The sequence below is a fragment of the Pithys albifrons genome, chromosome 8 (assembly GCF_047495875.1).
Source record: "Pithys albifrons albifrons isolate INPA30051 chromosome 8, PitAlb_v1, whole genome shotgun sequence".
NCBI classification, from domain to species: Eukaryota; Metazoa; Chordata; class Aves; order Passeriformes; family Thamnophilidae; genus Pithys; species Pithys albifrons.
This window is the reverse complement of record NC_092465.1, coordinates 757,459-898,299: the sequence shown is the minus strand read 5'-3', so window position 1 is coordinate 898,299 and position 140,841 is coordinate 757,459. Positions and strand designations below refer to the sequence as shown.

The following is a 140,841-nucleotide window of genomic DNA, read 5'->3' as shown; positions in this document are numbered from 1 at the left end:
CTGATGGCATCACATCCTTCCAGCTCTCCAGTGCTCTGCTCCCAAACTCCACCAGCTGCTGCAGGAATTTGAAATTCTCCCCAACCTGATTCAGAAAAACAAACCAAACCAAATGGAATTAATGTTTAGTTTGTTTCAAACTGTTTTAAATCATCCAGTTCTGCTTTGTAGCCAGACTCTGGAGGTGAGGAGGCCTGTGAGGGACAGGACATTCCCAGCTGGAGAGTCACTGCAGCTGGAGGGGACACACAGCCACAGCTCCTCCCAGCACAGCCCCAGGACCTTCTGTGCAAACCTTCTTCATCTGGTTTAATAACCTCATCTGGCTTAAAATGATGCCTAAACTTAAAAATGCAAACAATGCTACAACTTCTAAATGTATCCTGTTAATGAAGTCACCAGATAAATTTAGCACATTATTTTTTGTTATTAATTGTTAACAGTGGAAAGGGGTAAATTCAGAATAACTCTCTGTTTCAAAGACCTAATTGCCAAGGACTTTGCCTTAATATTAACTAGGATAATTATTATGCAAAGCATACCCACCCAGAATGTTTGCATAGCTATCACAAGCGCTTTCATAAATGATGCTTTAATTAGTCTTAATTAGAATTTGTTTAAGTCAGCAGGGAATGCAGAGCCCGTGAAATGATGTATGTAATAAGCATCAGGCTCACTTTTTACTTGGGGAATAGAGCTGACAAAATCACATCACGTTAAATTGATTCAGTCAGAATTAAAATTCTTATGGTATTAATTAAATGGGGGATCTCATTAGCAGGCTGCAGGGTGACAGAGTGACTCTTTGGCGACCAGATGTGAAGAAGCAGCACCGAACAAGAGCCCCATCAGACCAAGGAGTCGTCCTGTCTGCGGCGCCGGGGCCGCGGCGCGGGGCGAGGGAACAGCCCCTGCAGGAGGGTCTGAGAGCCCCTCCCAGCCAGCACAGCTGCCCAGAGCAGGGATCGCTGGGCTTTGGGAGGGGGGGTGGCTGCGGGACCCGTCCTGCCGGCAGGACCCCCAGCACCTTTGGCTGCTGCTGGCACCCGGGCAGGAGAGTCCTGGCGTTTTCCGTACCTACCCCAGCACCCTCCGCCGAGACGTTGCCGGTGTCCTTGGTGATCCTCACACCCTGCAGGCTGCTCACAGCCACACTTCTGCCTATATCTAAGCCCAATCTCACTTCACAAGGCTCATCAAGGAGAGATGATATTTGCCTCCAATTAGCATCTGTTTTGTGAATGGCAGGGGCCACGCCGGCTCCCGCCTGCGCTGTTGTCATCGGAGCCCTCGTGGGTTGGGTTTCCCTGTCCTAAATTTCAGTATTTAAAATTAATCGTGCCACTGAAAGGGGAAACCTCAGCCCTGTGTCAGGGTGAGGCACCAGCACTCCCGAGGGAAACACAGGGATCCTCCTCCATGTCCTCTTGCCTTTTGCCCAGGGATGGGATGGGATGGGATGGGATGGGATGGGATGGGATGGGATGGGATGGGATGGGATGGGATGGGATGGAGATAGGATGGCATGGGATGGGATGGGATGGGATGGAGATAGGATGGCATGGGATGGGATGGGATGGGATGGAGATAGGATGGCATGGGATGGGATGGGATGGGATGGAGATAGGATGGGATGGGATGGGATGGGATGGAGATAGGATGGCATGGGATGGGATGGGATGGAGATAGGATGTCATGGGATGGGATGGGATGGGATGGGATGGGATGGAGATAGGATGGCATGGGATGGGATGGGATGGGATGGGATGGGATGGGATGGGATGGGATGGGATGGGATGGGATGGGATGGGATGGGATAAGATGGGATGGGATGGGATGGGATGGGACAGCATGCCTGTATAAAAGTCAGCCCTTCCAGTCCCACAGTCAGGAATCTGGTGGCCTAGGGTACCACCACACTGGAACTGTCAGTCTCAGTGGGAAAAGGGGCTTTGTCTTCCATGCCCCCATTCAGTTTGAAAATCAGCATGTTTGAGAATTTTTTTAGTGGCCTTATTTTTGGAGCATAAGGGCACATTGTGTAAACTATTTTATTAATGGTTTTACAGCAAGCAACAGACCCCAAATTGACCATTCAGATTCAGGGCTGTGCTCTCAGGTTTTCCGTGGCCATTCTCTTCATGAGTCATGACTGACTGAAAGAGTTTCAAGGCTGGTATCTCTACAAACAAAGAAGGAAAACAGGGAGAGTGGTTTTGTGCACATATTAAGATATATATATATATATATACATACATACACACCTATATTTAAAATTTATTTCAGCTTTCTTTTAGGACAAACCCTACCCTGGACCAAACTCCAATGCCTGTCCCAGCCACACTGATGGAGCCATGACCGAAAACATCCTGCCATGCCTCTTGACTTCCAGAAGTGCTCCACAGATGTACTTTGGCCATGGAATTCTCCCTGCACTACCCACTCCCATGCATATATATAGAATCATAGAATCGTGGAATGGTTTGGGTTGGAAGGGATCTTAAAGCTGGTGTTGTTCCAGTTCTGTGCCAATGGCAGAGGCACATCCCACTGGACCATACACACAAAATACACAAATATATAATTGTATACACATTAAGTACACATGCAGTTAGTTTTTAAGAAATCATTCTAATACTTGAACGATAAAAATCCCAGGGATGTTCTTCTCTCTGCACATTCTCTGTAGATAACGGAGCTTCCTAAGCCTCTCCTTGTTCCTGGAGGAGCCAGTTCCCCTGCCCTGCACAGGGTCCCCCCGGCCCTGGTCCCGCAGCCCCAGCCCTGGGCAGCCCGAGCGGCGCCGCCGCCGCCCCCGCCGCACAAAAGCCGCTGTCGAGGCTGTTGTTGTGATACCCCGACCCCCGTGCCCGGAGAGAAGAATCCTCCTGGCTAATTAGTCAGACTAACCTCTTGTTCCCAAATCCACCGCCTGGAAATGCTTGGGACTTTACCAGCTTACGCCTCATCAGTATTCCCTTCCCCTGCCAGGGCGCGCGAGGGGGAGCCGAGATAACCAGACGGAGCGGAGATAACGGGAACTCAATGGGAAACACAGCCGGGCACTCCGGGGCTGCGCTGGGGACCGCTGCTGCCATTCCGATAACCTCTGCACTGAGCCAGCTCCCCTCCCCGCTGTCCCTGTGCTGGCAGCGAGGGCTCCGTGTCCCGGTCCCCGCAGGGCCGGGGGTCTCACCACCGCCCTCGGTGCTGGCACTGCCCTCGCTCCCCCCGCTGGGCTCCGCCGGAGAGGGCGGGTGGGCAGACAGGGACCCGCTGCACGGCCTGACAGGAGCGGCTTCCTCAGAGTGCTGGGATGAGCACATCTGATTCTCTCTGTGTGCTGGCAGTGCCCAGGATGCACAAGGTTTGGATCTGAGAGGCACCAGCCAGCGCCAACACCTGGCACTGCCTCCTCATGGTCCCGGTGCCACCCTCGCTCCCAGTCCCATCCAGCCTCGTGCAGGGTGATCAACAATGGTCCTGGAAAACACGTGTCCATCCCCAGTGTGCACACAGGGCAGTGTGGGGCTGGTGCCCACACCGGGATGGGGTGATCTCACCACCCATGGCCATGGGGCACCATCTGGGCACACACTGGGGTGAGCAGGGTGACACAGAGCCCCCCCACCCACTCCCAGCACTGCCTCCAGCTCACACACATGGAGCCCTTCTGGTTCTGCAGGCCCTAAGATGTGCTTTTCACCCTAAGATGTGCTTTTCTTCTCAGCAGATATTTTAGGACTTAGTTGAAATCAAATACAAGTTTTTTTAATCTAGTCTAAACCTACTAAAACATTCACTACTCTTACTGCCTAATACATTTATTCATGGCCTATATATATTCTCCACTATAACTAAGCTCTTTTTTCATGTCTTCATTTTTAATAATATTGCTTATGTGAAAATTGCTGGATAAATTATTCAATTCTCTCCATAATCCAGTATATCTGCAGTAAAACTGCTAACCTGGCTCTGCCAATGCATTCATAATAATTTTGGTTATTTGTCTGTGTTCCTCTCCTCCTTCCCCTCCATCCATCCCCCCTCAGGTTTTCCCCCACCATGGAAAAGCATTTTGTTGTCACAGGATGAAGAGAAGGTACCACATCAGCACCCAAGACAACAAGGATTTCACATGGAATTTCCTGTGTGTGTGTAACTGTGGAGTATGCAGGATGATTAATTACTCCCACAGTCCTGAGTCCCCAAAGCTTGACCACCTGACAGAAAAATACCAGTTTTAGGGGACAGCAGCAGGGATTTGGGGTGAACCCCCACGGCAGGGTGTTGGTGCAGGTGATCTTCCTGAGGAGGAGGAGCTCAGGTGGCATTCCCAAGGCATTGTGCTCACAGGGGGATGCCCAGAGAGTGGGGAGAGAAGCAGAATTGGAAATCTCCAAGGCCAGGTTGGACAGGGCTTGGAGCAACCTGGGATAGTGAAAGGTGTCCCTGCCCATGGCAGGGGGTGAAACAACGTGGTCCTCAAGGTCCCTTCCAACTCAAACAGTCTGTGTTCTCTATTCCATGACTCCATGATTCCATGAAGCAGGCACGTGGCAGATATGGATATCAGGGTCTCTCAGTGGTTTGTGCAGGTCCCCATTCCAGGCCAGGAGGGGCACCCCCATCTTCTGGAGTAGTGAGGATGGGACACAGAGGGGAGAGATGATCTGGGCTCTCAAGTATTAGAATACCTGCAGTGCATTTGTGATGCACGTGGCCAATTCTTGCCATACATGGTGCAAATTAAAAATGAGTCCAAGTGCTTCACCCCCCTCCCCAGGGCTGGATCTGCCTTCATCACACCCTGAGACCCTCTTCACTTCTTCCTCAGCTTCCTCCTTCTTTTAGAGATGTCGAACTATGGCAATAGAGCCATTTGAATAAAAAAAGGGCAAATAAAATGCTGAGAGTGAGTTTGATCTAACTCAACCTTTTCAAATGACTACACTAATTTTCGACATCTGAATTTAACTGTGTGTTTGCCCCCCTATAAACAGGACGAATAAACACTATATCATTTTTACACTTGAACTGTATTATGATTTTAATGCAGGCTCAGGTGAGATGAGGTCAGAGGATACAATTAAATGGATCTGGTACCATCTGGAGATGAGGGTCTCTTTAACCATGCTTGGGTGATTTATCCATCAGCAACTCATGTAGTGCTTCATAAAAACTGATATCTGTTTTAAAAAAGGTATTAAAATACACCATATTTTTAAAATTAGAGACTAAAATATTGTGTGGTTGCAGGCAGGCACTTTATTTCTTAACCACTGGAACAGAAATTCTGTGTGGGAATAAATCTCCTGACACGAATTCCCAGTGTTTATTTACACAGGGCTGTTTTGTGCAGGGCAAAAGGAGACACCCCCAAATCCCCAGCCCGTTCATGCAAATGCTGAGTGAAGTGGCTCGGAGGGTCCAACATTCCCCAGGGGAAGGGGTTTCCCTGGGGGCAACCTGCCCTCTCCCATCCCACTTCTGCTCCCCCACGGCCTTTGGAAGGGCAGCAAACAAAGTTGGGAGCCTCCACCTACCTTTTCTTGCAGGGCTGCAGGTAACAGTCTGTGGCAGTGGCCACAATTTGTTCTGTAATAAAACAAAATGGGTGTAAAATCAAATATTTAAAGTGTCAACTTCCAAAGCGAATGAGTGGCTAAAACTCAGTTTAATAATTGATCCATCAACATGCAGATCAAAGGTAAGGCCAAAATTAAACAATTATTTTTCTGAAATTACATTTGATTAAAAATTTCCTGAAAGAAAAACAATTCTGCTATTCTTGTGGACAGCAATTTATACAGTTTAGTGATCTTGCTGTCAATAACATACAAATAGCACTAATATATTACTATAATGCTTCATTTTCATTAAGATATCTGCCAAGTCCTCAAAAACCTTTTCCATTTGGGACTTGACTTGTAATTGCATAATCCCTTGGGGGAGTTTCAATATTATTTTAATCAATTTTAACCACAATACACAATATGGATGATTACATTGCAATGTCATTTCCAAAGTTACTTTCCCCCATTACTCACTCGCAAGGGGAGAGGACACTGGAAATGTTGGTGAAAGATATTCCAGTAGGAAACAAATGACAGAGACACAGAATGAATTTCTCCCCTTTCAGAAGAACGACAAGGCCAATAAATATGAATTCCCATGAACTGAGGGTTTGCAGAGAGTGGTGTCTCTGCCTTTGGGTCTCTCAAACAGCAGCAGGGGCCCCTCTTTCCTGCCCCTGCCCCTTCCCACCTGTCCAGCAGCACAGCTTACACCTGAAGGAGTTAGTGCTGACAAACCACAGCTAACTCCTGTTCTCCCTCTGCTCTGGAGCAGCAAATCCCTGCAGCCCAATATCACTGGGATGCTGCTCTTTGGGTTGTTCTGCCAAGTTTTTTGCCATCTTTATCTCCAATGAATGGTCTGGAAACTCCCTTTATTGGCACCTGTCACCTCCCCCTGTCCCCAGCCCCGGGACTTCCTCTGTTCTCCAGGTCCTGAGATTGCAGATGATCCACTGTTTAGGATGAGCTGTGGGTCTGGAGAGGACTAGGGGGTCACAAGGGTCTGGAGAGGACTAGGAGTCTACAAGAAGTTCCACATGAATTTGGAGATGATCAGGGTACCACAAAGATGTCCACAAGGATCTGGAGTGGACTAGGAGTCCCAAGAGTCTGGAGAAGACCAGGGGTCCACAATAGTCTGGAAAGGACCAGGGGTCCATAAGGGTTTGGAGAGGACTGGGGATCCACAAGGATCTGGAGAAGGCAAGGGGTCCACAAGGGCATCCACAGGAGTCAGGGGTGGACTATGGGTCCCAAAGATGTGGGGAGGTCAGAGATGGACACAAAGGCACATGGGGGAAAACTTTGGCAGCATTTGGGGTGCCAGGGAGGGAAGGCAGTGGGACAGGGGGGTGCTCCCAGTGCTGCTCCCACACGTATGGAACGTGCCAGCCCCTGCTCAGCCCAGCCCTGCCTGCAGCCCTGACCCTGCTGGTATTACAGTGGTAATATTTCCACAAGCACGACCTCCTCCAGATCCAGGTCTCCAATATACTCTGAGCAAACACACTGGCCTCCCTGTCAGGCACAGTGTAGATATCTTCTTTCTCCCCCTGTTTTTTCCTGAATGATCCTGCTCCTTGGGTGTATGTCAGCCTTTCAGCTGTGGTGTGAGACACACACACTGTGTGGATGGGGAGGTGATGGCTGTGTTTTAATTGCTGCCACTGAGGGGTGTGTGGTTTCTTTAAAAATTCTGGCATTCACCTCAGGAGCTGCCCCGTCCCTCTGGCACCAGCTCTGTTGGTGTTCCTGGTCCTGGGAGGTACAGCAGGGCCACAAATACACTGAAAAGAATTCCCTCTAGGTGGGATGTGCTGCTCTGGGTGCCCACCTGGGCCCCCAGAGATGCTCTGCCTGCTCTGGATATGAGCACTGACAGCACGAAAGGGAAAGTCTGAACTACTTAATAAACATGGAAAAAGCTGCTGTGGCCAAGCAGAACCACAGACAAAAATCATTAAAAAGTCATTTCCGCCAAATGGGGGTTTTAAAAAAACATTTCCAAGCCCTACCTATAGCACTTTGCATAATTCCTGCCTGTTGATGAAACGAAATCCCTGAGAAGTCTGTGCTCCAGCCCATGTGGTGGTGGGTGTGATAGTTGGTGGGATCAGGAGGAAAATACGGCGCTGCTGATTTGCCTCTTGGCCCCTGGGACGGTCCCCTGGCAGCACCACCCATACTGTGCCATGAGAGCTCCGTGGTGGAGCCACAGAAAGGCAATGGTGGCACCAGCCCTGCCTGGGAGGGGGGAATTAATGACCAAGGGGAATTAACAGCCCTTGGCTGCAGCAGCAGCACCGGCTCTGGCAGCAGCCACATCCCAAGTGTCACCACTCTGCCCTCACTGAGGTGTCACTAAAAGGGTTAAAGAAGTTTTGACTGCTCTACTCCATGAACTCTGCCGGTGGAATGCATTTTGAATCCCTGTTTAAAAGACATGTAATTGCCTCAGATTCTTTATATTATCATAACTCTTCAAAATTGATTGGTTTTAGGTTTATGGAAAAATATGCAAATGCTCAGAGAACGACACACATTCCTCATTGTGGGTATAAAAGTAGTTCACAGAGAATCCATCTGATTGAGTTTGATTACTGAACAAAATCTAATTATTTGAGATACATGTCTGGGCTTTCCTGGAGAGGCATGCTGAAGAGAAGAAATATTTGGGATACATGAGTGTTGCTTGCCTGCTCAGATTTGTTTGTTCACATTTATTTTGTCAGGCCAGAATTTTAAGTAATTGAAATCAATGCTCACTCTTCAGGGGCAAACAAACCTGTGTTGTTGCAGAAGGGCTGGTGCTGACACGTGTGTGATGCTGCAGCTCCTCTGAAGAGTTACATGGAATCAGAGAATCCCAGAAACATGGAATGGTTTGGGTTGGAAGGGACCTTAAAGATCATTTCATTCCCATGGGCAGGGACACCTCCCACCAGTCCAGGTGGCTCCAAGCCCTGTCCAGCCTGGCCTTGGACACTCCCAGGGATCCAGGGGCAGCCACAGCTTCTCTGCCCAACCTGTGCCAGGGCCTGCCCACCCTCCCAGACAAGAATTTCTTTCTTATATCTGATTTAAATCTGCCCTCTGACAGCTTAACATCTTCTGTCCGTGGTTTTGGACATCCCCAATGCAAATGTCCATGAGAGACATTCCACCAGGTTCCCACTACTGGATGAGGAGGTTGTGCTGGGCACAGGAACAATGGCCAGGGCCATTGCCATCCCCTACCACCCCCAGCACCCTCAGTGCCCAGCACCTTGTTACTGATTTCTCAGACATGTTTAAACATTACTGCTGGAGAGGCAGGAAATGATGGAGCCAAAGTCTTGCCCCGTCCTGGGCCTTTATCAAGGAGTATTTGTAAGCCTTTTAAAGCAGCTTTGAATAATTGCTGAATCCTTCCCTCTCATAGACAACCATCATCCCTTCCCAATTATCCACTCAATTATAATCTACAAAGTCTCTTGCATTAGAAGGATCCATATGTTCTTCACAGACACTTCAGTAGGCACAGGCCAGCCTGGCACTCCCCACTACACAAACTTTTCCTCCCCAAACTCCCTCCTGAAAAACTTCCTCTCCCACAGCAGCTCAAGGACCAGCCTTTACACACCAAGCCCCTCACCCAGAAGATCCAGGAGGATCCCAGAATACCTGGGCTACTCAGGACTTAGTTCCTGAGGCCACTAAACTTCTTTTTGATTCCTTTTTTTCAATTGCATTAATTGAGCTGGGCACTGAACTTGTGTGGTTCTGCAGCTTAGTAAGACAGTTTAGCTCTGGGGCTCAGGATGTGCCATTGTAGGTCTCCATCTCTGATCAGACTATAACAATTACAATTATTAAATCATCAATGTTTTTCCATCAAACCCCTCTCCTGTACACATGGTCATTACCAAAGTTGCAGCTGAGGAAGGATGAGCTCTTGCCAGACACAGCAATGTGGACAATGGGGTCAATATGGCTCTTGGTCACCCCTTTCTTGGTCACTCCCCTTTCTATTTGCTTGGTAAGGACAAGGAATTATCACAACCTGAACATTTCCCCTTGTCCTCAGTAGACTTTTCCATGCCATTGAGTTCTGTACCAGGGGCTGTCAGGAAAGGGTCTGCCCATCCTTTAAGGAAATTGGAGGGTGATAATGAAGTGTAGAGCCCCTCCAATACACCCTGTTATCAAATACAAAGGAATTACTTATGCATGCTGCTCTGAGACCCACCATTAATTAGGAGTTTTACATACTAATCACAACACCAGTTTTCCTCTCCCTATGAAATACTGAGTGATGCTGAGGGGGAGCAGCCTGGTGTGCTGTTCTGGGAAGCAAAGGGATGGGAAAAGTCCAGACTTTAGGCTCAGTTGCAAGAAAATGGCCATGGGTAAGGAAATAACTGGGCTGATTGTCCCACGAGCAGATAAATCCTCCAGCAGCCCTGGTGAGGAGCAGAGCAGCAGCCCAGGAGGCAGAGTTCCTCTTGGCCAGACCTTGCTTTGGCTGTCCTTTGCCATGCCACTGGGACAGAGGATTTCAGGAAGAATTTCTCCTGGAAAGGTTTGCCAGGCATTGGAAGGAGCTGCCCAGGGAGGTGGTGAAGTCCCCATCCCTGGAGAGGAGGTGCCCAAGGCAGGACTGGCCATGGCACTCAGTGCTCTGGACTGGGGGACTAGGTGGGCATCAGGCACAGGGTGGGCTCCACTGGCTGGGAGGGCTTTTCCAACCTTAATTACTCTGGGATTCTGTGACTCAGCAACAGTGATGTGGAGAGAGTGGGCAGTGGGAGTTCTTCAACTGCTCACTCTGCCCCAAGTACCTGATGGGACAGGGCCACGCTCAACGGGGGGCTCAGAGCCTGAGACCTTCCAGTCAGGGTTTCCACTACGTTAGTGGAGAGGGCAGGTTTTGCCTCTTTTTTGGTGTCTGGGGCTAGGTTGGCTCTCCCAGCCTTTCCACAGGTTCAGATCTTGTGAAGTGTTGCTTCCCACAACCAAAGCCCTGTGCCTTTTCCCACTGAATAATTTATTTTCCTGTTATTTGATTCCTTTTCTCTCCAAGAGGTCTGTCCCTTACCTAGCAGAATAAATAAATTTCTATCTAGTTTTTTCACTGGGTGAACTAGAATTGTTCCAGAATCACAGAACAATTTGGGTTGGAAGGGAATCTTAAAGCTCATCCAGTCCCATCACCTGCCATGGGCAGGGGCACCTCCCACCAGCCCAGGTGGCTCCAAGCCCTGTCCAGCCTGACCTTGGACACTCCCAGGGATCCAGGGGCAGCCACAGCTTCTCTGCCCAACCTGTGCCAGGGCCTGCCCACCCTCCCAGCCACCAATTCCTTCCCAATATCCCACCTAGCCCTGCCCTCTCTCTTTTTAGGTACTTGTTTTAAAGCTGGAGCTCATTCAAAGGGAGCCAGAGGCACAACTGGTTTTATCACCATTTTCTTCACAAGGCAATTGCCAGGAAGGCAGAACAAAACACCCAGTGTGTCAATAAGGATTTGCAGTGTATCATCTATGCCAAAAAAACTTAACTCAATCTTCTGCACTTCAGTACAAATTAGAATTTATATGCAACTCCCCACTTCAGGTGGGCAATCCAAAGAAATTAACCTCAGGAGAAAATTGCTTTTTTCTGGCTTAACACAGAGCTCATTATCATGTCAGGCAGAAGAGACAGTGGGGAAAATGCAAAATCACAGACAGGATACAGTGGTGCATCCATATATTCCCAGCCAAGGAACCACTTATTAGAAAAAATGTTTAAATTCTGAAGAGCAGGACTCGTTCTTCAGGGCAGAGCCAGTTCCAGGGGTTAACAAACTGAATTGTGCCCCAAAACTTCCCCTCAAAATAGGGAGGCTGCTGGAGAAGGTGTCCCTGTAGCGTTGATGGTGCATGGGGGACACAGAACAGTTTTCTGCAAATATTCCAAAGTACTTTACAAACTGGACAGAGATTTCTGTATGGGTGAAATAAGGACTGGAGTCCCTGAGTGCAGCTCACCTGACTGCCCTGATTGTGTTAGTCCATCAGTCAGGATATCTGGATGGGACTTGGAGGAACCTGCTCTGGTGGAAGGTGGCCCTGTCCATGGTGGGCAGGTGGAACAAGATGAGTTTTAAGGTCCCTCCCAACCCAAACTATTCTGGGATGCTGTGATTCCATGATATCTACCCAGATAAGCTTGACCTCACTGCTAACCAGGAGCAGACTCACAAGGAGTCAGTGCTGGTACAATTGGGGTGGGCATCAGCAGGGCAGGGGATGTGGGTCTCTGGGGAGGGTTGGTCTCAGGGTGGGAAGGGACATTCCTTGTCTCCCACAGCAGATGGAGGTGTATGGGACAATCTCCTGTCACATGGGCAGGAGCCAGGTCAAGGCAGAACCCCTGAGCCCAGGGCTCTGAGACCTGTGGGGCACTGCCATGCCCAGCCCACACAGTGTCAAGAGATGCCAGAGAATCCAGAGTGGGGCAGCAGCAACCCCATGGCCAGGGCAGGTGCCAGTAGCAGCTCCGGGTGCTTCCACACTGCCACTGCACCAGGGAGGGGCACCAGCTTCTGGGTGGGAATGAACTATGTGCCCACCACCATCACCTGGATGGATTTGGCTGGGGTTGACTTTTCCTCATTTCTTTGGCTGTTTTGCTTCTCTTCCTTCTTCCTTCTTTCCCCCCTGCTCGGTGCAGTGCTCAGCAGTCCCACAGCTCTTTGCCAAAGCTGTGCAGACAGGATGCAGGAGAGGATTCCTCCCCCAGATACCCAACCTGAATTTATACACTCCAACAAAATAAGTTTGAATTGAGCAGGTTTGGGAAAGGGACAGAAAAGCTGGTATAATGTAGTGCTGTTGGTTGGCACAGGGACAGTGTCCTCCTGGTCTAAAGCCACACACATTTGGGATAGGAGGGAATCACAGAACCCCAGAATGGCTGGAGCTGGAAGGGATCTCAAAGCTCATCTTGTTTAACTCCCTGCTATGGCCAAGGACACCTTCCACTATCCCAGGTTTCTCCAAGGTTTCTCCTGGCCTTGGACACTTCCAAGGATGGGGAATATCTCACAAATGTCCTTGTGAAATGTCTCCAAACCCAAACCCCGCTGGCTCCTGCAGCCCAGACAGGACAGCAAAGCTGCTGCTGCTCAGTGTTCACCTTCCTGCTCCTCCCTGCTGCTCCCAACACCCACATGGGAAAGTGGGTTTTGCTCTTTCCCTGGGCAGCACAAGGCAGATGTTGAGGTTCTGCTGCCCCCAGACTGCCCCTGTCATGGTTCTGCAGCCAGAGAGACACCTGGCCAGGATGCACCAGACAGAGGTGACTCTCTGCTATGCAAGGGATGACCAAAACCTTTCTGCAGGATGAAGAATAAGAAAAAACGGATGGGAAATCTTGTCCTTTGCGGTGTTTGCTTATCCCCAGCCCTATTTATGGACCCGGTGAGCTCCCGGCGGGCACGGCCGCAGGGACGCGGCTGCTCCTGCCCGGGGGCGCCTCGGCAGCAGCGAACAGCTCACCAGAGGGAAGGTGTCACATTCACTGATTCATCAGCTCTTCCTGCCGGCAGCGCTACCTGTGCCATCTGTGTTGAGCACTTACGGGGAAGCCTCTCGGCAACTGCCATACAAATCAGGGGCACCGCCAAGGTCACGCTGAAGGGAATTTCGGGACACGGGGAAGATGTTCGGCGGGGCGGCCGGGAGCGAGAGCAGCATCCCCGCGCGGGTCCCGCCGCAGCCGCGGCTGCTCCGCCCCAGCCTCCAGCAGCCCGGGCCCCGCTGGGAAATGTGTATTATGCCTGGGTTAATTTACTGATTAATCTCTAGTCAGTGGTTTGTGCTTTCCCCAGATGGCCAATTAAAATTTACAACTGGCAGAGCAGTGCCCTGTTGGCAGCCTGTGCGGGGCCGCCGGCGCAGGCAGCAGCAGAAGGCAAGGGCCCACTGCTGCCTTTTTATCCTCTGCTGGCTTTAATCAGAGGGGAGAGGGGCTCTGCCCCATCACGGGGCACAGGGATGGGGATAGAGACCCTCCTCCTCCCCACCTGCACCCCACCTGGTGCCCACACCACCCCCTCCACCCCAGTGTAGGCAACATCTGCAGTTGTTGGCAGAAATTAAAGTGATGCCTGTGAGGGGGACACTGATACCTATAAAAGACAAGATACTTTTGCAGCAATTACAGGAAAAACCCACAGAAATTTGTCCTTTGTACCAGAATATCCACCCAGACCTGTGCCACATAATGAGAACCCAGGTTTCCTAAGACTTCCTGGCATAAAGTTACATGTTTCCTTAGAGAAGGGAGTTGTCTGGGCTGAAAAACTACAAAGTGAATTAAAAATCAAGCCCATCTCGTTTCCTGAAGAGGCCAAACACAGCAATGATGTTCACAGACTCCTAGAATCCCAGTATGGGTTGGGTTGGGTTGGAGCCCATCTTGTTCCCATGGGCAGGGACACCTCCCACCAGCCCAGGGTGCTCCAAGTCCTGTCCAGCCTGGCCTTGGACACTCCCAGGGATCCAGGGGCAGCCACAGCTTCTCTGCCCGACCTGTGCCAGGGCCTCACCACTCTCATAGTAAAAATTTTTTTCTGAATATCTAATCTAAACCTGCCCTCTTTCAGTTTGAAGCCATTCCCCCTTGTCCTGTCACTCCAGGCCCTTGTAGACTGTTGTGCACCAGCACAACTTGCTTTTCTCAACAACTGTCCAGGCAACACCCTGAGAAATACAGAGGGAAAATAAACTGGGGAAAACACACTTCTGCAGGCACTCCCAGAAGATGTGGCAGTTCTCTGGTTCAGAGCAAAATTTCCCTGCTTCTGCTTCTTTTTTTTTTTTTTTAAAGAAGCCTTCATGAATATTGATGGTAAACATAATAACTGCAATCCTCAGGAGTATAGTCAACCCGTGCTGTACAATTCACATAATTCCCCTTAAATTAACAGAGTCCCACGTGTGCCTGGCACAGCCTGCACCCCCGGGTGCGATGCCAGGCAGCTCCAGGGGCACAAACCCAGCATCCCACCCCCCTCCTGGCAGGACAGCTCGGGGTCAGGCCCCTGTGGGTGCTCTTTTCCTCTTATTTTTAAGGTTGAATGCAGCTGGTTGGACTGCACAGACCTGCACAACCAGTGCATTGGGTGACAAACCCACTGGAGTTAAAGCCACTGCTGGTTCAGTTTATAAATTCCCAAGGGATCATCCTGCCCTCGCTCAGCCTTCAGCACCACCAGCACAGGGGGAGCTGCAGCTGCAGACCTGGGGATCAGCTCAGTCCCTGCTCCCTGCAGGGCTCCCATGGGCTGGGGGGCTCTGGCAGTGGCTGTTCTCAAAGGGAGATGCACCACAACGTCCAAGTGCAGAGTGGTTCAAGGACACGTGGATGTTGAGAGATAAATAACAATGAGCCCCCATAAAAAGGAACTGAAATTCCAAAGGCATCTTTGTTTAGCAGAGCATCCCTCATGATGTCCCATGGCATATAGTGGGACCAGCATCACTTCCAAAGCTGAAATTGCAGAGCAAGTCACTCAATACTCCTCCAGGGAGAAAACACCCGCACTGGCCAGGGTGACAGCTCTGATTTCTGGGGCTGGGAGTTTCTCTGGCTGGGAGTTTCTGGGGCTGGGAGTTTCTTTGGCTCAGAGAGGAGCAAGGCTCCCAATGTCCCAGCCTGTGTTCTTCTGGCAGCTCCCTGCTCTCAGGAGAGGCACAGCTTCTGCCCACCACAGCCACACCAACCACAGCCTGTGCAGGGGTGGTTGGACACGTCCCTTGGTATCCCAGCCATGAGAGGGATGTGCTCATGTCTCTGGACATTTCCAATCACCACCTGGCCCTGCTGTGCAGAGGGATCACAGGACACATGACCAGACGTGTCCATCACACACAGCCCCAGAGTGAGCAACTCCAGCTCTCACCCCCCTAATTCATGTCACCACACCTGTTCCAGAGCCCTCCAAAGCCTCTGGAGGACGTCCATAGTGTTTGGGGTGCTTGAACTCCTCTCTTGGCATCCAGGCAATGGGCTCTTTGTGGGGCAGGTGGGATGGCAGGGGTCCCCCAGGGCTCCTGCTCCATTCACAGCATCCCCCAGCCCCAGGCTGCAGGTGGGGCTGTGCCAGGCAGGCAGGGGTGGGGGTACTGCTGGCTGTTGGATCACAGGGAAAGGGATGGTGATGCCACCAAATCCAGGTGTGCTGCTGCTCCACAGGGTCTGCCCAAGAGACCTATTCCCCTTCTAATGCAGCTTTCTGGGAGCTGTGTGTGCAGGATTCATGAGAAACTAAAGCAGCAGGGCTGAGCAGAAGTGTTCAGAGGGGGCATGAAAATATTTACATTTTCAGAGAGCTTTGCTCAGAAAGGGAAAGAAATCTTGCCTGGCACAGCCTGGTTCTGCCAGAGGAGCCAACCAGGCTCTGGCACTATGGGGCAGCTGCGTCCGCACAGCCCACCCAGCTCCATCCCAGAGCCAGACCTGCTCTGGGTCCAATTCACTTTGGGAATCACAAAGTGTTGGGGGTTTTCTCCTTTTTTTAATGGTTAAAAAGACCCACATTTTGGAACAATCCCACACATGTTAACAGGATGACCTGCATGGTTCCTGTCAACAGAGCCAGACTGGTGATCTTTAAAAGGAGATTTTCTCTGGGTGAAGGACAAACATGACATTAGAGTCATCAAACTTCCCATCTGACAAGGACATATAAATTGTAAATGCTCAGGGGCACTGAGATCAGCCTGTCTCTCTTCCATATTTCCATCGGTGTGAGGAACTGCTGGGTATCGTCTGCTCCTCGTGCCATGTGCCACCAGCAGGGACAGGCAGTGGTGGTGCCATGGTGGCTGTGGTGTCCTGCTGCCCACCAGTGCCTGTGCCCACAGGGCACTGAGGGGATGGTGAGGGACAAGGGGAGGGGGAAGGACAGAGGCTGTGAATGGTCACAGAGCTGATGGCTGATAGCACCACTCCCAGATCAGCCCTGTCTTGGTGGGAACACGGGGCTGAGCACATGGGGCAAGGCAGGGACTGACCCCCAGCACTAAGGGTGGGACAGTGGCCAGTTCCTCAGGGCTTGGGGTCACCAGCTCTTGCAGCCAGGGCTGGGACATCCCAACATTGCCATTCCTCATCCCACGGGTCCTCTCTTGGCCAGTGGGAAAAACGAGGGGAGCAGAAAGCATTCCCCAGGTGTGATGGGGAGGCTGAGGGTCCTATGTGGCCCTGGTATCACCACCCCCTGCTCTGGCCAAGCATGTCATCCTCAGGCATAGAGGGGAACAACAGTGTTTTGGATTCATCCTGCATATGGACAGCAGAAACCAAGGCAGTGGCACCAGTGATGGACAGAAGGTGACAGCACTAAAGGGGTGCCAGCAGAGACCCCCCAAGCTGCTCTGACTGGTGAGGCAGGATGAGCCCTGTCCAGATCCCTGTCCCCTCAGGGACACGGCCAAGGGCAACAGCCAAGGCAAGTGTAAAAAATAAAAGCCAGGACTACGTGTAAAAGCCCCCAGGAGTACAGGCAGGGTCAGGAATCCAGGCACACCCTGCTCTTACTGCCCTTCTATAAATCTGGGACCCTCACTGGATTTATCCCACCTGAGCATGAGCCTGACTGAGATGGATTTAGTCCTTGAACTGTAATTAAGAATGAGAATGAGATGAATGCATAGTCCATGTGCTCATGCAGATGAAGGAGACACCTCCATCCTGCTCCGCTGGGAGCCGCTGCCCAGGAGTGGAACATCAGCTGCACAACTGCAGAAATTCAGTAAAACCTGGGCTTTGGGGAAACCCCTGCATGTGCCTCCTTCAGTGACTGGTGCTGCTCCCAAGTGCTGCTGCAGGAGTTTGGATACCAACCCTCATTGTACGTGGGCTCTGGGCAGCCCCCTGAGGCCCCCGGGGGTGGCTGGTGGGTGGATGGTGACACAGACAAAAATCAAACCCCGTTTCTTCCCTTGCATGTTGTTCATGTGCTCAGCAAACACAGGCACTTCCCCAGGATTCTGGGAAGGGGAAGCTAAGGAAGATGACTTTCCAGCATTAGAGGCTTTACCACAGTATCACTGAATCAGTTGGGTTGGAAAATCCCTCTAAGAACAACGAGATCAAGCTTCAGCTGAGGACCACCAAGTTCACCACTAAACCAGGTCCTCAAATGCCACATCTACATGGCTGCTAAATAAAACCTGCACCCTCTTCCTGTGCCTCAGTTTCCTCACCTGTAACATCAGTTTATTGGTGTTTATTGTTTATCAATGTCCCATTAATTACCCATGTTTGCAGTTCATTTGGTTTGGAAGGACACAGCTGGAAGATGCTGGGTGTTGGCAGCATCCCTGCCCAGCCTGCTCTGCCCAACACTGAACAGCCCTGGCACCCATGGGAGTCCAGCTGGGCTTGAGCTGTGGGCACAGGATTTAGTCCTAACCCAGGATAAAAAAAAAGGAATCAGCTAAGGACCAAACAAAGAGGAACTTGGACATCAAAAGTTTGATTATCCTGTTTGGACTCAGGGTAAACTGAGGCACCAAGGAGGGCACAGGGTCCCTTTCCATGAAAAATGTCACCCCAGTGACACCCAAGTTGGGTGTTGGTGAGGGGGAGTCAGGCCCTGGCACCCACAGAGGCAGCAAATGTCTTCATGTGCCATGTGCAAGCCAAAAAAGGGTTCAGAAAAGATTATAGAATTTATAGCCTCAAAGGGAAAAAAAAAGTATAAAGTGTCATTCTATATAAAAATGTTCCTGCCATCTTCAACATATGTAACTCTCCTCACAAAGAGGTGTAACATCATATGCAAGTCTTGTAAATATCTCATATATTTTATATATATATACATATATATACATGTATATATATACACACACACATATATGGATCTTATACATTATTATTATAATATTATATATACACAAATATATATTTTGTTTCTATACTATTATTTACACGGGTACACCCATACACACACATATATGTGTAGGTATTTTCTAAGGAATCATAAGGGAGACCATCACATTGTACCTTTTCCCAGCCCTGGCCCCTTATCAATGCTACTCACATTTAATTAGTAGACATTTCTCCTCCCTGAGCATATTTACTTGAATTCCTTGTTCCTACGGCAACCCAGCCAGCACTTTGGAGCAGCCCAGCCCAGCCTAGACCAGGAATGGAGATTAACGAGCAGCCTCAATATTAAGATTATACAGCAAAGACCAAGTGTGGGGAGGGCGGCCCCACAAAGCAGTCTCAGCCACGACTCCTATTCCAAGGAGCCCATTTAAAGCAGATTTGTGTTTACTCAGGGGTACCTGCAGTATCCAGGCTGGGGGAGACAGATCCTGCAGCCCTAAATTCTCAGTCATTTCCCATCAGCTCAGGGAAAGGTCTCTATATATCTATTTATTTATTTATTTATATTAATTGCTCCCCATTTTCATTTTAAAACACCCAGTGCAGGAACAGCTAAACAATCCCCACACCATCCCTGCCCGCCAGTGCTTTCATTGCTGATGCAGCTGCAGGTTTAAAGCACACAAAATACTCACATTTCCTGATGGTGTTGCAGGTGCTAAAACAGAAAATATCCCTTAAGAGAGGACACAAACATTTCCACTTTTATTGACATTCTCATTCAGGATTTCCCCACCCAGTGTCGACACTGAAGGCAGATGTTCGAAAACTGATTTGAGATAAATATCCAAAAATTCTTCTTTTTAATTTAGAAATGTCTCTTATTTTTAGAGGAAAATTCAAAAGAAGTCAAATAAAGAAGGAAGGGACACATGTAAGTTACAGCAAGAAGCATCTAATCTGAACATTTTTTAAAGCTTAGAGGATCATGAAGCTTTTCAAGGAAAAGCACAGTCTAAATGCTCTCACACCTTCTATTTTTAACCCAGTTTACACAGTTTAACCCCAGAACATACAGTTGTGTTCTAAAGCAGGTACAAAGTGTTAAAAAAATAAAATACATAAAATATATAAAATTAGTAGTGTGGTACCAACCACTGTGAAGCTTTAATTTTCACAGATCCCCGAAATGCATCATGGATTTGAAGAATGTGCCTGTCCTTGCAGGGAATGTTCGGGTGTTCCAGGGAAGGTCTCGGGGTGAGGACACAGCGCTGGGGCTCAGGGTGAGCTGGGCAGGGATGGGGTGAGACCCCCCAGGGCAGCATCACCACGGGGGCTCCAGTGGCAGCAACAAGTCCAGCACAGGAGCCTGAGCAGGGCGGGCTCTGCCTTCAGTCTCAGGTGAATATTTCAGTGCCAATCCTTTGGTTTGGAGTTTTAGCCAGACTTTTACTGGGCTGAGCTTCCCCTCCTCACTCTCTGCCTGGTCCCCTCAGCATCACCCTGGAGCTGCTCCCACTTGGATGATGCTGTAGGGGCACCCACGGAGCTCAGAGCCAGCAACACCCCTGGGGAGGGCATTGCCTGTTTTTGTCCTTATAATGCCATGAGTTTAGAGCCCCCAAATCATCACTTTTACAAAATAACTCTGGGCTGCAATCAGCCACTACACTCTCTGCAGCCTTTTTGCTGCCTTGACTGCTAAGTGAGGGGTGAGAAGAGATGATATTTTTATGCATTATTTCCTCCTTCCTGAGCTTCAGCTTCCCCCCAGATATTGGCCATCACAGGAATTAATTAATCTCAGCAACCACGGAGTGGGGCAGGTCCTGCAGCAGAGCCTACCCTGAACCCCACAATCCAGGATGTGCTCCCAGGCTTGTTCCAAGTGCCTTTTAATACCAAAGAACACAACAACTTAAATGCCATCCCCTGGTTTTATGAAAAAGCAATATAGGAGAGTAAATAGGGCAAATACCAACAAGGCAGGACACGCGAGTCGAATCGAACAATAAATTCAAATAATATCACTAAATCGAAGAGCCAGGCGGTGTCTGAGAGCTCCCTCCTCTCCGTGACTTTTCTGGAGAGCTGAGCACATGGAATAACCCATTCTCCTTGCCCATTAACAACAACAATCAAGGCTGGATTAAACCTCTTCAAATAATTCTCCAAGTAGAGATAAAGCATAAAAGAGAGAGAGAGAGAAAAAAAATCCAGCATATCCTTTCGCTGCTGGTAATAAGCTTACGTCTGGAACAGACTTGTTAAATAATTAGAGTTAAATTACCTCCTCTCCTACCACCGCCTTTCCCAGCTTCTCCTCTCTAAGTTGTGGTTTAATGGAGAGGGATCAGTGTGGGAACACACAGAGAAGAGGGTGACACCTCGCTCGGGGCAGTGGAGTGTCCCACTCCCACACTGGTGATTCAGGGTCCCTGGGGACCCAGAGCAGCCCTGGATCCCAGAGCCCACCACCCTACAGATGTGCTTCCTCCATGCCCTGGCCCCACACAAACCCCAGGACCTGCCAGAGCCCCAGCCCAGGTCCCCACTCAGAAACAGAAGGCACAAAAAAGGAATTGAGATTTGCAGATCTGATAATGAGCCAGTTAATGACATAAATGATACCTCAAGAACCTCACTAAACCATCCAGGTCCTACAATTTAATCTGTAATAAATACTCCTGCATCATTGCGAGATGGCTGCTCATAATGGCAAATGAAATATGCTGGTATGATAGGTACAATAAATCTGGATTTTCCTATGGTTCCCTCAGGCTAGAACAATATGTAACCAGATAACCAGAGTGCGCACTGTCAGGATGAGCAGATCTCAAAGCCATCATAAAATCTAAATGGGGACTAATTAGGAGGCCCTTCCCTTCTAGAGTTACTATTTCTATTGACATTTTCCATGCATGAGCCCCTCCATAACATCATAAGTCACCAAGATAAGAACTCCCTAGATTATAGGGAAAAAGCTTTAATGGAGAAGTTGAACTCAAAGGCGATGCATAAATTTTCCTTCTGATACCCCGGGAAGTCTGTGTTCAGTACTTTCTTTACAAACTTTCCTCCCCAGTGCCAGTGCTGCTCTGTCTGGCCCCATCCCTGCCCCTGCCTTTCCTGGGGCTGGCACCTCGGGGTGTGGCATGGGGGGACCCCAAGCACCCCAAGCCCAGCCCCCAGGAAGGCATCACTCTCTCCACACCCCAGTGCTTGCTGGAGGGTGGGGGGTCAGTGAGCCCCCAGGCCCTGGGGCACAGGGACAGTGAACTCTACAGCTCTATTGGTGTCCATAGGTGGCCTCCATAGCCCCAAGGGACAAGGACAGCTTGGCATGGGATGGGGCACCATAGGATGCCAGGCCTTTGGGCAAAATGTCAGGGGGAAAATGGAATTAACAGAGTCAGGATGGTCCATGGCCATGTGATGGGCTGCAGGGGTCGTGCCAGGGGGAGTGGAGCAGTCTGCAGGGCAAAGCCCCAGGAAATGCAGCCCCCCGAGGGGAGGGTGGGTGTGTGCCATGGCAAGAGCACCTCAGTAGCCTGTGGGCATCCTGCTCACCCCGCTGTGGTCACCACACCCACACAAGCTGGGTTTCTGCAGAGCCACTGGGCACTGCTCATGGCAGGGAGTGTCTCCACAGGTCTCCCTGTGCCCGAGCACACGGGGTACAGAGTGAAGGGCACCCCAGAACTGGCCCCCCATGGGGCAGGCAATGCCTGTGAATGTGCTGGGGCACAAACTGCTCCAGTGCCCCATCCCCTTCCACTGCCCACAGGGGACTCGGTGCCTGGGCTGCTCCTGGCTGAGCACAGAGCAGGATTTATTGCCTGCTGGCAGCAGCCTGCACATTCCATGGCCCTGTCACACTCCCCTGGTGGGTCTGTGCACATGCCTGGCTGCAAAGCATTGGGCATGGAGCAAATCCTGCCTCCTGGATGAATCCCCTCGGGCCCAGCCTCCAGACATGGGATTTAGGAATTGTCCTGCCATTGTCATCATGGAATCATCAAATATTAGAATTACAGAATGCAGAATCCCAGATTGGTTTGAGTTTGAAGGGACCCTAAAGCCCATCCCATTCCACCCTCTGCCATGTGGAGGGACAGATTCCACTGGACCATGTGCCATGTCATACTGTGCCATACCATGCCATGCCTTGCCATGCCAGTGGGAACACAACCATTCCCAGTGGCACCAGACAGGAGCTGCACCCACACTCACACCCAGCAGTGAATCCCCAGCTTTGTCCCTGTCCATGTCACTCCACCAGCTCCCTCAGTGCCACAGCATGGACCAGCCAGGTTCATCCACCCACCCACACAATTATCCCACACCATTGGGTGCCTGGTGGAGCCCAGTGTGGGCTGGCTGGGGTTTGGTACCAGCTCCCATGATCCAGCTGCTCTGGGGGGACACAGGAGCATTCCCTAAGGCTGACCAAGGGCACTTCTAGAGACCTCAGGCTTTGTAGGCTCTCTGTCAACCAGGATTTCATCTCTTCTCTGTCAAAGCTGGTGCTGAATTGTTTAACATGAAGCCCCATTCTCCTCCTCCCCCCACTGCTGCCAGGGCCACTCATCCTTGCTGGTGTGGCCCAGGGTGCCAGGAGCTGGACTCAGTGACCCTTGTGGGCCCCCTCCAACTCAGGATATTCCAAGTTTCTAGGATTTATGGGCCATACACTCACCCTCTGGGTGCTGGGCAGAACCCAACCCCTTGGAGGGCAGTGGGGAGGGGTGGTGGGGCCCCTGGCACCACTCCAGCACTGCCAGGCTGCTGGTCCTGGGACTGGGGGGGTCACCATCTGCCTTACTCAGGCTGCCCAGTTACACCCAACCTGATGCTTCTCTGTGCTGGGCACCAGAATGGGGATGTCCTGCTCAAGGCTGTCCATCTCTGCAAACTGGAATTGCCTGCTGGAAGGTGTCCCTGCCCATGGCAGGGGGTGGAACAAGATGAGTTTTAAGGTTCCTTCCAACCCCAACCATTCTGGAATTCTATGACTTCATGAAACTGGGGGGAAGGATGGGAGAGTATGATGTGTGACAAGCATGTCACCAGTGACTTTCTCTTTTGTAATCTTAATAAATACATTTTTTAAAAAATTTTATAAGCTTTTACAAAGGTTTTCTTCCTTGCATACATTAGAAAATACAGAGAGGAGAAACTGTAGCAAAGCAACTTGCATTGTATGGAACACATAATGGCTCCTGCCATTGATGACATTTATCCTCACTCGTTAGGGAAGACCTAATGACTGGAATGAACAGGTCCCTCCCCACTCATGAAGAGTAACATCATAAAGTACCCACAAATGGAGGGGTTCAGGATTAACCCTCCCACTGTTGGACCCAGCAATCCCTTGCCTTTCCATGCTTTTGGTAATCCAAGGCAAGGAGCCAGCCTGGAGTGTTGGGACCAAAATTCAACAGAAGCTTCAACTTGATCCAAATGCCAGAGTTTTCACACGTGGTTATCTTTGATCTTCAAATGCACATTATATTCTTGAAAATTACTGATGTAGGTAAACAAGCATTTCCCCAACAACAGCATTCCTGGAGGATGAGTCTAAATACCCTTTCCTCAACTTTGTGTTTGCACAGAGTCATACAGGGGAAATGAGCCTTTGGAGAATTATTAGAGGGCAAACCAGAAGCAGCCAAGTTTATGAAAAACTAGCACACAAATGACTGAGAGGATAGAGATCTATATCCTCAGTCAACTCCAGCTCCAGCTCATTTTTTTGAAGGAGCAGCAATGGCAGTTGTGATTTACTCCATATTTTCTAGCAGGATGTTGTTGAGGAGTGGACTCCCCTGTTCCCCAAAAGTAACTCACCAAGAGCCCTCCCTGCTCCCAGTAACAACCAGAATGGAGAGGAGAGGTGACCACTGGCTGTGGCACATCAAGGGTAGAACCCCAGCCTTCATTTCCCTGTGCTGCATCTCCCTGTGCTCTCACCATCCCTTTCCCCCCTTCTACAGGGGGTGGAATCATGGATAAAACCTGGTATAAAATCTACATGGTGCTTGCACACCTGTACGTGCCACAGCAGCAGCAGCAGCTGCTGTAGGACCCCATCACCCTCCTCCACTCAGCCAGCTCAGCCTCCCTGCCCCTCAGCATCCTGGCACAGCCATGGCAATAAATGCAGCCCCATCCACACTCCTCACCTCAGGGTCTTTAGGGGACTCTTCAAGAGCTGCATTTGGAACTGCAGTCAAGATTTCCTTGGCAGAGCCATTTTCCCAAAGTTACACTCTGGTACTTTGCAAGACCAGTGTATAAATATCAAACACCCACCAGCTTTCCATTGAAAGGATGGGAATTCAGGGAAATAGAGACTAAATACATAAAGGATTTAATTTAGCACCAATTCTAGATCAGTTGAGTTTAAATGGATCCAGAAACCCTCATCTTGAAGATGCAGGGAGGAGCTGCAGTACTTTCTACAGCAGGATCCCTGGAGCTGCTGTGGGACTGCTCAGGCCTTTTACTCCAAATATTCCCATCATGGACTCAGGATGTGCAAATGAGAGTGAGTGGGAGGGTTTGTTCAGTGGGAGAAACTAATTCAAACCCAGAAAAATCAATAGGAAAATTCATGAGCATCTCTCCCCCCAGTCATTTGCTTCTGCTTTTTCCATCGTTGCTCCTGAGGTTTAACATGGCACTGTGGCCACCTGGTCCTCACTTGGGCACAGGGTCAGGGATTGGGCTGGCCCATGAAGGCAACGCCCCAGGACTGTGCCTGGCACCACTGCCCATCAGGGATGTGCCAGGACACACACCAGGCACCGCTGCCCACCAGGGATGTGCCAGGACACAGACCAGGCACTGCTGCCCACCAGGGATGTGCCAGGACACACACCAGGCACCGCTGCCCACCAGGGATGTGCCAGGACACACACCAGGCACTGCTGCCCACCAGGGATGTGCCAGGACACACACCTGGCACCGCTGCCCACCAGGGATGTGCCAGGACACACACCAGGCACCGCTGCCCACCAGGGATGTGCCAGGACACACACCAGGCACCACTGCCCATCAGGGATGTGCCAGGACACACTCCCAGCACCTCTTCCCACTAAGGAGGGTCTGGGATTGTGCCTGGCTTCGCTGCCCACCAGGGATCTGCCAGGACCTGCTGCACCTGGCACTGCTGCACACCTGCTGTGTACCCCAAGAGCACTCACTGCCTTTAAGGTAAAACTAAACCCCCAAAATTCTGGTGAAAACACTGGTTGAGTTTCTTGTTGTCACCCCTGAATGTGTGTGATGTCTGCAAAGGCCCCAGTGATTTCCAAAGGCTCCTGCTTGAGCATCCTCCCGGCTTGCCCCACGCCTCGAGGAGGCACCTCTGCTCCTGACTGAATCCCAGCTGGACATGGCTAAGGAAAAATGATTTATCAACAGATATAAATCAAACTGACTGTTTAGCAGCGCTGATTAGCTGGAAATGAGAACTTCTGGAACACGACTGCATCCAAACATGACAGCCCTGCATCTGCGGCACGGCACATCTCATTGAGTCACTGCTCCCGTCTGCATCTGCCCTTTCAGCCCTCCAAAGAGTCAGAAATTGGGAAGAAAAGGGTTTTATCTCATAATAAGGATAATCCTATTTCATATGCAACAAATCTACCATCCTGCCAGTGCAATTTGGGATCGCACCATTGGACACAGGCAATGGATCACCACAGTGCCCACAGCGTAGCTGGCACGTGCCAGGGTGGGTGCCAGCCCTTGCAGGGTTACCTGGCATCCTTCCCCACCCTTCCTAGAAGTTAATAAACAATTGTACTGGGTGTACAGTGGCAGAAAGAAAGAAGGAAAGGAAGGAAGGGAGGGAAGGAAGGAGGGAAGGAAGGAGGGAAGGAAGGAGGGAAGGAAGGAGGGAAGGAGGGAAGGAGGGAAGGAGGGAAGGAGGGAAGGAGGGAAGGAGGGAAGGAGGGAAGGAAGGAAGGAAGGAAGGAAGGAAGGAAGGAAGGAAGGAAGGAAGGAAGGAAGGAAGGAAGGAAGGAAGGAAGGAAGGAAGGAAGGAAGGAAGGAAGGAAGGAAGGAAGGAAGGAAGGAAGGAAGGAAGGAAGGAAGGAAGGAAGGAAGGAAGGAAGGAAGGAAGGAAGGAAGGAAGGAAGGAAGGAAGGAAGGAAGGAAGGAAGGAAGGAAGGAAGGAAGGAAGGAAGGAAGGAAGGAAGGAAGGAAGGAAGGAAGGAAGGAAGGAAGGAAGGAAGGAAGGAAGGAAGGAAGGAAGGAAGGAAGGAAGGAAGGAAGGAAGGAAGGAAGGAAGGAAGGAAGGAAGGAAGGAAGGAAGGAAGGAGAGAGCGTGAATGCCAAAGGCACAGAGCAGTGTTAGAGTGAACAGCACAGAGGTGGCACCAGATCCCCAGCCACAGTTTGGGGGTCCAGCCACAGTGACCCATCACCTGCTGTTGTGCAGCACCTGGAGCAGCAGCTGCTGGTTCCCTGCACACCGGGGGAGCTCTGGGCAGGAGGATACTGTCTCTGGGGCATGGGGCCACCTTGTGCCCAATAATGTGCCACTCAATTGCCTCAAGTGGGGATACAGAGTTGCTGAGCAATTTGCTGCTGCTCGCTCAGCTGGAGTACCAGGGAGTGGGCAAAGCTTTGTCAGGAGCAGCACCGTTATTATTATTATTATTATGATGACTATTTAAAGAGCATCCCAGATGTGCATGGCACTTTACAGACAAAAGTAATGGAGGGGCCTTGCCCCCTGAAGCTGAAATAGCACAAGCCCAACCCTAGAGAACAATGAGCATGGCTGAGGAGAGACGGAGTGAGGCAGCTCAGGAAAGAGCAGGGGCTGCACCTGCTCTCACCTCTGCTCCTGCACTGATCTGCTCCAGCTGCTGCCACAGGGAGTGCCTCCTCCTGATTTGCACTAAGCATTGGCAAGGACAGGAGAGGGTTTGAATTATTTTATATCTCTCTCTAGGTGGGGATGGAGGAGACAGATGATCAGCAGTGACCCAGAGGGGGAATGGCTTCTCACTGCCAGAGGGCAGGGTTGGATGGGACACTGGGAAGGAAATCTTCCCTCTGAGTGTGGGCAGGCCCTGGCACAGGGTGCCCAGAGAAGCTGTGGCTGCCCCATTCCTGGAAGTGTCCAAGGCCAGGTTGGACAGGGCTTGGAGCAACCTGGGAGAGTGGAAGGTGTCCCTGCCCATGGCGGGGGTGGAACTGGATGATCTTTAGGGCCCTTCCAACCCAAACTAGTCTGGGGTTCTATGAAGTTGCCCTATGAAGAGGTGTCTGGTGGGGATGGGGGCGAGCAGAGGCAAGAGCTCAAGAAGCCCACCCAGGGTAAGCACATCCTACAATATTCTCAGGATGCACACTGGCTTTGCCCTGTCTGAGGCCACACAGAGGCTGTACAGGCACCTCTTACACCAGGATCACACATACCTTGGTGGTGTCAGAGCAGTTGGGGTGGCAGCACCTGCTTTGTGCAGCACCAGGATTGGGACCCAAAAATCCACTGCAAGCCTGGAGCACATGTGAGGTAGGAGAAAGCTTCCTATAGCTTTTAACAAGTTCTGGATCAGGTGCCAGGTCATTCTGGTGCTGATTTGTGAAATTACTTAGATTTATGTCCAGCTATTTAATATCAGCCTGGACAAAAAAAAAAAAAAAAAGCCCTGCCTCTGCTCAGCTCCATGTAATGGTGTCACTGCTGATGAGTTCACCCAAAGATTCTGATTTTTTATCTTGTTTGGGTTTTTTGCCTTTGCACTGATTATTTTTTTCTAATTTGGTGATCTCAGTGAGATGTTTGGGATGCACTTGACAGAACATAATATATCACCTGTCGAGAGATCCCGGCCTTAAAAAAGTGGGAAAATTACTGGTATAATTGCAGGGCAAACACTTGTCTGGGGAAGGGGAACTCCTTGGAGCTGGGGTGCTCCAGGAGATGTTTCCTCCACTGGGGCAGGTCCAGCCAGTACCAGGTGCTGACGGGAGCCCAGTATTGAGACACTGAACCTGGGCTGCCCCACGGCTCCGAGATGCTCCACAGCTGATTGTTTTAATACCAAAGTGACACCAAAGGGGGTCAAGTAAATAAATATGCATGTCTCACCAGTGCAAAATAATAAAATTCCAATGTGTGCAAGCCTGCTTGTTGAACATATGTTTGCAGCACGGCTAAGCCATCTGGCTCAATGTCAAGCATTTACACCAACTGCAGTCTTACACTACCTGACAGCAGAAAAGCTTTATTCCCCTGGTGTTTGGGCACAAATGGAGAAATATTATTGAAATGATTATCTGCATCAAGACTCAGATTTGGTTTGACATTTAGCTGGCTCTGTTTAATCCAAAGGGTTGTCTGAATGAATAAAGAGAAGGGTTCCTCCAGAAGATGCTGCGAGCAGCCAGGGAAAGCCAAATGATTAATGAGACTGAAGGGCTGGGTGGACCCTGCCCACCTCCACCCAGACCTCGGTGCCAAGAACTGCATGGGAAAGCAGGCTGAGGCTCCTGGAGCTTGTCAGAGGATGCTCACGGCTGAGGGGCTCTATTTTTGGACCTCGAGAAAACAAAAGAAATAAGTACATTGCTCCCAGCCTGGATGGAAGGTCTGTGTCCCAGTTAAAAGCAATCCCTCAGTCACAGGTCACCACCGTGCCTGGCGGGCAGGACGCGCTCGGAGCCCGACACGGCAGAGATGGGACATGCCTGGGCTGGGGGAGCCCCCTCCTCCTGCACCCCCACCCTGCACAGAGGGCTGAGGCACCTTCATCCCAAAGATGAGCCCTTTCTTCAGACAAGTCTCCTATAACCCAGCAGTGAAGGGAAAAACAGCCCACAGAGCTTGGGGTGAGCTGACAGGAGCCGAGTGGGAGCAGGAGTTGTCTGAACTCCCAGGGTTGCTGAAGGCTCGGTCTGACAGAGACAAATTCATCCCAGAAATCAGACATACTGTATTTTAAAATAAAATGGGATGGAGCTGCCAGGCAGGGGCTCCAAGAAGCATCATGGTCCAGAAAATCCCTCTCTGAGAGCACCAAAGGGCAGCCTCTTCCCCTGCCACAGCAGAACAGCCTGCCTGGGGTTTTAACCCTTTTCCTTTATAACTCCACTTCTGATTGTTGATTTGGATTTAAAATTAATTTGGTGATTTGAGTTTAATAAGAATGTGAGACATGATTTCCTTCTCACTCTTACTTTTAATTAACTTTTTAATTGAGATTTAAATGAATTCTAATGAACAGAATTGGTAGCCTAATTGATTTGTTGCAGCAGCGTGGGGAGGGATCGGGATGTCGGCAGCATTTTGATTTATTACTCCGGGACACCACACAGTTTACAGGTTAATTTTTTGGCACAAGTCACTTAATGGCAGCAGAAAACAATAATTTAGTTTGGGCTGATTAGTAAACAGTTCCTGGTAAGTTCCTGGTAAGTTCCTGGTAAGAGCTGGTTAAACAAGCCCCAGGTTATGCCTTTGCCACCTTGGTGTCTCCTTGGGAACTTGTCTGGGGTTTGTCCAAGAACAGTTTTTGCCCAGATGTGCCCAGATGCAAGCTAGGAGAGGCTCCAGAGCTCCTGTGTTCCCAAATAAATCTGTTATATATTTATTTCCATTAAAAAATGAGAAAATACACTCATCACACAGAGAACAATAAGCAATGAGATACTTGAGAGGAGAGAGCAGGACACGGGCTGTGACTTCAGGCCACACAAGTCTCAGTTTACCTGACTATGATCCAGACATCCCAGGCAGGGAAGGGGAAGGGGAAGGGGAAGGGGAAGGGGAAGGGGAAGGGGAAGGGGAAGGGGAAGGGGAAGGGGAAGGGGAAGGGGAAGGGGAAGGGGAAGGGGAAGGGGAAGGGGAAGGGGAAGGGGAAGGGGAAGGGGAAGGGGAAGGGGAAGGGGAAGGGGAAGGGGAAGGGGAAGGACCAGTGCATGATTAATTGCCAGCTCCCGGATTTTGCAGCTTCAAGAGTGAATCAGCTGCCCAGAAGTGCTAACTTGCTAAAATATAAACTAATTTTAGTCTCTAAATATTAAAATATAATCCATCTTCACTCTCCACTGCGAAAGCTCATTAGAGGCTGTGACTGGCATGAGGGGACTGGGCCAGGACACCCTCAGGCTGGGGGGATCCATCCCCAACCCCACCCCCTGAAGTGCTGCCTTGGGCTCAAAGGCTCGGCGCTCTCCCCATCTGGGGTGTAAATCAGAGCGAGTCTGGGCCATCCTGGGTGTAAATGCAAAGCTTTGGAGACATTACTGCAGTCAGAGGGCAAAGCAGGATGGATGGAAAAGGAGAGCAGGGACAGTTCAGGAAAATAGGATGAGAGAGAGAAATATTACCAGCAACGCCCGGAATGCCTTGAAATATAGAGGGCTCCCAAATTTAAGGGATTCAGGTTTAAAGGCTTCATTTTACGATTTGTAAGGAATTTATGTGAAAATAATATTCAAAGACTGGCACATTTTTTCCCCATAATACCAAGCTGTTAGGTGGGAAGAGAGATCCACAGAGAACATTAAAATCCTTTCATGCTCCCAAACACAGGTGGGCAGAGCTGCTGCCTGCTGGGACCCCCTGGCTCATGGCCCAGGGTCACTCGGGGGTCCTGCTGTGTCTCCTCCCCACCAGAGCACACACAGGGGCTGGTGATGATGATGGCAGCATTTGGGTTGGAAGGGACCTTTAAACTCACCTGGGTCCACCCTCTGCCATGGGCAGGGACACCTCCCACCAGCCCAGGTTGCTCCAAGCCCTGTCCAACCTGGCTTTGGACACTTCCAGGGATCCAAGGGCAGCCACAGCTTCTCTGGGCAGGCTGTGCCCTGTCCCCACAGGGCCAGGGTGGCCTCGCTGAGGGCTCAGACACTGCGGACCCCCAGGGTGGTGAGGAGGGGGAGTTAATCAGTGTGACCCCACTCTGTGGAGGGTACAACCTGTGCCTTGTGTTATAAGGAAAGAACAAAGTGCCAAGTGGAAGTGTGGGGGGGAGAAAGGTGTCCCTCCTCATCCCTCTCACAGATATTGTGGCTTCTCAAACATAAAAAAATGGAATTCATCCTTTTCTTCATTCTGCTCCACTCAGTATTTGATACATCACAAGCCTAAGATTAAAGGCAGAGTCTTTCTCAAATGCAGATTAATTTTGTTTTTCAACTTCTTAGGCTTCTGTTAACACCTTTTCTGCAATCAGTACAGTATCTTTTAAGTTAATTAGTTCTGGAAAGAATTACCAGTGTAATTTCTGCTGAGCCCTCCCTCCCTTTCACTCACCAGACAGAGCAGGCTCTGATGGAGATAAAAGGGACACTGGAGGCTCCTCCAGTGACAAGAGGTGTTAGAGAGGAACTCTGATAACATCTTCAAACCATTTATCCCCTTTCAGCTCGATAAATGGGGAGAGCAAAGGTTTGAGTTGGAGTGAAGTGTATATTTCCATAAGGTTTGGAGTTTTCTCCTGAATTCTTTAGATCCCTAAACACCCCACATCCCAGGCAGGAAGCACCTCACACCTCCTGGAGCCCACAGTGGGTCTCCCACAACTGGCCACTCTTGGCCCGACTGTTCTTCTTTTTGTCCCCATGAAAATCCTTGTGTTGATCAGTGATGCTGCACAAAGCTCTGTGACCCTCCTGCGAAGCTGACCTGAATTTCGGGTCCTACACAGACCTTGAACATTTAAAATTAGTTATGAACACCATTGGTTTGCTGAGCAGGACTGACTGTCAGCAAAGCCAGAGCTCCCACACCATGTCTCACTTTGTCTCAAAGGCTGGGGTGGCTGAAGCCACAGGTCTCATCCCATCCTGTTCCACTCCAGGTGTTTATGTGTGTCCGTGTATTCTCACACCCCACAACTACCCACACTGAACTTGCACAACATCTCTGACTCACTGCAAAGCTCAGTAACATCAGAGGTGCATAAATTTACCTTCAGAGCAGCCCAAAAGCTGACATGGCGAGGTGGTTGGTGGCCTCCTCTGGAATGGGGCTTTGTCTCCTCATGGAGGGCAGCAGTGACAGTCAAGATTCCTGTGCTCCCAGCCTGGTGAAAGCCCAGGGACAACCCTGGCTGTCAGTGGGAGCTCCTCACATGGTGCAGCCACTGCAGGTGAAGGTGGGTCAGGGCAGGGAGGAGGGAGGAGCAGAGCCACGTCCTGGGGTCTCCCTCAGCATCCAGGGGCTTCCCTGACTTTTATGGACATTATATTTATTTCAGGGAAGCTAATTCTGTTAAGAACATACACAACAGTAACAATGATATTGGCTTCCACTACTACTACTTCACACTAAAATCAATTAATTACATCCAAGTGGAAAAATATTTATATAAAAAACTGTTCATTGAAGTCTGTTTTTTCCTGATAAACCTCAAGTACAGCAGTGCCCAATCTGTCCTTTTCTGGAGTTTGCATTTAGAAGTAGGATCACTATCAGCTTCCCTGCTTTCAGTGGGAGGAGGTTTATTCATAATTTGCAACGGCAAAAGCCACATTATTCAGCTGGTTCTGGTTTAGTTAAACTAGATTAGCCAATAGACTGGGAAACTTCACAACAGCTGAAGAAACAACCAGTGTTGAGTGGTAACTGGCTACCAGCTGCTTTAATGAAAATAAAAGCTCTGTTAACCCATAATTGAACAAACAATCTAATTTTGCCTTACACTATTATCCAACTTTTCAGCCCCCCCATTACTCCATAAATGCTGTTGGCAGTGAAGGATGGGCTGCATTGATCACTCTGTGCAGACAGTTGAGGGTTCGACCCCAGGCCCTGGGACTTCCTTAACCTGCCAAGGTCAGGGCTCTGTCGATGTTACAGTGCAGGGTCAAAGCCAGGAGAGCAACGAGCCAAGGGGGAAATCCTCGGGGTTCCTGCTGCTGTTGGGCAATTTATTGTTGGAAAGAAGGGACCAGTGTGGGGCTACCTGGCCAAGACAGCTCCTTCTCTATACATCCAGTTCTTTCTTTTTTAATGGAACTACCTGCCATGTTTTAGTTGCCCATTCCTCTATTTTTTTCAGGTTGTCTTTAGGCTTGAATTATTTTGCAGGACTGGTTGGAGCTTTTTTGCATATTTGATTGTGTTAGTTTTAAAGTCAGAGGACTGAATGTCTGGGTGCTGCTGCAACTCTCAGCTTCACTCATGAAAACATCTCATGTGTGAGGAGTCCCTGATGCCACCACCCCCTGCAGTTTGTGCAACACGGGCCCTTGAAATGTAACCACCAGGCTGTACATGGTCCAGTCCCACCTGCAAATGCACCAGCAGAGTTTTAGGGGTGAAGGGGAGCCATGATACCACCTTGTTTCCAGCTGAGGACCCAGCCCAGCTGGCACTGGGAGCATTGACAGCAGCAAGTGAAACTCTCTCCATTTCCCTCCCACCTCCCAGTCCCCCAGTCTGACTGGCTGGGTGAGCCAGTACCCCCCTCCCCCCCAAACAGCAGTGAGGGAGTTCTTATCCTGTTTCCTGATGTCCCCTCCTGGACCCCCACCACTGCTGGGCCACCCAGCACACCCCATGCTGTATGACCCCCCCAACTCAGCATGGTGTTTGATCATTAGAGAGGAATTATTTAATTTATTTTTTACATACTGCAGTTAATTACACTGTCTCTGATTGTGCTGATCATTTCTGCTCAGCCTGGTAATCAACAACCACTGGCAGATCTCGTGGCAATACCGGCACATGGGACCTGGTGCCTTGATTTGTAACCAACTCAGGCAACTTCTTTGGGGTTTTTCTCCTGGATTCCCTGCCCCAGCAAGAGGATGTGGTGTTCCCATCTGTCCCATGCCCCTAGAGACACCTGGTGTCAGATTCCAGAGGGCACCCAGGGCTGCCATGTGCCTCTTTGGGAAGTTTGGGATATCATTTTTACATGCCTTGCAAAGGCCTGAGCCCCAGGACCTGAGAAATGCCAGGAAAAAGTGGGGCTGGAAAAGGGGCAGAGTCAGACAGTTTCTCTGAGTGTCTATTTTTTCCTTCAGCAACATGAAAATGAGGACATGCCTCCCAAATTCCTGCAGATCCTGTAGTGGCAGGAGTTACGTACCAGGAGGGTTTCCTCCTGCACTCATCACTGCTTTTTTCTCTTCTAAATGATGCTCTTAGAAACTGCCTCTATGATATCATCTGCAGAGGCCTTTTGAATTTCTGCTCTGCATTAAAGACAAAGAATTTTCCACAATTAACGTGCTTTGAGGGTTTTCTGTCACAAGGAACGTAATTAACTCTTTGCTGGCCTAACTAATTTCTGCATTTTAAAAAGTAGCCAGATAATGACAAAAGTGGAGCACTCAATCCACAGGATGGCCATTAACAGTGCTCGGCATTGTGCCAGCTCCATTCAGCCCACAATTACTGTCAGGGAATGGCACTGGAAGCTGCTCCTTGTACGCAAACAAGAACACTGATCATTAAAGGCCACTTCCAATAAAGCACAGTCTGTATTTGTAATGAATATTTGAGAAAGAAAATACAATCCTGGATTCCAAAACCTGTGAGACAGTTATTATTCTTATAATAACAGACTTTCTCAGGCACAGGGACTGAGAGATGACAGCGTGGTGGCAGGTCTGAGGTGACTGGTGTAGGAGCTTTGACTCCAGAGATGCACAGGTGGGCTCAGAGTACCCAGGGATGAAAAGCTGGGCTGAAGGAAAGCTTAGCCCATGTTACATGGGAGAGAGCTGGAGATGTTCAGCTGGAGAAGAGAAGGCTCCAGGGACACCTGAGAGCCCCTTCCGGTGCCTAAAGGGGCTCCAAGAGAGCTGGAGAGGGACTGGGGACAAGGGATGGAGGGACAGGACACAGGGAATGGCTTCCCACTGCCAGAGGGCAGGGATAGGTGGGATATTGGGAAGGAATTGTTCCCTGTGAGGGTTCTGGCACAGGCTGGGCAGAGAATATGTGGCTGCCCCTGAATCCCTGGAAGTGTCCAAGGCCAGACTGGACAGAGTTTGGAGCAACCTGGGCTGGTGGAAGGTGTCCCTGCCCATGGCAGAGGGTGGCACTGGATGGGCTTTAAGGTCCCTTCCAATCCAAACCATTCCAGGATTCGACTCTATGATAAATTCGGCTTTGCAGTGAGCCCCGACAGCAGGGTCGGCTCCCCCACAGCCGCTGTCCATGTCCCGGGCTGGCACGGGGGCCTGGACCCTGCCCTGCCCAGCGAGGAGGACAGGGGTGGGGGAGCCCGGGAGAGGCAGGGATGGAGCCCCCGGACAGGCGGCGTTGGAGCCCTGGGACAGGCGGGGATGGAGTCCCGGGACAGGCGGGGATGGAGTCCCGGGACAGCCCCCGATGGAGCCCCGAGACAGCCCCCCATGGAGCCCCCGATGGAGCCCCAGGACATCCCTCGATGGAGCCCCCGATGGAGCCCCGGGACAGGCGGTGACGGATTCCCAGGACAGCCCCCGGTGGATTCCCAGGACACCCCGACGGACCCCCCGCACCCCCGGCACGGCCCGCTCGGCGCTTCCGCACGGCAACAGTGCCCTCTGTTGGGCGGCGCCGGAGCGGGGACAGCGGGGACAGCGGGGACAGCGGGGATAGTGGGGATAGAGGGGATAGCGGGGACAGCGGGGACAGCGGGGATAGTGGGGATAGTGGGGATAGTGGGGATAGTGGGGATAGAGGGGATAGTGGGGATAGCGGGGACAGCGGGGATAGAGGGGACAGCGGGCACAGCGGGGATAGTGGGGATAGAGGGGATAGTGGGGATAGTGGGGATAGAGGGGACAGCGGGGATAGAGGGGACAGCGGGGACAGCGGGGATAGTGGGGATAGAGGGGATAGCGGGGACAGCGGGGACAGCGGGGACAGCGGGGATAGTGGGGATAGTGGGGATAGAGGGGATAGCGGGGATAGAGGGGACAGCGGGGACAGCGGGGATAGCGGGGATAGAGGGGACAGCGGGGATAGAGGGGATAGTGGGGACAGCGGGGACAGCGGGGATAGAGGGGACAGCGGGGATAGCGGGGACAGCGGGGATAGCGGGGATAGAGGGGATAGTGGGGATAGCGGGGATAGCGGGGACAGCGGGGATAGAGGGGACAGCGGGGACAGCGGGGATAGTGGGGATAGCGGGGATAGCGGGGACAGCGGGGACAGCGGGGATAGCGGGAACAGCGGGGACAGCGGGGACAGCGGGAATAGTGGGGATAGCGGGGATAGCGGGGACAGCGGGGACAGCGGGAACAGCGGGGACAGCGGGAACAGCGGGGATAGCGGGGATAGCGGGGATAGAGGGGACAGCGGGGACAGCGGGGATAGAGGGGACAGCGGGAATAGTGGGGATAGCGGGGATAGAGGGGATAGCGGGGACAGCGGGGATAGTGGGGATAGAGGGGATAGCGGGGATAGCGGGGATAGCGGGGACAGCGGGGACAGCGGGGATAGAGGGGACAGCGGGAATAGTGGGGATAGCGGGGATAGCGGGGATAGAGGGGATAGTGGGGACAGTGGGGACAGCGGGGACAGCGGGGACAGCGGGAATAGTGGGGATAGCGGGAATAGTGGGAACACCGGGAATAGTGGGGACAGCGGGGATAGCGGGGACAGCGGGAATAGCGGGAATAGTGGGGACAGCGGGAATAGTGGGGATAGCGGGGACAGCGGGAATAGCGGGGACAGCGGGAATAGCGGGGACATCGGGGACAGCGGGGACAACGGGAATAGCGGGGATAGCGGGAATAGTGGGGATAGCGGGAATAGTGGGGACAGCGGGGACAGCGGGGATAGCGGGAATAGCGGGGACAGCTGGGATAGCGGGGATAGCGGGAATAGTGGGGACAGCGGGAATAGCGGGGACAGCGGGGATAGTGGGGACAGCGGAGACAGTGGGGATACCGGGGATAGAGGGGACAGCGGGGATAGCAGGGACACCTCTGGAACACGGGGACACCTGGAATATGGAGACAGCCCCCTCGCAGCACAGACACAGCACGGGGACCCCACCCAGAATATTGGGACCCCCATGGGCAGCACAGACAGGGAGGCAGGACGGGGACCCCCCAGTATAGAGAGGCCCCCAGCAGCACTGGGGCCCCCAGCAGAACAGGAAGCAAACTTGGCTCTGTTGGTCCCAAGGTTTTCATGCACAAGAAAATTTCAATGAACTCCAGATTCTAAGGAAAACATGGAATTTTAAGGGAAGAACAGATCCCTTATAAGTGAGAAGTCAGGGTATTTTGCACAAGTATTCCCTGGCAATGTGTAGTGGTGGGTTCACAAAACCTGGAGGGATTATTATATTATTTTATAAATACATAGCTAGATAAATTGATAAAATTACTAAAATATAAACATACAAATAGATATTGACTACAGCTCCCTGACAGGAGGGGAGAACCTGGTGGGGATCAGGCTCTGCTCCCAGAGAATTAGGGACAGGACAAGAGGAAACAGCCTCAAATTGCACTAGAGGAGGTTTGGATTGGATCTTAGGGAAAATTTCTCCTCTGAAGGGGCTGTCCAGCCCTGGCACAGCTGCCCAGGGCAGAGATGGAGTCCCCATCCCTGAAGAGATTTAAAAGCCCTGTGGATGTGACACTTGGGGACATGGGTTAGTGGTGACCTTGGCAGTGCTGGAGGATGGTTGGACTTGATGGGCTTAGATGACTTTTCAAACCCAAATGAATCTCTGATTCTATGATAATGTTTCCTCTTTGCACTTTTCCCTGTGTTTTCTAGGAGGTGAACACAGCCAGGAATCAGCAATCCTCACTTATCTATCATTTTTTTCTGCTGAGTGTATAGGAACAGGTAAAGCAATGTAAAATTACTGCATAATCAAATATTTACTGACTTTACCATCTGAGGTTAAATACATTGCAGTTGAATATGATACCTGCTCTTTAAAGAAAACATATTAATCTTTATTTATTCTATATTTTTAAGCATCAGAAGTATTTTGTGCGATGCCTCCTCCATTCTTTCACTGCTCAACAGCTGTTTTGAATGCAGTGACAGTCACTGTTGGCTCTTCAGGTTTGCCAAAATATCATCTGTTCCTCCCTTTCAGCAGTTCAGGGCTGCCAGGCCCCTCTCCAGCTGGGACTGGAGTGAGAGCCTGGCTCCAGCCTTCAAAAAGAGCAGTGAGGGGCCCCCAGCATTGCCTGGCAAATCTGTTGGTACAGAACAGTCTTTTTGAATTCTCTTGTGCACGTCTATTTGTAGCCAGAAGACTTAAAAAAAAGGTAAAGGAAGCAAAGTAAAATGTATGTGGATGAGGGATGGGGCACAGAAGCACAAACTCAGCACAAAGTTGGCACAACACCTGGACCCTGATTTTGAAAGCCCTGGAAGGGCTCCCTGTCCTGAGCTGCTGTGCTGGGTAGAACTTGACAGTGTTGGTTTAATTATTGGACTTAATGATCTGAAAGGTCTTTTCTAACCTGGAGGATTCTGAGGTTCTGTGACCCTTGGGGGGGCAGTGCCAGGGTGGGCACACAAAAGAAGGTGTCAGTACTAAGGATATGGATGGACATATTTAATAGGATTTATTTTAGAAACTGCTGCTGCTGTGGTGAGCACATCCCACCCTCAGCAGCACCGAGTGGCTCTTCCCTTCTCATCCTGGGGTCCACTGTTGTACACATGCAGCATCCCCAGCCCCGTGCCAGCCTCTGCCAGGCCCTGCTGGCTCCAGTGGAACATCCAGAAACCCACTCTGGACATTCCAATGGGCTTCCAAGGCCATCACACTGTGCCTTAGACCAGCATGGGCTCAGATATTATGGGACTTTCTGAGGTGACAGAGAAATTCCAGCCCAGGGCAGGAAATGGTAACGTGGCAGGAGGAGGGCCTGGAGGGTGGAGCAGCTTTCCCTGCTACAGAATAATTCCCAAAATAACTTTTGTTTCTCCAATACCAAAACTGTATTTAGTTGAGATTTTACAAACTGAAATCTTAATAATCGTGAGAAAAAGAAATAAAAATGTTGACAGTGTTAAATCCTGACATGTCTATTTAACTTAATGGCACCACACATGCTGATAAATTCTAAGAGATCCCTCCCCCTTTCTCCCTAGTGGGATAAACATGGTTTGTCACATTCAGAGGACACTCTGTAGTGCAGGAATAATCAGACCATATTGTTGGATCCAATTTTCTATCATTTACTTTTTGCTGTCAAACAAAAGTAGAGCCCAGTACACAATTTAGTCATGGGTAGAAGGAGAATTAGTGCTATAATGCAAACGACTTTCGGAGGTAAAAGTTGAGGGCCTGCAGCCTGCATTAATTCCTGTTGTTCACTGCCCTCGTGGATGCCATGAAAGGATTTTGATTTTCATTATTATGTACTTTGGGTGTTGGTTGTGTTAAATCAATGGGCTCTTTCCCTCCTTGTTTTTTCTGCAGCTGATCTAAAAGGGCTTTTGAAAGGAAACTGGCCTGGCACAGACAAAGACTGGTTCTTCATCCCCTGACATGTCACGCCACCAAACGGGGTTTTGTGCACTCTGTCAGTGTCTCAGTCAGACGTCCCGGCAGCCCCAGCCCTGCTCAGCCCTCCATCCCTCACCCTGTGCCTGGGCCAGACACCCCGAGGGGGCCCGAGAGCGGCTCAGGTTTGAGTGTCCCTCCCATCGCCCGGGTGTGTCACACACACAGCACAGCCCCAGCCCAGGAGCCTGGCACGGGCAGGGCAGGGAGCAGCTGCCTTGCTCTGGCCCTCAAGCCTCTCTCCTGGGGCTTTCCTGTGCTGGCATGGGCTGGCACTCAGGGATGGAGGGGTCTCTGCCTGGTAATGGGGAAGGACCTGTGGTCAATTCTGCATCTCCTCAGTCCTTGCCCAGGTACCCTGAGCTGGGAGGGGGGACAAAGGGCCAGCACTGGGCTTGGGGAGGGATGGCTGTGCCAGTGCTGACCCCCCACAGCTGGGGCACTCCCTCTGCCCTGCCCCGGGCTGTGCTCTGTGTCACTCCACCTGAGCACCCCAACAGAGGGAGAGTTGGTGATGGAGAAAATGCACCTTTGGGATGCCCTCTGGCCACCTCTTGGGCATCTCCTGGGCAGCCCTTGGTGGCCCCACTTATTAGTCCCTGCAGCACTCTGCTCCCAGGCACAAAGCCCAGACCCTGCTCAGGCTGGGGGCACAGGCTTGGGGCACCCTCAGGAGCCCCCCAGGTTCCTCCAGAGGGCTCCTCACCTTGGAGTCTTGGTGGGGACAAACCCCTTGGCTGAGGTTCTGCTGGAGCTCACTGAGAGTCCCTTCCTTCCCTCCTTCAGGAACAAACCCTTCCAGCCACAGGAAGTGTGGGTGCTGGAGATGTGCAGGGCACCCCTTCACCTGCCCCGGGCCCAGAGAAAGGAAAGGGAAAAGGGAAAAGGAAGGAAAAGGAGGAAAGGGAATGGGGTGGGAAAGGGGAAAATTACGGAAAAGGTTGAAAAAGGAAAATGATAAGGATAAGGGTAATCACAGAATAGAATTATAGAAATATTAAGGTTGAAGAAGACCTCCAAGGTCATCAAGTCCAAACTGTGACTGATCCCCATCTTGTGAAGCAGCCCAAAGCACTGAGTGCCCCTCCAGTCATTAAAGGATAAGGACAAAGATAAGGAAGGAAAGGGAAAGGGGGGGAAGGAGAAAAGAAAGAAGAAGAGGAAAGGGAAAGGAGGAAATGAACTGGGGACAAGCTTTAACCTACTGATCTCCAGCTCTGCCTCTGGGATGTGTCCCTGCAGCCACACACAGTGCCCTGGGCTGGGGGTCCCTGCAGCTGCCCCTCACTGGGGATTGTTGGCACCACCCAGGAAACTGCTTTGGGTCCAATACAAACAAATTGTGACACAAGGGGGTTTTGGCAAAACAAAGGTGAACCTGGTTCTCTTCCTGTCCCTAAATGCTACTTGGACCAATCTGAAACATTTTGCTCAGCCAAAAAGCTCCCACCTGGCAGTGCTGGCCATGTTCAAGGCCACAGAGACCACGGGGGTTTGCTCAGGGTAACAGGGCCTCTCACTCCAGTGTGTGCCTGCCTGCTTCTGGCAGCAATTCCAATTATCCCAGGAGAGAAATCTCAGTAGATTTATAAACCTTAAATCAAGCACTGGGAGTTCAAGAAGTGACCAGGAGGTGGTCCAGCCCTGGCATGTGGTGCCCACACCACACCTGAGTGTGGATTGCAGGTTGAATGGCCACAAACACCCACTGGGAATGGGAAAACAAAACACCACGGGAAAAAATCCTCCCACCTGAGCACATGGGATGTGTTTTGCAGTACCTTAAATAAGACTCTGGGTGCTGGGCAGAGCAAACAGTCACTAACACAACTCAGCTTTTACTCCTTTATGAGAATTCCACCGAACTCCCATCAGGACATTGCCTGTCCTGTGTCCCACCAGCCCCTCAGCATCTCCTGGATCATTGTCTCCTGAAATGCGGAGGCACAGCCAGCTCTGTGCCCACACAATGCCCGAGTCGTGCTGCTCTTTGTCTGCCATCCAGTCTGTCTGGCATCTGACATTCACCGCGCCAGTGCCGAGGGCTCCCCGGCCCCACACGGTGCCACCACATCACTCATCCTGCCCAGCAGCCAGAAATCGGAGCAGGGAATGCCAACAGGGCGAGCAGCCTCAGAGCCAATGGGCTGCTGCCCACAGAAATGGAATATGCTAATCCAAGGGCTTTAGAGATGGGAATGCCAAGGAAAAAGTGTTCTGTACAGGCTCAGATAGAAAGGAGAAGGTTTCAGGCTTGTCCCAGCCTGACTCCCAAATGCCAGAGTGCCAGTGAGGATTCTGTGCTGAACTACACCTGGAAAAGGGGTAAAGTTACACCTGAAAAAGGTGCCATTCGGGGTAGAACAAAGCACAGCATCAATTCCAGTGCTCACATGTGATCACTCCAACACATATTTTAAAGTACATTATGCAATACATAAAAAATAATGATTTTGAGACAAATTAAGCCATAACAGCCTCAAATCAGTTTGTCTACACAGTTAATATGTTGATTAATGTCCTGTTAGGACTGAGACACTCATTTTTATCTCATTATTCAAGTTAGTGTTTTCCCACAGCTATTGAATAAAAATGTAATTATTGCTCTAAATTATCATAGAACACAGGATGGTTTGGGTTGGAGAAACCTTAAAGATCGTCCAGTTCCACCCCCTGCCATGGACAGGGACACCTCCCACTAGCCCAGGTCTCTCCAAGCCCTGTCCAACATGGTCTTGGACACTTCCAGGAATCCAGAGGCAGTCACAGCTTCTCTGGACAACCTATACAAGGGCCTCACTACCCTCACAGGGAAGAATTCCTTCCCAATATCCCATCTAATGCAGCCCTCTGGCAGTGGGAAGCCATTCCCCATTATTCTGTCCCTCTATCCCTTGTCCAAAGTTTCCCTCCAGCTCTCTTGGAGCCTCTTTAGACACTGGAAGGGTCTTTAAGGTCTCCCTGGAGGCTTCTGTTCTCCAGGTTGAACACTCTCAGCTCTCTCAACCTGCCTGGGTCCCTCTGGAATTCTTCCCTTCCCTCTGGATGCCTTCCCTTCTCTCCAGCGTGGTGACCACACCACACACTTTGGTGTCACCAGCACACCTGCTGAGGGCACTCACACGTGGCACAGTTCCCAGGAGGATCTGCTCCATGGTCTTGCCAGACACACAGGTGAGACTGCCCAGCCTGCACTCCCTTGATCTTCCTTATTTCCCTCTTTTAAAACAGGGGTGATGTATCCCCATTCTCAGCCAGTGGGAACCTCCCCAGGCTGCCACAACTTCTGCAGTGTGATGGATAATGGCTGAGCCACCTCCTCCACCAGCTCCCTCAGGACCATAATTATGCTGTTACTGACTTTCACATGGGGCCTCTTGACAAACAGCAGCACAATCAGGGGCTACTGGTGGGGAGGAGACGTAAAAAACACTTAAATAAACAGGACTGTCCATTAACACAATATTCCTGCTGATAGTACAGAACCAGTTGGCAATGCAGGTACAAAGAGCTTTGTTAAACACCCGAGCACAGCACAGGCCCTGGGTGGTGTGGATGGCTGTGCACAGGATGTGTTTGCCTTTGTGGCTGGTTGGACTTTACTGCTGTCCCTGTCCCAGTTTACTGAGCAATTCGTTACCTTCTCCATGCCCCAGTTCTCCTGCTGTCAGTGTCAGTCAGACATGCTCCTCCCTGGTTTAATTTTTGGACTGAAATTGTAACTGGGCTCTAAATACCAAATGGTTATTCAGAAACAATTGCTGCCAATATTAAAAATAATGATTGCCTAGTTCAAGATTCATTCTCTTGTTCATGTTGCCAACGTGCAATTTAATTGCTAAGTTGAGAGGCAGAGACCCTCAGAAACAAAACTAAAGGAAACTTGGCAGTTCTGGGTTACTGGGTGGACTCGATGATCTCAGAGGGATATTCCCATTATTTCCTAAATTGTCCAAGATTCTGTGAAAATCTTTTACAGCACTTAAATTTTGTATGGAAGGAAAGCTCAGGTGGTTTCAAGTTTTTGATTGTTCTGAAATATTTTTTCAGAGGTTTTTTGTTTAATCAAACAAATAAAATGAAAAAAAATTACTTAGGTTGTCTTTGGTGCCTCACTCCACACAGGTTTTCCTAAGGAATTAAAGGCTGGACTAGGTGATCTTGGAGGTCTTCTCCAACCTCAGTCATTCCATGAAATTCTGTGATTCCATGAATTGCACAAAGAGTGCAGACTCAAACCCACCTGCAGGGGCATCTTTGTCTGGATGCTCATTTGAAGGACTGTGAAAAAGAGAAAAAAATTATATTCCCCAGAGAAATGTATCCACGGGGAGACCTACGAACTTCTCAGACCCTTCATTTTCCTGCCAGGTGTCTGCCAGAGACTTTCCAGGTCACAGGATGCCTCCAGAATCCAGAGCAGGGGAGGGGAGAGTGGAGGGTACCCAGCAGCCTCCCACCAGTGCTCAGGGCTGGACCAGGAGCAGGAGCAGGAGCAGGAGCAGGAGCAGGAGCAGGAGCAGGAGCAGGACCAGGAGCAGGAGCAGGAGCAGGAGCAGGAGCAGGAGCAGGACCAGGACCAGGAGCAGGAGCAGGAGCAGGAGCAGGAGCAGGACCAGGACCAGGACCAGGACCAGGACCAGTGCTCACCAGCATTGGCATCAGCACCAACACTGTGTAAAATCTGCCCTGGAACTGCCTCCTGTCTCTCATCCCTGCAGGCAGAGCAGGGGGTGCACAGCCACCGTGGAGGTATCAGGGCTGCTTAGCTTGATTGAGAAAGGTTAATTACATGTGAAATGAGACTGGGATTCAGACAGTGTTTGCTCTAGATTTTGTGTAATGTTATATCAACACTGGGATTCTCTGTTATTCTATTAACAAAATAAATTCATTTTGTTTGGTTTCATTTTACTGTTGTTTTAATCCCACAGAACATTTATACTGTTATTTAATTTTACTAAACATGTGTGGATAGTAAAATACCTACAGAATTAAACTACCCAAGGATATTAAAGTGATCCAGTTCTCATGGAGATTTGATCTGCTAATTAGCCACACCAATTTTATGGATCATTGCAGCGCACTTAAAATGTATTGTTATATGTTCATAATCTTTCCTTAATGAGCTTTTATTGAGAGCACAGGCCAGCGCGGCGCGCTCGGCAGAGGGGCTGCTCACCCCCGGAGCGCCTGTGCCTGGCTCATCGCAGCCGCAGGACACGCTGGGCAGGGGTGGCTGGAACGTGACCTGGCATGTGAGGGGTGGCTGGAATGTGGCCTGGCATGGTTTGGGGTCAGCGGAGGGGGCCGGGGCTCCGCTGTCCCTCGGGGTGAAGGGACGGCTCAGCCAGGGCAGAGGGGCAGTGCCCAGCGCTCTGCACGTCTCAGCAGCCCCGCTGGGCTGTGCTTATGGGAGGCAGAAAACCACTTTCAAATGCAGTAACTCAGGAGCACCTGGGAAGAAGCAGCGCTCTGGCCCCTCCTCACCATGCCAGCCCCGGGTCCAGCCGGCAGCAGGGGCAGGGTACGGCCCCGCTGGGCTCTGAGCATCCTCCAAGGTCTGTGTCAGCTTCCCCTGGCACTCCGGGTGGGAACGTCTCCAAAAGTGGAGTAAATTCTCCTACAAACCTCCTTCTGCTCAGCCAGTGCTGCAACTCTGGAGCTGTGGGGCAAGATGGGATAATGGGGGCTCTGGGAGGGCCCAGGCTGCTTTCACCCCGGGGTGAGGGTGCTCTGGGAATCATGGATCTGCACACTGGGATACAGGCCTGGCTGCATGGCCAGGTCCCTCAGCTGGCACCAGTGGAGTAGGAATCCAGCCCCTCAGAGGGAAGAACTGGAACCAGATATATAATCTTTGTTGCCCTAATAGGTTGTCTTTTGCCTGAGCAGGCACAAGTTAGAGTTGGGAGGATGCTGGAGATTTGTTACCCCTCACTAAGGAGGGAAAGGAGTGAATGGGGCATCCTGTGGGTTTATTTTTGGCTGGCACAACTCACAGTTTCCCTGTCCTGGAGCCCTCTGGGTGGTGTGCTGTGGTCCATGGGCTGTCTGACCCCTCTTTGGGCACCCAACACCTTCATGGAGATTCTGTCCTAAAGCCAGAGCTAACAGGGGCGCTTTTTGACACACAGAATTCTGAGCAAATGTGGGATTCCTGAGAGAGCTGAGGGGAATATCCCCCATCCAGTGAATGGTTCTGTCCTCTGCAGATGTTCTCTGTGTGTCTGCCTGGTTTGGGTGGTCTTCACCTTTCCTCCAGGGTGGGAGGGACCATTGCCTTGCCAGAAAATCATAGAATCATGGAATGATTTGGATTAGAAAAGCCCTCTAAGACCACCAAGTCCAACCTTTGACCCAGCACCGCCAAGGCCACCACTAACCCATGTCCTCAAGTGCCACATCCACAGGGCTTTTAAATCCCTCCAGGGATGGGGACTCCACCACTGCCCTGGGCAGCTGGACCAGGGCTGGGCAACCCTTTCCTTGAAAAAATATTTCCCCAGTATCCAGCCTAAATCTCCGCTGGTACAACTACTCTGACTCCACAGCAATGCCCAGGGCTGATGAGCTTGTGCCAGGGCAGACCTGGGGATGCAAACGTGACAGAGAGCGGTGACATCGGGGCAAACACAACTCACAGCTGCTCCCGGGGGTCCCGGCATCCCACCCTGCCCCATCCCGGGGGCTTCCACAGTCCTCGTTCCCGCTGCCGTTGCGGGGTTGCTACTTAATTAATCAGAGAGGAAAGCCGGGCGAGCGGAGAGTGAATGGCAGATCAGGAGTGTGCTGTTTGGCGCTGGCACGGGCTCATTTAACAATTCAAGGGTCACTACCTGCAAAAGTGAGGACACCGCTTACAAGCGCAAGGATCCCGCCAGCTACAATGTGCGCGTCGGGATAATGAACTTAAAACAATCGTAATTAGCAGGTCGAGACAAAGGATTAAAATTAAAACTGAATGGCGCGGTGCGTGCAGGCTGCTTGTAGAACAGCGCTAAGCCAACTTAATCCATTTTAATTCTGCGCGGGCCGGGCGGCGGCAGCGCCGGGTCGGGGTCGGCGGCTGGGGAGCCGCGATACATCGCGCGGCTGCGCTCCCTGGCGCGATAGAGCCCGGAGCATCCCCGGGGACCGCGCCCGCCGCTGTCCCCGCAGAGCGGGTGTCATCGCGTCCAAGGGCTGGGGGGCGCGGGCAGGGGAGCGGCGAGCCCCGCATTGTGTCGCCGTTGTCATTGACTGATCAGGCCCTTTGAGCGCGCTTTCAGAGTCAATGGACCCACCTGAATAGATGAAAGGCAGACAGCTCCTGACAAACAAGGGGCTGCGGAATATTCATTGTGCATCTGCGAGGGAAAGATTAATGTATTAGAAATTAAAATGGGCCCGGGCCGTATGATCTTGCTTTAACACTTGGCCAGACCTGTGTCACCCACCGCGAGCGCCTGAAGTCGGCAGACAATCCTGCCAAGGTAGTGGGAATCATTAAGCATCCGGCTATTGTGCGCGGTGAATAATAAAACTTTCCCCCTATTCTTTGCCCGGAGCTGACAATGAATAATTCCGGAGCTATTTGCAATGTTAACAGCACCTATCTTGCCCATCCATTCCTTCACGATAAGGATGGAAATATGCATTTCAACAGTCTGCACAGATAGTGATTCACAGGCGCTTCAAAGGACACCTGCCACTCAAGTGAAGGGCTGTCAGTCTCCCGCCGCCGCCGCTGCCAGCAAAATGGCGAAAAAGATTATCTGCACTTTATTCCTTTTCTCCTCCGATTATAACACCGGTACGTTTGCCATCGACTGACAAGTGATTTACACTCGCTACTGTAATGTGGTTAAGCCAGGAAAAGCTATTCTCTTAGGCAGCCCTTATTCCTTCAAGGTTTACAACTGTATCCCGTATCCTATCGCGGGTGTGATCGCGGCCGTACAGAATGCCATTAGGGGAGATATTAGGAGCGTTTAATCTGTTTGCTAACATAAAGGTGACAGCGATAAAGTCCTGTCTCTGACGTCAGGACCCGGCCAGCTCAGCCGACTTTTACAAGTCAGGAGATCAGCCACAGTTCTTGGGGGGTCTGACTGGAGTTCACCACAACAGGTCCTAGCCATGGACACGGCTCACGGGGACTCTTTCAGTCTGGAAGAGAATAAGTTGTGCCATATCCCATCTCTGGGAGTGCTCAAGGGCAGGTTGGATGGGGCTTAAAACTGTGTGGCTCCTGGGAAGCCACAGGCCATGCCAGTGGTGCAGCAGCTGCTCCTGCGCCACTCTGGGTGTTCCCAGGGCAAAACAAACAAGCAAAACCCCCCTGCACTGTTCCCATTTATCTGAAATATTTTCCAGATTATTTGCTCTGAATTCTTCCCCCACAATCTTCTCATTGTGCTGATCAGGGGGACTCCATCAATGTCCACTTTCTTTCAGTCCCAGCAGCAGGAATACCAGGAGTGACTCAGAGCAGAAGCAGTCGTGCTCCAGCTCTTTCCAGGGAAACAGTTTCAGCTGGAGAAGAAGCAGCACTGTGGTTCTGTGTGCCCCAGAGGTGCCATTCCCACCGAGCACTGGGCTAGGGCTTGGAGACAGAAAACTCCCCAAAATCTGCCCTGATCCCTCTGTTGGCAGTGTGTCCATGTCAGCAGAGCCTTGGGGGCACCTGGTGGCAGTGCCAAGCACTGATGGCTCCTTTGGTGCTGACACTGAAGTGTTGCTGGAGCAGGATGGGGCCCTGTGGGCTGGGCAGGGTCCTGGGTCCCACTACTGCCACTGGGACATACCCAGGGGAGCCCAGGGATAATGAGCTTGAATAACAGGCTCTACATTTATCATAAATGGGACAACTTGGAAACAAAGTCCCACAGACTTTCAAGAGCTTAAGGGTGCAGGAGCTGTGCTGGTGCTCCAAAAACTCTGCCTGGCAGGGCTGGGACCAGGAACCAGGAATGCTGGAGGCAGAGCAGGGACCAGAACTCCACAGCAGATCCCCTCAGACCCCTTCTCTCTGCCTGGGCACCATCCCTGTGGGAGCCCCAGCTATCCCTGTGCCAGACCAAGTGGGAATTCTCTACCTGGTCTGCAGTGCAGCACTGCTCGTGATGCCATGCCAGAAATCCTGACCCTCAGGGACAGTCTGCAGGGATGTTTGTGCCTCACCATCCTGCTGGGCACTGGGGGTCTCCCCAGCAGCCCCCACCTGTTCCACAGCCCCCCATCCTTTGGCATAGCAAGTTCAGGTGGAAAACAGCTAACACTAACCCAGGTCCCTTCCCTCCTGCTCCTTGGTTTTAGGATGCACTGGGAATGCAGTTAAATAGTATGTATGTGGTTAAATGTACACTTAATAATATGTAAATATTCAGCCTGGAGAAGAGAAGGCTCTGAGGAGACCTCAGAGACCCTTCCAGAGCCTAAAGAGGCTCTAAGAGAGCTGGAGAGGGACTTTGCACAAGGGATGAAGGGATAGGACAATGGGGAATGGTTTCCCACTGCCAGAGGGTTGTGTTAGATGGGATATTGGGGAGGAATTCCTGGCTCTGAGGGTGGGCAGGCCCTGGCAAAGCTTGCCCAGAGAAGCTGTGGCTGTCCCATCCCTGGAAGTGTCCAAGGCCAGGTTGGACAGGGCTTGGAGCAACCTGGGCTGGTGGAAGGTGTCCCTGCCCATGGCAGGAGTTTGGAATGAGATGGGCTTTAAGGTCCCTTCCAACCCAAACAATTCTGTGATTCTGAACAGCCTCACACGGGCTGCAGCAGGTCCCTCTCTGCTGATGGCAGCGATTCCCAGTGGGGACTGGAGGGGAACTATTGAGATATGTGTGGAAACACAGTGTCAGTCTAATGTGTGGGCTTTCCCAGAGCAGGGTCACACTCCTGATGCCCAAGAAGCAGCATTTCCAGCTGTGTGAGTGACCAGAGCTGTGAAAATACTTGGTACATTTATTTTTGTTATCACATGTGATGGAAGCCCTGGCAGAAGGTGGGGCAGCCATGGAATCCCAGAATCATAGCAGAGCTTCCCCTGCTCCAGCAATTCCCCAGCTCCAGCCCTCCCAGCTCACCCACTCTCAAGACAGGACCATGGGCTTGCCCTGACCCCTCTGTTTTGGGAACAGTGCTGTGTCACTGTCACTGCAGGGCTTCACCAGCTCCATGAGGCCTCACCAGTAAAGGCACATCGTTGGTTACCTGGATCCTGGGTCTGTGCCCTTCCACAGAGCACCCTGTAATCAGTGCTGCTATTCAGCAGAACCAAAAAGGAAGAAATGATGGACCAGGAGCTGTGCTGACAGGTGTGAATAACATGGATTTGTTCCAAGGAAGTGATGTTTTTAAGACCACCTCTTTGACCTGCACACAAAGATTCTGGTGCACAAATAGAGAGGGGCTTTTGCAGCCCTCCTGCACTGGCAAGGGCCCTGTGGAATGTGGAAGTTCCTGGTGTTCACTGGCACATTCCCTGTGATCCCCAGAACTGGACCCTGTGGATATCTGTCCCTGTGGATGTGGGTCCCTGTGGATGTCTGTCCCTGTAGGTGTGGGTCCCTGTGGATGTCTGTCCCTGTAGGTGTGGGTCCCTGTGGATGTGTGTCCCTGTGGATGTGTGCCCCTGTGGGTGTGGGTCCCTGTGGATGTGTGTCCCTGTGGATGTGTGCCCCTGTGGGTGTGGGTCCCTGTGGATGTGGGTCCCTGTGGGTGTGGGTCCCTGTGGATGTGTGTCCCTGTGGATTCAGGTCCCTGTGGATGTGGGTCCCTGTGGATTCAGGTCCCTGTGGATGTGTGTCCCTGTGATGTGTGTCCCTGTGGATTCAGGTCCCTGTGGATGTGTGTCCCTGTGGGTGTGGGTCCCTGTGGATGTGTGTCCCTGTGGATTCAGGTCCCTGTGGATGTGTGTCCCTGTGGGTGTGGGTCCCTGTGGATGTGTGTCCCTGTGGATGTGTGTCCCTGTGGATGTGTGTCCCTGTGGATTCAGGTCTCTGTGGATGTGTGTTCCTGTGGATGTGTGTCCCTGTGGATTTCTGTGGTGGGTCCCTGTGGATGTGTGTCCCTGTGGATGTGTGTCCCTGTGGATGTGTGTCCCTGTGGATTCAGGTCCCTGTGGATGTGTGTCCCTGTGGATGTGTGTCCCTGTGGATTCAGGTCCCTGTGGATGTGGGTCCCTGTGGATTCAGGTCCCTGTGGATTCAGGTCCCTGTGGATGTGTGTCCCTGTGGATTCAGGTCCCTGTGGATGCAGCACTGTACCAGCATCTGCAGCCAACCCTCAGCAGCATCTGCTTGTTTACACAAATACTTACAGCAACACTTGCTGTAGGTTCTGGAAACACACAGGATCCCCATTCCAGCCAATGTATTCCCTGGAGTGAGGGTGGAAGCAATCCGGTTTATGCCAGTAGGTCTTAAGCTTAATAGAAGAGTGAATTCAGGCTCTGTCCCACTAAATTACCTGGTGAGGGCTGAACCCTATTTTTCTGTTGAAGAAGAACAAGGGCGCTGAAATAATTTGTGGATCTGGGTTCCTAATCTTAAATAATTCTTACCATTTAAAACAGTTTTTGCAGGAAATATTTTATAGTTAGAGAAATAGTTTTTGACATTTTGGGGGGGAAAAGAACAATGGACCGTTTACAGGTCTACACAGTAGATTAATGAATCTAATTGAGTCTGTAGGGAAATGCTTCAGTTTAACTACTGGAACTAATTTATACATTCACTACATCGTAATAAGTCAATTTAAGTTTCTGGAAATAAAACTGGATATCCTGGGTATAGATTTGAACTATAAATTTCTGCAAGAAAGGAGTCTGTGTGTTCATTATACATTGTAAAATTACCATATGGACCTGTCAACACTTCTTAGCACAGCTTTGTAATAATGTCATTTAGTTTAACATTGTAATGTGCCAGCTGAATTAATGTGTGTGGCACAATGAACACCTCCCACTGCTGGTTTGGGGTGGGGGTAAAATTTTAGAGAGGGTTTCTTTTGCAAAAGAGTTTTGCCAGTATTTGCAGAGCCCATATCTGGCCTCTGATCGGGTGTTCTGAGTGCTAATGAGTGTCCAGGACTGCTCAACTCCCAGCAACAGCTGCTTGAGTCCCAGGAACAGGGATCAGGAGCTGCAAACCAGCAGCACCCTGACTGACGTTGGAGGGACCTGGTGCACAGCCCCCAGCCAGGCTGCTTCAGAGATCACCCGACTTTCCTCTCTCTGTAGCTTCAGAATTTCTTCTCCTCCTGCTGCTATTTATGGCCCTGCATCTACTGCTGCTGCTGCTCCACTGCCTGTGTGGGCCAAGGCACAGGCACCCCTTGTTCCAAATCTTCTCCCCTTGCTACACTCCCCACTCCCCACTTTCTATTACCTGCCCATAACCCCCTTTTCACTCATCCAGTCAAAATATAAAAGTCCTCAGCAGTAAATGGAGTCAGAGGCAGAAGTAGCAACATTTCCATTCCCTCCTTCTGGCCAGTTACTCTGGACAGTGGTGCAGAGGCATGTTACAAACTGGACCCTGGACTTGCTGCCTGAACCTGTGTCCAGCTCACAGCTCACTGAGAGCACCTGAGCCCCATCCCCCTGGCAGAGCTGCCAGTCAAGCCCCCGTTTGTGCTGTCCCCTCCTTGCCATGCAGCCCGTGCTCCAGCAGGAGCCCTCCAGCCCAGCCCAGCATGGCAGGGTCGGGGGTTCACAGCTCCCTGACAGCAACACTGGGTGTGGGGAGGGATTTCCCTGAACATCCAGACATACTTCCCGGTTTTTCAGCTGTAGGACACCCCAGGAACATGCTCAGCTGCCTGGTAAGAGCAGCACCAGCCCACAGGGTGTGTGCCAGCCAAGGCTTCTGCAGGTCAGACCTGGCATAGTGGAAAGGCTGAAATTCTCTGTGTGTCCCAGACCTGAGTCCAGCTCCAGCCCAGGCAGAGTGTTTCCATGGCAGATATTACAATGGGAACACACACAGAGAACACCCATAATTATCCCTAGAGGTTGCAATGGTGTGAAGATCCAAGGGAAACTCCTTTTGCAATCAGAGGACTGATCCCACAGCACCAACCATTCCCTCCTCCAGAGTCGTGAGGAGTTCCTCCCGAGGATGCTCCACATAAATCAAGCAGCACTTTACCCTTTGTCCTTTATTTGTCTACTTCTTTGCTTTCCTTCCCTACCCCTCCTCTTTTAGCAGCCTTGGCAAGTGACACTGGAGATTTGATAAAACACTACAGCAAGTGGCCGGAGGAGGGGAGGTGGGCTGCTCTTTAAAGGGGGGTAAATCCACTTGTAATCTCCCTGTAATTGGGCCATGGGCAGCCAAGTGTGAAGCTTTGCCTGTCTTTGCCTGTGCCGTGTGCCCGAGCAGCAGCAGCAGCAGCAGCAGCAGCAGCGGCAGCAGCAGCAGCAGCAGCAGCAGCAGAGGCAGAGGCGGCAGCAGCAGCAGCAGCAGCAGCAGAGGCAGCAGCAGCAGCAGAGGCAGCAGCAGCAGCAGCGGCAGCAGCAGCAGCAGAGGCAGCAGCAGCAGCAGCAGCAGCAGCAGCCCCCCGTACCTGCCGCCAGAGCGGGGCCGGCGCCCGCTGCCAGAGCGCACAAGCTGGAGAGATGTGCCTGATTTCCTTCAGGATGCATCCGGAAAGACTAGTGGAATAGCTAAAAATCCTGCCTCAGTGAATTAGCTGGAAGGCTAATCCCCGCAAAGAGACAGGATTTAGGATTAGATTCCCGGGGTTTTATCCAGTCCCGGTCGCGCCGGAGCCCCCGAGCTGCGGGGAGGGCGCGGGATGCCCATCGGGTCGGCGCGCTGTGCCAGCGGCCCCACCAACGTCAGGCGGCCCACAGGGCTCCGCTTTGGGATCAGTGTGGGGAAACAGACCCACTTTTGCTAATTAAATACTGTAACTGTGGTTTGGCAGCGCTAATTACGTATTAAACCCCAGCCGTTATTTACATATCTGCGCTCGGATTCCTACTGGAAGCTGACAGTTAATGTCACCACTATGCGAACCTGATGGCATCTGCCTATAAAGGGGTGGCTATAAAAGCTTAGCGCCTTACCTATAAATTCATCTTGCTAATAAATAACATGTTCATGACTGAAAATCAAAGAGAACTTTGGAAAGTAGTGAGTGTTTTAGTTCCTTCACAAAAGTGTATCGATGGCAAAGAAGAGAGTGCTCGAGAGCAGTGAGAGTGTCCCGAGTGCCAGCACCGTGTGCTCCGTGATCCTGGGCAGGGTGATAAACAGCGGCTCCTCATTTACATCTTTGCTTTATTCCCCTTGTCTTTGGGTTGATATACAGGCAGTGTGATTGCACTTGCTTGCCAGTGCAAGGAAAATGCCCTTCATGAAAACCATATTAATCAGGCAGAGCTGTAATTGTGGGCAATGCTGTGGGCACCTCTTTGTGCTCAGGTAGCACATCCCAGGTGCTGGCAGAGCACTCCCACACCTTCACACCAGTGGGACAGCTTGGGGGAAGCTTTAGGGGCACAGCCCCTTCTAAAACCACTTCGACACTTTCTGGAAACATTGTCTCACCCTGTCCATAATCCATTTTTTCCCACTTACTGTGCAGTCCTTGTTTCCCTTTAATAAACCTGTAATTGTACATGCTCACGGGTATTTGCTGTGCTTCAGGCCTTGACATCTCCTGCCTGAACCTTTTCCAGGTTAAGAGAGGTCACGAGTCAGTAATGATTTCCCAAGAGTCCCAACCCAGAATCTATTTTTTTATTTGGAATATCTTTTATTTAATTAATTGCCTAACCAGTCAGACGGTGTTCCCTGCACAGCCTGCCGGTACAGGGAATATCTCAGTGAATTTCCAGCAGGAGGACTTTTCCCTTGCATCACGGGCAGTGCCCATAGCACCAGGCTCTGTGCTCCTGCTTCCTTTTCCCTCCTCTTTCCCTCTCTCTCTTTTTAATTATGAAAATCAAGGAACCCATAATTCCCATGACAGCTGTGACTACATACAGACTTAACCGTAAACTGTGCAGCAAATGCTTGGTTTGTGGAAAATCATGTTCTCTGACATATGTTTCTCATTATGGGGCAAATTTGCAAAGGAATAAGGCTGGTTCCTCCTGCAGGTGCAAAGCAGAGCCCTGCATTTCCTGTGACCTGCTCCACACCTGCAGCATGCAGGGCAAGGACAGAGGCTTTGCCTTACCTTTGCAATGCAGCCAGAAGAGCAGTCCCTGTGTCCCTGTGCCTGCCACACGCACCTGAGGGATGTTCTGGGAATGCACCAGGATGCACAACAGCGCCCTGGCTGTGTTGGGAATAACCTGGTCAGGCACAAGGTCTCCCTGCCCATGGCAGGGGACAGAACAAGATGAGCTTTCAGGTCCCTTCAAGCCCACACCATCTGGGATCCTGTGATTTCTTGGTGACAGAGAAGATACTCCATGGGAAGGCTGCAGTGGAAACACTGGGGGCAGTGGGAGATGGGGGTTTGCCAGAGCTGACCTGGGTCTGCTCAGCAGATCCCTGTGAGGTGCTTCCCCCAAGCTCTTTCTAAAGCTACCAGGTGAAATCCTGCCTTGGCTTCAGCACCCTTGGCCCAGCTGCCCTGCTGAGGTGGCACCAGACAGGCCCCTCTGGATCCAGCACCCCCAGCCCTGGGCTGGCTGTGCACACACATGGGCAGGGCATGCAGGCCTGTCCAGCTGGCCTGCTCAGCACCTGGGGCTGTTTGCACAGCTGATGGCACAGACGTGGCACAGGAGACCTTGTGTGGGGCACAGAGCAGCACAGAGGTGCAGCCAGTCCCCGTGGGTGCCCAGAGCCCCCCTGTCCCCTGCCCTGTCACAGCACAATTTTGGGGGGTGCACTGTCTCTGGTTCTGACTGTCCACATCTGAAATGCATGGGGGAGCTTTATCTTGCTCACAGAGGGAAGTGGAGGGGCGGGTACCAGTCTCTTCACTCTCTTGACCAGGGATAGGACTCAAGGAAATGGCTGGAACTGAGTCAGGGTAAGTTTAGGTGGGATATCAGGAAAAAGTTCTTGCCCCAGAGGGTGGTGGGCACTGCCCAGGCTCCCCAGGGCAGTGAGCACAGCCCCAAGGCTGCCAGAGCTCCAGGAGCATTTGGACAATGCTCTCAGGGACAAGGTGGAATTGTTGGGGTGTCCTGTGCAGGGCCAGAAGTTGGACTCAAAGATCCGTTTGGGTCCCTTCCAGCTGAGCATATTCTATGATTCTGTAATCTGTCTCTCAGGGTCTCTCGAGTCCCAGGGCTGTACTGTGGGATCTGGGCTGTTGCAGTGGGAACTGACTCTTGACAAGTCCCTGAAGAACCAGTGCTGCAGCACTGACAACTCTGCAGTGGCTGAGCAGGATCCAGAAGGCAGGAGAGGGACGGGGGGAGGTTCATTTTCCTTTGAGCAGCTGGAGGTGGTGACAGCCCCAGGGAGTTCATGAGTCACTTTGTGCCCCAACGGAATCTGATCCCAATCCCTGAGCAGGAGCAACTCATCCCTCGGCCCCAGATCCCGGAGATCCTGCTGCTCCCGCTGTGCTGGGCTCAGCCACAGAGTCCTCCTCCCAAGTAAAGAACACTTCCTCCCCCTCCTGGCTGCTCTGATTCCATCCTTCCATGGCTTTGACTGTGCACTCCTGCTCTCCCATCATCAAACATTTTCATTTCAGCTCCTTTCTCACATCCCGTGTTCACTCGTCTACACCCAAAATTCCCCACATCACAAAAAGTTCAAAAACTTTGGCAGCAGCACGTTGCAAATGGAACAGAGAATTTGGTGCTAATCCAAGCACGGGTTCAAGGGTTGGCAAATCCAGCAGCCCAAAACAAGGGAAGTTTCTGTTTCATCCAGAACCATCAATCCCACCAAAGGAAACACTGCTTGGAGAGTGACTGCACATCTCAACCCAGCCAAGTGCCCTTCTCCCACTCTGACACCACAGCCTGTGCTCCCAGGGAAGGCAGCAGGGTGGGGACATCAGCTCTGCTGGGCATTGCCCTGTTTCCAAAAGCTGAGCACCCCAAACACCTGAGTGCTGCTGCCACGGACCCTCCTCTTCATGCCAGATGCTCCCGCTGGTGGGATGCTTTCATTCAGTGGCTTTTGGCCACGTGGAAATCTTGTCTCCCCTTTCAGTTTTGCTGCAGATAATTCTGTGGAGGAATGTGCTGCAAACAAACTTTAGTCATTGTGGCACCTCTAAGATATTGCACAATGTGATGGCCCTGTCCCCTCACCAGCTCTGCAAGTCTAACCTCAACCTCCCTGGCAAGAGCCTCTTGGGATGGCAGATTTGATCCTCATCACTTCACCTTTTCAGCTGAGATCTATACAAATTGGGACAGAAATTAAAAAAAAAAAGGAAGAAAAAAGAAAGCATTAAGCTGTACAGAGGTTTTCCTGTGTATATTATACAGTTTTTCCTGGGCTGTGAGAGCAGAGGTGCCATTACGTATTAACTAGACAGGTATTAGCAATAGCCCATGTCACTGTGTTAAAGGAAATCAATAGACAACATAAATGCAAAATCAAAAGGTTCTTCCCCTGACAGTGTCATCCTGACAGTACAGAGAAAATAAACCCACAGCACCTTTCACTGCTCCCCAGCCCCTTGACTGGACTGGACTTGCCTGGATGTCCCAGGACATGTGGATCAGAGATCAGCCTGGAGAATGGGTGGTGAAGTGCAGCCCTTGGTCCATAGGCTCTCACTGAGCCAACCAAGACCCCGCTGGTGCCAGCTGTGCCCATCAGTCGTGGGCCTTGGGCACATGGACACATGAGCACCTTGGTCTGGTGCCCATGACCCTGCCCTGCTGACCATGGGGATGTTTTGCTAAGCTCATCCCTAAGGATAAGTGGCTTTCCTGGTCTCATAGGACACACAGGAGCAGGGCATTTATTTATCTGCTTCTCAGAGGGGTGATGGAGCAACCCCAGCTGCTGAAAGAGCCAAGCCCTGTACCTGCTGCAGGCTCTACAGCAGCCCTGGGCACAGGGTGGTTGAGCTGCCTCCGTTGCCCTACAGAGGCACATCCTGTGGAGCACCAGCCAGGACAGGCCCAAAGAGGGGACAGCAGGGCACAAGGCCACGTGTTGGCCCTGCCCAATGTCCACCACCAAGCTGAGTGAGAGCAGATTCATGGGTGGCTGTGCAATCCGGCTGCAGTGACTGAGCCTGGGGCAGGGCTGCCTCCCCTGGGAGCAGCTCCATATGTTTAATTACACTCACTGCGAGGAAATCACATTTTCTTTCAAGGCTGAATTTCTCTAACCTCAACTTCCAGGCGTAACTTCAAGTGAAGAATGAAGATTATATTTTTAGGAAGTGTGATCATTTGCTGGGAGAAGGCATACAGAACACATATCAAGAGAAGTTGCCTCATTAGATTAATTAACTTGTGCAGGCAAAGGCTTAGATGCCAGCTCTGGAAGGAGCGAGAGCCTCAGCTGCCATCCCTTCCCGGGGAGGGGAAGCGCTTGATGCCCCAGGAATATTCAGCTTCTCATGGGCTTGCAAGCACAAAATTCCAAATCTATGACCCTTGTCTGCAAGACAAATGAGTATGTCACTTAACCTTCAGTCCCCCTACAACATACATAGAAAATACAGAGGAAAATATAAAAAATAAAGAAGTCTGGGCAACAGGGCAAGTGGGAGAGAGATTCTGCCCCTTTGCTCCACTCAGGTGAGACCCCACCTGCAGAGCTGCCTCCAGCTCTGGGAAACAACAGCACAAGGACGTGGAGCTGTTGGAACAAGTCCAGAGGAGGCCCCAGAGATGCTCCAGGACTGGATCCCTCTGGGCTGGAGCCAGGATGGGAGAGCTGGGGGGGCTCACCTGGAGAAGAGAAGGCTCCAGGAAGATCTGAGAGTCCCTGGCAGGGCCTGAAGGGGCTCCAGGAGAGCTGGAGAGGGACTGGGGACAAGACATGGAGGGACAGGACACAGGGAATGGCTTCCCACTGACAGAGGGCAGCTTAGATGGGATATTGGGAAGGAATTGCTGGCTGGGAGGGTGGGCAGGCCCTGGCACAGGTTGGGCAGAGAAGCTGGAATCTCTGGAAGTGTCCAAGGCCAGTTTGGACAGGGCTTGGAGCAACCTGGGCTAGTGGACGGTGCCACTGTCCATGGCAGAGGGTGGAATAAGATGATCTTTAAGGTCCCTTCCAATCCAAAGCAGTCTGGGATTCTATAATTCTATAAACACATGCCCTTAACAAACAGAAGGACCCCCTGTGACTCCCAGTGCTGCCCCCAGCCCACCCTGGCACTGGGGGAACCAGGTCTGCCAGACCCCAAGTGGTCCCCCAAGTGCCTGGCAAGCAGGGGGTGCAGCATCTCCTGTGCCATTGGCTGCCAAGGTGGGACCCACTCCCCCGGCTCTGCCCCACCTTCCCGCACTGCACAACCCGCTCCCTCCCATCCACGAGCCCTATAATTCAATGTCAAGGGGGCTTATGTAATATTTAGGCATGTATTACACTAAATTAATCTTAACATGAAAAATCTTTTGATTACATAGTGTGTTTTTGTCATTGATTGATTAATTCATTTATTCATATAGTAATGCTATGTCCAACTTCTATTTATATTCAGTTGTAAGAGAAAGTTTCTATTCATGTCAGAGGAGATGAATTAAAATAGTTATCACTGGTATTTGCCAGCCGACTCTTTCAGAAGGTCCCTTTACAATATGTACTTTCATCCTTGTACAAGGTACCTGCCAGGAATCCCTACAATTCTCATCTTCCCCACAGCAGCCAAAGGATCTGGAGGGACTGATCCCTTCCAGAACAGAGGACTGGGGAGCCAGGGGAGCCCCCAGTGCCCAGGAGAGCCCCCACTATCAGGGGCAATCCCACCACCCAGGGAGCAGGGGCTGGCACATCTCCAGAGAGTGGAGAAAGCCAAAGGCAGGGTGGCACTGTGTGACCCATGGGACTGCACCACTGGCACCCTGCCATCACCATGCCCTGGCATTGTCATGCCACCCACCACTGAAACTGCAACGGTCATTCCTGGGAAGCAGCACCACAGGACTGAACCATGGGAAAGGTTTGGTTGCCATGGCATGAGGCTGCCCTGATAGAAGAAAGATTCCTCTTAATTTAAAAATAATGCTTAATTAATTGTGATTCTTTTATGGGCTCCATGATCCCATAAAGACAGAGCACCTGAGGGCACGTGTCATGACTATGACACGTGTGTCTGTCCCCTCAGCCCCCAGCCCCACAGCCATGGCCCCACAGCCCCTCGCCCTCCTTCCTGGACACAGTGAGTGTGAGGGGAATGACCAGCACTGGGATGAACCACCCACACTCCACCCAGAGCATAACATGGGGTCCTGGCCCCACTACCCTTTGTCCCCAATCACTGTCCTGTGTCCCCAACCACTGTCCTGTGCCCCCAGTCACTGTCCCTCATCCCTCTGTCTGCACAGGGCTGAGGCTCAGGAGGCACAGGAGCTCTCACCTTGTTCCCCAATGATCCACCAGGATCAAATTGTACCACAAATACATTCTGTTCCCTTTGCACACAACAACGAAGCCACTGGGAAGTGGTTGTGTACACATGGAATGTACCTTCTGCTATTTATATGTGTGTCTTTAAATTAAAGGAAACATAAAACCGGTGAGAAATCAACTTGGAAACATTCCCCTTTTGAGGAGAACAACATTTCAAGCCAAGAGATATTAGCAAGGAGAGTAGAACCACCACGGAACAGCTGCAGGTACCTGGCCACCACTCGCAGTGGCAGCAGGACAGCCAGGCCTGGCAGCCAGACCCCAGGATGCCCAATGGGCAGCAGCACCAGACTCTGGGCTCCGGGCACACGGGATCCACAGCTGCCTTCTGGGCACTGGAGCATCCTGGAAAACAGCACCCAGGCTGGCTGGATGCTGGGAAATGAGGGGAGGTGTCTTGGGCTGGAATCTCAGAGGACTGGGCGGGTTATGGAATCCGGAATACTCTGGTGGCGGGTCAGGGAATTCCAGAATACTCTGACGGCAGGTCAGGAAATTCCAACGGCACTTCAGCACCTCTAGAAGTGAAACTTTTCTTTCCTTCATCAGACTAAGAGCTCTGGACCAGAGGCAAATTCCAGGCTGGTGGCACATGCACCAGTTTATAATCTAGAGATAATTAACGGTAATTAACACCTGGAACAACCTCCCTGGGGGTGTGAACGAGCTCCATCAGAAGGGACAGGCGCTTCTTCCAAGGCAATCCCATACCTGCAGCAGACCTACAGCCTGCTGCGAGACAGAAGCTCTGCTGTCCTGGGTCCTCAACAAGAGGAGGGGTCCCTCTGTGGGGCCCTGGGGCAGAGGGACAAGCATCCAGGTGCCTGGTGAGGGTGTGGATGGGGCCGTCCCATGTCCAGCCAGAGGCTGTGTGCTCAGTGCAGGGCTCCGGGGTCATCAGGGTCTCAAACTGGCACCTGCTGATTAATTAACCCTCACAAACAGAGCCTGCCTCCCCCCCCCCCCGCAGGGCTGGTCTCCACTCTGCCACCCTGAACGTTGCCATCTCCCCGGGCCGGGGGGCTCAGAGCTTCCCTCTCCAACTGCCCGAGCCCAGCCCGGGGCTGGTGCCCAGGCACACATACGACAGCGGCTGGAGGCACCGGCAGCTCAGGAGGGGCACGGTGGCACGGGAGGCTGATGGGAACTGTTACACTGTCACCTCAACCTGCCCTCTCTCCCTGAGTTTGTGCCTCTTACACAGACAACGCAAGTCAAAGCTGTGCTTGTTGCTGTGTGACCTGCAATGCCCACCTGGCACCTGAGCATGCCGGGCTTGGACCCAGGACTCGAGGGGCTGCAGGCGAGGCAGTGCCACGCTCGTGGGACACGATGTTGAGACTCCTGGGATGCGACATCGAGGCAGTGCGGGGCTCCTGGGAACGAACATCGGGGCAGTGCGGGGCTCCCGGGAACGAACATCGAGGCAGTGCGGGGCTCCTGGGAATGAACATGGGGCAGTGCGGGGCTCCCGGGAACGAACATCGGGGCAGTGCGGGGCTCCCGGGAATGAACATCGGGGCAGTGCGGGGCTCCCGGGAATGAGCACTGGGACAGTGCGGGGCTCCTGGGAACGAACATGGGGCAGTGCGGGACTCCCGGGAATGAACACTGGGGCAGTGCGGGGCTCCCGGGAATGAGCACTGGGGCAGTGCGGGGCTCCCGGGAATGAACATCGGGGCAGTGCGGGGCTCCCGGGAATGAACATGGGGCAGTGCGGGGCTCCTGGGAATGAACATGGGGCAGTGCGGGGCTCCCGGGAATGAGCACTGGGGCAGTGCAGCACTCCCAGGACAAGCTGTCCCTCCGGGATTTCCCGCACTGCCCTCCCCTGCTCCGGCCATCCTGCTCTCGGCTCTCCCATGGCTGCAGCCTTCGGGATGCGGCACACAAGACAAGCAATTAGTGCACTTACCAATCCAGTCCCGATCTGACTGACAGTCGAGAGCTGTTACAACTTTCCAGCTGACTTCTGTGCCAGGAAACGGAACTGGCTAATGAGGGCCTGGCTACCAACTCTCTTGCTCCGTTCGGACGGAGGGGAGAGCTGTGTTGGGAGCAGCTCTGCGGTGCGCCCTCGGAAAGCAGTGCCGGGGGGTTTGCACCCATACACTCGATTCTGTTCATCAATATTTTGCATACGCAGGTGTACGGGATGTTCATTTTCATGCAAATCCCCCTGCAGCCAGGCAGGTGCATTTCCTGATCTCTATTCATCATCCAGAAATCCAATAACTTGGCTGCGTGCTTGCAGCTGGTTAGGGGCTGACCCGATGTGCACTTGAGCGTGGATTTCGGATCCAAGCAGCAGGGAAATAGCTTATTTTCCCCCTGGCCTTTATAAAATCAAATGCAAACCCCTCCGTGTTGGTGCAACATTTGTGTAGTGAGATTGAGCATTTAGAAGTCAGGAAATTCCATAACTTGAGGTTGCTCCAGCAATGCCAAGTTGAGATATCACCCATTTTATGTATATTTTTGTATACTTAATGATAATTAACAATCAATAATAGAGCAATTAAACGAGCAATATTAATATATGCTAGTATTTCAGAAAACTGAAACAAAGGGAACTGTGGTAGGAAAACCTTTGTGTGTGCTCGGAGCCCTTGGAGATGTCCTTGCTTGGTCTGACAGACAGGCTGTGAACAGGTCCCCGGAGCTGTGAGAGAGCAGCGTGTTTGGGGCTGACATGTCTCCTCACTGGGTCATTTGGCATCTTTATTGCAGGAAAACAACTCAAATCCAGACGTTTTGGGAAGTGACTGGACCTTGCTGCCCCCACCACTTGGCCAAGGCACCCCAGGAACTCCAGAATCCCCCCGGGCTGAGCAGTCCATGCCACCCACATGGGGACACCCCTACACAGGGATTTTTCCACACAGAAGTTCTGTTTCCTCCTGCTAATGGGGGTGTGTTGGTGGGGAAATCCTGAAGTTTTCCATGGAGGAAAAGCCCTGGGCTGTTTTACTGTTGCCAGAAGCTACTGTGGCTCAGCACTGGTGGTGGCAGGAAGGGCGCCCAATCTCTGCCCTGTTGTGAACCAAACTTGCTCCGGGCAGGGAAAGGCTTTGTCCTCCCTCCACCAGTTCTCAAACATCGTGATGATCTTGTCACCGCTGCTCCTCCAGAGACTCTGATATGGGTTTGCTGGTTCCAAGCAGGAAAAGTATTTGTTTCCTTTATTACCTTGGAAATAGAAAAAAACCCCCAACTATTCCATGATTCTCTGATTTTGGCCATTACTGACTTTCCCCTGCAAGTAAAGAAAAGGGGAAACTCCTTCCCTCTGCCTCCCATGGCTGTGGAACCTGCTGGCTCAGCTGGGAGCTGCTGAGGATGCAGCCCCTGTGCTTAAATGCCAGAGCAGAGGTGCCAGTGTGTCCCTCACATTATTCCTGCCCGGCTGCTGCAGCTGCTGCGCTTCTACTCCAAAATAATATTTTTTCAAATGAAGTAGCAGAAAACAGCTTTACATTTTTGCTATCCCTTGCAGCACAAAATGAAAAATGCCTGTGCTGCCAGTACCTGATTCAATCAAGTGGAGCACGTTGGATACCCACGGGCTACAGGCACTGGAAAGAGCTGACTTGTATTTTAATTAATAATGTGATCCAGCGGCTCCGGAGCCGGCCTCTGGCAACGTGCTCGTCTTGCTTCATTATTTGCTGTAAACAATTTCCAAGCAATGTGTAGACAACCCTGTTCTTTAATTTCTGCTAATTCATAACACCAGCAAAATGCAGGATTTTTCTTGTGCAATAAAGCAAGTGATTCAACCTTCTTCCCAGCTCATGGAGGATTTCAGACTGGTTCTGATTTAGTGCTCAACAAGGTCCCATGAGGCTTGCCAGGTTGCTGGGTGGTGCTGGCTGGAGGTTGGGGATGAGGGACAGCCCCAGTGCAGGTTGCAGGAGTCATTCCTCTCTCCAAGAGATGGGTTCAGACTCTGAGGTGGAATGGGAGTGGGATGTAAATGGCCATGCTGTGTTTGCCAGCTTGTCCAGAGGTCTGTGCCAGCGGCTGCACCTTCAGTTAGTGATTGCTCAGAGCAAGCCGAGGGCTGTGGGTGGCAGCACACACTCCACAGCATCTGGCTGATGCTGTTCTGCTGCTGCCTCTTGGTGTGTTTGGTGGGTCTGGGGAACACCACACCAGACCCCAGCCTGTGGTTTGGTCCCAGTGGTGCTCCCAGGAGTGTGGAGCCCCAAAACTCAGCCGGCGGCTCCTGGTGCCTCCTCCATCATTCCCACAGGCACCTCCACTCTGCCCCTCACTCCTTGGAGACTGTGCACAGACACAGTGAGCAGAGGGCTTGGGGAAAGAGCTGTGCAGTCACAGTGACATTTTTTTCATGGAGAATAACTTGGCTTTGGGATGCTCTGGGATGCAGCTGTGCTGCCTCGGCAGCATTTGCTGCTGTTTGGCAGGCAAGGGTGGCCCCTCCAGCCTTCACTGCTCCACAAACCCTCCTCAGGAACACAAATGGCAGCAGAGCCTTGTGCTTAATTAGTGCCATCCTTGGGCCATCTGCTCAGCCCAAACTAGGCTCATCCTCCCTCTGGCCACACATACCCAGTGCCAGCACTCGGGCAGGGACAGCAGGAACACACAGGCGAGAGGGGTGGCTGGGACTGGGCCACCACCTCAGACACTGCTGGTGCCCACCCAGTGTGCTCCTTGTGCATGGGAGGGCTGCAAGTGAAGCACAAAGCTGCACCCTGCACCCACATCCCTGCTGAGTCCCACAGGTGGCCAGCACTGTCCCTTTGGGAGCAGGGCAGTGGGAATCACCTCCTCTCCAGGCTCCCTCCTCACAACTGCTCGCTGCTCCACACAACCAGGGGAGAGGCAATTGGTCAGAACACAAAATCAAATGCCACCCAAATGTCACAGCAGTTTCCTGAGTGTCCACAAAACAGCAGATGCTCCTTTGCAATGGCACTTTGGCTTCTCCTTGGAACAGCAGTGCCTTGCTCCTGTCCCCTGTCCCTCGCACTGGCACATGGTGCTGAGGGACACGGCTGCCATTGGGCTGTGAGAAGAGATGAATCACATCAGGAGAGGAGAACTTGGAGCAGGGATGTCCAACAGCCTTCACCCTTCCCATGCTGGCTGGGGCAGAGCTGGTGGCCTGTCAGCAGCCAAGGCAGACACTGCCCAGGTGCACACATGGTTGTGAGCAGCAGATGGTGATCCAGAGCAGGTCTCACCTACTCCTATGTCTGGTCACCTTCACACAACACACACTGCTGGTGCTGCACATGCTCCAGAGGAGTGGAAGGTGCCCTTTAACAAGTGTGGACACTCAGGCACATGGTGAGGTGGATTCATCTTCATAGCTCTGCTGTGTGTGTGTGGTGTCTCACTCTGCCTGGCACTCCTGGTGCCACCCACCCCACTGAAGGGGGTGGCAGCCACTCCCCCTGGCAGCACATCTTCGTGGACATGACCTCATGCAACTGAGGAGACGTGGCAGCAGGAACACCTCTCCTTCTCCCCGGCTCGTCACTGGCACGTACGTGATGCACCACAGCAGTGACACACGTTCACAACGTCAGAGGAGTGTCAGGGACAGCGAGCTCTGACTGCTCTGCTGAGTATGTAAAAATATCTCCAAAAGCCACGGAGGAAAACAGACCAGAAATAAGAACGGATACTTCAAAATAGTTCACCATCTGCTGCGGCAACAAACCTTCCACAAGCACGGCCAGCCCACGGGGATGTGGGGATGGAGCCAGAGCTCGTTCTCCAGCTGAGCTGAAAGGTGGCATGTGCAGGCCAGCCAGAGGGTGGGATGTACAGTTTGCACATTGACAGGTACAGGGAGCATTGTTTGGTCTGGGGTCACCCCATTATTTTCACAGAATCATCAAGGATGGAAGAGACCTTCAAGATCATTTAATCCAACTGTCAACATTTTGCAGCATTAATTCACCTGATCCCCTCGTGTTGTGCATTTAGTTCCAGCAACTCCCAGACCAGTTTTGTGAATATCTAATAAATGTACACTGAAATAGCTGTGCTTTCTACTTCCTTGCTAGTGCCTTAAGGACTCCACATTCCTTTAAACACCTTGCCAGACACCTCCAAAATACGCCTGAGCCTCCAGGCTTGCTTGATGAACTGCAGTTTGATCCCAGCTCCTGATGAAAGTCCCCAACACCACAAACACAGGAAATTAGGGTGTTAGAGAACGTGCAGCCCCATGTGGCTGTGCTGTAATTACACAACTTCTAACAATTAGGTGCTCACTGATTATGTGTTGAAAGGAAGCTGAACACCAGCAGATTGCACCATTGCTGATTTATTGAGTTATTATTGGCCACATCCTGAAGCTCTCACTGTCTGTCCTTGATCAGAGCTCCTCATTTACCTGGATAAAGATGAAGCATTTTGCCCTGCAGTGTTTCAGGCCAGAGTGTGCAATCTCCAAACCTTTTCAAATGCTATTTATAATCCCAAAGCATATTGTTTTATGCTTGTTGAGTTTTATAAACAACTATTCTTCCTGCAAGGATAAAAATAAAGTCAGCCAATGCTTCTGCGTGGAAGTCGGGTCACCACAAAGTGCAATAGGCAGGATTTTAAAAGGTCTGGTTTTACAATTTATTGAAGGCAAAAGAAAAGACTCCTGAAAGCTTCCCAATTCTGTGTGCACTGCGGTACCTTAGGTATAAAATAAGGTCAGAGATGCATTATATCAATGCCAGACATCAGACATGAGATGAAACAAAGCTGACAAGCTGTTTACTCTGTGTTTGCTTTATTAATATCACAAACTTAATTCAGCCGTGAGAAAACTCTTTGCATGGAGCATGTCATTGACAAAAAGGTACTAGACAATTGTAAAGAGAACAAGGTAAGTGATCTTCATCATTATTATTATTATTTATTCCATCTCTTTCCCTTTCCCCCATTAAGCATTTCATTTGGAAATTCACTGGGGAAAAAGAACGGGAGGAAACGCGTTCTGCTTTCCCATCTGAATATCCTTAAGTCACATATGTTATAATACATTTGCATTTTTAAATAAATACCCCTCGCAAAAACAAATTACAAATGGTTATTTATGTCTTCCGAAGCTCCGTTGCCCTGCAGTGCTGTCAAAAGGTCAACCATTGCCTCCAACTTTGCTGCTCACACAGTGACCTGGAAGTACCGTCGATAACGACCCCATGGCTGCAAGTCTTGAAGACTTAATCATCTGCCATCCAGGAGCCCCGCGGCGCTCGTGCTTGGCATTTGCCTTATTGAAATGTACACAGACAATATGCATTTTAAACAATTCCAAGCTGTCTGCCTAAAATAGTCATCGGGCCACCGATCCCTGTCTGGAACAGGCTTCTCGCTCTCTCAGCTCTCTCGCCTTGATGAGCAAGGCAGCTCACGATGCATCTGGAGCTCGGGACTAGCTGCATTTATTATTGGCATTTGCTCCATATTGCAAGGGAAAGTCATCATCTGCGTCATCTGGAACTTAATTATGATCTGCCACCAGCCAAATTCGACTTTAAGCCTCTCTCAGAGAGAGTTCCTTAAACACAACAGCAAAAAAAAAGGGGACATTCTGTGTTCAAAAAGTAACCCACACAAATCCAAGTGTCCCTGCAGAAGCAGCTGTCGCTGTGAGCCCGGTGTGGCTCAGTAAGAAAGGGCTGCCTGCTGAGTCAGTGCCCTGGCATGGGTCTAAAATGGTCCAAAACCCCAAATTCATGCAAGTCTTCCTCTGGTCTAATGGAGCAAACCCAAACCATGGAGGGAGATGAGAACTGCCTGGAGCAGGAAAGCCAAAGTCAGTGTTAACAGTGGACAGGATGTAACATTCTCCAGCTCAGGAACGCTCCAGCAAGGCCACCATTTGCTCCCAGGTGAAACATCCCTGGCAGGAGCTGTTCCTGCTGCACAGCTCAGGCTTTGCAGAGTGGGTCACTCACCAGGAGAACCTGTGGACACACAGCCCAGAGAGGCGTCTGCTTCACATTTCCCACGAGATAAAAGCCACTCTCCTTCCCCTAATTCAAATCTCCTCTTTCAGAAGGCAAACTCCTGGGCATCCATGGCCTCTCCAGGCAACAGTGACCCTCAGGGTCTGTGGGAAGCTGGCAGTTATCCAGTGAGACCCGTATGATCCTCCTGGGACAGCACCTTGTGCCTCACAGACACGAGAGAAGGGACAGTGCAGTGGACAGGGATCACTCAGAGTAACCCTGTTGATGGGAGAAGTCCTTGTGACAGGTATGGATCCCTGTGAGCCCCCCAGGCTGCTTTCACAGGTGAGCAGGGCTGGGCTGAGCATTCCTGGCTGGCAGAGCAGACCTACAGCCTCATGTGGGCACTAAGGACTGTAAGGGGAGACACCTGGACCCCACAGCAATGTCGGGACACTGCGGTGCCCACAGCCAAGCCCACCCTGGCAGCCCCTGAGCCAGAACCTTGATCCCTGACATGCCATAGTGCAGTGGCTGCTTAGCAGAGGAGGCAACATATGTTAGTGGAGCTGTGGCTGTTTTCTCAGCATTTACCCTCCCACATATCTTCTCAGGCCTGAAGGAATTTTGCTGGATACAGAAAAGGCAAAAAAAGCTCAGAAAAAAAATCTTTCTTTTTCTCCTCACCACTGAAAAATACACCCAAGTGATGTCTCTTTCTGCTGTTTCACGGCACTGGGAGTCAGGAGAACCAGCCCATGCACTTTCCTTGTGTTCTGCTCTAACAAAGTGCCCACCAGCACCAGCCCTGGCAATCCCCAGCACCAGGGTCTGCATTAAACACACATCCCCAGCAGTAACACCGGGCACGGAGCTGTGCCTCCCGTGAAGGAACGGGCACCGTGGCTTTACAGCTGCACTTTCATTGAAAACATTTATTCAATCAAAGGGAAAAATAAATGTGGTCCCTCTGCTCTGTCAAGTATAAACTGTTATTGATCCCCTAAATGAAATTTGTCCATGCTGATCGATCAAACACATTATCCTTTTTCCCCAGTCCATTACCAGCAATTGGAAACTCTCAAGCATCAATAGCAGCTTGACCACACACAGCTGCACATTCAGCCTACGTGCTCCCCAAATAAGAATTGTTCCTGTTCCCCTTCTTCCCCTGCAAACACTGGGACCTCTGCATTGTGACTACATTTTTCCCAGACTGAAGGGTAGAAAAAGTTAAATTTCATACAGTGCTGGGAATCAGCTGTGTTGTGTTAAACTCCAGAGGCTGTGATAGCACAGGAACAGCCCCAGCACCCACCTGGGCTCTCCAGGGAGTGTGTCCTCACCTCAGCCCGTGGCATCCTGGCTGGCCATGTCCACTGGGGCAAACCAATGGATTTAATATTTCATAGTACTGCATTTTTGACAAATCCAGACTGAGAGAAGAGGGAAGGCCAGATTGGATGGGGATTGGAGCAACCTTGTCTACTGGAAGGTGTCCCTGCCCATGGCCAAGGGGTGAAACTGGTTGATCTTAAGGTCCCTTCCAACCCAAGCCATTATATTATTCTAAGGTCTGGTGTGAGCTCCCAGGGCTCAGCAGAGCCCAATTCTCAAAAAGAACTTAATTTCAGGTTGGTTGTGTAAAAAAAAGGTAATACTTGTCTCTTAATAGTCATCATGAGGGGCTCACTCTGCTGCTGTCAATAGCTCATATGTTTGTCTTCTGTCTTGCTGATGGGTAATAATTTTCTGAGCAAGCTCAGGGAGCAGTGACTCTTTATTAAAACTAATAAGGGAGGGAGTCACAGGCTTTTAAAAATCACTCAGGAAATTATTACTGACAAGTCTTTCTTGCCTCACCCCACAGACAGAAGGCAGTGAGGAGTTAGGATGCTCTGTGTGACATCAGCTCGTGGGTTTGCTGTCACCTACACTCATGGGTTTGCTGTCACCTACAGTCAGGACCCCCAGGCTTAACAATGTCCTGCAGCAGTGGCTCACACTGTGGATTCTCCAGGGGGAATAGAAGCTCCAAGTGTGAGTTGTCTCAAATGTCTGCTTTGGGCTAAATAAGGCCAAAATTACATTTCAGGGCAATAACCAACTGTGAAACATTTTGGGTGCTTTTTAGGACCTGTTCAGGTACTGAAAACACAAATCCTGTGAAAAAGTGGTGAAAGGCACTTCTGCCCCTGCGAGGAGGGAAGAGCAAGTGTTGGCCCCACTCACAGACACCTTGCCCAGAGGAGTGTTCCTGTGGTCCCTCTTCTTCCAGGCGTTTGACAAGGACAAAGCAGAGCGAGGTAAAGCCAGAGACCCTCTGCCCTGGGGCACACACCCCATGCCCAGGCTGTCCCTCGGGCTGGGCAGCTGCACCACGCAGGAGAGTGATGATACCTGCAGCCCTGTGCCATCAGCTGACCCCTGGGCTGTGAGGGACCACGATGTAACAGAGCCAGAGAATTTCTGCAACCAGTCCAAAACCCTCACTCATCTGTATCAAGATTGTGTCTCCTCATGCATCTTTCTGAAAACACCCCTTACCTCAGCATAGCACCCTGTGCCTGGATGGGTTGTCCTGGTGGTTCATTGCCTGCACAAATGTGGACCATATTCCAGGCTGAATTCATCCAGATTCCACTCCCCACTGCTGCTCCTCAATCCCCGCTCCCTCCCAGGCTGGGGGCACGACATCTTTCCCCTCCCAAGCCCCAGTGTCCCCCTGTCCCATCCCACTGGTCTGGCTGTGTCCTTGCCCCCTCGCTGAGCTCCAGATCCCCATCTGGGATCCACCTCCCTGGAGCCCATTTTGGGCCATATTTGGCCCAAATCTCCCTGCTCTTGTTCAGACCTCAGGAACAGCCCATACCTGGAGCCTCTGCAGCCACCCGAGCAGGTCTAATCACAGGCTGCCCTCTGCCCCTGCAGCTCAGATGATCCCAGGGAAGTTGTTTGTATCCATCATGCTTTTAACCTAATAAAGAAGATGGGGAAATGACAGAAAGACCAGTTTCTTGCCAATATTGTTGCATTTCGCACTATTACAACAATCTTCTGTGGAAACAAGAACACGACTGTGTGTGACCACATCCATTTCCATCCTGAGACGTGCCAGAAGCTCTGCCCTGCTCCCCTCAGGCTCTGCCAGCCACAGGGAGCCATCCCTCTCCCTCACTGCCAGGGCTCATCTCCATCCTCTGGTGAGGTTTGCCCATCCCAGGATTTTCCTCCTGTGCTGCTTCACAGCTAGATTGTCACAAAGGCAGTGAAGTGATTTCCACTTCATCACCCAGGAAAAGGGAAAGATGGAGCCATTTCTCCAGAAGATCTAGAAATATTGGCAGTATCACAGGAGAGGAGCTGACTGTGGTGGGGCACAGGGTGGGCATCCCCCAGGAATGGTGCCACCACACTCTGTACCATGTCCTGCCAGGGGTCTCCTGGGTAGGACCCTCCAGGCAGGGCGAGGGGACAGTTGGGGTCCCACAGGAGAGGGCACAGCAGCAGGAGAGCCCCTGCCTTGGACACCAACTGCTCAGAGCCAGGGAATTCCTCTGCACCCACTGAAAGCCAAAGGGAGTTACTTGTTTGGCAAAGCAACTGGAATTTTGGAGGTGAAAATTAATAGTGATTAAAAAAAAGGAAAGGGGAAGGGAAAGGGAAAGGGGAAGGGAAAGGGAAAGGGGAAGGGAAAGGGAAAGGGAAAGGGAAAGGGAAAGGGAAAGGGAAAGGGAAAGGGAAAGGGAAAGGGAAAGGGAAAGGGAAAGGGAAAGGGAAAGGGAAAGGGAAAAGGGAAAGGGAAAAGGCAAAGGCAAAGGCAAAGGCAAAGGCAAAGGCAAAGGCAGAATGGGATGAAATAGAAAAGAATAAAAACTAAGAAATAAGAACTGAGAAACAGAACAAAAAATAAGATAATAAAAACTATGAGATAAAATAAAAACTCAAAAATAGAATAAAAGCTAAGAAATAGAATAAAGCTAAGAACCCCTGACCCTAAACTTTGACTTAAAGCCAGAAAGTTAACTTTTAATATGCCTCTTCTTTCTCCCAGCTTCTCCATCCAGGTAAACCAAAGTGATTCCATTATGACACAATGCCTCTTCTCCCATGTCTCCTTTGACTCTTTAAAAAAAGTGTCAAAATGTGGATGTTTTCCCCCAAAACACTTGTTTTCTCCTTTACCTGAATTTTTATGGCCACGTGTCTATGCCATTCTGTGTGAGTTATAAACCCTCTTACTCTAAAGAACCTGGAAGAAGAAACCCCTTCCTGCAAGGCCAGGTGGCTGCAATGCCACAGATGCTCATGAACTCAGGCCCTGCTGGGTGTAGTTTGCAGAGAAAATAAGTTTCAACTTTTTTTTTGTTAATTCCAAACATGTTAAAATAGGGAGCTCCCCCTGAGCACCCACCAGGCCACTGGGATTATCCCCTGCACTCACCAGTGGTGGCACAACTGACAAGAACTCAGCAAGAGCCTCAGGGCCCTGCCCCAAGGAGATGGGGCTTCAGGAGGCTCCTGCACCTCCTCGTTCAATAAGTGTAATTATACCAAACAATTTTTCACTCTAATCATGAGATGAGCTTTTAAAAGGAAAACAACCAAGTCCAGCAGGTTCTTGCTGTGATATTTGCTGGGAGATAATTCAATTATTGTAGAAAATTATTTTAAACATTAAGATGCAAAAAGTTCAGTTTTCTCCCTTTCTGTGACTACCACCCAAGCTATTGATAAGATGTCTAAATTTATTGCAGAATAATTCTGCAGGAAAAGAGATAAAAGGTTCCTGAATAAAATATGAGGCGAGAGCTGTAAATTGTAGCAATGCATATCATTTCATTCAAATGTAGGAAGCAATTACCATCTGCTATACTCATCAGTTCCCTCCTTTATGACTTAATTATATGTTTAATGCTATCAGATCAAGGAAAGGGCACAATAGATGAATGAGTGAAAGAAATAGAAAAGATTCAGCAACAAGACAAAAGGCAGATGAAAAGTAACCCAAGAACAGAATTGATTTCATTTGTTGGGAGAGGAGTTAATTTAAATAGTATATTCTATCATCTCCTGTGCTGTGCTGAGATAATATAAATCATGTGTTTGTGAATTTGCTTCATACAATTTTAACAAAAGCATTCAAGTTTCTGAAAACCCAGGGTCTGCAGGTTTTGATTTATTTATGAAATGAGTAACATTTACAAAGAAAGAGCAGTGACAGACACCAAAGCATTTAAGCCATTATTAACAGCACTTTGCTGTACAAGTACGAGATGACAGAGGGGACGCTGATGACGAGCTCTGCTTGGGCCCCTCCTGTCCGGGTCCTGTGCCTGGAGGATCAGCTGCTGTGGCCATGGGGGTGTAGGGACCTGGCCACCACAGCCACCTCCATTGCAGCCACAGCCATCACAGCCATGGCCACCACAGCCATCTCCATCACAGCCACAGCCACGGCCACTACAGCCACAGCCAGAGCCACCACAGTCACCTCCCTCACAGTCACAGCCACCACAGCCACCTCCATCGCAGCCACAGCCATCACAGCCACCTCCCTCACAGTCACACACACTGCCACAGCCACCACAGATACGGCCACGACAGCCACAGCCACCACAGCCACCTCCATCACAGCCACAGCCACCACAGCCACCTCCATCACAGTCACTGCCACCACAGTGACAGCCATGGCCACCACAGCCACCTCCATTGCAGCCACAGCCACCACAGCCACCTCCATCGTAGCCACAGCCATCACAGCCACGGCCACCACAGCCACCTCCCTCACAGCCACAGCCACCACAGCCACCTCCATGACAGCCACAGCCACCACAGCCACCTCCATCGCAGCCACAGCCATCACAGCCATGGCCACCACAGCCATCTCCATCACAGCCACAGCCACGGCCACCACAGCCACAGCCACGGCCACCACAGCCACAGCCACAGCCACCACAGCCACCTCCATCACAGCCACAGCCACCACAGCCACCTCCATTGCAACCACAGCCATCACAGCCATGGCCACCACAGCCACCTCCCTCACAGTCACAGCCACCACAGCCACCTCCATCGCAGCCACAGCCATCACAGCCACGGCCACCACAGCCATCTCCATCACAGCCACAGCCACGGCCACCACACTCACCTCCCTCACAGTCACGGCCACCACAGCCACCTCCATCACAGCCACAGCCACCACAGCCACCTCCATCACAGTCACTGTCACCACAGCCACAGCCACCACAGCCACCTCCCTCACAGTCACACACACTGCCACAGCCACAGCCATGGCCACCACAGCCACTTCTATCACAGTCACAGCCATCACAGCCACAGCCACCACAGCCACAGCCACGACAGCCACAGCCACAGCCACCACAGTCACCTCCCTCACAGTCACAGCCACCACAGCCACCTCCATCGCAGCCACAGCCATCACAGCCATGGCCACCACAGCCACCTCCATCACAGCCACAGCCACCACAGCCACCTCCATCACAGTCACTGTCACCACAGTCACATCCATGGCCACCACAGCCACCTCCATCACAGTCACAGCCACCACAGCCACCTCCCTCACAGTCACTGTCACCACAGTCACAGCCACAGCCACCACAGCCACTTCCATCACAGTCACAGCCATCACAGCCACAGCCACAGCCACCACAGCCACCACGGCCACAGCCACAGCCATCACAGCCACGGCCACCACAGCCACCTCCATCAGAGCCACGGCCACCACAGCCACAGCCACCACAGCCAGGCCACCACAGCCACAGCCACCACAGCCATGGCCACCACAGCCACAGCCATCACAGCCTCCATCACTGGAGCTGCTATCAGCTGCTGATAACCTGCACCCTGCATCCTGCACCCTGCACCCTGAATCCTGCACCCTGCATCCTGCATCCTGCACCCTGCACCCTGCACCTCTGCATCCTGCACTCTGTATCCTGCACCCTCCACCCTGTATCCTGCACCCTGAATCCTGCACCCTGCACCCTTCTGAACACACATGTCCATGGAGAAAAGTAATCATGAAATAATGCAATTTGCTTAAGTATCACATGGTGGGGTTAGAGCACAAAAAAGTATGTGATCTCCTGAGAGACCTTTGGGTGCCTTTAACTCCTCCCTGTTTTCAGCAGTGTGCACACACTGGGAACGGTGGGGCTGGAGGAAATACAGCAGGATGCCTTCCCAGAGATCCAGCCACAGCTGGAATTAGAACCCAGCCAGGCAGGGACAGCTGAGTGACATCCCCACTGTCTGGAACTGCACATGAAGAGTTAAACATGATGGGCACCGAGTGCTCCTCTAAAAGAATAAAACAAAACAAGTTTAACACTTCTCACCGAGAGTCTGAATCCTGGTTACACTCAGATAGCAGCAACCCAGTGTATCCTGGAGCTCAGACAGGGCAGCAGGTACATCTACATGGGATTTTCTCACCCACATGCACAAACCACAACTTCTTCTAATGGCTGATGGCACTAGAGAAGGCCCCAGGCAGCCCCTGGACCCCTTCCTAAATTAAAACAAATATCTGCTTTGAGTCCTCCAGCAGCCCCAAAGGCTCTGAGGAGCAGTCGAGGCAGCTCAGTGCCTGAGCTGGGTGAGCTCTGGGTGTGGGCACTCAGCAGGGCACAGGGCACACAGAGTAGGAAGGCAGGAGAAAGCAAATGGGTGGATGAAATTCCAGTAGGGATGATTTGGCTCTGGAGCTCAGTCAGAACATGCAGAGCCAGAGGTAGGAGGTGAGATGAAGTGATGGGATCTCAATTTGGGACCACGTGGCTGCTTTACACACCTGCATTCCTACATAAAACAGAGGGAGAGCAACTTTTTATGCTGGCAGAGAGTGACAGGCAAAAGGGGAATGGTTTTAAACTAAAAGAGCAGAGATTTAGATTAGGTATTAGGAGGAAATTGCTGGCTGGGAGGGTGGGCAGGCCCTGGCACAGGTTGGGCAGAGAAGCTGTGGCTGCCCCATCCCTGGAAATGTCCCAGGCCAGGCTGGACAGGGCTTGGAGCAACCTGGGCTATTGGAAGGTGTCCCTGCCCATGGCAAGGGGTGGAATGAGATGAGCTTTAAAGTTCTTCCAGTCCAAACCACTCTGATTCCTGAAGCACAGCAGGGAATTGCTGAGGGGTTTCCCCCCATTAAGGGTGTGCATCATCCTGTGGCAGCAGTGGAGCTGCTGGAGGGCTGGATCTGCCTCCCTTCATGGGCACACTGACACTGGTGCCTGTGCAGCCTCACTGACTGGGCGTGTGTGCAGAGATGGGCTGGGAAGCTTCAGAGAAAGAAAGTGGTTTTATACTAATTCCCTTAATTTATTCATATCAAATGTCAGTGCAGTGTCATATAAAAGTCTTTAATGATTTTAAAACAAATGGTCCCCGAGGCAGGAAAATAGTTATAGTGCCATTTCTAAAATTAATTTAATTCCTGCAGAACAGAAATAAAAAAGTGCCTGCTCTGTTGCATATGCATCACAAATAGCACTGGCAAATACATGGAGAAGCTTTTCAGCTGAACTCCCCCAGAGTTTCCCAGCCTTGCTCCCAATCCCCAGTGCTGGGAGCCTCATGTGGGGCAGCGTGAGGGCAGCCCTGCCCCCTCCTCATCACCCCCACCCCAGAGAGCCCCCACAGTAATTACAACCTGCTACTTTCTTTACACAACAGCAGAACCTATTTTTGTTACATCTCGGTGACTCATAATGGTCTGTCCTCCCTGCCATATGTGCCCAGGAAAGCACTGCACTGATATTCCAGGCCTGGAATCCTTCCTCCCCAGCTCCTGGGTTGGTCATACTCAGTCCCCCTTTGCTGCCCAGGCTGTTGTACCTGCTCACCATATGGCACGTTGGTCTCACAGTGGGATGAGCTGGCAGCAGCTCCCATGGACAGACAGTGCCACCCCTGTGCCACCAGCTCCCTCTGTCCCTCTGGCAGGGACACGCTGCCCCCACACTAAACAATCACAGAACCCCAGACTGCTTTGTGTTGGAAGAGACCTTAAAGTCCATCCAGTCTCACCCCTTGGCATGGACAGGGACACCTTCCAATAGCCCAGGTGGCTCCAAGCCCCATCCACCCTGGCCTTGGACACTCCCAGGAATCCAGGGGCAGCCACAGCTTCTCTGCCCAACCTATGCCAGGGCCTGCCCACCCTCACAGGGAAGAATTTCTCCCTAATATCTTACCTAAATCTCCCCTCCTTCAGTTTAAAGCCATTCCCCACTGCCCTATCACAAGAGGCCCTGCTGAAGGTTTGTCCCCATCTTTCTTCTCTGTCTCCACCAGTGCCTGTGCTGGTGCCAAAAGGTAGTGCTGGGGGAGCACAAAGGTGGGAGATTTCCCAAGAACTGCTGGTAGGAATAATTAAAATAAAACCCCAGACCCACAGAACACTGTTCGGTGACTCAGTTCACACACTCCCCCATTGCTCCCACACACCTGCTGATACTTGGGCAGAAATAAAGCACTTAGGGATTTTCATGTGTTGTACTTAGGGCTCTGCATTTTCTCTCTCCTTCTGCTCACCCAAGGCCACCCCCAGCATGACAGGGGGTTTGGGAACCTACCAGAGATGGCTCCAGCTGCCATGGCCAACCTGAAGCCCTTTCAGGGAGAGAACTCAGGGCACCACAGATGTATTTTGATGATAATTATTTAACATTCCTTATGGTACTAAAGTATCCAGTGGGCACAGGTTTCTTTAAACAACTTGGCCAACAAAGAGAGGTCGTTTAATTACTGGTTCAGGATCCAGAGCAGAGCTGGAATTTATTGGGAATTATGCTCATGCTTTTGATGGAATTCTGCAGGGTAATTTTGTGTCCATTTTTCAGCCCTTCTCCCACCTGCACAGTGGAAGCAGTTCAGAGATTCCCGAGGTTTTTGTGGTCTGGAGCTGAACTGTTGGTTGGTGGGGCTATTCCCCAGGAGCCTTGTCCTGGTTCTCCTGGAAAGCCGAGGAGATCACGGACAGTGCCAGGGCACTCCACCAACACATGGACCAACTGTGGCCACAGCCTTTGGTGACTCCTCCAGGAGTGTGGGGGGGCTAAAAGTCACAAATCCAGAGGGAGGGCAAAAGAAGGAAATGCTCTTAAATCCCTCTGTTTGATTCCAGCTCTACCCAATCCGTGGCCATACAGGCAGTCTCTGCCACGGAGCTAATAGTGAGTTAAACAAAAACATTTCCAAAGGCACAAAAAGCTCTCAGTGCCTAAACCCGTTCACTCTAATTAACGCAGCAGTAAACAAATCTGTTAAACTGTATCTAAAATCTCAGCTGTCAGCAATTCCCTGCCCTGCTTCCATCCTGCCAGGAAGCAAGGGGAACGCTGTGTCTCTGAGGCAGTGCCTGTGCTGAGCTGAGGTGCCAGGCTCTGATGAGGAACACTCCCCAGAGCACCCACAGGGCCATGGGTGACGTTTCAGATGAAGGTTTCACTCACTAATTTCACTGGTGTCTTTTCTCCAGGTGGAAACCAGAGGGAATGACCCCCTCCCCACATCCCACCCAGCTGCGTGTTCAGACTGGACCTCCTCTCCTTCTGGTTTCCAAACCAAGCCAAAGGCACAGGCACTCCAGAACATCTCCCTTCCCAGGCAGCTGGAATGCTTCAAATCACTTTCAGGTCTTTGGGAAACCTGTCCATGTAGGATGGGGCTTGCCAAGGACCCTGTGGCTGAGAGCCACAAACTCTCCTGGCTCTGAATCCCAACATCACTCCCACAAGGAAGCAGCTGCAGGGATGTGGAACAGCATTAGTCTCTGTTTGCACAGACACCTCCCTGGGGCCATTTGCTCACAGAGCAGTTCCCTCTCCCCTCTGCACCTCATCCATTCCAGGGAGCAGGTCTGGGGGCAGTGGGAGCAGGACCCCCAGCTCCACTGAGACTGAAGGCTCAGCACCCATGGGTGATGTAGCAGCCAAGGGCATCACCCTGCAGTGGGGAACATGGCTCTGCTCCCCACCATGCATGGAACACCTCTCACTGTGCCCCAGGCTGCTCAGGGATGCCTGTGCCCCCCAGACCCTGAGATCCTCCCCAAACTCCTCCGTGTGCTGCAAGGAAAGCCAGGCTGGTGCATCCTGTCACTGTGGGAGGAGCTGTGTGCCGCCCAGTCCTTGGTCCTTGTCCAAGGCTCTGGAGGCTCTGCCTCAGGAGAGTAAACCAGCTTGAAATCCACCCTATTTACAAAAGCCATCAGTGGTGAATGAAGAAGGGGGGTCACACTGCTTTTGGTGTTAAAGGATGCTGATACTGGCCTGACTCATTGATCCCAAAGTTCAGCATTCTGAAGCTGTGAAGAGCAGGTTTGTCCATTTGTCCAGCCCCAGGCACTGTTTGTCCAGCATTGGTTTTATCTTCCAGGCTTTTCTTTTGTGGCTCCTGGACCACACAAAGGAGATCTCAGGGTTGTGTCAAGAGAAGGAACAAACCAAGCCATGTGCCATGGGCTGGAGGAAGCGGCTGCAAACACATCAGCATCAGCATCACCAGATGCTGCAGAGCTGAGCTGGGTGTCCTTACACCCATCACAGCCTTTCACCATCCCTGACCTGGGGAGACCAAGCCCCTGAGGGTTGCCAACCCCAGAGCTGTCCCTGGGGTCACATTCCTGGCCACAGCAATGCTGTGAGGGAAATGATGCTCTTCAAGGCCATGAGAAGGAGGATGAGGATGTGGAAACTGAAGTGGAATACAGGTGAGGGAGGCCAAGGTTGAGGTCTGCAGGAGGTCCTGGCCCTGGAGTCCAGGGAGCTGGGCCCTGCTCCAAACATCCCAGTGCTCTGCTGACAACCTGACAAATTTAAACTGTTTTGATGTAATAATGTAATTAGGTAAAAGGGTTCAGCAACCAATTGCATTTCACTAATTTCCACCATCTGCTTCAACACTTGTTCTATGTGTGCCAGACTTCAGTGTCTTTGCTCTAATAGTAATTAATGAAACTGTTAATAAGCTGCATATATCATATTAGGCTGCAATAATTTATCAAAGATAATGTTATGAGACAAATTCTATATAACAATTATAGAAAATGGCTTGCATTACTAAATGCTGCTCACTGCTCACTAGTTTCTTTACTCTTCCCTTCTTAATGAATTCCCTAATTAATTTAATGCATACTTTATGCATAATTTGAAATTTAAAAACATGGCTGGGTCAGGTTCTAACCATCCTCTTTTGCATGCTGTCTGCTTCTACAAGACACATATTAGCCAAACATGACCTCTATGCAAATCAGGGTGCCTGCTGCTATTCCCACTGCCGGTCCCGGTGCCGGCACTCCGGCGTGCTCCCTCTGTGCCACAGCGCAGGGAATGCTGGCAGAGTCACCAGAGCCACCATCACTCAGGTGACACCCCAGCCCAGACATGAGCAGCTATTCTAATCTTTGATTACATAACCAGCCCCGTTTGGGGGAGAGCTGCTCTCAGTCCAGGAGTGCAGCTCTGTGCAAACAGCCATTGAACCCCAGAGCCTGGCTGCTCTCACCCACCCTGGCATAATGAGGTCACCTTAAAACCCAGAAACCTTGCAAAATAGAAATACAAACTTTAGTTTCTTCATCTTCCGATTCTTAAGCATCCAGTAAATAATTGCCCAGTATTTCCCAGTTTTCTGCCCCTATAGCTTTGCAGGTTTCCTGTGAAACATGACCACAAACTTTTCTTCCAAAGCCAAAGTTTCCATTTTCATTCCCATCTGACTGGGTGGAGACTTCCAGAACACCACCAAATATCCCAATGGGACAGTGAACTTCCAGGGTACTCCAGGTTCAGCATTTTCTAGTGTTTTACTGGGTGAATTTCCAGAGTAAGAGAAATCAGATATCCCCTGAGCATGTTACAGTCAGTAACGTGCAGAGTGGGCTGGCAACAGACAGCCAGTGGAGGGGGAACTCCTCTGCCTGAGAGTTCCATGGGAGAAGAGCCTTGATTCAAGTTTTGGGGCTTATCTGTGATTTACCCACACAGGACACACCCGTGTTTGCACAGTGCACAGATCTACCCCTTGCACAGTGCACACATCTGGTCCTTCATCCCACCAGCAGTGTATTATCTGGGAAGTGATTAAAGTGGAGATGGGGAGCCCTGTGGAGGAACAGCCTCTTGGCCACAGGGAGGGCAGGCACTTGTTTCTGCAGCACAGATGCTGTCACACAAGTAATGGACTCTGCCCCCACAGCAGGGAAAGCAGAACACTGGGAAATTCCAGAGGTCCAGGTTCCTGGCACCTGCAGTGCTGCCTGGGAGGCAAATCTGTGCCCCACCATCTGCCATGCTGAGGATGGCTTCGTGCTGGCCAGGGGTTGGGATGCCTGAGACCTCCTGTGGTGCTGGCTGTAAACACAACCTCATCTCCAGCATCAAATGGGCAAAGAAAATCCTTCCCAGTGGCAACAAATACCTGGTAAGGAGAATTAATAAAATAATCTGTGATTGAGAGGTAATAAATCAAGCAGGCCATTAAGATACAGCAGATCCCATCTTGTGGCAAGAGGAAGAACAAGATGCCTTTTGTACTACCTGTTTTCACCAATTTCTGCTACTTTCAGCCCAAGGAGCCCTTGTATTCTGCATGGTGGGATCAGCCCTTTGTGGACCATGGCATTGCCTTTGACTCTGCACAGTTTCTTACTCTGGGAACAGGTTGCCCAGAGAAGCCCCATCCTTGGAAGAGTTCAGGACAGGTTGGACAGGGTTTGGAGCAGCCTGGCATAGTGGAAGGTTTCCCTGCCAATGGCAGGATGGTGGACTGGATGATCTTTGAAGTCTCTTCTAACACAAACCATTCCATGATTTTATGATTCTTATGCTCCAGAGAAGACAAACAATTTACCAAGTCAGCCAGGCTTTAAAAAGAGATAATTCCTTCACAAATTGTCTTTGGACAATATGTTATTTACATTGCTAAAATATTACATGGAGACCCAGAGTGAATTATTATATCATTGTCTCATCCTCTGGGACACTTCTGGCTGGAAAAAGTGTTAGTTTCCATCTTCAAGCAAGCTTGCTTCTGTGCTTTTCCATCTGACATGTCAGATTATTTTAATGATGGAGTACTTGATTAAATTAATTCCTCCCTACAAAAGCAGCTGTCTTGTGTCACAGAATCTGTTCAGCTATCTGGAGCATTTGTACTTGCCAGGGAGGAGAGCCAAGGCGCAGAGTGAGCAGAGGGAATGCCTGACCACACCGAAACAGCAATGACTTTGTCACAACGAGTAGGTGTGAAGCCGAAGCTCGGGGGGACAACTTGGGGCTCTCCCTGCCCCAGCAGGGCTGGACCTTGTGCCCAGAGATTAGGGAAGATGCTACTGGCCTTGCCCATGGGCAGAGAACACACTTCCAGTGGGTCCTGGGGAGCAAGGTCCCGAGGGCTCAGTGCCAGGTACTGCTGGGCCCCCCAGGCTGGCTCTGGGGTCACATGGAACGAACCCCACAGCGCAGCCCCTGAGAGGGTGGCAGGTCCCAGCACAGGGGACCCCAGCCAGGCCTCAGCACTTCTGCTGCCAGAGGGACAGTCAGCACTGGCAAGGGAAAAAAAGTGGAAAAGCCAGTGTGGTGAATGAACCACAGGTCCTTTGTGTCCTAAACTTTTATTTCTAAACCAAAGGAATTGTTCATTTGAGTTTAGTCCTGACTCTGAGCTTCCTTACTCTCAAGATGCTGCTCACTTTTTTCCCCTTCAGACACCTTTTGCAATCTTATCTTTCCCTCCCTCTCACTGAGAGTTTTCAAGCATCATACACACACACAAATCCTGCCGAAATCAGAACTGCCTGACACATCTGAAGGAGTCTGCTTGGCAAAGAAAGGCCTTGGAAAAACAACAGAATGGCCATTTCCTTTGTTTTCCATCACACAACATAACCATAGGCTGGACTGATATTACTGTTTTTTTAAAGTATCAATACTATGTAATTATTTCCACTTATTTCAATATTCATTTGTACTGCAATGGGTTGGAGCCTTTTATTTAACAAAATCTGCTGCTTCAGGATGTGGGATACAGTGCATTGCTATTAAATGTATTAACACCAGAGAGCTTTACAGGAGTTTAATAAAGGTGCAAAATCAGCTCAGGCATTTTCTTCTTTCACTTCAGTGTCCATAGTCTGAGTTTTCAGAACAGCTGCCCACACCTTACAACTGGTCCTGTGGCTCCTTCACCTGACTGTGTCAGCAGGTGCTTTGGCTGCCACCACAGCAGTGCAGGTGTCCCTTTGCTGCCACCACAGCAGTGCAGGTGTCCCTTTGCTGCCACCACAGCTGCACAAGGTGTCCCTTTGCTGCCACCACAGCTGTGCAGGTGTCCCTGCTGGCTGCCACCACAGCAGTGCAGGTGTTCCTTTGCTGCCACCACAGCTGCGCAAGGTGACCCTGCTGGCTGCCACCACAGCTGTGCAGGTGTCCCTTTGGCTGCCACCACAGCAGTGCAGGTGTCCCTGCTGGCTGCCACCACAGCAGTGCAAGGTGTCCCTTTGGCTGCCACCACAGCAGTGCAGGTGTCCCTGCTGGCTGCCACCACAGCTGTGCAGGTGTCCCTTTGGCTGCCACCACAGCAGTGCAGGTGTCCCTTTGGCTGCCACCACAGCTGTGCAGGTGTCCCTGCTGGCTGCCACCACAGCAGTGCAGGTGTCCCTTTGGCTGCCACCACAGCTGTGCAGGTGTCCCTTTGGCTGCCATCACAGCAGTGCAGGTGTCCCTGCTGGCTGCCACCACAGCAGCGCAAGGTGTCCCTTTGGCTGCCACCACAGCTGTGCAGGTGTCCCTTTGGCTGCCATCACAGCAGTGCAGGTGTCCCTTTGGCTGCCACCACAGCTATGCAGGTGTCCCCACTGTCAGACTGCACAGCCTTCACTAACTGGAGAGCTGCTGGACACAGACCTGGGTGCAGGGAATCGAGTCCCCAGATGGTCAGTGTGCTGATGGCCGCTGGTGACAGTGTCCCCACTGCAAGGCTCCTGGCAGTGCTGGGATGGCAGAGACCTCCTGAGCCATAGTTTTGCTCACTTAGTGCAATGCAGTGATGGGGGGCACTATGGCTGTCCCAGCATGTGGAGTTCACCACCCTTGATGCACCTGCACCCTGTATAAATGATCTCCCAAACATCCTGACCCCTACACGACCATGTCCACAGGAACAGCTTCTGCTGACAGTTCACCAGGTGTCACCTGTGCCCAACCTGTCACCCTGACACTAGGGAGACACTGGGGGCCCTGTACCTGGGTGTCAATGCACTTCCAAAGCTACACAGACTCGACAAGGCATAGTGGGGCTGCCTGGCCTGTTCTTAGGGCACCCCACACAGCCCACTTGAGCTCTCCAGGGCTGGAGTGCCTGGTCCCTGCAGGCAGCCCCAGCCCTCACCTGCCAGCACGGCCAGGAGAGCCAGCATGGCCAGGACAGCCAGCACGTATGGCCCAATCTGGACAGCTGGCCCAGCCCGGACAGCCAGCAGAGCCAGGACAGTCAGCACAGGGGGCACAGCCAGAACAGCAGGTACAGACAGCACTGCCAGCAAAGCCTGCCACGTTCCAGCCTGCAGTTCAGAGCGGGAGCAGGAGGGTGGTTCCTTTCTTGGCATTCTCCGGCTCAGCCCACCGGAGGCTGCCGCGCTTCGCCAACGTGGCTCCCGTGCCCTATATTTGAGCGGGATGTGGAACACACCCACGTCCTCAGCAGCGGCTCAACCCACCGACTGCCGCGCCCGCTGCCACGTGGAGCACGGACAGGCACAGACCCCCGAGCCACTGCCCCGCTCCCTCGGGATGTGCCCCCGAGCCACAGCCCCGCTCCCCGGGCAGGGACCCCCCGAGCCACAGCTCCGCTCCCCGGGCAGGGACCCCGGAGCCACAGCCCCGTTCCCCCGGGTTGTGCCCCCGAGCCACAGCCCCGCTCCCCCGGGCAGGGACCCCCTGAACCACATCACCAGTCCCCTGCGCAGGGAACTCCCGAGTCACAGCCCCGTCCCCGGGATATCCCCCCGAGCCACAACCCCGCAGCCAGGATGTCCCCCCGAGACACGGCCCCGCTCCCCGCTGTCCCCCGCGGTGCCCCGCCCGAGCCGGGGCCGGAGCCGGGGCCGGAGCCGGAGCCGGGGCCGAGCGGTCCCAGGGCTCGGGTTACAGCGCGGGCGGGTCCCTGCGCGGGGTGGGGCGGGGGCAGCCCCGTCCTGGCCCCATCCACATCCCCGTCTCCCGGCGGTGCCGCCTCCCGCTCCGCTGGCCCGGCGGCTCCCGCGCCCGCCCGGGGATGAGCGGGCTGCGGCGGCTGTTCCGCGGCAGCGGGCGGGCCCTGGCCTTCGTGTTCGCCGCCTCGGTCGCCTGGGTGCTGCTCGACATGGCCGCGCTCCGCCTCTCCCTCGGCGAGGCGGGTGGGCGGCTGCTGCGGGAGGCGGCGGGGCGCGGGCAGGGGCCGGGGCCGGGGCCGGGGCCGGGGCCGGGGCAGGGGCGGGCGCGGCCCCGGAGAGGCCCCGAGGTGCCGCCGGGCACCGTCCGGAGCGACCCCTCCGGGCCCCGCCGCCGGGAGCCGCCGCCGAGCCCCCCGCCCGCCGCCCCCGCGGGCAGGAGCGCCGGAGCGGCTCGGCCGGGAGCACCGGCAATGGCACCGGCACCGGCAGCGCCCGAGCCGCCGGCGGAGGCAGCGGGGCAGGCGGCAGCAGCCCCCGCCGGGCGCGGGGCCGGGGAACGGGGGGCAGCGCCGGCTCCCCGCCAGCCCCCCGGCCCCGGGCACAGCGAGCCCCCGCGGCCGGCCGGGGTCGGGGGCACCGGGATCGGGGCACTCGGACACGCCACCAACGGCAGTGAGCAGCGTCCCCCCGGCACGGCGGGACACACCGGCCCGGCAGCCCGGGCAGCGGGAGCCCAGCCTGAAGCAGAGGAAACAAACAGGGGACAGAAAGCAGCTGCCTCCAAAACTCGCTTCATCGTCATTAGCAAAGAGAGGATGAACCTCGCCAGCCCCGCAGCCCCGCGTCGTGGACCCCACTCTGCGGGGAACGTCACAGCGAGATACGAAAGGCACAAAGAACTTTCTAACAAGAACAGTGATGGTGCCCACCCTGCCACTGCCGGGACCACCACGCAGGGTGGCCGGAGCCAGGAGTTGAGTGCGACACCAGGAGCAGCTCCTGGGGCGGCTGGCACTGGGCAGAATGGGCAGGAGCACGCGGAAGCAACTCCGGGGGCGGCTGGTGCTGGGCAGGATGGGGAGGAGCACACAGGAGCAGCTCCCAGAGCGGCTGGTGCTGGACAGAATGGGCAGGAGCACACAGGTGCAGCTCCCAGAGCGGGTGACACCAGCCAGGGTGGGCAGGAGCACGCGGGAACATCTCTGAGGGTGGTTGGCACTGTCCAGGAGAGGCAGGAGCACACAGGAGCAGCTCCCAGAGCGGGTGACACCGGTCAGGGTGGGCAGGAGCACACGGGAGCATCTCCCAGAGCAGGTGACACCGGCCAGGGTGGGCAGGAGCACACAGGAGCAGCTCCCAGAGCGGGTGACACCGGCCAGGGTGGGCAGGAGCACACGGGAGCAGCTCCCAGAGTGGCTGACAGCAACCAGGATGGGCAGGACCATGCAGGAGCATCTCTCAAGGTGGTTGGCACTGGCCAGGACAGGCAGGAGCAGGTGGCTGGCAGCCCAGGAATGCACAAGGTCCTGTCTGTGGATGCGACACTTGCCCCGAGAGACCCCCGAGCTCCTGGCCAGTTTGGACACCCTGTTGCAGTCCCTGATGATAAACAAGAAGAAGCAAAAAGCAGATGGAAAGAAGGAAACTTTAATGTCTACCTCAGCGACATGATCCCTGTGGACCGAGCTATCGCAGACACCAGGCCTGCCGGGTAAGAACTGCTCCCCTTGCACAAACCCCTGTGCTGCGCCCTGGAAATGGGCTCAGTGGCTCTGGGGAGGACTGCTGGGGGCACCAAGCCCTCTGCTTCAGCCATGCTACCTGTCAGGCACCTTTTGCCTGTCAAGTCAGAGCACTTTGTTGTTAAATGTAAAACTGAGTAAAGTTTGAAGGCTGTAACCCGCTGAGCCCCGCTAGCCAAAGAGCCAGGGCACACAGGGCAGGAGGTGGGGCTCAGGCCTCTCTGTGCCTCAGAACACTGTACCTGGTGTGCCAGGTGCTGCTCGGAGCACAGCGGGTTTCAGTTTGTTTTGGCAGCAGGAGCCTGGAGATGCTCTCACACCTGCAAGCTGTCTCAGCCCTTCCCTTGAGGCAGAGGCACCCCAAGGGCCCCCCTTCCCAGGAGTCCTACTGTGGCTCCACAAGACCCCGCAGGAAATAAAGCCACATGCTGAGAGCTGGTGCAATTCAATGGCCATGCACTGGCAAGGCAGTCCAGGGGGCTCGGGTCTGTGGGTTGGGTATATGTGGGGAGGGACACAGAGTTCAAGTTTGGAAAACTGTGACACAGTTACAACTGTCCCCATGAAAAGTACAGTTGATTCTGCAGCTCTCAGGATTGCACTTCAAAAAAGTCACTTGCTCCCATAGTACCAAGAGAGAAGAGCAGTACAAGCCATGGGCAGCACCTCACTGATAGAAAGGCAAGGGGCAGGGAGGGCTCCATCCTGAGCTGCTGTGCCAGGTGGGCTCGGCAGTGTTGGGTTGATGCTTGGACTTGATGGTCTTAAAGGTCTTTTCCAGCCTAAGCCATTCTGTGGTTCTGGTACAGCTTGAGGGAGGGCCAGGGAAGGTGCCAGCTCAGGTGAGTGGCAGGTTCATCTCTTACACTCAACCTTTCCTGCTGCAAATGTCTCTCAGCCCCTGGGCACGTGAGAGACTTGCCTTGTTGCAGAGACCTTCCATGTCCTTCTTCCTATGCTCAAGGAGCACGAGCGTGGTGGGGTGGGAATTGTGCCGTGAGTGTCCCCTTTCTGTAGGACAGTGCAGACATTCCCACAGTCCCATTGGTGCTTGCTGAGGTGAGGAGACCCTGTGCAGGAAGAAATGGAGCAGGGAAAGGAGGGAGGCAGCTGGGCTGCTTCCTCATGCCACCTTTGCACAGTTCCAGAGCCGTGGTGGCACAAAGCCAGCAAAGCCTCGGAGCTGTGGAGCAACGAGCACCTACGGGCAGTGACACACCTGCACAGGAGGAGATGCTTTGCTGTCACAGGGAACACCTTGGCCAAACAGGGCCCATCCCTGTGGGCTTGTGCTGCTGCAGCAGGACAGAGCCATGGACAGCTGCCCTGGGTGCCCCAGTGCTGGCAGGAACCCCTGTGGGCTCTGCCCTCAGCCCATTGACACAGCACATACTGCGTTGTAAGGGCCAGCTCATGGCAGTGACTGTTGGCAGCTCTCAGGAGTCAAACACCATGCTGCTTTTTTCTGGTGTATTCCAGTCTCTCCCAGTTTAGACTCCAGTTCCTCTTGTGATTCTTGCTGGAGTGCTGGACTAGACCACTGAAATCTGGCCAACAGGAAACATGTCTTGTCCCAGCCTCAAGGTTGCCTCTCTGTGCACAATGCTTGCTCTTTTGGGGCTTTACTGGTGATGCTGGTGCTCACAGGGACCATGTACCTGCAGGAGGTGTGTGGGGAGAGGCCCTGAGGAGGAGTGTGATGGGCATGGGGCTGGTGGGGAACACTCCCTGCAGACCCCAGATCAGGAGTCGTGGGACAGAGAGAGGGAGAGAAGAGAAGGCTCCAGGGAGACCTTACAGCCCCTTCCAGTGCCTAAAGGGGCTCCAGAAGAGCTGGAGAGGGTCTGGAGGAACAGGACAAGGAGAAATGGTTTCCCACTGCCAGAGGGCAGAGTTAGATTAGAGAGGGGTTAAGGAGAAACTCTTCCCTGGGAGGGTGGGCAGGCCCTGGCAGAGGTTGCCCAGAGAAGCTGTGGCTGCCCCATCCCTGGGAGTGTCCAAGGCCAGGTTGGACAGGGCTTGGAGCAACCTGGGCTACTGGAAGGTGCCCCTGCCCATGGCAGGGGGTGGAACAAGATGGGCCTTAAGGTCCCTTCCAACTCAAACCAGTCTTGGATTCTGTGGTAGAGAGGAAAGGCAGCCTGACCTGGTTCTGCTCACCACCTGCCCCACAAGGGGCTTGTGGAAGCAGAAATTAATCCAAAATTAACTTTACGGTGTTTTCTACCCACTAACCCCCCTGAAATGGAAAGTTACATCTCAAGGATGGTGACAGAGAGTAAGTCTGGGGTAATTTTCACTTACCCAGAGCACTTCTGATTAGCTGTGAAGCCCTGAAATACCTCTGCATTTTGTTCAGAAGTCCCTGTCAGAAGTGAGTGAGCATATCCTGGCCTGTTGGGCTGCCCACGAGAGGGGCCCTGGGTCTGTGAGAGGGGTTTCCCCCTCACCTCTCTGTTCCCTCTCCCAACATTGCAGAGCTTTACCTCTGTATTTCATGTTTGGCTTTCCGAGCATCGCTGTGCCTTTTCCCAGAAAACACTAAACCTGGATGTTTTCAGGAGTGTGACTGGCTGTCTCCTCTGAGCCTGTGTTGCTGTTGCAGGTGCTCCGAGCAGCGTGTCCACAATGACCTCCCAACCACCACCATCATCATGTGCTTTGTGGATGAAGTGTGGTCCACCCTGCTCCGCTCCGTGCACAGTGTCCTCAGCCGGTCTCCTCCTCACCTGATTGAGGAAGTCATTTTGGTGGATGACTTCAGCACTAAGGGTAGGTGAAGCTTCTTTTGCCTTTATGAAACTAATATAACTTGAGGGCAAAATGCAATTTGTTCTCTGTAATTCAATTCTGAATAGGAGAGAGAAATCACATTTTCTCATCAGGCTGTACTGAAGTGCATCCCCAGCCTGCACTGGGGGCTGAGGGGAATCAGAGGCCAGGCACAGCTGTGAGGGATCAAGGCAGGGGCTGCTGGAGGCACCAGGCTCCAAGAGCACCAGGAGCTGGGTCCTGCCCAGCCCACCCCTGTATGGGGCGTCCCTGACTCAAGGGCTCATGCACTCAGGAGGACACTGTCACCCCTCTCTGTGCACCTCCCAGATGAGTCCCCTTGTTCCCTGTGCAGGGGTCACACTGTGCAGTTGCTCAGGGGAGAGGGAGCTGCACTGGGAGCACTGGTGAGCCGGGCTCTGCCCTGCACAGCACCTTTCATTGGCATTTCAGGTGACACCAAACCTCTGCATTGTGATGTTTCAGCTCTCTGCTGATTTCAGCCCTTAAAAATTTAGGAATGATGTCATTTTCCCACTACTGGTTCTTCAGGGAAAATGCTGTCTTGGATGGACTTCAGAGCTCATGCCACACACAGAAAAGCCATCAATGCAACAAGACACAACACAGAGGAAAAAGGCTCAGTTTGCTAATTTGTAGTAAAATCATTAAAACACATTCCCACTGTTTCCCCTCAAAAGCATATTTTAAAGTGTCCTCTTTACTTCTCCCCAAGGCTTCCCTTTGTATGTGCTTGTTAGCCACAGAACATCTGAAATGTGGGGTTTGCACCCAAAACCTGGGGAGTGCTCAGCATTGCTGGAACCCCGGGAGCAGCAGCAGTGGCCCACAGCAAACCTGTCACAAATGCTTCAGCCTTGGAGCCTTTCAAAGCTTTTAACTGGCTTTGGAAATGCAAACACGTCTGTTCTCCTGAAGGAAACCAGGGAGCACCAAGGAGGCCATGGGTGAGGGAGGTCAGGATCCAAATGGAGCACTTGGAGCAGCTGCAGCCCTGTGGCAGAGCCTCCGGATCCTCTGCCCCTGACCAGGACTGCCTGGCACTCCCACCCTCCTCACATGGTCTTTTCCCTGAGAGTTTGCTACCAGCTGCCTCCACAGCCATGGGAAACCATGACAAAAGCACCTGAACAATAGAGATGAGCCACAGCAAACCCTCATGCAGTTTAAACCCTGAGTCTTTTCTTTAGGTGTCGTGCTTAATATTAAGAAGTTTGTAGAGCACAAAAAAAGAAGATTTTAGGCAAAGAATCTACAACCAGGTTTTAATTGCAATTATAGTACAATGAACTAAAAAACCCTAATTTTGAAGTCTTTGAACAGCTGGGTTTGGATCTTGAACTAACCAAGTGAGGCCACAAAGCAGCACACCCATCACCGAGTACTGGGAGACACTGGAAATTCCCCCCAGAGGTTTTCAGACTCATCACTACAGCCTAAACCAGCTGGCACTGAAACAACTGGGAGTTTCCCTGGAGAGCAGGCTCAGACCATGACACCATGCACCACAAGCCCTGCAGCCATGGCCAGATGTTCACACCCCAGACCTGAGGACCTCGGTGTGTCTGGAGATGCTTCCAGGGAAAACCTGCCTGCTGCTTTTCCCCCTGGAAGTGGGTGGAAATGGGTAAGTCAGCCTTGCCCTCTCCTCCCCCTCTGCAGAGTACCTGAAGGAGCAGCTGGACACGTACATGGCGCGGTTCCCAAAAGTGAAGATCCTGCGCCTCAAGGAGAGGCACGGTCTGATACGGGCCAGGCTGGCAGGAGCAGAGATCGCCAGAGGTAGGAGAAGAGCCTTGTTCCAGCTGGTTGGGAGCCCCCAGAGGTGCCGGTGAGGGATCTCCAGCACTGGGTATTAGTCCCTCCCAAAGCACTAAAGGTGTCCTTTCATCGGGACAGACCCACTGCCTGCCCTGCTAAGCCCTGTCAACACCAAAATGGCCATTTCTGTCAGGAGCTGCCCTGCCAAGCAGTGAGAACGTGCTCTGGGCTGTGACTGGGATGCTCTGGGGATCCAGGGAGGGTGGTGGCACCATTGGCAGCACCCTGAGCCCGCAGGGTGCCAGGAGAGGCTGGTCAGCACGGGCTGGGGTTGAGGTGCCCCAGGCCTGACCCTGCCCCGGCCTCTGCCACAGGGACTGTCCTGACATTCCTGGACTCACACGTGGAGTGCAACGTGGGGTGGCTGGAGCCGCTGCTGGAGAGGGTCCGACTGCGCCGCACCAAGGTCGCCTGCCCCGTCATTGAGGTCATCAGCGACAAGGACATGAGGTGGGGCATCCCTGGGAGTCCCAGAATCCAAGCTGGAGGCTTGAGTGAAACCCCTTACTGGGACCACCAGTGTATTCATTACAGGAAGACACAACTCTGGCCCTCCTAACTGGCCTCCAGCAGCATTCCACAGGGGACATGGAGAGTTGCTGTACACCAGAAATTAACATTTGCTGTGAACAGGGCCCCTGTGATTATCACCCACACCTCTTCCCTTTTTCATGACTTTTAGTACTTGAGGAGGATTCCTGATGAAATTTGTTAAAATCCTGGTGTAATTACATACAGATAGTCATCTTTACTCATTAGGGGTGACATTTCAATCAGGAATGTGACTCAGAATTAGTCATCCTGATCTTTTCTCTGCTTAGTTACATGACCGTGGACAACTTCCAGCGTGGGATTTTCACTTGGCCAATGAATTTTGGATGGAGGCAGATTCCACAAGAGGTCATCGAGAAAAATAAAATCAAGGAGACTGATATAATAAGGTAAAAAAAGCCCATGCAAGAACTTTGCAAACTATCCTGTTCCTTTGGTAATAATTTAGCAACAAAGGCTCCTTTGAGGCCAAGTGTTTTCCCCTTGAGACCATGTGTTGTTCCTTTGCTTGCCAGGACAGCAGAGGCACAGATACAAGGTGGACAATCCCACCAGGCACAGGCAAAGCCCAGAAAGCCTTTCTCTCCACTCACAGCACTGCTGGCATGTCAGCAGTGCTGCCAGGGCTGGGAGAACATTCCACTGCCTTTTTCCTGCCCCATTGCAGGTTTCAGGCTGGGTAAAGCCACCCAAACACCATCTCTGGCACAGCTGCTGACACACACACTCTGTTCCCAGGTGCCCCGTCATGGCAGGTGGCCTGTTCTCCATCGATAAGAAGTATTTTTTTGAGCTGGGAATGTACGACCCTGGACTGGATGTTTGGGGAGGAGAAAATATGGAGATTTCATTCAAGGTAGGTCGCTGTCATCGTCTGCACCCCTTCCAGCCTGGTGGGAGATGGGGCTCAGGCAAAGGCTCCCCAGGGGCAGCTCCATGCCAGAGACCCCATCTTCCCTGCCACCTGACTTAGCTTTCTGCTTCTCTCCTGATTTGCACAAGCTCAGTGCCCAACATCTGCCCATATTTCTATCAGTGACCTCTGTTTCTCAGGTCTGGATGTGCGGAGGAGAGATTGAGATTGTTCCCTGCTCCAGAGTTGGGCACATTTTCAGGAATGACAATCCTTATTCCTTCCCAAAAGACCGTGTGAGAACGGTGGAGAGGAACCTGGCCCGTGTGGCAGAGGTCTGGCTGGACGAGTACAAGGAGCTCTTCTACGGCCACGCTTACCACTTGGTCTTGAAAAATGTGGATGTTGGAGACCTGACTCAACAAATCCAGCTGAGGAAGAAGCTCCAGTGCAAAAGTTTCCGGTGGTACCTGGAGAACGTCTACCCAGACCTGGAGGCTCCCCTGGTTAAAGCCAGTGGGCTGGTACGTACCCAAGGACACTGTCCTTCCTTCCCATGGGTTGTCAGGGGCTGGCTGGGCCCTTGGCACGCTGCCACTGCCCGGCTTCCCTGGCCTTTGGGAGCATTTTGGAATACTTGATAGAGCACAGAGGTCTGGATTCCACAATGTTTTTATAAAGAAATAGGTCACAGATACAAGGGATAATTTCCCAATGGAGAGCCAGTTCGCTGTTTGAACAGTGAGCTGCCCACAAGGCAGTGCTGGGGCAGGATGTGCCTCTGGGCAGGACGTGCCCTGGGGCAGGATGTGCTCCTGGATTGAGATGTGCCCTCGGGGCAGGTTGTGCCCCTGAGGCGGGTTATGCCCGGGCAGGATATGCCCCCAGATTGAGATGTGCCTACAGGAGGGGGGAATCTGCCCCACTGTGGAATTTGCCTGTGGTGTGGGATGTGCCTGCAGTGCAGGATGTGCAGTGGCAGGATGCCCCACGGTGGGATGTGCCCCAGGGCAGGATGTGCCCCAGGGCTGGATGTGCCCCAGGGTGGGATGTGCCCCAGGGTGGGATGTGCTTGTGGGTGGGATGTGCCCCAGGGCTGGATGTGCCTGTGTGTGGAATGTCCCCCACGGCTGGATGTGCCTGTGGTTGGGATGTGCCCTAGGACTGGATGTTCACGTGGGTGGGATGTGACCCTGGGCTGGATGTGCCCCAGGGCTGGATGTGCCTCAGGGCTGGATATGCTTGTGGATGGGATGAGCCCCAGGGCTGGATGTGCACCAGGGGCTCTCAGTCCCTCCATGGCGGGAGGTCGTGCACAGCACGGGGGTCTCGAGGATCCCCCCTCCCTCCCTCCCTGCTCGGCGCGGGAGGCGCGATGCGGTTCGGGGTCTGTACCGCAGCTCCGCCGCCAGCAGAGCGCAGCATCCGCCCGCGTTCCTGGCGCTGCGGGGCCGGCAGCGAGGCCGGGCAAGGAACCTGTACCTCGGGGCGAGCAGTGGGCACAAAACACCCTAAAGTCCATTTTGGATTCAATCCTGCTTCCACAAGCCTCTTGCTGGGCGGATGGTGAGCAGAACCGGGTCAGGCTCCCTTTCTCCACCACAGAATGCCAGAATGGTTTGAGTGGGAAGGGACCTTAAAGCTCATCCCGCTGTCCCAGGTTGGTTCAAGCCCGTCCAACCTGACCTGAACGCACTTCTCTGCCTCGTTTAGTTATAAGGACAGTTATTAATGAGAGTCCTGAGAATCCACCAGGTTAAGTGCAGTGTAACAGTCTCTCCTCTTCCTGGGGAATTTGTCTAAGTCTGTGTTTTGTTACTGTTTTCCAGCTTGTTAACGTGGCCTTGGCGGGATGCATCGCTGTGGAAGGCACCACTCTGGCTTTTGAGGAGTGTGATGTCAACAACACGGTAAGGACACTCTGCACAGGACTGTCACACCGTTTGTGGTGCATGGCATGGAGCTCCTGTACCCTCCCTGGGAGCTAACACAGCCATTCCCACCCTGGGAGCATGGCCAGATGATGCCTGGGAGCAGCCAGGGGCAGGAATTGCCCTTTGGCATAGCCTGTAGCCAAGCAACAACCCCAGAGCCAGCAAATTCAGCTGGAAAAGGGAAGTTTGATAAATCCATGAGCCTACACATGAAAATGGGGAGAAACTTTGATATATCAGCTTGTGCTTTGTGTGCTGCTGCTGCAAAACATCCAGCTGCACTCTGGGCTAGATGGGAAGCAGCCACCGTGACCAGCCTTTCCCTTCCAGAGCCCCTTCCAGTGTGTAAAGGAGCTCCAAGAGAGCTGGAGAGGGACTTCAGACAAGGGCCTGGAGGGACAGGACAAGGGGGAATGGCTTCCCACTTTCAGAGGGCAGTTAGATGGTATCTTGGGAAGAAGTTCCTCCCTATGAGGGTGGTAAGGACCTGGTACAGGTTGTCCAGAGAAGCTGTGGCTGCCCCTGGATGCTTGGAAGTGTCCAAGGCCAGGTTGGACTATTAGAAGATGTCCCTGCCCATGGCAGGGGGTGAAACAAGATGGGCTTTAGGATCCCTTCCAATCTCTTCTGGGATTCTTCCTAGGCAGTGTTTTTTAGGCAATTCCTGGTTAATTGCTCCCTGTTCTGGCACAGGCCAGCAGGTGTGGGTGCCTGTTTTATTGGGGTGTTTATCCCCTTGTGCCCCAGTGCTGGGAGCAGCCAGGGGAGGTGGCAGGGCACACAAGCAATCGGGGTTGGGGGTCTGGACAGCTCAGCAGGAGTCACTCCCAGAGCCGATGCTGGGGCTGTCCTGATCTTTTTAGCTTTGGATTTCACAGGAAAGCTCTTCCCGTGGCTGATGGTTTTCCTCAGCCCTGGTCCTGGGTGAGGACAGGGAGGGCAAGCAGATCCTCTCCCAGCTGCTGGCTGCCCCAGTGAGCCAGCTCTGTGGTGGAGCCTGGTGGAGTCACAGCTCTGCCCCGTCTCTCCCCACAGAACCAGAAGTTCAACTACACCTGGCTGAGGCTGATCCAGCACGGAGAGCTCTGCCTTGCCCCGTCAGGCGTCGTGGGAGCCGTGGGCCTGCGCCGCTGCCAGGGCAGGAGCCGCAGCCTGGCCTGGCTCCACAGGTCACTGGCCACCGTCCAGCCAGGGCTGGTGAGTGATGCGCCGGCTGGGCAGCCCCGGCTGTCCTGGCACAGGTTGGTGAGTGCTATGCTGGCTGGGCAGCTGTGGCTGTCCTGGCACAGGTTGGTGAGTGCTGCGCTGGCTGGGCAGCCCCAGCTGTCCTGGCACAGTTTGGTGAGTGCCATACCAGCTGGGCAGCCCCAGCTGTCCTGGCACAGGTTGGTGAGTGCCACGCTGGCTGGGCAGCCCCGGCTGTCCTGGCACAGGTTGGTGAGTGCCACGCTGGCTGGGCAGCCCCGGCTGTCCTGGCACAGGTTGGTGAGTGCCACGCTGGCTGGGCAGCCCCAGCTGTCCTGGCACAGTTTGGTGAGTGCTGCGCTGGCCGGGCAGCCCCAGCTGTCCTGGCACAGTTTGGTGAGTGCTGTACCAGCCGGGCAGCCCCAGCTGTCCTGGCACAGTTTGGTGAGTGCTGTGCTAGCCAGGCAGCCCCAGCTGTCCTGGCACAGGTTGGTGAGTGCTGCACTGGCTGGGCAGCCCTGGCTGTGCTGGCACAGTTTGGTGAGTGCCGTGCCGGCTGGGCAGCCCTGGCTGTGCTGGCACAGGTTGGTGAGTGCTGTGCTGGCCTGCAGTCCTGGCACAGGTTGGTGAGTGCCACATTGGCCAGGCAGCCCTGGCTGTCCTGGCACAGTTTGGTCAGTGCCATACCAGCCGGGCAGCCTCAGCTATCCTGGCACAGTTTGGTGAGTGCCATGCTGGCTGGGCAGCCCTGGCTGTCCTGGCACAGTTTGGTGAGTGCCATACCAGCTGGGCAGCCCCAGCTGTCCTGGCACAGGTTGGTGAGTGCCATGTCGGCTGGGCAGCCCTGGCTGTCCTGGCACAGTTTGGTGAGTGCTGCGCTGGCCTGCAGTCCTGGCTGTCCTGGCACAGGTTGGTGAGTGCCATGTTGGCCAGGCAGCCCCAGCTGTCCTGGCACAGGTTGGTGAGTGCCATGCCGGCTGGGCAGCCCTGGCTGTGCTGGCACAGGTTGGTGAGTGCCACGTTGGCCAGGCAGCCCCAGCTGTCCTGGCACGGGTTGCTGAGCTGGGGAACACACTGACAAGCAGTGACAGCCCTGCACGAGTGTAACCTGGACCTCTGGTCCCTGCTTTGCCAAAGCCACCTGTCCCTGGCACCTCTGCCATTTTTCTCATGCCCCTCTGCCTTGGGGCTGTGTCAGTCCAAGGGCAAGCGCCCCAACACTGTGTGCCAGGCTGGGGGGATGCTGGCACTGCCGAGTTGCTCCAGCCAGGCTCTGCTGCTGCCTCCACAGCAGTAACAAAATGTCCTGGTTTTACATGGAAACTGTCAATAGCACTTTCAGGGAGATGACTCGGTATTGATTGGCTCTCAGCTCACTGTGGTTTTAAAGAAAGCATTTGTGGAACAGAAAAGAATGGATACTTACATTAATTGCCTGACTGCACAAGGAGTCACGGCTGTATCTCCGTCAGTAGTTGTCCAAAAGGCTCTGAAATTACATAGTTTCTAGTTAAGAAATAGTCCTCATTTAAGAAAGAAAAACTGTAGCTGAGTTACACAATGTATTGACAAGTTCCTGTTCCTCTTTGGTTTTTTTCAGCCTAAATTATTCAGAGCCAGAATGTCACAGGCTCACCTTGGGTGTTTTGGGAAAAATACAAGAAAATTGTCATCCACTTACTGAAAATGGTGAAATTCTCATTTCACTATGTCAAAAATATGTGAAAATGTCCAGGGAGCTGTGTGGGCCACGGGCAGGTCTTGTCTCCCATTCCAGCCTGAGTTCATCCCAAGCTGTGGGTGAGATGGATTTGGTGGTCCCATTGTACTGGTGCCAGCAACACGAGTCAGAGAGGAGCTCAGTGGCTGCTCACTGAAGGAGTCTTGGTGCTTTACCCTCACCTGACATCAGTCAGTGTGTTGTTTAATGATGTGAAGTGCAATTACTGTCTGCACAAAGATGCAGCTTCTGCCAGACCCCACTCTACACCTCACATCAGGAGTGTTAACACCTCTTGGTGTTAATGAGCTGATCCTGAGAGTTGCTGCACTGCAAGGCAGTGACAGGGTCCCTTGCCTGTGGCAGCACTTCAGCATCACCTGTCTGGCCATGGGAGTCAGGTCTGTGAAGACCAAAAGGAAGGAGATCACTCAGACTCTTCATTCTTTCACAGTCTAATGTACTGGCATTTGAATTACCCAACATCCTTTTCAACACAGTAACTGTGCTCTGAATTCATCAGCCAACAAGCTCCACAGTACAAAAATCCATGTCCTGCTGTACATGCCCCATGTAGCAAATGCCATCCGAATTATTCCATTTGCGTGGCAATTGCCACACTGAGAGCAAGAGAGCCCATCTCCATTCCTAGTGAAGGAAAAGCCAGGAAGCACAGCAGGTGTGGTGTGATCCTGGCTCAGCAACAGGTGCAGGAGTGGATCCCACCCCAAACTCCCTGTAAGTCAGCAAAGAGATCTCACGTATTAGGGACATGCCAACAAGGGGCACACCATAAGGAATAGGTTGGACTTGATGATCTCAGAGGTCTTGCCCAACCAAACTGATTGTGTGATTCTGTGAATCAAGCTTTCTCAGTGGGAAAATTGAGCTGCTGCTGCAGCAGCACTAAAGCCTGAGCCCCCCTAAGCCCTCCCTCTCTCCCCTGCAGACCGACCACATCATCTCTGAGCACCAGCACCTCCCACAGCCGTCTTGCTTGGAAGTGGATCCCTCGTACAAAGCCCTGAGGGTGAAGGCCTGTGACTCCATAAACCCTTATCAGAAGTGGCAGTTTGGCAGTTACCACGCAGACTGAGGGGAGCCCAGTTGCACCAGGACTGCCATGGCTTCAGCTGTGAGCTCAGCGAGGACATCAGCGTGGCTGTGACAGTGACTTCTGAACGGGAAGTGGGTTTCCAAGTGGCAGTTGAAATCCATGATCTAATACCAGCATACTGAGGGATCAGAACACCAAGAGCAGCACATCTGGTTTCACAGTGCCTGAGCAGATTTGCCTGGTTTTTCTTCATCATGGAACACTTTGGCAGAAACTCATTTTCTGTATTATTAAATGGAAATATTTTTTGTAGTCCCCATCCTGCTGTAAGCAAACATCCCTCAGTTCCCCCTGACAGCAGCATAAGCTGCAGAAATACTTCCAGGCCCCTATAAGTCCATAAGCAGCAAATTGGGCTGCTTATTCCTCCACAGAAAACAGAAGTTTATTGACCAACACATCAAAAAATCCATGGCCGTGCCCGTGCTGGGTCTGGCCACAGGATCCCATCCTGTGGGAGCTGCTGTCTGACAGATGAGGATCAGAGTTCTGTGAGGAATTGACTGTGTATTGATAAAGCCAATTTTATTAGTGGGAGGCCAGTCCAGCTTGACTGGGGTACCCAAGGGCTGTGGAAGAGGTTTGGAGCAGGCCCTGCCCATCCCCTGGGGACAGCAAGGACACGCATGCCTGGCTCTGCTAGGCGAGAAGAGGAGCTGCTTGCAGGGGAATCCAAAGGTTTGTCCTGCTTCTTGCCAGTGGCACACACCAGAGGCCAGCCAGGTTGCTCCTCATGCCAGGGCAGCCAGGCTGTCCCACCCTGGGGCTGCCAGGACCCCAGCTCTGTCCCTGGGCCCCTGGGGGTTTCTGGGGGCTCCCCAGGAGCACTGCCAGTTCCCTCAGCCCATGCTGCATGGCACAGCCAGGATCCACCCACCAAACTGCCTCTGAACTGACTGTCACAGGCAGGTTCTGTCCTTACTGTTAAACTCTGTCTCCAAAAGCCATCACCAGTCATTGATGGGATGGATTTGATGGGAGAATAAATTCTGTGTGCCAGGGCAGTGAGATCCAGGGTATGTAACTCCGGTGAATCCCAGGCAGGGTTTGTCCCCCTGTTCCCATTGGGAATTTGTGCTGTGAGAGGCTGTTCCCTGTACTGCTGCAGGGTTGTGGGGAGAACCAGCACTTCTCTTCCTGCCCCACTGCCCGGTGCTGAGGTGAGGGGCTGCTACAGCACAAGCCCTTGAGGTACCCAGAGCTGAGCATCACACTCCCTGCTCACAGCCCTGGTGACCACGGCTGAGCCGTCCCACCCCACACCCCCACACCTCTTCTTTGGTTCTTCAGAAGGCCATGGCATATTGTTGCCTCTGATGTGGTGGATCAGTGCTGACAGCATCTGACAGGCTCAGTCTGCCAAAATACTGACTGGCCCAACAGATTTTCCCAGTTGACTCCTATTCCAGCTGTCTTGCTGATTTTCTCTCCCTCTTTCAGCACAGCTAGCCTGCAGTCACCATCAGAAAAATGACACAGACGACATTTGGGCAGTCAGCTCGTATCAGGAGCATGAATTTCATCAAATTCTGTTTGCTGACATTCAATCACTTGTCACCAAGCAGGCACCAGGCACTCGTATGTCACGGTCACCTCCCATCGCCAGCCCTGTCACTCGCACGCCCGTGCCCCGCTCGTGTAAATGCTCACTTCCATGTTGGATCTTTGCTGAGAGACTGGAGGGTGCCTCAGGGCTGCTGGCGGTGAGCTGGGGCCCTGCTGTTGCTCAGTACTGGGAATGTTCTGATGGCACCAGTCAGCCCAGTCTTCCAGAAACAGGAGCATTTTTCCGGCAGGCTCGGCAGCCGCGGCGATGGGCGTCGCTCCTGCTGCCCCCCACGTGCTGCTCCCACCGTCCCCACGGACACTCCAGGGTGTGCATCGCACCCTGGGGTGCTCAGAAGCTGGGACTGAGCAGCTTTGTGAGCACTGAGGTAAGGGAGGAACCCAGCACAGGTGGGAGAACCACTGCTTGGGGTGGGGATGGAAGCCCCTGATGTCCCTTGGGTCAGCAATGGGAAATGGGCACAGCTTTTCCAGAGGAGAACAAATGCCTCTGGAGCTGTGGTGGGGCAGGACATGGTCATGCTGTGCTTACATCAGTGAGTGCCCTGAATCAAAGTGGCCACGGTGGGAGGCCCCATTGGATTTGCTAAAAAAAAAAAAAAAGGGGGTTAAAAATTGGGAATAAATGCCAATGGGTGAAGCTGCTTCCTCTGAGCACGGTGTGTTAACTGAAGGACATGGACTCTCTCTAGGGAATCCAAGTTACTGCCAGCCTGAACCACAAAGCCTGTCTCCAGGAAGAACCTTCAAAGCACCAATTCCCCCGATTTTTGGCCATGTTGAATCCCAGGGCAGGGCAGGGCAGGGCAATAGTCTCGTTGGCTGCTGCACCTGCAGCTGCTGCAGGTTGTGGCATTTGGCATCAACACCCTCCATAAGGCTCCCACTCTTGCCTGCCATCAGCCTGCACCTGGAATGGTGCAGACAGAGAAAGGATTTTCAGGCTAAGCTGGGACTGTGACAGCCATGCCCTAATCAGCATCTGCCTGAAAGTGCCTCTGCTCCAAGGGACAAGTTTCCAGATCTCCAAATGTCCCCTCACCTCACATGCCATACAGGCAGCTCCCTGTATGTGTGCCTGGCTCCTCCATGTGCCCCATCTGCGCACTGACCACAGTGATGGCCAGAGGGCAAACAACCCATCTCTGCCTCTTCCCTCATTCCTCTACCTGTGAACCCCTTGCTGTTCACACCACACCCACCCACCCAGAGGGTCTGACAAGGGGGGATGCATGTGGGAAAGGCCCTCAGGCCCCTACAGCATCCCAGAACTCTCATTTTATTTTTCCAGCTACCCAGGAAAGCAGGAGAGGGCATTGCAGTTCTCAGCTGAGCAAGTGCAGCTTTGCAAGGAGTGAGTCCAAGGCCACCAAAAGTCTCAACCTTTCCCACCAAAAGCTCTGGGAATGGTCACAAAGAATGATAGAATCATAGAATGATTTGGGTTGGAAGGGACCTTAAAGTTCATCTTGTTTCAACCCTGTCCATGGACAGGGACACCTTCCACTAGCCCAGGCTGCTCCAAGCCCTGTCCAGCCTGGCCCTGGCTGGAATTACCATGACCACATCTTTAAGAGGGATGTGTCACCCCCAGAGCAGCCCCAGGGCAGCTGTCAGTGGGAACAGACCTACAGTATAAGTTGGGACAAGCGAAGCTCAGAACTTCCCCAGCCTAAGGGGCAAATAAACAAGTGTGAATGGCACAATGAGGGCTGTGTCTGCTGGCACAATGCAGAATTGCCATGTATTATTTTCACGTTGCCAATAAATAATTGCCTTTATGTAGAACAAAAAAAGTCAAAACAATATTCAGTGCTGCTGGAGATGTAAAACTAATCCTTAAAAAGGCACTTATGGCTGCAGGGGGCCACTGTATAACTCTGTCCTTACCTCCTCACCCTTGCCAGCTGTTCTCAGCTTTCCCAGGTGCTTTCTGGGATGACAATTGCAAACCTGAGTCCAAACTCCAAACAAATTTGACTGTAAAACAGTTTTTAAAAAAAATTACAACAACTGTATGGTGGTTACACAAAGATCTTGCAAAATGGAGAAGGGTTGTGTTCAGATGAGATAAAAATGATGGTTAAAACTTGCCTGGCCTTGACAAAGCAATCTTTAACTTTGCATCTAAACTTACTGTGAAATTTGAGAATAGATATAAAAGAGTCTGACCTTGTGGCACTGGGAAAATAGAGGTTCCTGGTAGTGGCCAGGCTTGCCAGGAACACCCCAAGGAATGCACAGGGATGTGCCAGGTGAGCTGCTGCCCTCAGAGCTGGTCCAGACCCTGGCTCTGATGCTGGATACGGCACTAGTCACTGATACAACCCCCACCACCCCAGGCTGGCAGGGCTGGCACTGCAGCCAGACACCTCCAGTGGCACTGCCCGCAGCTGCTGGGCTGTGTGAGGGTTCCCAGCCCAGGACTGGTGGCTGCCACAGTGAAGAGGGGGGCAGGGGAAGGTGGCAGCTCAGTCTGCCTGTGCTGCAGAGTCACTGTCCTGCCCAGGGCAGGCTGCACAGCAGCACTGGTGAGCCCAGTGGTGCACATGGTGTGGACAGGCCAGGCAACACCACATCATACTCACACCTCTGACCCCATAGGCAGGGCCAGCAGGCAGTGCCAGACCTACCTAATGCTGACCATCACACCTCAGGAGGTGTGAGGGGCAGCAGGGAGGGCACAGGGTCCTCAGTGCCTTCTCATCCTCAGTTCCCACACACCAGCATCTGCCCAGGATGCCAATCCCCCTCCATCTCTGCAGTACAAGGTGGGCATGGACAGTGGCTGTCAGGGCACTGTCAGGCACCAGCACGGACACACAGCAAACCAGACTGGGGGGGTAGCCAAGAGTTGTCTCTTATTGTTCTCCAGCCCTGGCCGGTGCCACCCACTGCCAGCTCATTACAGCGTGGCTGAGAGCACAGGCCACGTGTGCATCGACAGCCAGAGGAGCCCCAACCAGTTGGAGCCACCCTGTGTTCTGAACAGTTTAAAATGGAAGAGAAAATAAGAGGATAACCTTGAAATCAAATGGGTTTGTATTTAGCAAACTGATTATTTATTTTCCTGCGCTATGGACACCTCTGCCCCCATCAAAGCCAAGATGTTAAATTTTCACAGTGTATTATAAATCATGTACAAAAAGGAGAAAAGCAGTGACTCGTGTTGTGTGAAGAGACACGTCTTGAGGGAACAAAATAAACCCAGACCCAGAGCGTAGGCTCGGTGCTTTAGGCAGTTCCCTCTCAGTTCATAAGTGCATCATGGATTCAAACTCGTCGATCCGCTGTTTGGTGTTTCCTTTCCGGATCCTCCGGTAGGAGATTGTGTTGTATCTGGAATAGCTGTGTCTGGAGATGTCGTTCTTTTTGCCCAGGCTGGGCTGCTCACCCGGTTTCTCCAGCGGGGAGTTGCAGCCGGCACTGGCCGGGGCAGGCGGCTCCTTGTCGCTGTCCCTCTGCTGCAGGCGGGACACCTCGCTCTCCTTCTTGATTTCAATCACCTGAACTTCGTCTTCTTCGGTGTCCTCCTCCTCCTCCTCCTGGGCCGCATTCCCTGTGGGGTCAGCCGTGGCTGCCGGGCTCTCCCCGTCGGGGCCGGCTGCTGTGCCCGGCTCGGCGGGCAGCCCCGCTGTGCCACCCGGCCCTGCGGGACACGGAGGGGGCAGGTGAGGAGGGGTCGGCAGCCTGCGGGGCCCCGTCCGGAGGGGTCTGGGCGTGACTCACCAGCTCCTGCCCCAAAGCCCCCGGCCCCCGGAGGTGAGCGGAGACCTGCACCACCAGACTGGGCTACTTTCCTTATGCCTCTCTCTGTTCTACCCTCCTTCCCACCAAGAGGAGAGGAAGAAGAAGGAGAAGGGGAAAGGGAAGCAAAAAGGGAAGGGGAAGGGGCAGGGGTAGTGGAAGGGAGCCATTCTGCAGGCAGTGGGAAGCTGTGCCCCTGGGACGTGTCCCTCCCTCGGCGGTGGCCGCCCCGGCTGCGATGCCATCTCCCTTTTGTCCTGTTTGGCACGTCCCTGCGGTAATGATGCTTTAGTGTCGCAACAAATGGTCTATTCAACATTTTGCCTGTGGGGTCCAAAGTATTAATTAGACTAAATTGGTTGGGTACTAAAAAGCTGCCTGCAATTTCGAGATAAAGTGCTTGTGGTTGCGGGGCGGGTGCGGGGGAGCCTTGTGAGATCCTTTGATAGGTTTTATTGTGTGCTCCTAAAGCAGCACAGCTGGAATATGGTTATCAGCTCTAAGTGGGAAAGGCTCCACCATGATTCACCTCCTCACAGTCTAGGCAGTTGCTATGAAATATTAATTTGCCCATAACAATATTCAGATATTTTTCCTTTTCTTAATGAAAGCAGTTTCTCTTTGCAGGGTACAGCCTGTCCCTCTTTTAGAGCCACCATCAAAGCTCAGGGGAGACCATTTCTAGCAGCCTCCAGCCCAGTGCCCTTGTCCCACCACTGCCAAAGCCAAGACAGACAGGAGCCCATGGGTGGGAGACACAGAAAGGAGTAATGCACAGAAAGGAGCCCCCCTCAGAGAAACACGACTTTCCTCCTCTCGTAACCCTCCATAAAATACTTCTCCTTTTGGAGGAGTGGCTGCAGTTTGCACAATGTAATTAAATATATTCATCTATGTATATAGGCAGTAAGTTGTAACTCAGGACCAGGGTGGGCTCACTGCAGGACGTGGCTGAGGGTCCAGCCTTGGCTCCCATTGATTTCTACCATTTTCATCCAGAAATGAGCAGAGCAAAACCCAGGAGCAAATGTTCAGGAGAACAATTTTCTGCAGATAACCCCAATGGAATCAAGCACTTAATAAATCAGGTAGGAAAAGATTTTGGATTTTGAGGCCACTGGCAGCCTCCCGAGGTTCTCCTCTGAGCATGGAGCAGAAGATGGAGCATCTCCCAACCTTATGAAGCTGTTGGGGATCTCCTGGTCAAAGACCCCACAGTGCTCTGACAGCCCGTGGTCATGGAGATATGCAATACCTTGGGAAGAAAGAAACTAGCTGTGGTTTCTAAGGTGCAGCAGCTCCAGGCATTAGAAATTAGTCACTGCTCTCTGAAATAGAAAGATCTGACCCAATTAAAAAAGATTAATGACCACCTGTATCCACTGACTTTGAAGGCTACTCTTTGCTACACGTCAGGGAAACCCCGGATCAGGCGGCATTTTCCATTACCTTCCCCTGATCCCTGACCGTCGGTGCCCGTGTCCTGGATATCCGCTGGTCTCTGCTGTAGCGTCCCATCCTTCTCTCGCTTTTCTTTGGGAAACACAAAGCACAAGACATGGGCTGATGGACAAATTAGTGACGATAATCAGGTTTTAATGGTTGCAGATTGTCAGATTTTCAGAGCAGATTTAGAAATTTCTCATTTTTTTTAGTTACAAAATCGTCCCTCAAACGTGTCCCAGGAATTACTCCGAGTCACTGTTACAGCTACCGTAGGTCAGGAATTTTCACTAACAGACATAGCACATCCCGTTATTCATGATAGAAAAAGACAGAGCTTTTCTCTCCCAGAACTTAGAGACAGGCAGCCCCATACGGTACCTTGGCATCGCTTCTCTGCAGCAAAATCCCCCGGAGTGATGTCCTCCGACAATGAATTTCTATTTTCCTCCAGATTTTCCTGTCCAGGTGGAGCATCAGGGCTCTTCTCCGCGTTTGCATATGGGACCGTCCCAAGAGATTTTGCTCTGTCACCGCTCGCACCGATGGCCTGGAGCGGCCCGTCCTCCGGGGGAACGCTCCCGTTGCACGCCGGCATGGTGGGTGCTGCGGGCATGGTGGGTGCTGCGGGCGTGGTGGGTGCTGCGGGCATGGGGGGTGCTGCGGGCATGGGGGGTGCTGCGGGCACTTCTTCGGTCATGCTTCGGGCCGTGCCGTGTCCTGCCAAGCCGTGCCGTGCCCACCGACTGGGGCCAAGCACTGCGGGGGCCCCGCTGCTGCGCCCCGGGGTGGGGAGCGCTCTCCTCACCCCTTTGCCCCGGGGGTCTGTCCCGCTGCCCGAGTGGTCCAGGCGCGTCTCCTGTGCCGGGGCCGCGGCCGCACCATCCGCTGTGCCCGGGGCTTGCCAGCCCAATCACCACCTCCCTCTCCGCTGAGGCTCTGCCCGTTGCATAATTAAATGCACCATTATAATTTACATAAACAAACAATCTGAAGCAAGAAAGCTTTTGTGCTGGCCTGGAGAGCGGGGCTGCGGGCATGTCAGCCCCGCGGGAATAAACAGGAGTTTGTGCTCTGGGCACAATGGCCCTTTGTGTCCCCGCTGGTCACAGGGACGGCCATTGTTCCGACCCCTAATCCCCGGAGGGTGACCACCTTCCCCAGCGCCGCTGCCACCTAACCCGCTTAACATTCCCCATCGGGTTTGTGCCGATGGACCTCGCCGTGCTGCCAGGAGCACAATGGGAGCATTCTGCCCTGCCGGGGGACAGCCCGGACGGACGGACGGACGGGCACATGCCCCGCACACGGCGAGATGCCACACTCTGCCCCACGCCATGGACAGGCAGCACTGCCCAGAGAGGCTGTGGCTGCCCCGTCCCTGCAAGTGCCCGAGGCCAGGTTGGACGGGGCTTGGAGCAACCTGGGCTGGTGGGAGGTGACCCTGCCCATGGGTGGGACGAGATGGGCTTATGGTCCCTTCCCACCCAAACCATTCCAGGATTCCATGGCTCTGTCAGTAACTATCACTCGGCCCTAAGGCTGGCAGGAGTGAGAGGACAGCGTTTTGCAGAGGGAAGCAGGAGGATCACCCGAGCAGCACAGGGACATTTCTGACCACAGCTGAACTCATCTCAACCCTGGTGCCCAAAGCCAGGTTTATGTAAGAGTGTAATCTCCTGCTGTGAATGACATTCTGTGTTTGTACACTACAACATTTCTGATATCTTTGGACTTTAGGGCTTGGAAATCCTCTTGTGAAGTTCAACCCTTGATTAGAAATGGACCCAAAGCCTTTCCACTGGTTTTATTCATCTGTGAGTTTGTATCTTTAAATCAACAACTTTTCTTTATTGTTTTAAAATGAGCTTGGTGTAATTGATTTATAAAATCCATCCTTTGCTGGCAACATTTGTCCAAGAAAAAATGGATGATGAGGTTTGAAAGTGAGTTGACAACATGCAGCAGTTGGTGCCCTCAGGAGAGGCTGAGTACCCAGCAAGGTCTGATGGCTGGAGGGGAGAAGATGCTTTCTGTTATCACAGAATCACTGAATCATTTATGTCGGAAAGGCCCTCTCAGACCATCGAGTCCAACCATTCCCCCAGCACTGCCAAGACCACCACTGACCCATGTGCCCAAGTGCCACACTTACATAGCTTTTAAATCCCTCCAGGGATGGGGAGACTCCACCACTGCCCTGGGCAGCTGTGCCAGGGCTGAACAACTTTTCCCAAGAAATTTTCCCTAATATATAACATGAACCTCCTCTTGTGCAACCTGGGACTGTGTCCTCTCGTCCTGTCCCTTGTTCCCCACGAGCAGAGCCTGACTCCCATCTGGCTCCACCCTCCTGCCAGGGAGTTATAAAGATCTTATATATACAACAATTTTTAATTTTTTTATCAAGCTATTTTCCTATCCCCGACTTCTTGAGTGTAGAAAGATATTAAAAGAATTTTAGGTATTCCCTGGCAGCTCTTGAGTCACCTTTTCCAGAGGAGTGCCCCTTGCTTGAGGCACCATTTGCATCAATCACAGAAAGCATCTTCCCTGCGACCTTCACCACAGGAAGTTTCCATTCCAGCTATCCTTTGCTGCAATCTCAGACACAGTGCCTGGGCTTCCAGAGGCATCAGGGCACAGCAGGGATCTGACTGTCAGTGAGGAAAATGATGAGAGCCGCAGCAATTCCCAGTCATTCCAGAAAGAGGAAGGGGCCACCATGGCACAGTGTTGGTGGAGTGCCCATGTCAGAGGGTTTGCAGGAAGGGATCTTTAAGGTCCCTTCCAACCCAAACCATTCAAGGGGCAGGGTGTTGGCAGAGCTCTGTAGGTTCCTCTGTCATCTACTCTCTGCTCCCCAGTTCCTGCTCCAGCCACAGGTTTCCAGGAGCAGCTCATGCACAAGCTGAGCAGCTCAGGGAGCATTTGGACCCTACCCAGGTCCCAGAGCAGCTCTAGAGCAGAAGCCCCATACCCAAGGTCACCATGGGATATGCCCCCCAACAGTCAGGGCAGGATGGCAGGCACAGTGTTACTGGAACACCTGTGACATGCTACTGTGGATTATGTCAACAAGCTACCTCCAAGCATCTGGACTGCATGACCTTAGAGATCCTTTCTGACATAAATTATACTGTGACTGTGCTTTTCATTCTGTCAACAAGATAAATACCTTATGTGTATGAAGAAACATACCTTGGGATTCCTCTTCTACAGAAAATTTCAGAATTTTAACTTTTCCTCCAGGGAGGAACTGAGAGGAAAGGTGGGAACTCAGGTATCTCCCTGGCAGAGCTGTTGCCCTGACACTTCTCTGGCCGTGCTGGCATCAGTGGAGAGCTGCAGAATGGGCAGTGGGATTCCAGGAACACCTGGAGAGTGATGCTGCAAGGACACACTGGTTACAGAGCACGGGAACCCACAGAACAACTCAAGTTTTGACAGTGTCAAAGCAAACAGCTGCTGTGTTCACCCTGGGAAGAGCTGTGCAAGGAGACAATGGGATCGCCACCAATGGGATGACTGGGGAGGGAAGGGCAGCCCAGCCTGTGTGAACACATTTCTGAGGCAGGTTGTCCTCCCCAGATTGTCCCCAGGACCTGAGGGGCCACTGTCATACCCAGGTTAGCCCAGGGACAGATAGCCTGGAGCTGCTGGGATGCCACAGCAATCCCAGCAGGATTGGAGAAGGAAAAAGCAGCTGTGGGCTCCTCCCACCGCAGACAGTTCTTTGTACACAGCTGGGCAAAGCCACCTCTGGAGGGCAGGGAAACATGCCTTTTGCACACACCTGAGGGGCTGGATTTCTGCCTCTTTGAGCTTTTTTAGAAAAGGTGAAGCTTTTAGTCTTGCCTGTCTGGTGTGGCACAGCAGAGCAGGAGCAGCCAGTCTGAGCCAGGAGCACAGCAACACATTCCATGCTCTGACTATGGATAAGGGGTGACTCCCCTTTGCCTTGCAGTGCTGGTGGGGCAAACTGAGCCTCCCAAAATACCCACGTGTGTGATCTGCTCAGAGCTGAGAGAGCTGGGTACAAACAGCTGCTGCCACACAGGAACACAGACCAGCAGCTCTGGGGGAAAGGGAGCACTGGGTGAGGCTGCAGGAAGCAGTGGAGCAGGATGGTACACAGGGGGCAGGACCCACCATCCCTGGCCATGGAGCAGGATGGCACACAGGGGGCAGGACCCACCATCCCTGGCCATGGAGCAGGATGGCACACAGGGAGCAGGATCCACCATCCCTGACCATGGAGCAGGATGGCACACAGGGAGCAGGATCCACCATCCCTGGCCATGGAGCAGGATGGCACACAGGGGGCAGGATCCACCATCCCTGACCATGGAGCAGGATGGCACACAGGGGGCAGGATCCACCATCCCTGGCCATGGAGCAGGATGGTGCATGTTAGGCAGGGACCCAGTGGGAGGGTCTGGACACTGGGCAAGACCCAGTTGAGCAGTTAAGCACCCTTACAACGTCAGTCTCTGTAGCATTCAGCAAATTAATTAAAATTTTCAGATTAAAAAGGAATAATATTGTTCAGAGCACATGCACTTCCCTCTGCAGCAAACTTGCATTGTCCCCTTTGCCCACAGAGGATAAGAAGAGGAAAGGCAATCCCTTGGCAGTTTGAAACAAGAAGAAAAAAGTTCCCTCACCAAACCCTCCAGCACCCCCATGATCAGTGAGATCTCCACTGCTGCAGGTCGAGAGCACTTCAAGTCCCAACCCCAAGTCCTGGCACCACCATGCCATGCTGCCTGTACTCCCCAACTCCTCCTGCCCCACTCCCAGGAGGCAGAGGAGGATACTCCTTAAGTCCTCTGTGCAAGGAGAAATACAATTTTCCAGAGCTGTTGCAGACTCTCTGAGCACTTTGGTTGGCCTGTGAGCTGTGTCCTGCCCCCCCAGGCTGGGGCCCTGCAGGGCTCAGCACCCTCACAGGCGCCTGTCACCCACATCCTGTTTGTGATCACAGCCATGAATGTGTCACACTGTCATCTTGTCTCACCCAAAGTGTGCTCTCACCACTGCTGGGAGGCCCTCGTTTGTTTGGTCTCTCAGGCTGGTTGGGTGTCCAGGCTCATCCAGCCCTTCCACACTCTCAGCAAGTGCATGTCTCCCAAGGTGGGGCAAATTAACCTTCCAATCCAGAGGAATCACAGCTTCAGGCTGTAAAGCTTCAATATCTTAAGGTCCCTTTCTCAGAGCTACTGCTGTTCATTCTCTTTGGGCACTACAATAACCCTCACCAGATCTACAGAGGTTATTGCAGGGTTTGTACAACAGCTGCCAGGAGAGGCAAAACCCCCATTCCAGAACGTCCCTGCCCGTGGTCTCTGCCTGCTCAGCTCCATCCTCTTCCCAACAGGACTCTATCACTGCTTTTAGTAGAAGCACTTGCTTTATTAAAGACCTTTGGAAGACACTGACTCCAATAATAGGAAATAAATAGCTATCCATTTCAGATTCAATTAAAAATGGTTATTAACGCTAAAGTTCACTGAGAGAGTTCATCACATTTTGGAGTCACTCATTTTCCACGATAATCAAGAGGTCCACAGCATGCTTGGATTAAAAATGAAAATAATTGAAGCCCCAGACCTGTGTAATTCTCAGCAGTGCTGTTGTCTGGAGGGGTGCCCTGCCGTGCCACCTCCCTTCACCCGCAGAGTGCCCGGGATGAGTGGCTGTCTCGGTCCCACGTGCAGAGCCCAGACATCGAGGGTGACACGTGTGACATCACACCCGACTTTCTTCCTCTTCCACCGCCCGGTGAAACCCTGGAATGAATTTCAAAAGATGCTTCCGGACACTGGCTCTCCTGCTCTTCCGCGGGAGGGTCCCAAAACTGCTGGAGTAGCTGCTGCTCTCCCAGAGCGGGGACATGGAGCCGCTGCTGGCCAGGCTGATGCTGCGGTTCCTGCGCAGGGAGCGCCTCCCGCCAGCGCCGTCCCCGTCCCGGGGGAACACACAGTCCTCATCCAGGCTGGACTGGCGGCTCAGGCTCTCTGCAGCCGAGTCCTCGAAGGCGCTGCCCTGGGAGAAGCTGTCCTCGCTGCCCACCGTCATGGAGCTCAGCCGGCTGCGGGAGCTGCTCTCGCTGGAGAAGCGGGGCTTGGGCGCAAAGAGGGGTCCTGGGGAGCTGCAGCCCCCGCACGGGCTGGGCTCCTCCAGCTGCAGCGCGCCCAGCACAGCGTTGTCATTCACCTCCCCTGGAAGCAGGAGCCAGAGAGCAGCGTTAGGCACCCACACCCCCTCATGGCCAGGAGCGGGACGCCCGTGCCGGGGCAGCACCGGGAAGAGTCATGCCCAACCTCTTGGCACAGGGAGCAGCCCCTTTCCACGCGGGAAGCTCTTTCTGGCTGTGGGGTGGTCCCTGCGTCTCACATGCAGAATCAAACCAGCCCCCTGGGCAGCACATAAAAACCCCAACCAAACCTCTGCCTTGGTAAGCCCAAAATATGAATAGAAAAAAGTTTTGCCGCCCACATAAACTGATTTTCTAGGACTGGTGCGAAGACACCTTGGTCTGCATTAGCCAAGCAGCATCACAGTTCATTACTGTCAGGACAAAAGCACTCCCAGAGCCAGCCCCACGCCCTCATTAGGAGGGGGAAAGGAAGCGAATGCCAAGGTTGCCGAGTGCTGTTTCCGGCGGGGCAGCGCTGGGTGCCCCAGCCAGGACATACCGTGCAGCAAGCGCCGCTCCCGGGCCAGCAGCGCCCGCAGCTCCCCCCACCGCTGGTGCAGCGCTTGCTGTGGACAAGGAAGAGGCTGTCACTTCACGGAAGCACAGGGCACTTGTCAAGAAAACAGAGTTTCTTAAAAAGTGCAGGTCACCCACAGGAAACACTTGGTGTGTCTCGGTTTTACTGACACAATTTTCCCAGAGTTTAGCACATTTCTTGCAGAAAACATGAGTCTGCTCCTGTTCAGGGTGCTCTGGCTGAGGCACTGGCCATGTCTAATCTGGAAAGGAGCAGCCTGAAACCCAGAGAGCATGCAGCCCACCTTGACAGGTGTGGAAATGCCAGCACCCCTCCACAGCCTTCCCCAGCTGCAGAGACCCCACTGGGAATGGGCACCCTGCTCCTCTTCCCTGGGTTCCACAGCTCTCCCCAGCTCCAGACCCCCACTTGGAACTGACAGCCCACTCTTCCTCCATGGGTCCTGCAGCGTGGTGTGGGGATGGCACAGCCAGACCCCCCTGCCCTGCACTGGGAACCCACCACCCCGAGCACCCTCACAGCCTCCCAGTGCCTTGAGCCATCCAACACTGAGCAGTTTCTCTTCCCTCTGTGCAAGGTCAGCTCTTGATGCACAATAAACCGTGGCAGAGTTGATTGAAAACACCCACCAAACAGGTGAGGCTGTGCCTGGAGACAGTCACAGGAGGCTCCTCCCCACCAACCCGACCAACCCCATCCAGCTGGACATTCCCACACCCAAACTGGCCGGGCTAAGCTCACCTGGGCAGTCATGGGATTGTAGCCACATTTCTTTTCTATTCCCATTTAGGAAAAATAATATCACAGGGGCTAGGCTGGGGGTGCTGGGGGTGCTGGGGGGGCTGGCTGCAGGGGACCCATGGGTGTCAGCCCCTGCCAGCACCCCCAGTCCCACAGACACCCACCCGACTCCACTGGCAGTAACAGACCTCTGCATTCAACAAGGGGCTAACTAATTAATCATGTTACCTTGAGTGCCTGCAGCTTGGTCTCCAGCTCCATTTTCCGCAGGAACAAGGCCCCATTGACTGTCTCTAACCTGTGGAGAACAGGTGACACTGACCCCAAAGTGCAAAGACTCTGCCCAGCCCAGCCCAGCCCTCTGGAATTTCTGCCTCAGACAGCACAGGGCTGTGGGATAGCACAAGGAGCTCTCCCAGCTTCAGCAGGAGAGGATATTAAGTCAAACCCCACGTGAAGGAGGAACAGCCACCTCAAGTAGTTTCCTGAAGACTTTATCAAGTCCACTATCTGCTTGTGACCAAACCCCTCGATGTTCATGCCGTTGATGCTGACAAGGATGTCGCCTGTTGGAGACACACAGAGGCCAAAATGAGCATCCACAGCCCATGCACATCTTCCACCTGCTCCACATAACAGTGATGGGGAGAAAGGAGGGTAAGGCCTCCCATGATTGGAAAACACGTGGATATTTACCAGCCTGAAGGCCAGAGAGATGGGCAGGACTTTCCTCTTGGATTCTGCAGATGCAAGTGCACACCTCCAGGGAGAAATCATTTTGATTTGGAAACTTAACAGTCTGTTAATACCAAAGGGACAGAGTTAGCAATATTGAGGTCATGGAAACCGTTTAAAATTCAATAGTCTTTTACACTTTTTCAATGAGAGGGCTTTGATGAGCCCTAAGATGTTATAACACAACAATTAGAAATGCATTTGTATGGCAGAGAACAGCAGATACCTGACAGGTGCCTGTACACCATGTTTGCACAAAAACCAAACTAGTTTTAAAGCAAGTTTGTTGTTCAGTATCAAAAATTCAGGAACTTTAACCAAGAATATGTGTCAGCATAACTGGGGGTGGCTTTCTGGTGGGTGTTTTGTGTTCCCAGCCATGGGAAGATGACAGGGTGGACCTGGGGCTTTTCAAGAGATTGACTCCTCCTCATGGGGAATGCCGTGCAGAGCCAGTTGCTGCTGCTGCCAGAGAGCTCAGTTTGCAATGGGAGCCAAAACCAAAGAAGAATTTAACCTACTTTTGCTCTCCTGGTCTCTGGAACTCATCATCCACACACATCCTCCCACTCCTCAAAGTGCTTTTTGTTCTTGGCTTACATATTTAAATATACATCAAGTAACTCTATAAATCCCTGGTGTGGTTTTTGGTGCTGATGTGAATTTAGAGAAATGCAAAAGAAGGTGCCACAGCCCCCCCCCGGATCTTACAATGGCAGGAAACCTCCTCTGGTGACATGCAAACACCTCGGCACATCTGCCCCAGCACCAGGCTCAGCTTCCTGAAAACCTGCCACTGCCACCTCCTGCCCAGACTGAACAACTCCCGTTGGATTCCCAGTATTTCCAGTCCGTGTGGAACAAAGGGATGGAGACTGGGTGAGTTCAGAGCTCCTCTGGCCAAATCCCCCCGAGGCAGCATTCCAGCTCCTGGACCAGCACTGAGACTTCTGGTTAAACTGAGAGCACCGAGTGAAGCCTGAGCTCCCTGCAGATAAAGATCTAAAGTTTCACATCATCTTATTCTGCTTTGCCTAAATTTAACTCATAGCAACGAAACTGCAGCTTCTAAAGAATGGTTATCCTCAGTGTCAGCTGCTGCCTCTCCATGGCCTGGACTTTCCATCAAGTGCTCACTCCAAATGTGCGTTCAGGAAGAAAATGTGCCAAGAACAATTATTTTTAATCAGAATGTCACTTACAATGAAAATCTGCTCTGGCAATTTACACAAAAGCCCAATAATCGACTCAATTATCCTCCCTTCTGAAAGGTCTCCTCTGTTCACGAGCCGAGCCCTGACCCCCTCATTAGTCTCAGACCCAAGCTGGGCAAAGTTAAGCTTTTCCTAATACTGATTTCACTGAAAATGCTGTTTCTCTTTGTGAGAGCACTTTGAGGTGCCCTGCTGCTGGCAGGCAGCTCCCACTGCTCCCAAACTGCATCCCTTTATTCCTGGGATCATTTTAGATACAGCCAGGATTTTAGTAGGTCTGCTGATCTAGAAAGTCACATTTCTCACAAAAACCCAAGGAATAAAAATCACCTGATGCTCCTGATAAAATTCTGCTTTTCCTACCTGATGATTTACTGACTTCTACATTGAATAGAATCTCTTCCTATATGGTCTGCCCCCCAAAAAAAGTTATGCTTAGCAGTTATTTATTGAAATTATACCAATATTTCACCTCTTTAAAAGTACATACCTCTCTATGCATGTTAAAGGAGGTGGCACAAAGCCAGTATAAGGTAATTTTTGAAGAGAGTTTTTGATCTCTCCCATTTTATATGACAATATTCTCATATACAATTCTCCCAAAAATATTAATTTATGGAGGTAACAAGGCACTGCCATTGCCCCTTATCTGGATTTGGATGGGATTTCTCCTACATTCAACACTCTGACTTGTGAGAGTGCCAGAAATTCTTATCTGTGACCTTTGCTATGAAAAAATCCTTGGAAAAAATCCCAGTTCTACATCACTGCTGTAAGCTCTTCAAATTCCACAGGATCTGACAGTCGCTTTCCTCTGCTCTGGGCTGCCTCAACCTGGTTTTAAGGATGTGACACTTTAGACTCTGCACCACATTTTGGTTTTAATGAATCAATTTGTCATTTAAGTCTTACCTGGATTTCAAACCCAAATGTCTCTTTATCTTCTTTCAATATAGCAACGAGGTGTCTGTAGGAGGAACACACAGAGTTCCCTGTGAACACGGAGTGCTGTGCTTGGTGCACCTGCATTTCCAACCAAAACCATCGTGTCCCCACCACCATCCCTCCCTGTGCCTCTGGGGTGTCCCCTCACTGTCCCCCTGATGGTGCAGTGGTGGTGCTGCATCTTTCCTTACTCCAACTAACTCAGACTAAAGGTCACCTGCACGTCCCAGCTGCTGGGTACCACTCTCTGCCTTGCACCCTGATTCCACTGGAGCTGGGAAGATTCCCAGGACACGTTTCATGCAGAATAAGCCAATAGCAGTGATTGTAGAGTCATAGAACATACCTTTGTGGCTTGGAGGAGTCATCTGAGGAGCTGGATCTGGCTAAGGTGAGCTGTGACCAGAAACGGGAGAGGACAGGGGTCAGTAGGTCTGTGGCCCCTGGGGGCACACAGCTAAAATCAGCAGTCTGGAGAAAAACTAAAACCAGCTGGTGGCATCTCACCAGCACCTTGAACCAACACAGCCACTGCCTCAGTCAAACCAGAGCTTGAACTTTCCAACCCAGAGGAAAAGCCCCTGGGGGTCAAAGCCACCCATCAGGTGCTGGCACTGAGCTCAGCACCCAGATCAGGTCTCTGTTATGCCAAGAGCTCACCTCATTTTTGTATCTCTAAAAATCTGTGAGCATTTATGGACTGAGCTCCTGCCAAGAGAGGCATAAAGTGCCTGCAAGTGCAGGTGAGTGCAGACAGTGAGCTCTGCAGGGTCTCAGGGCAGCTGCACAGCATTCCCAGCCAGACATGGACATCCAGGATCCCACTTCAGGCACTACCTGGAGAGGTCTCTGGGAAAGGCCAGGATTGATTCTTCCCATAAAAGTGAACCATGAATAAGGAATTACATTATCAGTGAAAGGTTTGTAGCTGATACAGCCAATGTCTTGGGTTTCAGCTGGATAAAATGATGTTACAGAGTGATCTCCTACAGAAACAGCGACTTCGTGGATGTGCATTTACTTGCTGAGGAACAAGGAGAGGAGGGAGAGGCCACGTGTGTAAGAACCCATTGCAGGGAAGGTGGGAGGGCTCACAACAGGGGCACACCAGGACGATGGAGCCCTGAGCTGGGAACGGTCCCTGCAGGGCATCCTTGGTTCTGATGTGTGTTGTAACTCAGCTTTACCAGCCACAGCCACATCACAGCCATCACTGGCAGCCTCCCCCTGCCACCAACCACTGACACGGACAGGTCACACCAAGAAGGACAAGTCACACTGATGGTGGCTCTGCCACAGCAAGGGCAGCTCCACCATGGCCATGGGAGCTGGTGCCATTCAGCAGCAGCATTCCCAAGACTGTCCTGGCTCTGGCTTTCCCTTCTCTCCCCACACTGTACCAAGAAAAGGATTAAGTGCATTTCTGTGGCTGAAAAAAGTGAAACATTAAGCACTATTTTTCTGATCATAATTTCAGACTATAATGTGTGTCAAACACTTTCTATTCAGGCTTCTTCATGTCAGACAAACAGTCCAGAGCTGGAACTGCTCAGCTGATGTTTTCCAGCCTCTGCAGGACATGGGAATCCCAGGACAGGCAGCAGCAATATGGTGCTCTATGCTGTACTGGGGGAAAGGTCCAGTGAAAGACACATCCCCAGCAGCCCCGACAGTTGTACAGAAACACTCCCAAATCCAGATGGAAATAGGTCATGGTGGGCTCTTTCTGCCAGAGTTGCAAAGCAGAGGCAGCAGCCAGGCCACTAGATTGAGGGAAATGCACATTTAAGGGAACACCCAGGCAGCACGAGCCCCTCTGGCTCCCAGCACAGCTGGAAATGGAGAAGGAGCAGAGCCAGGCTGGATCTTGGCCACTGCTGCCCTTCACATCCCAAGCCCCACGGGCAGAACACTCTGTCACTCGCTGCTCACAGAGCCTCCCACACTGCCAGTGCTGCAAAGACTCCATCACCATCCCCAAAACCAGCCCAGCCAATGCCACCCAGCAGTCACCCCTCATCACCCAAAACCAGGGGCCACAGGGAGCCCCCACGGTCCCTCCTGGGCACTGGGACACACAGAGGTGTGAGCAGCTCTCGGGGCAGGAGGAGCCCCAGCCTCCTGTGGCCAGCCCAGCCCATACCTGCTTGCGCCCGCGGGGCAGCGTCCCCACCATGCTGGCCAGGTGCTGGATCCTCCTGCTGTCCATGGGCAGCGCCTGCTCCCCGTCGGGGCTGGCGCCTGGGGGGCTGGCACTGTGGTTCTGCTGCAGGAGCCGCCTCAGGGCCATGGCAAAGGGGCTCAGAGTGGCAGCAGGGCCATGGCGAGGGGGCTCAGAGGGGCAGCAGGGCCATGGCGAGGGGGCTCAGAGCAGCACTGCTGAGCACTGCGCCATGGGCACCGAACTGCACCCGCTGCCACCAAGAAGTTTGAGAGCGGAAAGGCCGCCACGTGACCTGTGGTTTAGGTGCACGTTACACAAATCCCTCTTAGCAGAGCCCCAGGCTCTCGGTGTGCCTTGTGCTCACAGGGGAGTTAAGAATTAGGCTTGGCAGTTACAGAAATCTGCTTAATTTTTCCATTCCTGCACACAACAATTCTCACCACCAGCTGCTGCTTTGCCAGGATTTGTCCTCATGGCCTTGCCTGCCTCAGGCACTCATCTGAACTCAACCTGCTTATTCTCTGACTTGCTCGGCATTCCTGGCATCCCTAGAATCACCTTCTGGCAAAGATGGGGAAAATAACACTGCCTTTGGCTAATGGTGTCAGTGCAGGACTTCCAGATCTGGAGGGGGAAATGAGAGCTGAAGGCCAAGAGCAGGATCTGAAAAAGTGGCAGAGTGAGGTCAGGTCACAGTGAGGAGCAAGGACTTACACACAGCCAGTCTGGGGACACACCAAAGTCAGCTCAGGGGCTGTAGGAAGGGACACAGGGGGTTCTCACAGCAGAGCTCAGACACACCACAGTAGCTCTGCAGCAACAGCTTTAGACATCTGTTCTTCACCTCCGAGTTTCCTGGGGGATCCCCTCTGGATTAAAGGGCAGGAAATAGGTGTTTAAAAAGCACTGCAGGAGATGGGGAAAGCTCTCTCTTTTTTCCTTTGGGAAGTAGCTGTACCCCAGAGTGGCATCTCCTCACTTGCCAGAGCACGCTGAGCAATGTGCGGAACGGTGACTCAAAGCCTCTTCCCCTTTTCCTGCTTACGATCACTCCGGTGAGCACTTTGGTAACAAACAAAGCGCATTTCGGTTCCTCTGTCAGCTCTCTGACGTTCCTGAAACCCAGTGACTCATCTGTAAACAGGCTGAGGGCAGAAACAAATGAAACCTCCCAGCAGATCACCAAGCAGGACCTCGGTGTGAGCTGCCCCAGCAGCCCCGAGTGCCCCCTGTGCTGCCCTGTGACCCACACCAGCCACGCACCCCACATTCCCAACAGGCACCCCACAGCCCCGGCAGGGTCCCACACCCTCAGCAGGCACCCCACACCTTGGCAGGCACCCCACACCTCGGCAGGCACCCCACATCCCCAGCAGGCACCCCACACCTCGGCAGGCACCCCACACCTTGGCAGGCACCCCACACCTTGGCAGGCACCCCACACCTCAGCAGGCACCCCACAGCCCTGGCAGGCACCCCACACCTCGGCAGGCACCCCACACCTTGGCAGGCACCCCACACCTCAGCAGGCACCCCACAGCCCTGGCAGGCACCCCACACCTCGGCAGGCACCCCACAGCCCTGGCAGGCACCCCACACCTCGGCAGGCACCCCACATCCCCAGCAGGCACCCCACATCTCGGCACACACCCTCCATCCCCCCAGCCGGGCTCAGAGCCTGTATGGGGCCGAGCCAGGGGCAGAGGGGGCACAGGGCAGACCCCGCTGCCCACGGCAGTGGCTCACTCGTGTCCGTGGAGCTGACAGGGGTGCCCTGGCCCAGCCTCCTCCCCAGCACGCAGCTCACTCTGGATCAGGGCTCGAATGATGCGACACCTTCCATTAGACCAGGTTGCTCCATGCCTGGTGCGACCTGACCTTGAACACTTCCAGGGAAGGAACATCCACAGCTCCAAAGCTGCTGTGCCTGCAGCGGGTCTGCTCACACTCACCTTACTGGGACAGAAGGAAGGAGCAAAGGGTCATCTCTGCAGGATACAAACCCTCAGGGATTCAGGAGTTGGCTCCTCTCCTTTGCTACCAGCTGTGCACCGATGGCTCCTGGGGAGTTGGTTTACCCAGGAACAAGAAAACAAAGAATTATCCCCTTTCTCTTTCAAACTCAAACCCTCCATCAAGTGATTTCTCATGATCTGCTGCCCCCGAGCTGGGATGAAGCAGCCAGGGCACAGCACCCACAAACACCCAGCTGGATTACAGGGGCAGCTGTTCCCCCATCCTGGTGGGCTGGAAAAGGGTTTCTCTGGGGAAGAAGGAGTTTCTGAGGCTGCTGAAAGCGCAGCGCTGCTCTCCCGGCACAGCGGTGGCCAGGGGAGGGCAGCCGATGTTCACCCATGAGCCACCGGCTGCTGCTCTTCCATGGGGATCTGCTCCGGACCCCCGACTGCCTGGCCACAACCACACCTGCACAGCCAGCACCGTGGCAATGACACCCTCCTGGAGATGTGCGGGGACCAGAGTGAGAGTTCACAAGCAATTGCTGTAATACAATGGTCCGTTTAAGAAAAAAATAAAAGCCCACAGTTTCCTTCAAAAGCCACAGAAGTTTCTTGGGTCACAACATGGCAGATTTCATTTTGATATGCCTGAAATTCAAATAAAATCTGATGTAAATCCCCGGATCATGGCTCCATCAGGAGAATTTTCAAGCACAAAGACTCTAGTACTGAGGTGCTCAGGGTGAGCAGGTCCCACTCAGGTTTACACCACTGAAAACCTCAATAGCTGGAAGAACAAAATGCAGAGAGTGTTGTATGACAGGGAGCTCTGTCAGAGCTCACACTGCCATGGGTGCAAGAGCCCTGAGCAAAGGTCTCTATGGGTATAAACCCTTCTCTGGGAAGGCTGTTCCCAGTGTGGGAGAGAAGCTGCTGTGTCCCAGACAGGGAGGCAGGAGGGGACAGGGAATGCTCCAGCTCAGCACAGTGGCCTGAGAGCTGTTCCCACCTTTACCAGAACCAGGATTTGGCACAGCCCTGAGCAGGAGCTGCACATTCCATGTGTCACCATGACCAACAAACCCCAGGACAGGCAGGTGGGAGAAGGAGCAGCGCTCCTGCCCCAGCACTGCCCACCAGCACAGCAGCCTGGGAAGGGTGTTGGATGCCCCCTGGATGGGACTTACTCCTCATTTTGCCACACATGGGCCAGGAACAGTGATGGGAAGTCAAGGAAACAGAGCAACTTTCATTCGGTGTGAAACCTTCAACAAGTTGCCTAAAACAGGAGCAACCCATCTGTCCTCACACAAAGGAACATAAAAACAGTTTTACACTTCACAGGAGCACAAGGAGAGAGTACACTGAATTTATTAAAATCACCACACCTTCCTCAAAGTATAGAGGGTGAAAAATTGGCATACAAAATACAACAGCTCAACCATTATTTACATCCAGGCAGCTGCAATATCGAGCAATAACTTTAGCAATACTTTTAAAAATAACTCTGCAGTGTACCCAGATCAGGTATTTCACAACATGAGGGTTGAAGCTGAGCACTGCACCACTACACTTAGTTCTGAAATACTACAGTGTTCCAGATAAAATATTAATGCTTCTTTTAAAAACAGACAACTCAGGAAGTGGTTTGTAGACTGACAAAAAATGACATGTTTCTCTTTAGGGACTGAGAACCACAGCAGGTTTAGACACAAATGTCAGAGCTACATTCAAAATACATCCGGTGCATTTATCCAAAAATACATTCAGTGTAAGTTACAACTTATTGCACAATTCTTATATTCTGTAGAAATATATTGTACTTCAGTCTTATTCCCTGTACATTCATAAAGTGTTCTGACTGCTAGAGCAGAACTTGGATGTCCTTCCCTACAAGTTTTGGGGGGATTGGGGTACCACAGCCCAGGGGGATGATCCCTGGAATCACAGACACACAACCAAGGGCAGAGGAGGGGACTCGCTCTGGTGCTGCTGGGGACAACCAGGTGGTGGCCCAGGGCTCCCCAGGGACACGTCAAGGACCACCCAAGGGCAGCCTCACAGACCCCCACCAAACCACAGCAGGGGGGTTTGGGCCACAGCCTTCACCAACATGGAAATGAGCTGTGCCTCTGTACCTGTGAACCCGAACAACACAGCGGAGCCTCTGCTGCCCCGTGACACCCACCTGGTGACACCCACACAGTGACACCCACACAGTGACACCGTCCCGGTGACACCTACCCAATGACACCCCCCAGTGACACCCACCCAATGACACCCCCCAATGACATCCCCCCGGTGACACCCACACAGTGACACCCCCCCAGGGACACCCACACAGTGACACCCCCCCGTGACAACCCCCCGGTGACACCCACCCAATGACAACCCCCTGGTGACATACCCCCAGTGACACCCATCCAATGACAACCCCCGGTGACACCCACCCAATGACACCCCCCGGTGACATCCCCCCGGTGACACCCACACAGTGACACCTTCCCGGTGACACCCATCCAATGACAACCCGCGGTGACACCCACCCAATGACACCCCTCCCCATGACACCCCCCATGACAACCCCCCAGTGACCCCCCACCGTGACCCCCACCCGTGACCCCCCCCCGGTGATGCCCACCATGGTGTGAGCCCTGCACAAGCACCACCTGCCCTGGCAGCAGCTCCTGGGGCTACACCTGTCCATGTCCTGGCCAGGCAGCTCAGACAGACCATCCCCAGGCAAGGGCTGAAACCCAAACACCTCCTTCCCATGGGTGAGGGTGACCTGGGGACAGTCCCCAGCCCACCAGTGGCACAGGAGCTCCTGGCAGACACAGACTGAGAAAAACTTGCCCTGCTCAAAGTTCAGGCCCATTGTAGGGACTGGACATATTTCTAAACAAAGTTATCTACAATTCCTCGATCTATTACCAGGGAAAGAAGTCACACAGCAATGACTAAAGTATTGTAGGGTTCATTATAGGGTTGCATGAGGGAACAACCTTGTTTAAGTGCAGATAATAAAATACTGAAATGCAGAGGAGATTATGGCCCGAGTTTCTCAAGGGAGTCTTGGGGCAGCAGTTCAGGAAACACAAACAAAACTGGGTGCTGAGGAAACATTAATTAACTTCCCCTTTCAGGCCATAATCCCTGCATTAAGATTTAGGTTGTCATTAGAAGCAAACTATAAAATATTAGTATTTCCCCCCAGCTGAAGGATCAATCAGGTGATGGGTTTGTAGCATCCTTGACCTTGAAAATTTTTATGACTTTAAGAACTTGTGCTTTAAGTGAAGATTAGCAGGAACACTGTAAGCTCTGAGGAAACCTAGACCTCCCCAAACTGCACAGAAGTGCCTTGGCACAACCTCTGTGCTGGAATTAGAACAGGACAAATCCACATGGAAGGGAAAGGCCACTAAAACAAGGGTTCTTTGGGGTTGTTTTAAAAGGAGTGTAAAGTTTACAAACATTTCAAAGCTCAGAACAACAACATCGGCCCTTGGCTCAGTTACATTCAACTCTAGTTTACCAAAATATACATTCACCTCTCAACAACAAAAGAAAAAAGAAAACCAACGCAAAAATACTGAGTTAGATGAAAACCAGGGCAAACAGACCATGTCTGATGCCACAAGATCTGTGCAGGAAAAGGGTTAAAGTGTTCCCGGGGCTGGAGCTGTGCCATGTGCCAGGGGCAGGTGAGTCTGAGCATCCTCCACCCACACCTTCCATCCAGGGCCAAAAGGGTCTTGTTCAAATTGCAGGGCTGGTCAACAATTTTTAGAGACTCCAGGAGAGAAATTGAAAACTGAAACCCTTTTTCCACTTTAAAAAAAAATCATTTATAGTTCCTTCTTACAATAAGGAATGTTTTTCAAGTTATGTTCTACGAGAACAATCTGGATGTTCAGTTTGCAAACTTTTTTGGTACTCAAGTCAGCATCAATCTTTGGATCACACTAAAATTACCCCTCAAACAGCCTAGAAAGTCACATGAGCTGAGCTCTATGGGACAGTTCATGTAGTTGAAGCACACAAGAATTAAATCACAGGGTGGTTTGGGTTGGAAGGGACCTTACAGCTCATCTCGTTCCACCCCCTGCCATGGGCAGGGACACCTCCCACTAGACCAGGTTGCTTCAATCCAACCTGTGCTGAATCTGTGAGACTGCTCTGATTATAGCTCAGAAACCACACCGGAGAAAAATCTACCAGCAACTGAAGGGAAATATTCTCCACTACTCACCTCCAGACCACAGAGAGACCTGCAATATTTAACACAGGCAGGAGTGACTAAACTTTGTGCAAACAGGTAAATTACATCAGAGCCTATTTACGGGCAATTAACAGCCCTAAAGTACCCACAGAGTCCTGGAGACGTGTCAGGAGGAGACCAGGAGTGCTGATACTACTGACCACCCCACTCAGTAAAAGTTTAACCCATTTTTCCCTGCAATAGCTCCAATTCAGGAGATTTTGCCCAAGGGTTGATCTGACACACTGAGTGCCACAGAGCTGGCTGGGCCACGCCAGATTCTTGCCCAGCTTTGCTAGTCTGGAACCATCTTTGGGCTTAATTTCCATGGACCAGCTGGATTTAAATATTTGAAGAACCACACAATTATGAAATGTATCATTTTGGCTATTAAAACTTTGGAATACTGTACTCAAATATCTGGTCCATGGGGTGGGGCAGAATTCACAAAATGCCAGAACATCAATGAATTTTGATTCCCCACCTTGCTTTGATGGTTTGTGTTATTATGGAAACTTGATCAGAGAGGTTGATACTTGTCACCAGCCTGGTGCTGTTGCAGAATCCCACAAGAAACCTCTGGACAGGCTGCATTGGTTTTTGTTAAAGCTTCCCCCAGCACATGAAAAGGCACTAAATAAATGTTACCAATGATTGGCAAGATATTGTTAAAAATAAATATTTTCTCAGGTTAGGCAGAATTTCTCCTATTCCATCCATCCATAACTGATGGCAAGTATTGTCTCTGTTGTTTTCCCTACTGACTGTGAGAAAGAAAATCATCCCTTGGTCAATCTGTTCAATGGACAAACGAACAGAGTAAAACAACCAAAATCCTAACCACAATATTGTATGTGAGATTGAGACAACAAAAATAAATGTTCGTAGAGAACTGATGATGGTTTTGTTCACAAGGTACTTGCTCAGTGGAGTTTCCATCTTTTTTAATTACTTAGGTAATAATAAATACAGTAATTTAAAATGTATTCACTGACACTCCCTTTTCAGATTCCTGTATAAAAATAGGTAAAACTCTGGGTTGGATTTGGCTTTTTACTTGGTTTGAGGACAGAATATGTTTTTTTCCTGCCAGCAGCTTTAACCAACACCAGACATTTCCAGGACTTCTGGGGTTTGATGAGGATGAAAAGCACAACAGCAAAAAGGTATTTTTCCACTGTTGTGATGCTTTAAGTTGCTTTCTGTGATTCACCTGGTGTCAGATTTACTGACAAAACCAAAGCAAGTCATGGACTTGCTGTATCAGACCCAACTTGGAGTCCCAAGCTGCCTCTTCCCACGGCTCGAGGGCAGTGCTGGCTCCGGGCACGGCAATGCTGAGCCACGTCAGCTGAGGTAGACCAGAAACAGGAGCACTATCACATGTGGAAAGATGAACAGCAGAATTCCCTGCCGTGTCCTCACGCAGGGAGGGGGTCAGGCTTTGCAGTCCTCGTGCAGGCAGAGCTGTGAGATGGTCTTCTTGACGCGCAGGGCGGTGAGACGCGCGGCGCCGCTGGGGTGCCAGCACTCCCGCATCACCCGGCCCAGCACCCGCAGCGCCTGCAGGGCACAGGGCACAGGGCACAGGGCACAGGGCACAGGGCACAGGGCACAGGGCACAGGGCACGGCCGGTTGGGAGGGACCCGCGGGGATCACCCACCCCCACTCCTGGCCCTGCACAGCACCACCCCCAAGGGTCACTCCCCGTGTCCCAGAGCATCATCCAAACCCTCCTGCAGCTCTGCCAGCCTCGGGGCTGTGCCCACTGCCCTGGGGAGCTTGGTCAGTGCCCACCACCCTCTGGGGGAAGAATCTCTTTCTAACAGCCAACCTAAACCTGCCCTGGCATGAGCTCAGGCCGTTCCCTCAGGTCCTGTCACTGGTCACCACAGAGAGGTGATCAGTGCCTGCCCCTCCTCTCCCCCTCACGAGGACATTGTAGACACAGGAGCAAACAGGGCAGGAGTACAACCAGCCCTTCCACTGCTCATTCTGCAAGTGCAGCACAGAAAAATAAAGTGCAGCATCTGAAACAGTGACACAACAGCAGCAGCATTAGGTAAGATCCATGTCTGAGTGAGCTGAGCACTTGGTGCAAAGAATTTTCCCTGTACTGACTTGGGGGGAGCTGAAGGAGAGCTACACACCTGACATGTGTAACTTCAGGAGAGGCTGGGAACCAAGTGCCCTTTCTCACTGACAAAATCTGTCTTAATTTAAATTTGAAAATATAAACAATAAAAAAAGATAAACTAGAAACTAAACTAATAATAAATAAATGAACTAAATCAAATAAACTAAAATAAACTAGAAAACGGGTTTTACCTCACAGCTTTGCCACTGGTTTGGAATATTTGGTCTGAGTTTCTGCTCACAGACAACCCTTCTCATGTCTTCTATTGAAGGATCAGAAGGCACAACATCATAATAAGGCAACTGGTATTCCTCAGTGATTCCTAGGGAAGATTATTGTGGAGTAATGCAAAATAAAGGACCTGCTCCAGAATAAACTCTAATTGTTTTTACAAGCAATGAGAGAGAACAGAGGAACTTTTAGGGGTGCCTTGAACAGTTCCATGATAGCTCCTGCCCCCACTTACTTCCACAATAACTGGGCATGCTTTGCTTTTACTGAAGATAAAAGTGGCGTGGATCACAAACTGAGCTACAGCCAGCCCTGGGGTGCCCAGCACAGGAAGGACGTGGAGCTGCTGGAGCAAGTCCAGAGGAGGCCACAGAGATGCTCCTGGACTGGAGCCCCTCTGGGCTGGAGCCAGGCTGGGAGAGCTGCGGGGGCTCACCTGGAGAAGAGAAAGCTCCAGGGACACCTGAGAGCCCCTGCCAGGCCCAGAGAGGCTCCACGGGAGCTGGAGAGGGACTGGGGACAAGGGATGGAGGGACAGGACACAGGGAATGGTTTCCCACTGCCGGAGGGCAGGGCTGGGGGGGATATTGGGAAGGAATTGCTGGCTGGGAGGGTGGGCAGGCTCTGGCACAGGTTGGGCAGAGCAGCTGTGGCTGCCCCTGGATCCCTGGGAGTGTCCAAGGTCAGGTTGGAGCACCCTGGGCTGGTGGGAGGTGTCCCTGCCCATGGCAGGGCTAGAAGAAGATGAGCTTTAAGGTCCCTTCCAACCCAAACCAATCTGGGATTGTGGGATTGTATGAAGAGGCCAAATCCTCACCTCCAATGGAGCACCTCCGGGCTATCTCCCAGTACACCAGCCCCAAGGAGTAAATGTCTGCACGCTTGAAGGACTCAAAGATGGTCATGTTCATTGTGTCATCCAGGATCTCGGGAGCCATGTACCTGTGGAGCACACAGGGGCAGTTTGCTGGGGCAGCTCCCACAGAAGGCCACATTTGCTGCCATATGCCAGAGCCAGGTGACCCCTGGTGGCACTGGAGCCGTGCCCTGAAGGGCCCAGAGCACGTGGAGTGGCCAACACGTGATGTCGGTGCCAGAATCAGACCCTGCGTGGGACAGAGAGCTCCATCCCATGGGAACAGCAACCACCTCCCCTCACACCCACTGGGGATGGAGGGACAGGGTCTGTGGGACCCCCGCAGGTCCCAGGAGTGGAGGGGACATCAGTGATGGAGGCAGGGGCTGGGAGGAGCAGCACCCACCTCCTGGTGCCCACGCGCGGGTTCTGGGGGATGTCGATGGTGTTGAGCACCGAGTCGTGTTTCACCGCCAGCCCCAGGTCGGCGATGGCACAGGTCTCGTTCCTCTTCACCAGGATGTTCTTGGACTTCAGATCTCGGTGTGCGATCGCTGGCTTCCCTGTGCACAGGGACAGAAACCTCCTCCAATTTCGGTAAGAACAGTGTGGATTTTAATTTAAGGAGCAAGGATACCAAACTGGTTTTATTCAACTTTGTTACTAAACCTTATAGAAATACTGAAGCCTATTTTGAATGAGGCAAAGCTCCGCTAAATATCATTTTCAAAAGAAAACCTTTTCAATATTTTTTCAATATCTCTATTTCAGGAATAAAACACAAAAAGAGAAACTGGAAGTTCACCCTCCAAATTAATTTAGAAAATTACAGAATCATGGAATGGCTTGGGTTGGAAAAGCCCTCCAAGACCATCAAGTCCAGCCATTCCCACAGCACTGCCAGGGCCACCACTAACCCATGTCCCCAAATGCCACATCCACACAGCTTTTAAATCCCACTCCTGCCCTGGGCAGCCTGTGCCAGGGATGGACAGCACCTCTGGGGAAGAAATTTCTAATTTTTCTTTCATTACCACCCAGTCCCCTCTAGCACAGCTGTTCCCACAGGCATCCACGTAAAGCCGTGGATGAGGTGCAGCCAATGGAAGTGGAAAGGTGCCATCCCTGTTCCCCTGCCCCGCTCACACCTGCTCCTTTTGGTGTTAACAGTTTGGAAAATGCTTCAGGATGTCACATCACCCATGAATGTTTTTGCAAACAACACTGAAGGGCCTTAAAATACCTGAAGGAAACGTGTGAGGGGAGCACTTGCCTTGTGTGCCAACGATCTCCATGTGGAGGTGGGCCAGGCCACTGGCCACCGACAGCGCCAACCTGGCCATGCCCTCCACCGTTACCGTGCCCCTGTTCAGGTAGTCAAACAGCGACCCCTGCTCGTGGTACTCGGAGACAAGCCACAGCTGAGTCCACGTCCCGTTATCTACCCAGGGAGAGAGAGGTTATTAAACATACTGGCTGGGGAAAGCCTTCCCATCCCGAGGAATGCAAACAAGCCAGTGTGCCAGCTGTGCCACCGGGAAGGAGCTCAGGGCAGCGCACGGCTCAGGGGGGTGCTGGAGGGGGGAGTGGGGGCAGCGAGAGCTGTTCTGAGACAGACACTTGGGATTCAGCGTCAGTTGGGTTGGAAAGCCCACCAGGATCACCAAGTCCACCCATTAAGCAGCACTGCCAAGGCCACCATGCAGAACCACAGAACTGTCTGGGTTGCAAAGCCCTCCAAGCCAGCGGAGCCCCCGTGTCACATACGGTGTCACATACCCTTGTTGTCGGCAGCGATGAAGCCCAGGATGTTCTCGTGCCTCAGCATGACTGTCTGGTAAATCTCTGCCTCCCGAAACCAGGAGCGCTCGTCTCTGGAGGAGAAGATTTTCACAGCTACATCCTCCCCACACCACTTCCCACGCCAGACTTCGCCAAACCGGCCTTTTCCTACAATCTCCTGCAGGACAATCGTCCTGGCGATGGTTCTCTGGACGAGCAGAGGCAAACCTGGTTAAAAGGAGAGACAGGAACTTGGGCAGCAGCTCTGCTCTGATCTTCAAATCCCAGCACTGACCTTTCCCAGGGAGCTGCACTCCTGGCTTTGCTTTCCAAGGCTGCCAGGGGAAAGTCCTGTCCCCACAAACAGCTTCCCAAATCAGCCTTTTAAATGTTACTTCCCAGCATCCATACATTTAAAAATGTATTTAAAAAACAAAACAAAACACCAATAAAAATAAAAAAGCAGGCCTGAGCCACTCAGTTTGGTTTGATAGGAACTGCAGCTGTCCTGCAGTCAATTAGTTGCTCTGCTCTGGCTGAAATTTTAATAAAATAAATTATCATAGCAGCTTCACTGCCCTTTGCCAGCCATAACCCCTCCCCTATTTGGTTTGGTTCTGTATTTGCTGAGGACTTAAAAAAAGCCCCAATTATTAATTTGTTTGTTTGTTTTTAGTAAAATCAAGACCACCTTGATTTTGGCTGAAATCAGACCAAATCACCCTGGTGCACAGGGCTCTGGATCAGAGCAGGCCCAGCCCTGTCCTGGCTCAGGGAGCTCTGAGAAGAGTTAAAACTCCAGGGTAAATAAAGCCAAAGTCTGCTCATTGTAGCTGTGAAAAGGCACCAGGGAAGAACAACAGCTTAATCCTCAGAGGTGCAGCTCATGGAAACAAAGTCAATGAAATTAGGCACCGGTTCTACATTTTTCACTTACAAATAAAAGCAAGCACAATCTGCATGTTTTTCAGTAAAAGCTGCAGTTGGGGAAAGCTGGACTGTGTACCCCAGATGTGCCACTGGCTGGGTGAGCTGGAATTTATGAGTTCCACCTCGTTTTTGGGTTTCTTTGGTTTGACAAGTTCTCAGTAGCAATGGAGGCATCACAGTAGACAGGATGTCAGAAATGGGAAAAGTGTTAGAAGGGTGGACATTCTGCTCAAAACAAGAACTTGAGGGAATGTTACTTTGCAATAGAACACTAGAAAAATGTCACCCTTCACTATCAGCTATGCCACATCAGCCACCAGCGTTGGCTTTCACACGGAATATGATTTCTGAGCTCCCTTTTTCACCTCCTTCATTCCAACAGAGAAGTGAACTCTTGCAATGCGAGAGAGGAGGAGCACACAAAGCCCCATCACTGCTGGGAGGGGTGGGCACGTGTGCCAGCACAAACCCCCTGGGCATGCAGGGCACCCACATACCGGAGCCAGAGCCGGAGGTGGTCATGTCATAGATGAGATCCCTCAGTGTCTTCCCGGAGCTCACCAGGTTGCCCTCGGAGAGCGGCTCCTCCACGTTGGGCGCTTTGGCACCGCGGCGGGCACAGCGCCGGCGGCCCCGGGAGCTGCACAGGGCCAGCACCGCCACCAGCACCAGGACACACAGCGGCACTGCCACCGTCACTGCCAGCACCACGGGCCTGGTGCCAGCTCTGCCGGGGGACTCGGACGCTGTGGGGACACACAGAGCGGGTTGGGGAGAGAGGTGAGTGAAGGGCTGTGGAGGGACGGCGTGTTACGGTTCAGGGATCTCCCACAGTCACCCTGACCATGAGACAGACCCCATTTCTGTAAGAGTCACAGTGTTTCCCCACTGTGCAGGAAGGTGGGTCTCAGATCAGCACTCTGATCACCACCCAACACCACCCCCTCAGACCATCCCATCCCATCCCATCCCATCCCATCCCATCCCATCCCATCCCATCCCATCCCACTGCTCAGGGGACACCAGAGGACCAGCACAGTGCACACCCCTCAGGGGTCGTGGGGCTCCCCACAGCTCAACCCACACCCAGGGGAGTGACAAACCCCACAAACACCACACACCCCCCACGCCTGGCACAAAGAGCTGTTGATGGTGGCACCAGTGTGGTGACACACAGAGCAGCTGGGCAAGGTCAGACTCCTGGGGAAATCAAACAATCCCTCATGACCACCCAAACCCAGCAAAACAACTTTTAACTACATTTTGCAATCCTGTGTCAATTGTTCTGTTCACTGAGTGACTAACCAAGAATAGAAGCTGACACATGTGGCCATGTGTGAACCAAAGGCAGCACATCTGGCAGCACTCAGCAGCTTTGCAATGTGGGGTAGTTGTGGTACAAGTTGTGTAAACAAAATAGTACTTATAGGCAGCAAATAAAAAAGGAAGGAGTTTTTCTTTTCCTTCAGTGGGAAAGACATTCTCATACACAGCATTTGCTTTTGACATAAAATAAGCACTGTAAAGCTTCCAAAAGCCCCTGAACTGTGTGTAAGCTCCCAGGCTACTCAGGGTGGGGGAAATTACATGTTCTTTCCAATGGAGTAAGAAAATCTATTGCATTAATGGGAAGCTCTAGTCAGGTCTACAGAATATTTTTAAACCATTTCAAAAATACACAGTTTGGGCTAGAGTCTAAAATTAAGTTTCTCCAGCTTCTACTGTGACTACAGACCCCACTCACAGCGGAGTGGAGGCAGAGATCACAAGCCCTGTCTCCCAGATCTCAGATATGGCCCAGAAATCCTGTGAGATACAATTCTACAACTGGAATAGCCTCTCGACCTGACTCCAGCTGCTCAGACCAGCCTGTCCCATGCTGAGGGCACGGAGGAGAGTTCCACAGAGAAAACAGGGTGAGGGGTGTCCAAGGGATGGTTTATCACAGGGAGGCCCCTCGAGGCAGCAGCACATTGAGTGTTTTCTGCAGCCCTGCTGGTACATCCCAGTGACAGGAGAACCTCACCTTGAGGCACCTGCTGCCTGAGCTGGCTGTGGGGGCTGTGTCCCCTGCACAGCATTTCCTCACCCCTGAGCAGCATTGAAGAACAGGTTGCCCTGCCCAGCACTCACCGAGGGGCAGGCGGAGGGTGATGTTGTTGCAGAAGTCGGTGTAGCAGCACTCGGTCTTGGTGATGTTCTTGGAGCTGTGGCAGAAGACCTGGGCGTTCAGCTCCGGGAGGGACACACAGGACTTGACCACCTCCTCGCGCCCGTTGGTCAGCATGACCGAGGCCCAGCAGGCGCCCTCCGTGTGGCACGTGAAGTTGGTGTGTTCACACAGCTGGCACACACACTGCAGGCCTGCAAAACAGGGGCCAGGGGGTGGAGAAGACCCTGGGACAGCAGAGCCCCATGGCCTCTGTGCCAGCCGCTCCTGCCACCTGGTTGACCGTGAGCACCCCTTGGGACCCCCATCACAGGGCAATGCCAGGACCAGCACCCCTGAATGGGCTCCTGGCTGCAGGGGGAAGCCAGTCCCAGGAGACCCCCCAACAGCACAGGTCCCCCACACCCACAGATGACAAGATTTTAAGTCTTGGTCCCAGGGAATTTTATAGATTTCATCTGTCCTGCTTGGTGGAGAAGACTGACACCCCAAAAGCAGTTCCTGTGAAAGCTGCCTTTTGCTGAGGTGAGGGCAGAGGTTTGGGTTTATGTTCTCAGCTCTCACCACTCCAGACAACGCCTTGGACAACACTCAGGACAAAGACATGGGCACAGGCTCCATTTGAGCTGTGAATTTTTAGGCACAGCCACATTCATTATTTACCAAATCTTAAATATTACCAGCACCTTCTGGCAAGGAAGCTGTTGCTGACTCCAAAAGCATGGCACCCCTTGCCCACACCAGCAACACCCCACCATGGCAGTGCCAACCGGGTGAGAGCACCGAGCTGAGGGAGCGCTGAGACACAGCACCCACCACCCACCCACAGACAGACAGACAGACAGGGGCAGAATGACAGACCCTTCAGCCCCACCCTCCTGAGTTGAGGCACCTTGCCCAGGAACCCCTTCCTGGGCCAGCTGTAACTCTGCCAGACTGAACCCTGCTCTACTTACAGAAGTAATTCTATCCATAAATCCACTGGGTCTGGGGGATCTGGGGAAAGTGGGGGGGGGGGTCAGGGTTTCTTTTATTTAAGCATAACATAGAATTGAAAAGTAAAGCCTGGGGGGTTGATGGGCTTGGCAGTGCTGGGGGAACAGTTGGGCTTGATGATCTTAGAGGGCTTTTCCAACCCAAACCCTTCCATGATTCTGTGATCTCAGAGTCCTTGGAGGAGCACAGAAGTCCTGGCAGATGTCAGGGCAAATCTGATTTCTGTTTCTTTGTTTTCCTTACAACAATCTCTATCCTGTGCCACCCTTCTCAAATAACAGCTGGTGGTGTTTATCTCCAGCTCAGGCCCACAACAAACTTCCTTGGCACCTCCTGTCTGAGTTTATCCTGGTGAGGCTGTGCCAGGAGCTGCTGCCTCGGCACAGGGACAAGCACCATCCATCACCCACAGCACAACAGGTGAATCTCTTCCTTAAAGACATTACCCTAGTCCTAGAGTGCTGCCAGGAGCAGACTCATCAGATCCAAATAAATCAGAGATCTAGCAGGAGGAAAACAGCCACATCATCCCCAAAACTGCAATATAAAAGCTCTATTACAGAAAGGAGTCTAATACTGCTGCAAGTGTCTTCAGGGATTCAGACATGTCATTATCCTGTTTTTCTCTCCTTCCCACAGCCTAAAAATAAAATAGGAAATGATCCTTAAGACATCATTCACAGTGGATAACTGACAAATTTATCCATATTCTGTACTTTGCAGATTGCTTCAGAGCAGAGCTGATCAAAACTGCCTGTCCTGAGCACCTCCAGGGTGGCTCCTCTGAGCCCTGTGAAGATGAAGAGAGCTGAGGATGGCTGAGGAGCTCTGTACCCTCACCCTGACCAAGCCAAGACAGTCACTGTCAGAATGACAAGGCTCTGCACCACCAAGCACTCCCTCAAAAGGGGAAAAACACAGGAAAACTGTAGCTAAATTTATTCAGAGACAAGATAAGAGTTGGGGTTTTAAGGAAGATAAGATGCTTTCTTCCCAGAAGATTTGCACATACCACTTTAAATATAATTCTATGAAAGCAGGACCCATGGGTTCCCCAAATACCTGCTTGGGCTGCTGACTGACTTCTCATGTAGAAAAATGGATAGAAATCCCAAACCAGATACAAATCCCTGACCCTGATTCCAGCAGCATTTTTGTTCATCCAGATCCCTTTGTTAACAGAGCATAAAGATGATCTGAGAATGATCTTAGACTCTAACAATGAAAGGACAGGTTTCTTGCACCTGTGCTGCTTCAGCTGACTCACCACTGTGGAATGAGAAGAGGAGCCTGGACCCTTGAGAACATTCCCCTGGGAAGATCCACACTTTTCCTATTGCCGGTCCCCCTGCACAGGGGAGGTGACAAACCCATCAGCTCTCACCCAGTGTCACATCCCTGCTGTGCCTCCTCACAGACAGACACCTGTGCCACCACTCCAGCTCTGCTGAGCCTGTGTCCCCATCCCCACTGGCATCCCCAGGGACACAGCTCTCAGCACAATTTATCTGTGCTGCTCCACCAGGAAAGCCTCAGTGCTGCTCCTGGTTATTCATGACAACTTTCTGCATCAGAAAAAATTGTCCATGTCACTTCTACAACCCACCCATCTATAACAACTGACAACACAGCCCAAGGTTTCACATTGCATAGCTCCACCATTCCTGCTCTAATTTGCCTCCCCTGCTGTCCCAGAGGAGCCAGGAAGATGCTGTCCTCAGCTTACAGACCTGAGGGGTTATGGCATGGTGATGGAAGTTTCTCCCCACACTATTCAAGCCAACACCACCTCTGAACCACTTCCCCTGGTGAACATGCCCTTGGGAAGATCCAAATGCCACAACTACAAAGCTATTAAATCCCTCCCAGAATGGGGACTCCGCCACTGCCCCACACTGAGGGATCAAAAGCCAGAGGAAAGTCAAATCATACAGGAGAACAAAGAGCTTCAGCTGTGCATGAGCAGTGACCAGCCCACTGTCATCCATCCCCACTGGGAACAGAGGACTGTGCCTCCCTGGGGAGCCCTGGAGAACTCCCCAGCTTACAGAGGGGACAGCAGGAAGAGCTCCAGACCTGTCCTTCCTTTGGGACTGGTTGCCCTCACCCGACCCAAAAAGGCACAGAAGTAGAAGGATTTGCAGGACAGACAAAAAGGGAGACAGACCAGGCATAGGCTGAGAAACTGGGCTCTCATGTCAAAGGCAATTCAGGGGGTGTGAAGGTTCTGTCAAAAATCATAGATCATATTCAGAAGATGAATGGCATCAGCTACTCCCCATTTCCCACTCACTCAGAAGCTCCCGGGCAGCACAGACATCACTGGCAGCACATTTACAAGGGGCAGGAGGAAGCTCTCCCCTTCCTCAGGCTGCATTGCCACCCTCCCCAGCAGTGCACATGCAACCCCTTGGGATAAAGTGTGAGAGCATCCAACAAGCCCTGGACAATCCCATCTGGATGTACTAGAGGTTTCCAGAATCTGCCATGGATGATGGTGGTGGAAGCAACACCTGAGAGCCCTGAGCCCACCAGCTGCCAATGCCTCCCACCCTCCCTCTTCCAGTATGTGCCAGGGTGGCAGCAGTGGCTGGGGGTGACAAAGCCACCCCTCTGCCTGTCACACACCCACTCCCACGGGCACAAAGGGATCCATCTCTGACAGTCATCCCTGGACAGGAAAGCAACATCTCCCTGACAAATTCATTATCTTGTAATGCATTTCTTCAGAAGAGGAAAACAGAAAATTGGGCAATGAGAGGTCTTAAAAGAACCAAACCTGCTTTTTGGACTATTATGAAAAATATGGAGAACTTCCCTCTCTGGAGAGGGCTCTGAAAGAAAATAATGAGAGTAATAGCAGATTAAAAGGTTCCTGTATAAGCAAAGTGCAAATAGGGCTGATACCAAACAGGGCAAAAACAAGTAAGCCTTAGAGAAGGGAGGAAAAGTAATTATTCCAGAAGTGAAGAAAATATCTTGGAATGAGGGACATCACAGAGTTCCAGAATTTTCATTGCTTTCCTTGTTAAAAAAATCACTTTGGGAAGAGATTTTATTAACACGTGCAAGTATCTATTTCAGAAGGCAGATACTGAGTACTCAAAATCCCCGTTCTGGAAAAGCTCAGCAGCCCTGGCAAAGCCCAGCAGGCAGGAGCTGAAGCCAGGCATGGAAATTAATATTAACAGGGCAGGGAAGGGGCAACAACAGCCAGGGAAATTACTTTTGTAGGAATAAGCTGCCAAAGGACATTTTTATCTTTGAACAGGCGAGGTATCCTTGGAAGGGTTGCACTTTATGAGCCATGAGCGACACAGCCAAGCCCTGGGAGTGCAGGGATTCTGTGCAATACAGCACATGAACAGCTGGGGAAGAACCTGCTGGGTCTGGGGGGGGCTGAGGGTACAAACTCCACGGGGAGGCAGCTGAGATAACACGGGGCTGACAGCACCTACTGATTCCAGGTCTGGAATAGTTTGCATCAGGGAGTCCCCAGCACTGAAAGCTCTTAAAGTCGCGTCTGAGCAGAGTTTGAGAGGGAATTTTCCATCCAGACAGTCCCCCTCTCTCTTCCCTCTATTGCCACACATCTGCCTGTCTGGGCTGTGTCAGCTCCCCGTGCCTGAGCCAGGCTGGGGAACGGGGTAAGAGGAGGAGGGCCCTGCACTCCGGAAAGCAAAGCAATACAAGACTCTTATATAAATCCCAATCAAAGGCAATGTGATTCATCAGCGCTCTGGGCACTCTCCAGAGGGAAGAGGTAACAGCCACAGCGCTGCCGATGCTCCGAATCAATTCAAGCACATCGGGAGAAAAACAAGGGCTGCACGGGGATGGCTGTTCCTGGGGTTCACTTCCAAACTGAGATAATAAAAATCCAGAGAAAGCAGGAGAAAAGCCCCGAGAGGGCAGGTTTTACGTCCTGTGAAGGTACCAGAGATTTCCCAGATATGCAATACTACACACAAGCACCTCACACCCCAGAGCTGGGCTCTGTTCCACCTTCCTGCCCAAAAGCGGGGATTCCATAAGCACCTGGATGGGGCAGTGGGCACAGTCCCTCCCTGCACTCGGGGCTGGGACCTCCCCTTTCTGCAAGGGTGTACTGAGCATCACAAAAGGAAACTGCTCTGATGAACACACAGAGGAAAAAGTAAATTGGAGTAAACCTGAGAGAAAAATTGTAAAATGCTCCGTAGCACATTGGCTCGGTGACCGCTGTTTGCGAGCGCGGTTTAGGTTTTAAAGGGCCCTGTGAGGGGAGGGAGCGTCTCCCAGCACCTGCCGCGTGAGAAGGAACCCGCATCGGGAGGACCCGAACGGCGCGAGTTCCTCACCCCGCCCGGAGCCCCCGAGGGACCGGCAGCCCCGTCCGGGATGGGGCACGGGCACCGCAGGGCACAGCACAGGGGCCTCTCACAGCCCCGGGCCCCGCCGGAGCCCCCGGGGCGGACCCTGCCGGGATGGCGTGGGATGCCCCAGGGATCAGGGGCTCCGGTGCGGGCAGCTCCGATAAGTCCCCGCTGACCCAGTTCTCGGTACGCGCGGCCGCGATTGAAGGCACGGAGTGCCCGAACCCGCCCGAGGGCGCCGGGGACGGCGGGGATGCGTGAGCGGGGTCCCGGCGCAGCCCTCCCGGCGACCGCGATCCCGGGGGCCGCTCCCGGTGCCAATCCCGGTGCCCCTCCCGATGCGGCCGTACCTGTGCAGAGGGACACGGCGGCTCCGAGCAGCGGCAGCGCTGCCCGCAGAGCGGGGCCGGGCGTGCCCCGCATGGCCACGGGGGAGCCGCGTCCTTCTCCCGCCGCCCGTGCCGGTCACCGGCCCCGCCGGGCCCGAACCCGCGGCTTTAGCGGCTCCAGCGGGGAGGGGCCCGGTCCGGCCCCGCCCGGACCCCCCGCCCCGCTCTGTCCCCCCCGCCCCGCCGGGCCGGGGGTGCGAACGCGGCTCTGCCGCCCCCGGGACCGGCACCGGCACCGGCGGGAGAGGGAACCGGGACAGCCCCGGGCGGTGCGGGGGAACCGGAGCATCCTCGGACGGTGCGGGGGAACCGGAGCATCCCCGGCCAGGTGGGGGAACTGGAGCATCGCCGGGCGGTGCGGGGGAACTGGAGCATCCCCGGACGGTGCGGGGGAACCGGAACAGCTCCGGGCGGTGCGGGCGCTCCGAGCCCCGAGAGAGCCCCCCGGGCCGGCTCAGCGCACTCGCTCCGCAGCCTCGGGGTTCTGCGCAGGGGGATTCGGAAAACCGGCCCGGAACAAAGCCGATTTTTAGTCTTGGGGAGTTTGGCCAAATTCCTGTCTGTGGCTTTTGGCATCTGCTCCGGGGCTGCGCCGAAACCCCCTCGAAGAGCGACGTGCTGAACTGTTTGCGGTGTTTCTGCAATAACTTCAATAGTTTTAAACTGAGAGAGATTTAGATGAACTGTTAGGAAGAAAGGCCCTGGCACAGGGTGCCCAGAGAGGCTGTGGCCACCCCTGGGGCCCTGGAAGTGTCCAAGACCAGGCTGGACAGGACTTGGAGCAACTTGGGCTGGTGGAAGGGATTTCCTGACCATGGCAGGGGATGGGACTGGGTGGGCTTTAAGGATCCTTCCAACACAGATCATTCTGGGATTCTGGGATTATTCCTTCACAGGCAAAAATCATCTGATCAAATGCCTTTAGGAAGAAAACCAATTACTCTCCACCGTGGTACGGACAGAGCAGAAATAAAACCGGAGTAGTCTGGGATTAAGTGGCTGTTAAACAGCACCAAAAAAAAAAGCTCTTCTTGTACAATTTGTTTTTCTTTTTCTTGATTGTCATCCAAACACATCCAGGGGAGTCATTCAGGACTTCATGTCACTACATCCGCAGTTAAACGTGGTGGGAATTACATCTTAGTACAGTAAAGTCCAACATGACTATTTCATGGCAGTCCCTGTGTCTGTCTCTGCTGTTGGACAGAAACACAACTCAGCAGCCTCTTGCACATCTCACTGCTCGGAAATACCTGCCAAGATCTAATAAAACCATGAAGGTTTGGGTGTCAGAGTAATAAAATAATAGAGGAAAACTTCGCAGCTCCTTCGCTTCTGAGAGCACAGAGCCAGTACCTGCTCCCTGCCCGTGTACCTGTCCCTGCTCAGCCATCCAGCACTTGCCAAGTACCTGCTAAGCCGCGTGTTACTCACTGGAGATCCCAGCTGGCTCTGGGAACGCCAGGAGGGAACAGCAGCTCCTCAGCAGCTCCCGAGCACTGCTCGTGCCGCTGACACATCGAACGCAGCTCTGCTCCTGCAGCTCCGTGTTCTCTTCCGCTCTTTCTGAAGACTCACAAACAATTCACTTTATTCACTCAACGCTCCTAGAAAATATAAATATAACTCGTTCAGACTCGTCTCTGGTTGACAGCATGGAGTTATTCTGCTTTTCTGTGTGAAGGAAGACATAGAAGTAGGAATTATGTAATTAAAGTAGTTAAGATTATTCTTCAGTTTAAGAAAAAATTGCATATAACACATTTGCTCACCCTTTGCAGAAGTGATGAAACAATATCTCCTGCACTTGCCAAGAAGGAGAATCAAAGTTTATAAAGAGAAAAAAACCCATATATAAATCAAAGCTTCTAGAAAGAAGTGGCTCAGGGATTTGGGGCTGGGGGTTGATGTGAATGAGACTCAGTCGTTGTGCAGTGCCAGTTTTGAAATCCAGCCCACTTATATTCTTGTTTGCAATATTGCCCTTTTTTATTTATTGCCCTGTGAGGCATCTCCTCTGAGCTGGAGCATGACACGATCCTGCCCCTGCTCCTGACACTTGTCCTGCTGCAGGAACAAATGGTTGAGCAGTAAAAGACAAGTTTAACCACCAGTTAAGCACCAGTTTGGAGAAACAAACCTATTAGACTGTGTTAGATATTCCTGGTAGAGTAATGGACCGTGGACTGGACAATTCTGGTGATTGGAGAGT

The 140,841-nt window shown here is 52.4% G+C and overlaps 5 protein-coding genes across 11 annotated transcripts; 1 reads left to right on the top strand and 4 right to left on the bottom strand.

Moving 5' to 3' along the window:
- Window positions 1–73,713: 73,713 nt before the first annotated feature.
- On the bottom strand, window positions 73,714–85,002 carry LOC139675222 (uncharacterized). The gene is made up of 2 exons (XM_071562572.1): window positions 84,786–85,002; window positions 73,714–75,218 (listed from the first exon to the last, which is right to left on the bottom strand). Exons 1-2 carry the CDS (start codon window positions 85,000–85,002, stop codon window positions 73,714–73,716), a joined length of 1,722 nt encoding a protein of 573 aa, XP_071418673.1.
- A 1,140-nt stretch (window positions 85,003–86,142) lies between these two features.
- On the top strand, window positions 86,143–100,260 carry GALNT5 (polypeptide N-acetylgalactosaminyltransferase 5). Its single transcript, XM_071562196.1, has 10 exons — window positions 86,143–87,259; window positions 89,896–90,062; window positions 91,746–91,865; window positions 92,219–92,354; window positions 92,726–92,845; window positions 93,195–93,312; window positions 93,510–93,833; window positions 95,139–95,219; window positions 96,279–96,440; window positions 99,098–100,260. The coding sequence occupies exons 1-10, from the start codon at window positions 86,364–86,366 to the stop codon at window positions 99,242–99,244; spliced, it is 2,271 nt and encodes a 756-aa protein (XP_071418297.1). The 5' UTR covers window positions 86,143–86,363; the 3' UTR covers window positions 99,245–100,260.
- A 3,626-nt stretch (window positions 100,261–103,886) lies between these two features.
- On the bottom strand, window positions 103,887–106,933 carry ERMN (ermin). The gene is made up of 3 exons (XM_071562403.1): window positions 106,403–106,933; window positions 106,028–106,111; window positions 103,887–104,480 (listed from the first exon to the last, which is right to left on the bottom strand). The coding sequence occupies exons 1-3, from the start codon at window positions 106,719–106,721 to the stop codon at window positions 104,086–104,088; spliced, it is 798 nt and encodes a 265-aa protein (XP_071418504.1). The 5' UTR covers window positions 106,722–106,933; the 3' UTR covers window positions 103,887–104,085.
- Window positions 106,934–110,853: 3,920 nt separating this feature from the next.
- Window positions 110,854–121,063, bottom strand: CYTIP (cytohesin 1 interacting protein). Of its 7 annotated transcripts, none has more exons than XM_071562513.1 (10): window positions 120,513–121,063; window positions 118,736–119,675; window positions 118,540–118,703; window positions 116,743–116,792; window positions 116,364–116,418; window positions 114,199–114,301; window positions 113,975–114,068; window positions 113,731–113,800; window positions 112,723–112,789; window positions 110,858–112,245 (listed from the first exon to the last, which is right to left on the bottom strand). In XM_071562513.1, exons 3-10 carry the CDS (start codon window positions 118,684–118,686, stop codon window positions 111,773–111,775), a joined length of 1,059 nt encoding a protein of 352 aa, XP_071418614.1. In that variant the 5' UTR covers window positions 118,687–118,703; window positions 118,736–119,675; window positions 120,513–121,063; the 3' UTR covers window positions 110,858–111,772. The 7 variants fall into 7 exon arrangements, with proteins under 7 accessions (XP_071418612.1, XP_071418618.1, XP_071418614.1 ...); XM_071562514.1 differs by having other exon boundaries at window positions 118,540–119,429; window positions 119,519–119,675; XM_071562516.1 differs by having other exon boundaries at window positions 118,540–119,429; window positions 119,540–119,675.
- A 2,086-nt stretch (window positions 121,064–123,149) lies between these two features.
- Window positions 123,150–138,693, bottom strand: ACVR1C (activin A receptor type 1C). Its single transcript, XM_071562290.1, has 9 exons — window positions 138,591–138,693; window positions 132,853–133,083; window positions 131,217–131,465; window positions 129,787–130,017; window positions 129,281–129,448; window positions 128,414–128,570; window positions 127,969–128,093; window positions 127,112–127,242; window positions 123,150–126,345 (listed from the first exon to the last, which is right to left on the bottom strand). Exons 1-9 carry the CDS (start codon window positions 138,661–138,663, stop codon window positions 126,220–126,222), a joined length of 1,491 nt encoding a protein of 496 aa, XP_071418391.1. The 5' UTR covers window positions 138,664–138,693; the 3' UTR covers window positions 123,150–126,219.
- Between the last annotated feature and the right edge of the window lie 2,148 nt (window positions 138,694–140,841).

What these genes read in the sequence shown, in the direction of transcription:
- LOC139675222 (XM_071562572.1), bottom strand. Translation starts at nt 85,002, where the DNA reads ATGCCAAGAAAGGAACCACCCTCCTGCTCCCGCTCTGAACTGCAGGCT. An exon ending in TCTCCTGGCCGTGCTGGCAG is followed by an intron (nt 75,219 to 84,785) that starts GTGAGGGCTGGG and finishes GGTTATCAGCAG; the next exon opens with CTGATAGCAGCTCCAGTGAT.
- GALNT5 (XM_071562196.1), top strand. Translation starts at nt 86,364, where the DNA reads ATGAACCTCGCCAGCCCCGCAGCCCCGCGTCGTGGACCCCACTCTGCG. An exon ending in AGGAGCAGAGATCGCCAGAG is followed by an intron (nt 91,866 to 92,218) that starts GTAGGAGAAGAG and finishes CCTCTGCCACAG; the next exon opens with GGACTGTCCTGACATTCCTG. An exon ending in CCACCGTCCAGCCAGGGCTG is followed by an intron (nt 96,441 to 99,097) that starts GTGAGTGATGCG and finishes TCTCCCCTGCAG; the next exon opens with ACCGACCACATCATCTCTGA.
- ERMN (XM_071562403.1), bottom strand. Translation starts at nt 106,721, where the DNA reads ATGACCGAAGAAGTGCCCGCAGCACCCCCCATGCCCGCAGCACCCCCC. An exon ending in TGCAGAGAAGCGATGCCAAG is followed by an intron (nt 106,112 to 106,402) that starts GTACCGTATGGG and finishes TGTTTCCCAAAG; the next exon opens with AAAAGCGAGAGAAGGATGGG. An exon ending in CGGTCAGGGATCAGGGGAAG is followed by an intron (nt 104,481 to 106,027) that starts GTAATGGAAAAT and finishes CGTGTCCCGCAG; the next exon opens with GGCCGGGTGGCACAGCGGGG.
- CYTIP (XM_071562511.1), bottom strand. Translation starts at nt 120,464, where the DNA reads ATGTTCCTTCCCTGGAAGTGTTCAAGGTCAGGTCGCACCAGGCATGGA. An exon ending in GACTCCTCCAAGCCACAAAG is followed by an intron (nt 116,419 to 116,742) that starts GTATGTTCTATG and finishes TTCCTCCTACAG; the next exon opens with ACACCTCGTTGCTATATTGA. An exon ending in CATTTGGGTTTGAAATCCAG is followed by an intron (nt 114,302 to 116,363) that starts GTAAGACTTAAA and finishes TGGTATTAACAG; the next exon opens with ACTGTTAAGTTTCCAAATCA.
- ACVR1C (XM_071562290.1), bottom strand. Translation starts at nt 138,663, where the DNA reads ATGCGGGGCACGCCCGGCCCCGCTCTGCGGGCAGCGCTGCCGCTGCTC. An exon ending in CACCCTCCGCCTGCCCCTCG is followed by an intron (nt 131,466 to 132,852) that starts GTGAGTGCTGGG and finishes GTGTCCCCACAG; the next exon opens with CGTCCGAGTCCCCCGGCAGA. An exon ending in CATCGCTGCCGACAACAAGG is followed by an intron (nt 129,449 to 129,786) that starts GTATGTGACACC and finishes CTCCCTGGGTAG; the next exon opens with ATAACGGGACGTGGACTCAG.